The 104,003-nt window shown below is 44.2% G+C and overlaps 2 protein-coding genes and 1 long non-coding RNA gene across 13 annotated transcripts; 1 reads left to right on the top strand and 2 right to left on the bottom strand.

Annotated features, from left to right (window-relative positions):
* Window positions 1–15,537: 15,537 nt before the first annotated feature.
* On the bottom strand, window positions 15,538–23,889 carry LOC146205491 (uncharacterized). Its single transcript, XR_014704196.1, has 3 exons — window positions 23,732–23,889; window positions 22,883–22,990; window positions 15,538–15,747 (listed from the first exon to the last, which is right to left on the bottom strand). It is a non-coding gene; the product is annotated as an uncharacterized LOC146205491 (long non-coding RNA).
* A 12,903-nt stretch (window positions 23,890–36,792) lies between these two features.
* On the bottom strand, window positions 36,793–48,911 carry LOC146205492 (uncharacterized). 5 transcript variants are annotated; one of them, XR_014704197.1, is made up of 3 exons: window positions 48,752–48,911; window positions 47,824–47,992; window positions 36,793–37,265 (listed from the first exon to the last, which is right to left on the bottom strand). XR_014704197.1 is itself a non-coding variant. In XM_084590191.1 (3 exons), exons 1-3 carry the CDS (start codon window positions 48,900–48,902, stop codon window positions 37,140–37,142), a joined length of 426 nt encoding a protein of 141 aa, XP_084446317.1. In that variant the 5' UTR covers window positions 48,903–48,911; the 3' UTR covers window positions 36,793–37,139. The 5 variants fall into 5 exon arrangements, 4 of the variants coding, with proteins under 4 accessions (XP_084446317.1, XP_084446316.1, XP_084446319.1 ...); XM_084590191.1 differs by having other exon boundaries at window positions 47,824–47,972; XM_084590190.1 differs by lacking the exon at window positions 36,793–37,265 and adding an exon at window positions 37,380–41,042 and having other exon boundaries at window positions 47,824–47,972.
* A 2,509-nt stretch (window positions 48,912–51,420) lies between these two features.
* Window positions 51,421–100,032, top strand: LOC146205493 (constitutive coactivator of peroxisome proliferator-activated receptor gamma-like). 7 transcript variants are annotated; one of them, XM_084590198.1, is made up of 11 exons: window positions 51,573–51,639; window positions 51,779–51,840; window positions 52,234–52,462; window positions 63,733–63,959; window positions 70,306–70,551; window positions 70,639–70,933; window positions 73,171–73,489; window positions 77,076–77,245; window positions 87,368–87,630; window positions 89,011–89,220; window positions 99,880–100,032. In XM_084590198.1, the coding sequence occupies exons 4-11, from the start codon at window positions 63,741–63,743 to the stop codon at window positions 99,940–99,942; spliced, it is 1,785 nt and encodes a 594-aa protein (XP_084446324.1). In that variant the 5' UTR covers window positions 51,573–51,639; window positions 51,779–51,840; window positions 52,234–52,462; window positions 63,733–63,740; the 3' UTR covers window positions 99,943–100,032. The 7 variants fall into 7 exon arrangements, with proteins under 7 accessions (XP_084446322.1, XP_084446321.1, XP_084446324.1 ...); XM_084590199.1 differs by having other exon boundaries at window positions 77,079–77,245; XM_084590195.1 differs by lacking the exon at window positions 51,573–51,639 and adding an exon at window positions 51,423–51,569 and having other exon boundaries at window positions 70,306–70,933.
* Window positions 100,033–104,003: the final 3,971 nt, after the last annotated feature.

Here is a 104,003-nt window from a genome sequence, read left to right on the forward strand (position 1 = left end):
GGGACACAACACTTCACCACCCGCGCCATGAAAATTCACATTTCTGTCCCAAACAAACATAACTTTGCGTCCTAACCGCTTCTTAAACGATAAACTCATTATTGAAATGGTTGCCCCGGTATCCACTAAAGCCATTGTCGCCACACCATCCACAAGCACATAGACCGTGTTCTTTAACATAACAGATGGAGGAATTTCTTGAGGCAGCGCACAGTCTCCAGCGGCCTGACCTCCAGCGGCCGCGCTGACTAGTTTTCCGGCAACGGCGATGCCGACCGCCGTCGTGGTCGTGGTGACGGAAAGCGGCGCGCAGAAGAGGCAGGTGGTGGTGAGACACTTCGTTCGGAAGCAGGAGAGTGGTTGCGCGGTCCATTGGTCTGGGGATATTCATACGAAGATGGGGGCCATTGCCAATTAGAGTCGTAGAAACGGTTACGTGGCGGAGCATTTTGGACGGGCCGATCGTAACGGGTGAGTGGGCGGCTGCGGCAGTATCGAGCTATGTGCCCCTCAATGCCGCAGCGTCGGCACACGGGGGCTGTGCGACGAAAAACTTGTCCCATGGAGGGCTCCGAGGAGACAGGGTGCATTGGGTAGCGAAACTCATCTTCAGGTCTTCGGGTTGGACGCCGGAAATAGCGAGCAGGTGGTGGTTGAGGATGGTACTCATAGTGCTGATCATAGTGCGACAAGAAGTTAGTCAGGCGCGAGTCGTAGCGAGGCGGGTGACCAGGGCTGTCGAACCTTGGCGTCGGGCTGTTGGAGTAAACGTCCGCGTGTGCCGTATTGATAGAATTCACAGCGGGCATCAAAGGGAGCAAGGAGGTAGGCCCTTGAGAACCGACAACGTCAGTGGGCAAAGATGATGGAGACCGTACAGGGGGCTCAAACCGCTGCAGTTCCTCGCGAACTATTTGCCGGATCGTCGACGACAAGTCCATGAAGTTGTCTTCAATGCTCGCCACAGATGGAACGTTGGCGAGCCGCCCAAATTTTGGCGTTATGCGACGAGTCTTCAATGTCTCGAATGTGCGAACATGTCGAATTACATCACAGACGGCGTTCAGGTCACCTTTGGCAATTAGAAAATTATAAACATCATCTGCGATGCCCTTTAGAAGATGTCCTACTTTATCTTCCTCGGTCATATTAGCGCTTGCTGTTTTGCATAGTTTCAGGACCTCCTCTATGTAAGTTGTACACGTTTCTCCAGGTAGCTGAGCTCTGTGCGTAAGCGTGTGTTCAGCTCGTTTCCTTCGTGCAAGACAGTCGCCGAAGCACTGCCGCAATTCAGTAACGAAACGGTCCCAGGTGGTAAGAGAGTCTTCGTGGTTTTCGAACCAAACAAGAGCGGTATGGGTCAGGAAGAAAACCACGTTTGCGAGCTTAGCGGCGGCGTCCCATCGATTGTAGCGGCTCACCCGTTGGTAGTGGGTCAACCACTCGTCAACGTCCTCGCCTGCCGCTCCCGCGAAAGTCCGGGGCTCCCGATAGTGATGCGAACTGTTCGCTGCGCCCGCAGGCCGGTCTTCAGCCTGGATCACCGCGTCACCACGGGCTGCTTGCGGGTCATTGGCCGATTGCATGGCGCTGGTTTGCGGTTCGAGGCCCGCAAGGCGACGACTTCGGCGAGGCTCCAGTTGTGTCGGTTCTGTCTATAGCGCCAGGGATCGGTATCCCGCACCTCCACCACAATGTTACGCCCTTAGCGTCGCGACCGAGACGTCCTAGTCGGTTCAGTACGCTGGGTACACACGGCTAGCGGGGACGACACAAGTGCCACAAGACAAAGGTCGAACGGGCGCTCACACTACTTCTTCCTCTTCCTTCTTTCTTCCTCCGTGCTCTGTTTGAGAAGAAGTCCGTAACAATATAATATCTGGTTTAGCATCCCAAAATAATTACGGCTATGAGGAACACAATAGTTGAGGGGTCCGGTATAATTTCGACCACCTGGGGTTCTTTTACATGCACTGACACCGCACGATGCATGACGGCCTATTGTTTTGCCTCTATTGAAATGCCCCTGCTGTGCCTGGAATCAAATCTTCATCTATGGGTTCAGCAGCCAAGCATTCTAACTACTGAGCCAGCACAAGGGGGCCAAGTATCAAAATGCATGCCATTACATTTCCTTCTAGCCTGTGGTTTCCTTCACAGAACTAATGTATACAAGGAAAAGTAAATAACAAGAAAACACTAGTTTTATTGCACATTATATTCACATTTCAGCAAACATTCTCTAGGAAGAAATTTCTCGTAATGTTTACATGGAAACCATGAACATCTTACAAAAACAAAACAATGCACTTACTCCACTCCAATTATTAAAGGGCAAGGTTGCATCTATATGCTACTACACTGCACTTATCACAAAACCACAAGCCCCATCTGCTTTGGCCAATCACTTGATGAAACTAACGGAGACAGATGTCGCACACCACAGACTGGTCGTCTCGCTACATATCTCTGCATATGTTGCATTTCAATTTCATGCCATTCCACTTAGCTTCAACTGTTGGCAGCATTACTAGTCACCCATCTTTTCTGAAATTCCTTTTTACGCTGTTGCGATCAGCATCCTTGTTAACGATGGTCTCTGGCATTTTCGATGCTATCATTTTCACATCTTCCTCACCTGGAAGAACGAAGAAAATGACAAGCTTTGAGCAGACAAAAAATTAGGGAGACTACTATTCTCCACTTGTAAGGGTATGGTGCGCCAGTGTTAATGGCTCTTGTCTGCAGATCCCACTGTGGATTCCTGTTGATTTACATGCCCTTTTCTACAAACTTAATTACTAATCCCTTAATTAATTTTTATGTTATCTCAGATATAGTCATTAGCATACGGTCGTAGGCTGCCCTGTTATGTGATAGACAACCTGGCATAGACCTCTGTAAGCCTCACATTAACAAAACTGTGCAATCATGCCTCCATGGCCTAGGAGTAACCTCTTAATCGGAGCTGAAACGTCCCAGAACATATTTCAAATATAACTTTGTAAGCTTGACTTAACAGCTCCTGCCATGTCGTGTGGCCTCGTGACATTTGGCTAGTGGCACATTTGGCTTGTGCACAGGGTTCATCTGTTAAATACTGGTTAACATGCATGAAAAATACATTTTCACACAAACTAGTGGCAAATGGTCAAGTGGTGCACTGCAGATTCTGAAATGTATACCTATATGCATGCAAGGATTGCATCATCACATAACATGATCAAGAGTTCTGTCAGTACCTGTAGTTACATAGCATTTCAATGTCCATTAAAGGACCACCTCAGACAATGGTTGTTGTTACCACAAGACCTGTTCTAACAGTGTACTGACACCATTCCACCGAGCAATGGACATGTATATGCATACCCTAGATAGCTCATGATTGTGGATCTCATTTATTACTATGACTTCCAAGGAGTTCCTGTCGTCAGAAACCCTACACTTTATGAAATCGGGACAGCTGTCTTGAAAGGTGATGAAAAGAAACAAACCAGGTTACCTTGACACAGTGCTAAATTACAGAGGGTGAATATCAAGAAGCTTGTACAAAGAAAAGTGAGAGTGAAATGACAGGATTTTTGAAACATTGAAATAAACTACAAACTATACTTGTCAAACCTGTTATTGAGGAATGGAAATCATGCAGTAATCAAAAACACAACATGGAGGACACTTTAGGTCATTTTCACAAAACACATACCCACACCTCACACACAGATTCATACTTATGAAAGAGGACAAACCAATATGCAAGGAGTGTGGAGATGAACTGGCAATAAACCTTATCTTACACGTGCGCCAGAGTCGAGAAAATAAGAGGAAAACATTCTGTACAATTTTGCAACAGATCCCTTTCCATCCCAGCATGATCCTAGGAGAGACGTGCAAATTTCCTGCATTTTTGGTTTCTTAAATTGTTCCTAAACAAGCTACATCCTAAAGAACATTTTAGTAATCACACACAAAATAAATATATTAAACCTTATTCTTGGTGCATGGCAGCATTAGTCGCTTATGCACCATAAAAATCAACAATGTTATATGAGACAAGCTTTCGGTCTGGTGTGATCCTTATTCACGTGACAGCGCTGTCATGAGGGTCTATGTCCCAGCGATCGGAAAGTGACCTCTTCCAATAATTTTGAAAACTGAAGGCGGTTCTACAGATCTCTGAAGACTGGAGTGCTCAACTGTTTTATCAACGTCCGCCTGCTTTGACAGCCTGGAGTGAAACTGTTAAAGAGAATACATTTTTGAACATTTAACGCGTTTCTGAAGGCGTAGCTTTCAATTATGGGGCCCAAAAAAAGCAGCTGAATGTCAAACGCCGCCTAGGTAGGCTTTCTGGCAAGACAGCTGTGTAGCGTGGAAAATCGCTCCGCCGGTCCATCGCTGGCGCCGCTGACTTGAAAGGCGAACTGTTCAAATATAGCTACTGACCACACCTGAAACACTGAATTGTGCATGATCAAGGCACAATTTCTCTTAACACTGAGCACTGGTAGCTATCGATTTCGCGCCCAATATTGTGAAAATCTGTCCTCTCTTCGATCATTGATACATCCACGGTTGAACATTTATGCGCCTCGGGGTAGGCCAGCCGTGGGAACATGAATGCGTGGTTGCAGCAACGATCAACTTGCGTGGCACACCCTACAAAATTCCAGGAGTCAGCTTCTGCAACGAAATGTGCAGCGCACATTTTCTACCGCGTACCTAAGTCCGGCGACGCATGCATATCTCCCGCTCGTTTCCAAGATACGCGGCCATTCAGTCAGGTCTCGCTAACCTCGACCATGCGAGGGTTTAAACTACATGTACGCAAAATTCAACGACGAGAAAAAGATGCGGGCTAAGCACTTTAGTCTAGTCTTCCCATAAATACCAAAGAACATTGCTGTTCATAGGGAATTCGGATCATTCGCGCTTCCGGCTTTCCGGTTGTACACTCTTGTGGTGCGGTGCAGTAGGTCTTCGCCTCGACGAGTCGATGTGCAGCTCGACGCAGTAGCAGCGCAGACCTCTAGTAGATTCGGCATGTCTTCTGCCACGGCTCTGAGGTACAATTTAAACGAAGAATTTAGCTAGAAACATCATGTTTCCTCGGTCTGCATGTGAGGAACGAGCATAATGTCATTTAATTCACATACATACTTTGGACTGCCGAATGTTCTGTACGGCGGGGTGTGTGTGTTGTGCCGGCGCTAGATCTTCGGAGGTTGATGCAGGACCTAAGACAACGCAAATGCTAGGAATAGCTCGCTCGCATTACGGGCAGATCGAGGTGATATTTTAGTGCAAAGCGAAAGCTGCTCGTTAATGTGCGTATCTCGATGCCAGCTGGTGGAGCTGGTGCAGTACGTAGCATCGCCTGCAGCTATGTGCTTGACAGCGATGCTTGCCGTACACAATCCTGAGTGAAGACCGTGATCTATGTTAGAACGGATGTACTCTTTCGTAGCACCTCATCGAGAGTCGCGGCTAGCTGATATCATAGGGCCGGCGTTGCTGCGACCCGGTTGGAATAAGCTAGAAGCTTGGTGCAACCGGGTGAAAATAAGCAAATCGTTATTGCAACCCATGGATTGGCTTGGCTTTGTTTATTATTCTCGGATTGGGTTTTTTGCAGGAAAGCCCAAGGCAGATCACGTGTCGTGTGTTTGTAAACGACGTTTGGAATGTGTGGTCGTGTGAATCGCGATTTTTGCGCCGTGCACATTTCGTGCCTCAGTGCTCATCTTGCAGTTTCTTCATGGATTACGTTAGTAACGACAGAGGCGATAGACGCAGTAAAGGCTTCGTGCATCCACGGAAGTTGAAAGAGTGCTCCTACCTGCGGACCCCGTCGGTTTCTTCGTTCATTCTGCAACAAATCATATTTGCGTGGTGCTTCACAAACAGGGCGTCTTGGATTTATTTTTGAAGCATGAATGGTGCACAGTGTGGCATACTAGAAACCAAGAGCGTATGTAAAAGGCCTGTGTATGGGGATCGTGATTTGGTTTGTGCTGCCATGGAAGAAAAATATTCTCAACGTGTAGGTGGTCTTGGCTTTCGTTTTGAAGGTTGCGGTGTTTATGTAATCACCGTATGTGATCGCTTGGCTGATTCTGGAAGGGCTTTTATGTGCTCTTTGTTTTGCAATGCCGGGCACTCCAGATAAAACTGGTCTTTTCGAAGCTGCGAGCAGTTTTCCCTGAACTGCCTTAGCGAAAGGACACTTCTATTTCGCGTTATTCACGAGGTGTGCGCGTTCGCGTAGTGTGCAAGAGTGTGTGCAAAAAATATTTAGCATTCACCCGTTTCTACATTCCCTGAATCGCACAGAGACGGAGCCTAAGTGGTGCCTTTCGCCCTCAATATATCTCAATATTAACTTCGAAAAAAATATCCAGCAGGTTCGGAACTCGCTTTTCTTTTACCGCTTTTCCCAAGTTGCGTCGCCTGTCTGCACGCATTTTTCACGTTGCCCGCATTCTGCTGAAGCTGCCTGAATTGAACAAACCTCTATCCACTAGTTTGATCCAAGGCTTTCTGACCGACCGCGCCGCGGTTTGTTACTGCTAATACCCAGTCATCTTCAAAGTTTTCTTTCAGCTATGTGTTCCACAAAGCACTGTCCCTTACTCTTAACGATCTCCCTTCTGTAACTTCTACCATCCACATTTTAGTTGATGACTGTGTACTTCGCTGCTCTGTAACCAACTCGTCCGACGCTTCTGCCTTATAATCTAATTCGCATACAATAGTAATGTGCTGTGTGGCCTCCGTCCCTGAGAAGCTTTAGACTGTTGATTTCTTCTCACCACTGCCAAAACAACACATCCTACTTACAAAATTAACACTAGTACTACTTTTTCAAAGAATTCATTTAAGTACCTTGGTGTTCACCTCACTAATGGCTTAACATTGTCTTGCCTTGTAAGCCATGTAACTAATTACTCTAATAGAACTGTTGGATACCTCTATCGTAACCTACCCATGGCTGGCACCTTCTTGTGTAAAATTACTAGATTACAAAACCCTTGTGTGATCACAACTTTAATATACCAATCATATAGTTGATCCACACTACTGTAACTTTACTGAAACTTATGAGCCTGTTCAAAACCATGCCACCAGTTTCATTCCCTCGAATACTCCTTCAGCATCTCTGCCATGAAATCTGTTACAGTCTCTGTTCTCGTCACTGTACTTCATGCCCCTGCCTTTATCACAAGCTTTTCATACAAGACCTCATGGCAGTCGTCTCGGCTAACCTGTGTATAGAACACCTCGCACAGGTCATCATAAAAGTGGCGTTTCACCGCATGCCCGCACAACTACATTTCATGAGTCAATCTTCGCAAGCACTGTTCACAACTGGAATCATCCCTCATCAGTGATCCTGTAAGCTTCAATACTGCCATCGAAGAACCTGTTTAATCATAGCCATGTATACCACTAGCCTGTCGCCATTTATCACTGTGCACAAGCCCATTCCTTCTGTAAAGTCTCGCATTAGGACCTCTGAGGTATCAATAAACACATAAATAAAAGCATGGTTGATAAAGATTCCTTACAATATGGGATTTGTGATTATGTTCGGCAGGAATATATATATATGTAACCGGATCATGTTGAACGGTGCTAAGCTTGAGCTTGGCACAATTGTCTTTCCTGTGATATTGAACTTAGAAATTAGGATACTGAGTGATAAGACTGACATGGTGGCTTGCCTTTTGAACTTAGAATGAACTTAGAATTTGATTGCAGTATTCCTTTCTTTGCATTCATCCTAAATGCAGGGGTGGAAGTGCTGCTCCATTTGCTTCATTCTGCTCCAGCCTGCTTTCCCTGCTCCAAAATTGCTCCAACTCGACTGCATCAATGTTCTGACATTAAATTTAGTGGAGCACGGTTTTGCCGCACAGTGGGCCATTACTGGTATTGACAGCAAGAACCTCAATCCGAGACGATTAAGTTAGTAAGCGACTATGAGAAGCGCAGCTGGACAATGGTCTGTTACGAGTTCTGTATACAGGATATGTGGCTGGTGTAGTCAAAACGATGGCAGCACACCGGTAGCAGAGGTGTAATGCATCTCACCCGAGCCTAATACGTATAAAATTTTAATATACTAGAAAAGTATGCAGCATAATGTTTGCTTATAAGCAAATTTGAGGAATTCGTTACGGAAAATGTTCTGTGCACTTGATATAGCACCTACTCCCAGCCTTTTGAATCGCCTGTGGTGAGGGAAATGAGATCAGCGAGTGAAGCAGGTGCACCAAACTACTACGAGGTAGCGAAGCACTGGAAGTGGTAGGCGAATATGTTTACTTAGGACAGGTAGTAACCGCAGATCTAGATCATGAAAGGAAAATAACTAGAATAAGATTGGGATGGAGTGCATTTGGTAAGTATTCTCAGATTATGACTAGTATCTTACCGGTATTGCTCAAGAGGAAGGTATACAGCAGTTGCATCTTACACTTACTCACCTATGGAGCTGAAACGTGGAGGCTAACGAAAAGGGTTCTATTCAAGTTGAGGACAACGCAGATGACTATGGAATAAAAAATGGTAGGTGTAACGTTAAAAAATAGGAAGCACGTAGAGTGAGTTAGAGAAATAACTTGAGTTAATTACATTCTAGTGGAAATCAAGAAGATGAAATGGGCATGGGCAGGGCATGTAATGCGTAGAGAGGACAACCGATGTTCGCTTAGGGTAATAAACGATTCCAAGGGAAGCAAATCGTCGCAGGGGACAGCAGAAAGTTAGGTGAGCGGATGAGGTTAAAAAGTTTGCAGGAGTAAAGTGGATGCAGCTAGCACAGGTAGAGGAGTATGGGAGAGGCCTTCACCCTGCAGTTGGTATAGTTGGGCCGATGATGATGACTACGAGCCATTAGAAACTTGTCCAGCTGCAACGAACTACACGGTTTGTTTCTAGCGATTCTGCTGTGAATGCAAGCATGTGCTTCACCATCTAGCCTGTCATGCCTACGACAGACAAAAGCACACTTGGAACTCTTATGGAGGTGATGCCACTTAGGTGCCAGTCACTAAATGTGTTTTCAAAAGTGTTGGAAAGTCATACAGGGCCTATCGCCAGTGTGGTGAAACTAAGATAGCTCAAGCAATAATTTGAGCAGCCACAGAGGGCCATAAAGTAATGAATTTGCAGGGGAAAAAGGCTATACTTAAAGTGCCACCTATCTTCCCTGAAGGCGTTACTGGCCAGTACCCAGAAATTTATCGGCACAGGTGCAGGATCAAAAAGAATATGCACAAGATAGAAAGCAGAAATGTACTGTTCATTGATGTGAACTTCGAACTAGTGGCAATACTTGAGTGCATCAAAGTGGTGAAGTCCACCTTTGAATCTTACAAAACAGTATAAATCTCTTAGTTAAACGATCTTCAATTATGAAGTGTAGAAGGCAGCATTCCATTTGCTGCTATTTATATTTAACCCTTTGACTGGTTTTGCCGTACAAGTGCTGCGGCCGCGGCGTTTTTGCAGTACGGGTATTGCGCTAAACGCATAGCGTTTGAAATAGTTTGACACTGGAGGTGATTTTTTTTTTTTCGGAATATTCGACAGTCAAAGATCTAAGTGAGGAAGCTAGAATTCTATTATTAAAAGCGAGTCTAGAATCTTGCTCCAAGACATAATGTGATTGCTCCAAAACTCTCGCTTTATTGCTTCAAAGCTGCTCCGAAGTTACTTATTACTGCTCCCTGAGCTGCTCTAAAATGCTTGAGCCTGCTTCCACCTGTGTAAATATAATTACTTTCTTCCCCTGTACGGCGCTTCAACCAAGAAAAAACTCGGTTATAATTTCTTTCCCGTGTTTTTTTGTTTGTGTGACTAAACTATTTAAACTAATATTCTGCCTTGAGGTCTTAACCAACTTAATAATCTCAATAACCAACTTAATACTCAATGTGAAACTGTTAAAACGATAGAGAAGAAATCTTCCAATTAAATTACACCACCCCCTGGCTTTAAGCTCTGTAGAAGCCAGGGCATACAACCTGTGCACCTGCTGCAGTGCAAAGCAACGTTTCCATCGCAGATGTTTCTTTTTTGCAAGTTTTTCATAGGTATAATTGTGTTCTCAGAGCCGTTCATTGAGGTATTCACCCGTTTGTCCAATGTAATGTTTCCCACAGCTTAATGGGATCTCATACACCACACCTGTGCTGCAGGGTACAAATAAAGTCGGGTGTTTTATGCTACCTGCGCGTCGCTGCACACCACAAGTTTGAGTGATCCTACAAAGCTTCGATAACTTTTCCGAAGCTGTAAAAACTACTTCGATATTTACTTTTTTGCCTATTCGTTTCAAATCATGCGATATGCTGTGCAGATAGGGTATTGCAACCAGATTTTGTTGTTGTATTCTGTCCGCTGTGTTAGGCATAGCTTCCTTGCTGTTTGTTTTCATTTTTTTATAGGTTCCTTCAGCAACTGAGATGACACCACGTTCCGGATAGCCGGCTTCTTTCAACCTGTCAATTTAAAGAATGAAGCTGCTTTCCAGGCATTTTCGAGATTATCTCATTCTTCTTTTGACACCTCTTCCTTTCTTCTGTCACTAAATCTCATGTCAAACGTATAATGGGAATAAACTTTCTCACCATCCCGTCACATTTCATTTTCCGCACTTTTGTTTCCCGACCTGGTGGGCTTGGCTCTTGCATCAGCTGACGGACTGGTTGGCCTTGGTGACCCGTACTCAGGACATTCTCGGTGCCTATACTCCGTGTCATTAAAGTTTCTTCCTCCTTCTCCCAGTGCATTTCTTTCTTTACCGTTTCCACCTAAAGCATCTTGTCCCAACTATATCTCTCATTTGCATTAACCTAGAACACTGCTTTTCCTTTGCACCATTGCCATTCAGTCCCCCATTCATCTTGACTCTCCTCCTTTTAATTGGTGTACCTGGTTGGAGTCCTCCATGTCGAGATGGCCCTGGTTCTACAAGTTGCAAACCACTTTGGCACTCATTTTTGTAGCCAAATAAAGGTTATTACTACTACTTCTACTAGGTCTTGAAGTACAGTTTAAAGAGTTGAGGAAAGGTCTACAGGGACCAGCATAGCTGAGAGCGAAACTTAAAAAACACAATTAGACCTTAAACTTGGGTCGTTTTATTTTGCAGTTCATAACTTATATTTTGGATAGTTACAATGAAGCTCTGAATGGTCGCTTTTGATCGTGCTTCTATACCGGTAACATTTCTAACTGAAGGTATGAATGCATTCTAGAAAAGAAAGCAAAAGCCTTCAGGGCTAGGCTTTTTTTGTGCTTCTAAGTGTTGCAATTTTTTAGAAAAATTTTGGCATTGGCAGAACAGCCAAGTTGAGTATTAAATTTGGGTAAAGTGAATTCTGCTTTAACCATACACTCTAAAATTGCCCAGTACTCTTGCTGAATTTTGGGGGTGCTTTTGAAATCACTTGTTTTGACATTTCAAAAGCCTTTTTCTGTTTCTTCTTTGGCTGCATATACTGCAGCTAAGTCTCTTGATTTTAAGCGAGTATCTCAATTTTAAGGCACTTTTGATGACTCAGTACTCGCGCCTTTTCCTTTCTTAGAAATTTTTGCCTCAAATTCAAGTTAGTTTTTTATTTCATACAAAGAGGAAGCAGCCACAGTTAAGCAATTACTGTGTCTTGATGAGCTGGCCCATCAGGTGATGAGGAATGATTTGTATATACTGATTCACTAAATGAGAAGCATGGGCATGTTCAACTCAAATAAATTTAGCTACCTTTTCTTAATCTTCAAAAAGCATTTGATACAGTGACCCTTAAGATTTTAACTACCAAACTGGACTACTTAATTGTCTTCTGCTGTCCATTTATTGCTATTCTTATGAATTTTTGCATCAGATTAAACAACCAAATCAAACCTGGTGATAATGTATCAGTAAAGGGGGTTGTAAAGGGTGGGGTTTATTCCATCTCCCATACCTTTTTCCTTAATTTAATAACACAAGCCCCAAAATTTAAACTTCCACGAGTTTGTCCTTCTAGAATGAACAAAATATGTCACTAAGTGTTCTGACAATGCAGTTTCAGTGAATAAGACTCTGTTGGCACCATGCAGGGATTCATGCCGACGCCCATGTCAGTATCTATATCAGTGTAAACTTTCCTAAAACATAATTCTGTTGACGTATTTAGCGGAAGAAATTTTGATGCGCGGGCTAAATTGAAACCACTGTGATGATCGAGCGCGTACCTGGCCATAGCCTCCTCTATTTTTTCGAAAAAATAGAGGAGGCTATGACCTGGCTCTCTTATGAGCCCGCTTCATATATGCGGGTATATGTTGCTCTCGAAGCTTGCCGAAGCTTGTCCCTCCTGGGCGCTACGAAGGAGCAAGTGACAACTTCGGAGCAGTACGCTGCCATCTACGCTACCTGCTCGGGTAGTTTCGGCCGTACACAGGCGAAACCGAAACTATACAGCGGGTGAGCGCAAATCGCTATGCTAGTCATGCATGCTGATCTTTACGACTCAATACGCGCCACGCACCGCCGCGGGTGTCACTCCTTTCATAATATTCGGGAGCGCCCGGGAGGAATGGCTAGCGAAGCGATCGTACAACGTACACCCGTACATATATATGCCGCGCATACTAAATTATCCTCAACCGAGAGGTTTCGTTTTCTGTCATGCGCGGTCTAAATTCATGTGCTAAAAGCGGGGACGATAATGGTGTTTCCAAAAATTAAAAAACTGATATAGATATTATAATTGCGACCTCAGCAAACCTATAGCTGTTAGTAAATGAGGCGCTAGTGCGCATGACTGGTTAAAAAGTATTATTAGTTATATACCAGCGCCTGCTTAATTTATTGTTACCACGTGTAACCTATTGCCTGCTCCACACCACCGCAGAAATCTCACCGCATACACGGGCACAATTAAAAGCCTCCAGCCGAACCAACCCATGAAACTGCATGTTAATTCTGCAATGCCCGCAGTCCCGGCATAGTTTCTTTTTTTCACGACTCGCACCCGCAGCAGCGGAGGCTGCAACGAATTGCATGCCGCCCGTAAGCGTGTACGTGGCGTCGATCGGCATTGCAGTGCACCGTTGTGATCATTTAAGAGCCAACAGATCCCTAACGTCTTTGTTGGCCAGCGTGTATACACGAACTGTCTGGCGACTCGAGCAGGGTAAGCCATGCTAATTCGACCAGGAGAATTCGTGCCAGGAATTGCATGGTTGCGATTTTATAGGAGGTCGAGATTGAATTGCGATGACCCAGTGGAAGCTAGGTGGAACGGGACTGCATGGCCATGTCACAAAAACGTAGCAGCCGCGGGCAAAACCAAGCACCCAACAACGCAACAGTGTCTTCTGCAGTCTCCCCTCCCCCGTCGCAGTCGACAAGAAAGAAGTGAAAGCGATTAAGTTGATTTACGTTGCACTCTCTCCAGGCGTTTTAATTGAGCAGTAGCCCGTCCATGTTTAGTGTCAGTGCTGCGTTTTCATTTTTAGTATCAACCAAGCAGCTCGATTAGACCACTATTAATTGTGCTTGAGGGAGTATATATGACAAACACTAAGTGACGACTAGATATATCAAATTTTCTTTATTAAAAATAGTAGTTGGCAGGGCCCTTACTTGCAGATATACTTAAAGCCTGATAGCATCTGGTTTAAGCACCCTCCCATATATATTTCATAGAAATAAGGTTAAGCCTGGCTGAGTCCACTTAGAAAGGTACCCTCTCGCAAAACATGGCTTGCCAGTGCGAAAGCACGAAGGTGCTGTATAGAAACTAGCAGATGTCATCCTTGCATGATGGAAACTGGCAGCTTGAAATATGAAATCTATGTGTGCCAGGAGGAATTCTATGTAATATTAAGCATTGCAATACTTTGCTTGAAAGCATATGCTTTTTTTTTTTTTTTGCTCATTAGTTTCATTCACAGTGCACATGGGGTGTCCACTCGGAGACATTTACTCTATTTTCCTTTTCCAAGAGCTTGCTTCGTCCCTGACAGAGTACTGCCAAATTTTTCACTTTTTTAAGCTAAGAAAATTTCTCACTGCAAAATTGGAAAGTGTGCCAAGTAATTAAGTAAGGCAACAATGCTATGCTTCAGAATACTCAGGCTACTGGAGGCATTAAGCTGAAGGTTTCATCATTAAAATCTTGTCAAACATGAGGATAGTCCGAAACTGAATTGATAAACTACTGATGTTAATACTGCATTTATGGTTCCAAAAATGGCTGGGATCACACGTGTATGCTGACGGTACAGTGTAGCAACTTTTGCTGCTATACGTACCTTAATTACTATTTCTCAATTTTTTGGAACGCTGTCATCTTGACAATGCTATTTCTTTAACTGCCGATTTTACTTACAATTACTGTGCCTAAAGGTTAAAGGTGTGGGAAAGGTTATACCAGAAACTGAAATACACCTAAATTGAGCAAATGCAACAAATATTTCTGGAGTTCAGCAGCACCGTTTTTTAGGAAAACATGCCACAGCATTTACGACTCCTGTATCCTCATCCCTGTACATTTAGTTGGCTACTTGTTGATTCACCGATATTAGTTTGCGCTTTTATCACACACACCAATTTGAAAAATTAGTAATTACCACATTATGTAAATGAACCAACTCACACATCTGACTTGGGATTCTGAAAGGCAATGAGTTTTTCTCATGTCAAAGGAGCTGCTTTGGTAGGCAGCTGGACCATACCATGGTCCCCACATCACTCAGACCAATCCATCCGGTCATACTATCTGCCACTCATCCTTGTCGCTCAAATTGCCTTATTTGGTAAATATGGCCTTTTAATGCAGTCACATTAAATTAGGCGAGGGCTTCAACTATTCTTACATGCAAAGAATTACTGCACACGCTTTTTTTTATGCCCTTTTAGTATGCTGCCTCACCATCCCAGTAGCATAGAGGCACAGCAATAGCATATTGAGAGGGTATCCAAGGTTAGAATCTCATTGCTACAAGCATGTCACCTCGCTATTGAACACAATTCACTTTGAAGGGCCAAGATTTCAATATTTTAGTAAAGTGATTAGCACTGCCAAATGTTTGAGCATTACATGAGGTGACAGTATGGGTGTAAGTATCCCACAGACAAGGGCATTACAATTAAGAAAGTTGCTGCTTATCTGCAAAATACTGAATTAAAGCAATAACCAATCTTATGCAATTCAACAAACACCGCCCACTTTACCTTTTTATCATCAGTCCCTGTCTGCAGTTTGAAACATCTTCATTGGGCTTACCTCTAAAAATTGTCTACGAAACATCTGTGAACTTTTCTTAACTGGTTTTGCGGATTATTTCCAGTCTCAAAAGGAATAACAAATATATGTGGTTCTATGCCACATACAGTAAATACTTACCTTTCTAGGTAGGTTACAAAAGGGAAGTAATGCAGAAGGTAGGCAGTCTAAACATAAATGAGTGTGTCAACATGGTGTTTTGGCACTGGAGTGTTTATTACTCCAATCATGTGCGCTAATAATGAATGAAAAGGCACATAAGTAGGAATACTTTATTTTGACACAGAAGCTATGGCCAACGTGTGTGTGTTGCCATTACGCTCGTAAGTGAAGTGCAGACTTGTGAGTACACTGTTGAGCCAGTAGCACACGGAGCAGTCAACTTGGGCCAGGGAATGCCGTGCTTTGAAAGGTGGGCAGCTGTTGTGATCTCTCGGCTAGTATCAGTCACGTGCAGGATCGGCTGTCATGGGGAGAAAAAACAAAAGAATGCAAGCTCAGAACAATAACAAAACACCCAGAGAAACTCAGAGACGTACCAAATTTAAATAAAAAGATAACAGGACTGCAGACTATGCAGCAGCTCATATATTCTAATAGTGGATTTGCATATGGTCACTACACCCTCAAAAAGGAAAGAAGCACAAATTCTGAATTCATGACTTGTCAAAGGAACCAGACAAAAAGAAAAGTGTGCACCCTGTAGCATAGCTCAAGAATGAGAAAAGCCAAAACAGCGAAAAGGTTACCCTAAGTAAGGCCAGTACTAGTGCTCTCTGCATGCGTGTGACAATGTATCACTGCAGTGCACATGCACAGCAGAAATGGACACCATGGGTGGTATAGAACTGATATGAAGTTATCAACACTGGCCGCAGACACCAGAACAGACAGCTGATTGTGCTTTGGTATAACGCAAGCGTGCGGGCTTTGGTAGGTTGTGAAGCATATAAATAAACATTGAGACATCTTGAAAACCATGTGCGCACATTTTCATTTGCTGCTGAATCCAAGAAGTTTCGCTTGCACTGTTCATTAGACGACATGCGTTGCTCTCGGATTGTAGCGTTTGTTGACTACACAGCATGATTCCAGAATTGTGACTGACTCAGCTGTGAACATTTCATTTTTCTAAACGTGCGAAATCCTTCCTATGGGCTGTGAAAAAGAATGAGGAACTGTTACACCGAAATGTAGTTGCTCGCCCTCTGTAACGCACATGATGGCAGCCATAAGTCATTTTGTGCCAAACAGTAATTTCCATACAAGTAACAAAAAGTTATCAAACTATGTGACAGGACCATAGCTATTTACTTTGAGGGTGGCCACAGCAAACAGGCAACAACCACAAGATGGCCAAATCCCTCACCGAACTACAGCACCACAACAGTTGCTACAATGCTAGCATCATAAAACCTCTGGCTGTCTTTGATATATGGTCCTCATCACAAATACACCAGTTCATGTTGTTAAGGAGGCTGTCCATGAGCATCATACTTCTCAAAGCAGCTAAAAAATATTGCAAACAGAGACCAACACTTGACTTTAAGTGCAGTAGCAGCACTACTAACATTCAGTGTGTTAATGGAGTATAGACACCCTGAAACAGATAAGACAAAAATTCAATTATAAATTATTTAGCGGTTGAAGATAAAAACCAGGTGATGATCTGCACAGAGTTGTTTTGCATGTCGTTAACAAGCAGAATGCGACCAAAATTAGGTGCATATGCTCCTGTAAGATGAAGTGCTGCACTGGCCTAGCCCAAGCAGTGCGAGTACCTCCAGTCAAAACGCTTTCAAGTGCCATCATCCATGAGATGGTTGCTCAATAGCAAACGGAACTTTCATAATGCAGCGTTCCTTATCTTCGGCCAGCATTTTTCACTCTTCCCAATGGATGCAACCCTCCCCAAAACTCCAAATTAAAGACATCAATTCAGTCATGCAGAATTGTCAATAATGACCTGAACCACAAACCAAGAGGTGGAAGCAGGCTCGAGCACTTTGAAGCTATAAAACGGAAGTTTTGAAGCATTCAAATTGTTTTGGAGCACGTTCTAAAGTCAAATGATTTTATTAGCTGAATTTTTTATAACTGACGTACCAAAATAACCTATTTGATTCCTTTTTATTCAAAGATCAATGCATTGGTGAAAATACAAGACTAACAGCCAAAACATGTACAGATGTTTAAAATAACACAAATGATCTTAGCAACAATTTGGAACAAAATAGCAGAAAATGCAATGCTTGTTTCTATACTTGATGCCCGAACGATAAGTTTGACTAAAAACATGACTCTTTTAGCTTGAGAAATGTGGACTATACCACTATGATGTGCTCAAGCACCACTAGACTAGTTCGGAGTTCACATCAATAAGCAGCACATTTCCACTCCCTCTCTTGTGCATATAATTTTTTTCATCCCATGCCTGTTCTGATAAAATTTCCAAGGCACTGGTCAGTAATCCCTTCAGTAAGGATAGACTGCCCTCAAGGATAGCCCTTTCCTCCTTCAGATGCCATACTCCATGGCTTTCTGTCAGTGGCTTCTCATGTTTTCGCTTGAGTGGCACCGGAGCTTCCTTAATTTTAACATGTTAATGATAGGCCCCCCATGCCTGCCCAACACTTGACATTTCTAATGATTGACACCTTCATGGTGTCACACCCATAATACTGCCGCGAAACCTTCAAAACAGTATTTGTTGTATTTTTAACAGCCGCCGGCATACACGCTTATCACTCTGATTCTAGACCGCGTATCAGTTCCGTAATCTTTGTTTGTTAATGCTCGATGTCGCCAGTCACACCTTTATCAGTTTTGTTGTAGCGAAAGATGCACCGAGATCTGTCTCGAAGGTTCCGGCCGCTTCTGCTTAAGGGGGGACATGGCTCTTGAAATTATTTTCCAATTTTTGACCAAATTTGATAAAACCTAGCATTCTCATTCAGTTTCTTGTACTGATTTCAAACATGCAGCCATTTTTCCAACTGGCCAATTAGTTCAAGAAATAATGAAATTAATTATTCATAATTTGCAGAAACAATGAAAAAATAACAGCACTACAAAAAAATTCACATGGACACTTTGCTAGGTACTAGAAAGCGTAATGAATACAATGTTAGGAGCATTTGTTTTTTTAACAAATATTAGCGATGTTATAGCAGTTCAAAGTTTTCAATTTTGCTCTAAATCAGACAGGAAGGCACTCACATTTGGAGCAGTGAATTCTGAACTGCTATAACATCGCTAATATTTGTTATACAAAAGTGCGCGTAACATTGTATTCGTTATGCTTTCTAGTACCTAGCAAAGTGTTCATGTGAATTTTTTGTAGTGTGGTTATTTTTTCATTGTTCCCACAAATTATGAACAATTTCATTTTATCTTTTGAACTAATTGGCCAATTGGAAACATAATTATATATTTGAAATCAGTGCAAGAAACTATATCAGAATACCAGGTTTTATCAAATTTGTTGAAAAACGCAGGAAAAATAGCTTCAAGAGCCATGTCCCCTGTTAAGGATGGCGACAACGAGACGAGCGCGAGAGCTGCCGCTTTCAACTATTGTGACAAGAATTCCCCACCGGAAAGGAACGCGGGGTGTTTGGCCAGATGGCGACAGCAGCCCAAGTCGGGCCATCGGGAAACAAAAAAAGGTTCAAGTGAATCCTGGCGTCTTCCCGCCTGGGTCAGTACCCTCAAGCCGGCCACGCGGTCATCCCCTTAGTCTGGCCGACAGCGCGCAACGGCCCTTGCAATGCAGACGGTGTGGCCCAGATTAAAAGGTGCCGAGCTCCTCACTAGTAATCTACACTACGCTTTTCCAATTCGTCTTGCCGACGGCGCGCAGTGGCGCGTTCGACATGGTTCGACGCAGGAGTGCCCCCGACAATGGGACGCAGACAGACGCCGATCGACGCAGGTGTGTGCCAGACTGTGAGACGCCGGCAGTCAGTGAGCTCCTCGTGTGCTGCCCTTTACACTGTCACAGCGGCTTCCTCCTTCCCCACCAAGTCTAAACTTTCGAGGGGGCCTCGGGGGGGAAGTAATCGGACTTCTTGTGAGGAGGCTTTAATATTTAGACACCGCGTGCAGCAAGATATAACTGATTAAAATCTCGAGGAAACCCAAAGTAGCCAATTGGAGGCGTATGTAGTCTTCACGCCATGCCAAAACGGCCGTTCGTCAAGCGTACGTATCACTTCCGTCAAAGAAAGAGAAAGCCAATATTCTCGAATTAATGTATCTGTGAACTGGAGGCGACGGTGGTAGAAGAAAGACAAGAAGCTCAGGCAGCGTGTCCGCCCTGTGGTGTGCAAGAGGTGCTGTTATATCATAGCTATATTTATCGCACCGCCGCCAGGGCCGGCATGTGTTCTGGCTGCAATGCTCTTCGCTGATTCTGCATGTAGAAGGTCCCCCCCGCCTCCAATTTCCCCTTTCGAGAAAGATGGCGCCATTGCGGCAGCAAGACTGTATCTGTGGCTGAGGCGTCCCGAGTGTTGAACAGCAACCTTGGAAAAGGCCACATCTCATAAAGCGTTCAGACGTTGGCCCTTCCCAGTGGTTTGTATGAGGTTTCCAGTTCCTAGTCTCCAGTGGTATACAAAACTGATCATATGCGGAAGCACCTTATCGCAGACCAGACTGTCTGTGCTCGCTGATAGCTGAAACAGCCTCATCCAGCGCTACTCTAATTTATTAGGCGAACGCCACGCTGCACCACACTAGAGTAACCCGCACATGGCATTTTACGCTTTAAAACATGCAAGAGTGGTGTCTGACCGCTGCTCTTCAGTCACAGAGGGGAGTAATTTCATATATTCGTTTGAATCGTTCAATGTGGCCGGCGCATGTCTAATTGTGTACGACATTAATTGACTCATTTAAACATTGCTCATTCAAGATTTATCTTATTTCAACGTCAAGAAGATTTCTAAACTCTATCAAGCCTTTGCGGCTATTTCTGTTATGAGACGTTCCAATCAACAGCTCAAAATGAAAACCATACCTACGTTTGGTTTTGAATTTTCTCAAAAAAAAAAAAAAAACAAAAAAAAAGCACATGACATCAAAAAAACAAAAGAGCTATGCCTGGAGTAATGGTCCCAATGGTCCCAAACTGGCTCAAGGTATGAGGACGCCGTAGCACAGGCATTCGGATCACTTCGGCCACATGGGGTTCTTCAATGAAACTGTCATCTATAAGCATATGCCTGCCATGCTTTCAGCTCCGACCGAAATGCTGTCTCCCAATTAGGATCAGACTAGGGTATACCAGCTCAGTACTCGAGAGCTTTAATGACTAAGCCACCGCGGTGCCGTAATAAGTAAATAAATAAGCTATGAAGATTAAACCTTTTTCTCGGAGCGTACTATGGTTATTTCATCCGTTTCGCTGCTGCGATGCCACGGATGTGTATTTTACTCTGACAAAGTGACTATAAATCGGACATCGGCTCTCTGTGTACAAGCCCGAATCCGGATTGGGCCCGCACGTTTAAGCCCACCCCGGGTCCAGCAAATATGTTCATGAGTTGGCCCAGACGGCCCGTGGGCTGAGCTGCACCCGGCTTTTGGGCCGGCCCATGCCCACGCAGTGTCGTGTGAAGCACGTGCTACCTTCACCTGACACTTCTACACAAGGTTTGACGATCTTCTATTTTTTCAGTTCCTGGGGCTGCCTTTCAGTGGGTTGCTTTCTACTTTTCTAAGTCTGAAAGGTAGGCAAGGCCGGCAGGGAATATCGTGGGGACTGCTTCCTTTGCTAGCAACGCGCAACACTTTGCAGCTCATGCCCATTTAACTCTGTCATCTATGTTTTGGACACAAACCTGGGCTCCAAATGCCCCTCACAAACAGTGACTGTATAGATCGGTCCTATCTTGGTATGCCGGCCGCCATAGCTGAAGCTGTTCGACATCTTTTCGCACCGAAAAAAGCTGACATTTTTCATTGCAGAATACGCAGCCTGTATCGCAGTGGAGAACAATGCACCTTTTTCCACATTACATTACAACTTAGAATATACCATGATCGAAGAAAGGCGTGGAGCGGGGGCGTCAGCGAAAGTTGAGAACTGACTCATTCCTTGCGGCAACCAGCGAACCCGCGGCCACCAACAGTCAACGCAGTCTCTCTGAAGCCTACAGAAATCAGCGCATCGGTATCGCCACTTACTGTTCAGTGCGGAGCAGCCCGCTCACGCACTTCTATTCTAACACCATGATGCGGAGGTTGTGGGTCCGGGCCGACCAGTGGCATATGGTAGTTTTTTGCTTGACATTTACCTTAGACAAACTCATTATGAAATATCCATTGATAGCCACGCCATTATGGGCATCGGTCTCAAACTCATATTGCTACGTGGGCCGCATTGACAAAGCCTTTTCTCTCATGATCCAGGAGCCAGAAAATAACGAAACAATAGGAAACAAAGTACTATAAATAACGATAAAATGAACAAAAATAAGCAAAATTTCTTTTTTCCAGACCAAGCCCTTCGATTATTGCAAAAGAAAAGCAACGTGTGCTCCTTTCCGCTTGAATGCCGGACAAAAGCAGCTTCAGGATCGCTAGGAGAGAGGTACTGAAATGACATACCTGTTAATAAATACCACACTTATAATCCTCAGCAAGAAAAAAAAAGCACACTTGGAAATAAAAGAAAAGGCAGGATGTCCGGCTCCTTGCTTTTGAAGGCATAGTGATGTCAAATGAAAGTTCATGCAGATTAAGTGGTCAACGCCTTTTCAAAAATGAATGCGTACTAACTAGGTACTAAGTCTGAGCTTATTTTAGTTCGAAATTAGGGCTGGTGGTAATGCTTTCAAAACGTCGGCTGAAAATTGAGCTGGGCAGACTGCATCACGCAGCTCGCTGGCCGTGCTCCAAGACCCCTGGCATAAAAGGAACATCTCTGATGAGCGGAAAGAGACTGCCCAGCGCTGCTGCGCCAGAAGATGCAGGAGATGACAAAGCAAGTGAGTGCGAGGGTGTGCTCACAATTCTTGCTGGTACAGTGAGCCTCATTTGCTAGGCTGCTTTGATTAATGTGAAGCAACCCTGCCACAATCGGATGGTAGGCATATCGGTGCCCGGAGAAGCTGTCACTGTTTTTAGCTGCTCAACGGCCCTGATAGTAACCAAATAAATAAATAAATAAATAAAGTTCTTGCAGCAACTTTGTCACACGCACAAAAAAGCGACAACCAATCTGTGCAGGAATACCATTCGTTAAAGAAGGCAGCTTTGCTAGTTTCTCACAGCGAATCGAGAAGACAATATAGCGTGGTTTGATCTTCCATCTCGTGCAAACATTTGTTTGTTTTTGGAGCTAGTCTGGTTTTCTTAGTCTGAATCAACTGTTACATTGCACACTGTTTGCGATGCATTAATTGCAGCTGAGAAAGAAAGGCTGCGAACTACAAGCTGGACACCGCAGCTGCAGGGATGCTTGCTTGTTCGATTCATTCATGCACCCTATGCAAACTGGTGACCTGCGCCATGTTCCCCATGTAAAAGTTAAAACAAATGACCAGTCCCGGTGGCACAGCAATTGTTTTGAAATTAAGCACAAGGCTCACCTTGTGGCGTTGGAGCATAGGCTGCCTCCGCCTTTCATAGTCCCATTTGTTCAGCCTCAGCAACCAGCAAGCCCATGCTAGACTCCAAAACACATATCAGGAAGGTCCCTGCGTACCAAATATTAGACGTCAGCTTATAAGCGATGTTTACACACACAAAAGAAATTAAGACAAGTATGTACATGTTGATGCACTTTAAACACAAGGCGAAATTGCTTACCTCACCGTAATTAGAAAGTGGCCCTGCATACACTTGACAGTGCGCAGTCATAAAATGAGGTATGAAATCATTATTCTACCCCGCGTCATAGCAATGAGGGTCACACAAAGGGTCACGTCGCACAAATGGTTAGTACGTCGTGATGCACCGAAACAAAAGCTTCCCACACAGGCCTGTATGATCCTCGCCTTTCCTGCTTCTACGCGTTGTTTTGTCATGTCCTAGTATCTCCTTAGGTCCCTCCATCACCTCAAAGACGTTACAATCATTAACTATTCATCCAGACCGCTGAGGAAAGCTTACCCAAGTTTCCCGCCGTTTTCAGGCGCACGCAAGACTGGTAGTCAGGCGTGTTTTACATGACTGAGACTTTCGTGCGGTTGGCCTAATAAACGGTATTTAACCGTATGTTCCTTGGTGTCGAACTACGTTGAGCTTTCGATTGAAACTTTCTATAATACACCTTTGGGCCGTTCGGGCCCACTGCCGGCCAAGCAGGCTCAATGGTCGTCAACAGAACATTCGGGCGCAGGGAAGTTGAAAACTAAATGTAGAGTTCCAGACAGCGGGCAATGACTCAATACATGCATACTGAAATATCTAAAAAATAGAAAAGATTGCTCACGTACCGTACAACACGAGAGCGCACGGCTGGCACGGCGACGCAGCTCCCACGGCTCCGACGACCAGCCATTCTGCTACTAAAAACAACCACCTACCCACAAAACAATAGCCGGACGTGACGTTTTTCTTAAACCGGATAAGACGTCATGGGTTGCAGGAAGCATTTCGCTGCTGCAACCGGGTCGCAGCAGACGGCGCCATATCATAGAGGATAAGATTCATTCACGCGTAGCAAGCGGAATGTGGCCGCGTTCGACGTGCATATAGCCATGAGCCTGTATATAGACGTCCGCCGTATCTTTACGAGAATCGAATGGGTAGGTCGGACGTACCTTTAGACACTTCGTTTTCTATTACTAGATCACTTACCGGCTTGTAGCGGCGCACTGCAGGAGGGGAGCCAGGCGCTCCGGGGTGACCACGGATGGTTCAAGTGCATCGCTGCATGAAGAGAAACAGCAGGTTTCGGTTGACCAGGAACGCTGCAGCGAAGAGACGATCCCGGCTCCTTCTCTAGGCTCCAATCAGAAAGGCTCCGCAACTGTGCTGGTAGGCATCCACAGCTGAGCACAGCGTTGCGCAAGTTAGGAGCCGGATGAGATGATGTCGCGATGCCTGAGAACGGAGGACAGAATAGCATGACGTGGATCGCTGTCTAGCCACGTCTAGCGCAGAACGTATTCCAGAGTACGCGCATCGCGTGAAGCGCGAGAGTAAAACTGGCCACAGACCTATTCGTTGTTCTCTTCTTCCCGGTTAGTGATAGTGTGTCCAGAAGCTGACCCTGCGCTCGGTATGCACGTCAGTTTCATTCCTGGTGCTTTTTTTTTTTTTTTTAGAGCCTTTTGCTCATGGGCCGGAGAGCTACCGAGTGCAGAACTACAACTTTTGGCCAAAACTAATGCAAAGATAAGCGTTGTTCTACCGTAAATAATATCCTAAGATTGAATATTGTGACTATAAATTGCAAAAAGAGAGGGAAACAGCATGTCAGTGTGATATTTATCCAATATAAGCGAGGACTCTTTCTCCTATTGGCTTAGTTTTGAGCAGCACAAATACCAATATTTCGCACTGAATAGGCAAACTTTGAAACAGAAAAACGTTATAAAAATATTTATGGTTGTGCAATCACTTAAGGAAGTTTTTAGTGGCATTTCGGGAAACAAAAATCATTTATTGGCGACATCTGCTTTTGCGCCTTCGCTACTATGGCTTTCGCGGTCTATGTACGCACCTTCAGATGATGATGATGATGACGAAAAAGAAATATCGCAGTAACACCACTCTACGTACCCGAGAAAAACCGACTGTCCCGCAACAAGTAGCACACCGGCCCATGATTCTTAGCGCGCCCATAGTGGCTAGGGTGCCTCGATGTAGCGCGCCGCCGTACAGGGTGGAGACACCGCCTTCGACGGCGCCATGTTGGGGCAAGACCAGATACGGCGGGCTATGGAGCCGCGGCCCGATTTCTTATTCAGCACGCGCTTGCGCTAGCAGGCTCGGCTGTGTACCGTTTTTACACACATACTCGCAATCCTGCGCGCTTTTCTGCTCGAAAAAAAAAAAAATGTGAAAGCAACTACTGCTTGCTAGCATGCGTAGTTTAAGAGGAAATGATCAAATTGCAGATGGTAAGCATTTACTCTTTCGCCGTCTCGGATGATCAAATGCGGCTATTTTGACGACTGGCTGTTTTATAAAGCAATGCATTTTGCACTGCCAGACATGAATGAGTTTATGAGGTGCATAACATTCAGTTGCGTCTATTGCTATAGATCAACAACCATGTGTACGTTTCGGGGAGCCGTATATCGAAAATAATTTGTATCGCAATGGCCCATCGTAAACCGTAGAAAAAAGACGGCAAAAAAAAAAAAAAAAAAAAAACGATGCGTAAATCAACCTTTGACACGTGTCGCATGCTGATGCACAAGGCATTTTATTCCAAAACAATCCTCTTTAATAGTTTGAAGCTGATTTTGGATGCATGCCTAGGAGACAGCTTTTTAATAAAAGTTGGCGCCAGCTACAGTTTTGCTACCGTACCCATCATTCGATTTTTCTGGCTGACTTAGCCAACTGAAGTAAATGCTCAAGCGCATCGTTCCAAACCGCTCTAACAGTCTGTCCATAAGCTTGGGGTATTCCGCGTAATCAACCACTGGAATCGGAACGGCTTGTTCGATAAAGCATTATAGGATTTTACTCGACTCTTCAAATGGAAGATGTCGTTTTGTTCCGATAAATTTTTACACGCAATCAAACAATGTAGGGACAGCTGTTGACTTGAGGAGCCACCGTCCATACAGTGTGTTTGCCCTCGAACTGGCGCTGAAATGAGATAGGCGACGAAACAGTCATTTTGCGTATTTTTTAGTGTGCGCGCGCAAATGAATGAAATCATAAAAACATTATGGAAGCAATGTGATATTTACATGTACGATCGCAAAACTTTTCCATGGATGCCAAACAAGCGACAGCACTAATTCGGGTGTCAGGCGGTCAAATTTAGCTTGGGAAAACAGGGTGTGAACATCGCTTCGCGATGCGTAATTATTATACAGGGAAGGAAAAGCTGCATTCGGGATGAACTTTTGTACTGCGCAAGAACCTTGCTTCCTCACGACCGCTTTCACAAGATGATGATGCCGCTACACTTTCCAGCTCACGAGAACAGTTTCTTTGAGGCTTGTCGAGCTGCCAATCATATGCTTAAAACGAATTAACTTTCATGAGAACCCAACTTTTTATATTATTGCGAACATCAAAAGCCTCGCGTAAAACTGCTGCTGTGTATAATTAAAAAAGAACAGCTTCAGAGAACCTGTTATCTGTTTCGCGAAATGTTGTACTAGCGATACGCCCACTTGCCAAATTCCAGCGCGGCCAACTCACGGGGTGTTTTTTTTTTTTTTTTTTTTTGCGACCAAAATAATTGTTACAAACTGGGTTTCACTTCCTACTCTGTCGCGAGATGACACGTCATCCGTCGCTCTCCATTGTATTATTTCCCGAGAAGGACAGAGGGAATGTAATCTGTGTGAATCTGTAGCCTCGGCGGTTGCCACCAGCTTTCAAGATCGAGTGTAAAGGGGAGCGATCGAAAGGGCACAATGGTGCATTCCTTTGACAAATACCAGGCTCGACCTTCTCCACATGTTCTTGGTGCGGCTATGAACACAGAAAGGCAGATCCTCAACAACAGATATTATTGTGTGACACTACGCGAATGATACTAAAGCCGAGTGTCACTCACTGAAAGTTACATTAAATTTCCCCGAGTGACTACAACATAGCAGACGCAATTGTCCATATATTTAATTTTAAAGCCCTCACATACGCTGAAAATTCAAAATTGACACTTAAAAAACACAGTGCGCTACTGCCGATGCCAGGAAATGCGATGCTTCGGCCCGCTTCAACGTTGAAGAAGGCAGACCAAATGTTGCGCGCAATGCAAGATGGGGAAGCCAAAAACCGCACAAAGTTCGTGATTACAAGCAGATGGGTGAAGCGGCGTGAGATAATGTCATTCCAAACAGAAGTGCGTAACTGCGTTAGACGAGTACAAAAATATATTTTAAAACGCTTTCGTATAAACAGACACAGACCGCAAGAAAGACGACACGCGCACGTACATACTCAAGCGCTTGTGTGTGTTTGTCATCTTTCTAGTGGTCTGTGCCTGTGCTAGACCTTTTTACACGATTGAAATGCACCTATTCACTCAAAAAAAATTTATGAATGCATAAAAGAAGCACAGATATTGTGGCTTACTTCGCAGTCTTCACGCTCCATTTTCGCGTCCCATACATTTTTCAGTCTCTTATCCCATGGAGAACGAAAACATCTGGCTCCTTTTTTTTTTTCCTGAGCCAGCACAAAATGGAACACAACAGCCTGGCATGCTAATTTTCGCAACTGAACACAGTTCAATCACCCAGCACCCAGCGCAACCGCTTCGGACACTGTGCAGCAACGGCCCGAAGCGACTTGCCCCAAGATGGCGAGCGCGGCGATAGCGGCGGGGCGAGACTAAAACCCGCCATGAATAGGGTTTTTTCGGCTAAAACTTTGTCCCTAGATTTCCCCAAACGCATTGAACGCCATGTTTTTACAAAGTACCTAAATGCTGACTATTATGTGCCTAGTTGAGTCTGAATTTGTCCCCAGATTCGTGGCGGGCTGGCGGGCTTTTCGGCTCTTTCCTCGTTGTCGCCGACGGCGTCCAGAGCTTTTGGATTGACGAGCTCTGGACGACGCCGTCGTCGGCGCATTCGGGCAGTGTTTGTAAAGTCTCCCAGTTTATTGGCGTGGTTTTGCTGCAGCGAAGGTAGTGCAACGCACCCTTAACATTAAACCATTCAACAGCAAAAGTCGGACGTTCGATTCATGGGTACCGAGCAAATTTGCGATGTCTGCGTCAACGATCTGACATCGGCCGTCGCTTCTCACGTAAGCCATTGTCATTGCTGTTGTTTTTTGACATAGTGCGCTGAGTGCAGCGGTAGGTGGGTGTCGTGTCCATTTTTGTCCGCGAAATCAATGCGAGAGGTGTCATTCAGTAGTGAATTAAGGTAAACAGCAACCTGGTACTTAATTGTTTTTGAGCTTGCAGATATGACAGATCGAAATTAGCGTGCAATTTGTCAATTACTTATATCTCTGTGGCATGGATGCCACCTTCTAGCTTCGGAAAGCAATCTGAAGACGGTGCAAAACTCGTGTGTTTTATCAGAACATGTATCGATATATAAGCAGTATAGCAAAAATGACTTTGGAAGGAATGAAATTGTTTCCAACAAAGCTTTGCGCAAATACATTTTTTTTTTCTATCAGGAGCTTGCGACAGCGCAACACGACAACGTAGGCACTATACTGTGTCAGCTTGCTGCTTATCTGATTCTAATTTAAGATGATTAGCATTAGCAGCATTTGAATTGTTTTAGTGGTTATTTTATTACATATACAAAAGGAAAGAAAAGATGTTTGCCAGCCCCGGTATCTGATATCTGGAGCACCTGAACAAGGGCGGTGAAATTAAAGGGATAGCGAGGAAGGGGTAGATGAAATCAAAGAGGTGAACGATAGGGAGAAAGGACAGGGTAGGTAAAAATAAAAAATATATTGTATATAAAATATAAAAATATATCACAATATATATACACTATGACACAATATACAGTAGTTCGCTTGAGGCCCAGTGTAACGAATGCAGCGAGCTGCCAAAATGCGGCCAGGAAGGTAGCTTGCTTAACTTCCTTCAGGTCACTTGCAGCAGCCTTGTTACTGTATACGTGTTAGTAGACTATAAACTTGGGCTGATATCTCATATGCAATGCTGCTTGGTAGAGCACTCACTTCATTTCAGTGTTTACATGTGTCTATGCCGTTTTTTGTTTTTACTTTCAGCAGTCTTGGAGACGCAGCCGCTCGTTTATTTTGGACAACTTTTGCATCCTTGGCTCCCTACATGTACAGTACATGTACCAAGGTATATATATGTGCATTATATTCAGTATTTTCATTTTATTTTTCAGTGCATGAGTATCGTTTCTGCTATGGATAGCAATTTGTTAAGTGACTGAAAAACATTTATAGCAACAATTAAAACATATGAGTGTCAATCTGTGAGGCCACATTGTTGCCATTGTCGTTGGTATCGTCTGGACATGCCACACCCTATACCCAATGAATATAGTCATTCCACCAAACTGAAATTGAATCTGGGTTGCAATACACACTTATACGCTATAATACCCCAGCACTCAACCCAACACTATGTCTCGTAACTGCCACACTTGTTGGCTGCTTACTGCACCGAGCTACTCCAGCACTTACTGTTAGCATTACACACCCATATATTTTTATTTATTTATTTATTTATTTATTTCAAATACCCTAAGGGCCTTTGCGGGCATTACATAGGGGGGGATTCATCACATAAACACAAATAATTTACATTACAGGCAAAGAAAAAGCTGTAAGCAGAAATAGATGCACAAAAAACCATGAACAATTTATGCAGTGACATCTAGATGCTAGAATCTAAGAAAGAAGACATTTAGAATGGGAGCAGTTAGGGATAAGAGTAGATGGAGAATACCTCAGTAATCTGCGATTTGCTGATGACATTGCCTTGCTAAGTAACTCAGGGGATGAATTGCAAAGAATGATGACCTAGACAGAAAAAGTAAAAAAGTAGGCTTGAAAATCAATATGCAGAAGACTAAGGTAATGTTTAGTAGCCTAGGGAAGGAAAAACAGTTTACATTAGGTAGCGAAGCACTGGAAGTAGTAGGCGAATATATCTATCTAGGACAGGTAGTAACAGCAGATCCGGACCATGGAAGGGAAATAACAAGGAGAATAAGACTGGGATGGAGCACATTTGGCAAGTACTCCCAGATTATGACTAGCAGTTTATCGGTATCGCTCAAGAGGAAAGCATACAACAGTTGCATCTTACCTGTACTTACCTATGGGACTGAAACGTGGAAGCTAACAAAGAGGGTTCTACTAAAGTTGACAACGCAGAGGGCTATGGAAAGAAAAATGGTAGGGATAACGTTAAGAGATAGGAAGCGTGCAGAGTGGGTCAGAGAAATAACTCAAGTCACTGACATTCCAATGGAAATCAAGAAGAAGAAATGGTCATGGGCAGGACATGTAGCGCGAGGAAAGGATAAGTGATGGTCACTTAGGGCAACAAACTGGATTCCAAGGGGAGGAAAGCGTAGCAGGGGGCGGCAGAAAATTAGGTGGGTGGATGAGATTAAGAAGTTTACAGGGGTCAAGTGGATGCAGCTCGCACAGGACCTGGTTAATTGGAGGAATATGGGAGAGGTTTTCGCCCTACAGTGGGTATAGTCAGGCTGAGGATGATGATGACGATCTAGATGCTTAAATTAGCATTACCTCATGGTATAGACATCCGCTCACTTGTCCTTGTTGTCATCCATGGCTTGGGCTTACAACCTCCGACTGCTTACTCCTTCACACCCTCGTAGGATAGTCGTGCATGGCGTGTGAGTGCCGTAGATATAAACCAGTATCCTTCAATGCTCTAACCTCACCCAGTATTATTGAGCACTAGACTGGCTTCAGCATTTTGCGCTGCCCTAGCTTAAGCATCTGTTGCGAAATTAAATATTAGCAGCCACATTCTCCTGATGTTATTCTTGCTTTAAATGGACATCAGTATACAGAACAACAGAATGGTGATGGGAAATCGTATTTCCACAGATACAACACAAATGGAGTTTTAGGCCTCGGGAATGCTTTAGATAAATATTTAACTTGATCTCAAACAGTTCAGGCCTGCCATAGTCAAGCCCCCACTTTGCTAAAAAAAAAGAAAAGAAAACAAACAGCAACAGCACGCTAAAATGCAAATGCATATGGATACATTGACGTCATTTGAGAGGCTACACATTTCACATTCATGCGACGCAATCGTGCGCAGCCACTGTCACTTCCTTGATACTGTCCAGACCTGTACCTGCTCATTGTGCCTTACATTCCCTATTCCTGTGAACTGTTTCAAGGAGACCTTGTCAGCGGCTTGTGTTACCTTCCCACGCTTACAGCCACTTTTGCCCTTGCATGCAACATGCTTGATTCCATGATCTTGAAAAGGCTATAACAAGTTCCTGCATTCACATGGAAGCAAATTTGTAAATATGTTGTAAGGCACAATGCTTTGGTGTTATACTGCTACACTTGTCTGTTTATTTGTTTATCTGTTATGTCTGGGCAAGTTCTGTTATGTCTTTTTTTTTGTCCTACTGTTATATGTGCTTGGTTTTTCCATAACCACTTCTCTTGATGTCATACGACTCGAGATGCTTGGGGCATTAAACCCCATAAACCAGTTACCAACCAACCGTCTCTTGGCACTAGCCTGATTTCTATCATTCCACAGTTTTTCAGTGGCAAGAAAGCATGCTGTCATCAGTCTCTCCTTCCTCCATCCTTTTGATCGCTATGTGGTTATTTCTTTCCCTGTATCATATAAGGGGGACACTCTCCTATGTATAGATAAATCAGCAACCGTGCGGTACCCGCTTATTGCAACATTCTTAACAAAACATATTCACTGCAGCTTAAATGTGGTGCTGTCATTATATCATAAGCAGAACAGTCCTCTCGGCACCCCTGCTCCTGACCTGAAGCTCCGGATTCTACACGGCCTACCCCGACGTGAAGCAACTTTGCTGTGCTGCCTGTGGGTTGGTGTAGCATTCACAAATTCTCATTCGTTTGTGATAGATATGGCTAATAGCCCTGCATGTGCAACCTGTTGGTCTGACGAGACTATAGGCCATATTCTTTGAGAGTGGACCACATACAATGCGGAAAAACAGTTTCTCTGCCCTGCACTAGAGTGTCTATATGGACACCCGCTGACAGAAATCAAGATTATATGCCATTGGCTGCGGCGATCGTCTGCGGTAAAGACCTCCCAGGCACTGCTCTGCTTCATGAAAACCACGGGCCTGATCGGTAGACTGTGATTTTGCTGCGATGCGACGTGATATGGCTGTGATGTGACAGTACTGACTTCATATTTCTGTAACTTTCTTTTACACATCACTTTTATATCCACTTACCCCTTCCCCCAGTGCAGAGTAGCAAATCGGTTTCTTCTTCGGTTAACCTCCCTGCCTTTCCTCCTCTTTCAACACCCCTGCCTATAGTTACACTCAGAACTTGCCTGTGCAATGAACCTAAACCTGAAGTTGCAAACCAAGATGAGGTGAAAAGCAACATAAAGTACTGTAGTTCATGGTCAGGACTTTTATAGAGACTCCAATTATAGTTTGATTCAACGGCAAGTATCCGAAGGCTGTTTGCTATGCAGCACGCACGGTGTGGATGTTCTTGATTGCATACAGCTTCCAAATTTATTAAACTGTCACCACAGAGAAATGAAAGAATGCGTCATTCCAAGCATTTAGTCGAGTATCGAGCACACTGTGATATGTTCATGTTCTCCTTCTTTCCCCTGGCGGTCCGCGAATGGAATGGTTTAGCCGATGAAATGGTTAATTCCTCATCACTAGATGGGTTCAGTTCACGGCTGGCAATTGTTCCTTGAGTACCCTATATATGTGTAGCCTGACCTCTGTACAAATATAGTGAAACATGTGTCTTCAGTGTGATTGTATTGTACCATATCCTTCTTTTCCATTTCTTGTTCCACACTGCCATATAGAATTATATAAAAATTAGACAAGTGTGGATTGCCAGTATTCCTGTCATTTGCTGTTTCTATATTATGCCCCAAACCTGCAACAGCCTCCAAAAGGAGGCTAGCAGTATGTATGAAATAAAATAAACCAGTTTAGAAAGCTTGTGCCTTTCCTTGCTTTTTGGACGGAACACAAGTTCTCGGGCCATACAGGATCTGCAACTGCTATGGAGGGTCGCACAGACAAGCTAGGCGCTGCCCGATCAGTTCATGTTTCATTGTCAGTATATTTTATGTATATACTAAGGGATACCCCCCCCCCCCCCTTTTTTTTCTCTCTCACTGTGGCCAAGGCCAGACAGGAAAGGAAAGAGGACAGGCCATGGTACTCTTGCCTTGTGGAAGGCGAGGGGACGGGTGAAAGGGATAAATTGAAGAGAAAGTGTAAGGTCACTAGGGGTGAGTTGGCTCCTTTTCCAAGGCTAGGGAACATTGGCCTATCTTGCCTTTTCTGCCTAGCCTTGGCCACACTGCCATAAGTTGTCTCCGAGTGTAATTGAAATCGAAAATGACTATTAGTGGGATTTGTTTTTATGCTATGTAAGGCGTAAATTTTTTTTCGTAGCCAAACTGAATCTCCCTTTCATGCCTGGCGTCTGCCTATAAACTCGTCGAATTTGCGCCTAATTTAAGCGAAAAACGCCATCCTTCTGCGCAAATTAAAATTTCAAAATTCGCGGCCATTATCATCATTATCGTTTTTGTAGCGCCTCGCGCCATCTGTTGTGTATGTACACCAAAAAGAGAAAAAGACCAAAACATTCAAGATGGCTGCCTCCATGTTTTCGCTGAGACGCATAAGTGACCGTCTTTTTTGAAGATTTCTCGTCCTGAATGTTTACCCATAACAAAGTTTCACGGTCCTCGCTAATAAATAACACGTCCCGCATCCAAGGTGCTGCTTTTTCTTGCAGGTAAGGACATAAGACGTCAAAGGGCCGCCGCACGTCCTCGCGACGGCGCGATTGTTCCCGCTATACGAGATGTTGCGTTTTGTTGCGCCGGTTGTTTTGTGCTTTATGAAAGTTATATCTTTGTGCTTAGGTTCAGAAGTGTGCACCTAAGTGCCAAGGAATGGGTGACGCCGGGACTAAGGAGGTTGAATCAGGACAAAAAATGTAGGCTTTTCTCTGGCTGTCCAAACTCTATTCTGATCTGCTTACCGCTGTTTTTGCCCGAATTCCATCGCTTTTAATATAATTTATTAACCTTTTTTCCTCGCCCAGCACATTGATGAGCACTGCGGCTACGTAGGGCCCATCGCGCGGTATTAGAGGGAACTGCTCTTGATGGCATAGAATGCCACCACGGTAGGGAAGATTTCTCCTTTGGCTACTACTCTTGTCTGCACCCCTCGCTCTGTTGATGACATTCGAAACGGCACCGCATGTTCATTTACCTTATGGAATGAAAAACGCAAGCGGTTTAACTACTACCGAGGCACTTTTTTGTGCGACTTTTATGCTTCTGAGTGTTCTTTGCTAGAAGCTCTCCGGCACCGATGCTTGCTGCTTGTGCTAGTGGAACGGTAGTAGTAGTGGCGTTCACGGTTTACATTGCTTGAAAGCAGTTTGTCTAGTGAACACTTCGCAGACTTGCAGCTTGTGTCAGCAATACGGCTATTTAATGCAGCAAAATAGAAAAATATTAATGCCATTGTCATGAGGCGAGCCCAAGCTTTTAAGAATGGAATTATGTAGTGGTTGCATAGCATTTGACCAAACAGTCAGACAGATGACTCCACAGGCTGAGAATATTTAGTCAGCCATTTCCTTTCCTGTCCTGTGTACGTACCCTCTCTCTATTTTGTAATGTTGGTAATTTCCTACACCTAGAATAAAGCAGCTTGTGCTCTGCCCTGTGAACCATTTAACATCTATTCTAGACCTGCTCAGCACGAGTGCCAATGCTTTTTTGTGGATAGTGCACCAATCAGGCCAGTAGAATACTTTACTGCCAAATAGTGTCTTAAGCTTGAGCTTATTGAAGGCACTGTGCAGCTGAAGAAAGCCATTTAGCAATCGCCATTCCTTGGAACTTTCAGGCTCCAGGGTGTTTCCGAAATGCAAATTTATTGAAGAACCCTGGCTAGTTTTGTTCAAGCTTGGTTGCGGGCTAGAGTGCATCATTTTAAATGATGCACATTAGCCAGCTGGCAAACTTGCACTGCAATAATTTGCACAATGCTAACAAATTAGGAACAGCCCAACAGCTTGAGTAAGCTTGAAGCATGCAATAAAAATGGATTCCTCACAGTTAAGCAAGGTGCGAAACTTTTGATTATCGGTTTTCAGATGGGCATCTTATGCACAACAGCTGTACAGGAAACATGGATTTCATGTTTGGCGAAAGAAATTTTGGCTTTGTACACATCTTTGAATGAAGCTGAGCATTGGGCTTTTCAAAATGCATCATTTCATTTTTTGCATGTGCAGCTTTGTGGCCAAGCTTTACCTTAGCTTTGTCACTGCAGCCTCCTTGCACACAGCGTAGGTTGTGCACAAATGTTGCTTGTTTGCAAGGCAAAATCTTGCAGAAAATGTTTCTGCACCTGAACTTATGCCTACAGGTACACCAGCTGGGAAAACTTTTCATGCCATGGATCTGTTTTCAGCCATGTTCACTTGTACCCTGCTGCGGTGGCTCAGTGATAAGAGAGCTTGATTGCTGATCCCAAGGATACAGGTTTACTCTCAGCTGCGGCGGCAGCTGATGGAGGCGAAATGCAAGGCGGCTTTGTACTTTGCGATGTCAGTGCACATAAAAAACCCAGGTGGTCAGAATTTTCTAGAGCTGTCCACTACAGCATCCCTCATAGCCAATAGACATTAAACCCCATAAACCGAACAGAACACTTGTCAACTGTAAACTTCCATGAGGAGAAAACAATCTATGCAGCTCAAAAGCAGGCCCTGTGGCTGCAGACAGTTCACCAAAATGTACATGCGAAATTAATTGCAAAATAAAGTACAATCCCTTTGTGCACGTTACATAAGGCATTGCAATCCAAGGCAAGCACAGATGGTGGAGGTAGGTGCAGCGTATGTCTAGTTATCAACAGGCAGTATTTCTGTGCATATCAGCAAAGTATATGGGGTTTTATTTCCAGGCTGTAGGAGGGCCACAATTTTAGCCTCTTGGGAACCTTTATTGTGCACTACTAATACTGCTGCATATCATACGGCTGTTTTCGCATATTGCCTCTATTGAAGCAGCATCACTTTTCTATGTAAAAGTGAATATTCTAGTGTCTCATTGCAGGTCTGCAATAATCATTGTAAAAATGTTGAGAATCTTTCAGACGACTGTGTACAAACTTGACTAACTACACATAACTTTCCGCATCCACAAAACCATATGCTGGCTTAGTCCTTTATCTCAGAGCTTCATTTGTCATTGGCAATTGTGACAGTATTGCCAGTGACAAGTGGCACTTGTCCAACCTGCTCTTACATTGCTTGCACTGCCAATGAAAAAGGAATAGATCTGGTAAATACATTGATTGCATTTTCAACTCTACAGAGCCATAGTTATCCATGGAAAAAAAATGCACATTTCAGTCTAGCACATATTTTTGGCATGACAAAAGTCATTTTATGATAGTGCCACACACAAAGAGTGCCGGTGGCGGTGATGCCTAAAAAAAAAAAAAAAAAGAGCTCTTTCGTAAAGTAGTTCAGACAGCAGCTTCGCTGACAATCTAGAATTTGTACCTGACAGTTACTCTGACCCCGTTTGCGATGTGCGTACACTGGTAAAAACAAAACAAAGATGGCGAAGTGACAGCATGCTTTACTATGAAGGAAACTTTTTAGAATTAGAATGGTATGAAAAACATTACAACTAAACCTGGCGATGTTAGTATGTTTTTCGGGAGTTAATTTGGCAGTTACAGGGTTAACGTGCAGCTAACTCCATATAATTAGCATCAATTAAATGCTGTGTATCTTGGGGACCATCATTAACAATGTCATGCATGTGAGCCATCACATGCTTGAGTTCATTAAACATACAAAATATGTAGGCACCTTTTATTCAGACAGCACTTGTATACAAAATCAAAAGCACCATGGCAATGTCAGAAGCAGCTTAGGCATATAAGCACAGCCTATTTTGAACATGACGTGGAACAGGTTCCTTAGCCCTCATATTTTTCAGAGTCGGCTAACAAACAGATGTGCATTTGCAAAAACCTGCATGGTATGCAGATGAGCCATTCCTGCCACTAACAAAATGAGCCACTTCACAGATTTCCATATGGTCCTTCCAGGTTTTGAACTCTGCAAAAAGAAAGATTTTCCAAGTTGTCAAAAGTGAGTCTCAAAAAAAGACAGCTAGAAACAGAACTCTTGTAGACTGGAAAATACAAAATACCAAAAAAAAAAAAAGTACAGGTATTGCCAACACCAGCGGATTGCACAAGTAAACTGCGTATGTTGACATCAATTTTTGGAAGCAGATTTCAGAGGCTAGGCTACACTGCCATGCAGTCAGCCATAACTACTGCTGGATGAATGTCAACATATCCAAAATGAGCTAGATAACTTTTCCTTTGTTGTCCTTTGTGTGCCTTCATAGAGGCTCTGACTAGGCTCAAACATGGCAAATAGACTTGTCCTCCGCACTCATTGGTTCTTTACAAAGCCTGTCACTGGAAAGGCCTAAAGCTTTTCCTATTGGTTCATTGACTTGAACATCTTCGGTGTAACTCCGCCTGGTTGGGTACTTGAAACAAAAGTTTAAGAAACACCATCACCAACCAAATTTTTTATTAGAACCCGACATTTCGGGACCAACTTGGTCCCTTCCTCAGGGGCGACTGAAGTTTGAGGCCCGCAGTAGCAGGCACACGTGGCGAAGTCCAATTGTGTAGCAGAGCCAGGGTAGCGTCCCCGGATTCCTGTTCACTGCTGCAGCTGTCAGCCGGATGAACCGAAAAAAGACGTGACGTCTTTTGAAAGAATTGGTCTCCACATCAAGTATGTTCACCTCGTCAAAGGTGATTTTGTGGTCGGCACATTCGCAGTGCTCGGCGAGGGGGGTTGCTTTTCGAGTTCAATTGCCGAGCGTCATTTTTGTGCTGCAATATGCGCCGACAGATTTTTTGTTTCGCCGATATACGAGGCAGAGCACGAGATTTTATAAATAACGCCTGGTTATTTTTCTTTGGGAATACGGTCTTTTGGTAGCGGCAGAAAACGGCAGACTGTTGAGGTAGGTTTGTGCGACACACAGACGTGTTTCCGCAGGATGCGTGCAAGCGCATCACTGGTGCCCGCCACGTATGGGAGCACAATGCGAGGGCGCTTCGTCGTTTCCGTGCTGACCGACCCTCTTGTCCTGCTAGCTCGACGACGGGAAGCACATTGGAATAAAGGCGCGTGTATAGCCATTCTTCTTCAGATCGGCCAAGCATAGGCCGCTGCCTGCTACTGCGGGCCTCGAACTTTAGTCGCCCCTGAGGAAGGGACCGAGTTGGTCGCGAAATGTTGGGTTCTAATAAATAATTTGGTTGGTGATAGTGTTTCTTAAACTAGTGGTTCATCACACCGATTAACAAGCTACAAGAGCCTACATATGCTCTTTGCAACCTTGTGTTCTTATTCCATCATTTACTATCAGCCAAAAAGAACTCAGTACTCTGTTTGACAGCATTATCTGCACACTGGATTCACTTTTATTTCGTTGCAACAAGGTGCCAATCACGACAAAGGCACTGGTCATCGAACAACAGAATGCCCAGTGCTCAGTTTAAAGGCAGCAAGGAAACAGAGGTAAACCTGCCAAGTACAATGATCAAGAACAATGCAGAAGCAGTGTTGTGTTGTGGCAATTATTCGACGTAAATCTCTGTGCATCATCATTGTACAACAAAAAGAGTAAAAGCTGCGTCCAGGTAGCGTAAAGCGTGAAAAAAAAAAAAAAAAAGCTTTGCGGTATGACTTCCCTCTCAAAGAAGCAATGGCCCAATGCTCTACATTGAATAGAAAGGTAGGCAAAAATAAACATCAAGCAAAATATAAACAGTGTCTATCAGTTATAATAGGGCTATAGGCACACAACATACAATTTCTGGACATGTATCATCCCTGGGGTGCTGTCAGCAGCATTTGGGGACAATTCCATAGCCCATTTCATCTAGATGAGTGAACTTGATTTGCGGAAACAGCAGCATAAAATTTATGGTTTTCATTACATCCACGATGGTGATTCAGCATCCAAACCTAGAGTCGGTCTGCTGGCTTGTAATCTTCATTGTCATTGTAGGTTACGTTAGGCATTGGTGCCTTGCTGGCTTTTTATGCGCAGCTGGGCGAGTCGTCGGGCTACTTCTGCACGCTGAAGGTAGGCAGTGACACTGAGGCTGTCCTTTTCCGTTACATGTGGCATCAGCATGACATCGAGCGCTGTATTAAGGCGAAAGCCTTTAAAGGGAAACTGCACTGGTTGTAGATTTTGATGAGTTTCAAGGAATCAAATGATTACAGCTTCCAGGTTAAACATGCAAGATATCTTCGCGCTAGCGTTTCAAACAATGGCGCAAATAGCGATTTAAACCGCTTCAGCTATCGAGCTTCTCCTCACCACACAGCGACGTGTGGGGGGAACATAATGACATCATTGACGGCACCGGTATGTTTCCCGTGTAGAATGGCTTGGTTGAAAGAAGTAAAAACAAGGCTACCAAAATTGAAGGCCCAGAAACATTGTTTGATGGCATCAAAAAAAAGGACCGCATGATGTGGGCGAAGGTAACGAAAAGAAAAAAATATTACCGTCCTTGATGTCATCATCGAGCTTCTACGCAGTCCTTCAGTGCTGTGAGGAGAAGCTCGAATTGTAATCGTTGATTACTTCATCAGTTTTAAAAATAGCACACAAACACAAAGCATTACCGACAGCTTATGGAGAGTCAAATTCCTGAATGTCGCAGAATTCTCGAAAAGTGAGGCAGCTGCGCTTTAATGGCTCATACTGTCGGCGTTCGTTCGGTCACAATATAGCTTTCAATCAAATTACATCACCTGAAACCGAAACTAATGTCATCGGAAAAATAAAAATCCTGCATCCCTCGCATCGCCAGCCTAAGCTTTAACCAACTGCGCCACGCCCGGGATCGTGAACTGCACATAAATCTTGTCTACAGTGGTTTGGTTTGGTTTGCGGGATTTAACATCCCAAACCGACTCAGGCTATGATAGATGCCGTAGTGGAGGACTCCGGAAATTTTGACCACCTGGGGTTCTTTCGCATCGCACAGAACACAGGCGGCCTTGCTTTCGTCTCCATCGAAAAGCGGCCGCCGAAGCCCGGTTACGATCCCGCATTCTTGGGAACAGTAGTCGAGCGCCGTAACCACTGCCTTGTCTATCGTGAGGATGAGTTAAAACACACATCAAAATTCTCCTTGTCTGCATGATGCTGATGCGGCCACTCCCCTTTGTAGCGAGGGATCACAGAGTTCTTCATTAGGCCAATAAATAAAGGAGTAGAAAAAGAACAAAAACTATACCAACTGCTGTGCATTGGTCAAAAGTCCAGAAAAAAGAAATGAGGAAGGAAAAGAAGGTGGGAGTCCTTCAACAATCTTCTCGTTTACGCCACCAGTCAAGGCGGAGAGTTTTTTGTATTATGTGGTCTTTTGTCGGCTTCTCTCTCAACGACGCTGAGTGGATTCAAATCTGGACAACTAGGAGGCCACAAGTTGGGAGTGATGTGGTTATTGGAAGTTGTTGGCCAGCCACTCGTGGGTGACGCGGGCGGTGTGGGCGAGAGCCGAATGTTGCTGAAAGACACAAGGTTTTCCTTTCTTTCGAAACAGTATCGGTCCAGAGCTTCACAACGGTGGCAAGCACCTCTGCGTACTCGGCAGTATTAATGCGGAGTCCTTCTGCAAAACAGTGTGGCAGCATGACATCACCCTTGTTGCTGACGGCTGCTGACACCATCACACACAAATTTTGTGTGCAATGCTGTCGGCACCTCATTAGCGCTTCCGTAAAGCCATCTTTCATTATGGCAATTAGCTTTTTGGTCTTGATCGAAGTTCTTTTCATCTGAAAGAAAAAAAAAAAGAGCATTCCAGGCTCTTCAGCTTGCCTAGCAAGCGCTTGGACCAGAGCAGACAATTCTCCCGAGCTTTACCAGAAAAGAATTGCGCCCTCCTCATGACACAGAAATGGTACCGCACGTCCTCGTGCACAGCAAGCCTGACAGCTGACTCTGCGACATCGAGCTCCTTTGCAATGGCCCGCATTGACTTCTCTGGGTTGTCACTCACGATGACTTGCAGCCTCTGAAGAAAATCAGGTGTTCTGACGACGTCTGACCGCTGATTGTGTTTTTTCCTTTTCGCCACAGATGCCACGTCACCGTCACAGCACATCAGTTCTGTTCGCCCCTTGTTAACAAAAGACCTCGCTACATTCAGAAAGTTGGCAATTTCCAAGTCGCTATGGCGCGCGGCCAGTGCGACGAGGACTGCATGGCGTTTCATTTCCTGCGTCAACTTGTACGCTTCCATTATTCAACAAACTGCGCAGTATAAATGATAAGGGGTCAACCAACAAGAAGCCGCATGCCTAGATACATATGCTGAGCCTGCTGGTGTCTATGGCGATAAGGAGTAGTAACCTCAAATACCTCATGCACCAGTGAGCTACGAGACTGCTATAACTGTGCCTAGTGACGGGCAATCAAAGTAGCTTCAACATCCTCGAGCCTTCCCTCGTGAAGTAAGTGGTCAAATTCATCATTCGCAAAGAACACGCAGTGAGCAAAAAAAAAAAAAAAGAAATTACAGGCTCTCAATTTGTGTTTGAAGTTTTCAGGTGCAATCAAATCTATTCGCTACAACCCATCATGCTTCGAAAATCTTAATGAAAAGCATGGGTAAAAAATTGTTCAGAGTGCAATATGAAAGACCTGCAGTAGACCTGCAAGTAGTGCTAAAGGAACACTGAAAGAAAAAGTAGGCTTGCAGCGATGGTATACTGGCTCCTAATCACAAAAACACCACTTTCACTGAAAACAAAACTCTTATAAGGTAGAAAAAAGAGAACAGAAATGCAGGCATTGCAGAAATACAGAAATCGCAAATGCATGCACAATGACATGCAAGGGATCCCGGAGGCTGCCTAACATGTATTATGGTTGCATGTTTGAATTGTTAACTTTTGTTTCAAAAATGGCAAAAAGACAGGCTAAATATTGGAAGCCAAAAATAAATTTGCGCTTGGCAGTGCCACAGGCAGTCAGTTTCGTTTTGGTATGTTTCGGTTCTTTGAAGTCACAGCTATGCATTTGGCATCACCACATGGTTTCATTTTTGATATACATGCTTTGGTTTACAAGTGCGGAGCAGCAGAGTTTTCCTCTGATGAAGTTCATGCCTCAGTAAGAGCCCGAAGAGATGTGGACTGATGTTCGTGATATAATACAAGAAGTTGCTACTAAGGTAGTTCCAAAGCAAAAGAAATGCAAAAAAGCAAACTGGTTATCTGAAGAGGCTTTGCAAATAGCTGAGGAAAGGAGGATGGCAAAAGGTATGGGGGAAAGAGAAAGATACAAGGTTCTCAATGCGGATTTTCAGAAAATAGCAAGGAGAGATAAGAATGCCTTCCTGAACATACAGTGTCAAGCAGTTGAGGACAACAGCCAATTAAGAAACACAAGAGCTCTGTATAAGACAATCAAAGATATCAAAGGAAGCTTCTGTGCTAAGCTGGGCGTGATAAAGGACAAACGAGGCAAGGACCTCACTGAAGCCTCAGAGATAAAGAAGAGGTGGCAGGAATACACAGAAGAACTGTACAAGAAGGACCCGGATGTGCAATCCCAACATAGGACGGTTGTGATTACTGATCTCGAGCCGGGCATCCTGAAGAGTGAAGTTGAATGGGCCTTAGCCAGCCTTGCTAAGAACAAAGCAAGCGGAATTGATGGTATTCCAGCTGAGTTGCTTCAAAACCTCAACCACGACGCTGTTAACACACTGCATACATTATGTCAAAAGATTTGGACAACCCTGCAGTGGCCACAGGATTGGAGGAGGTCAGTTTACATCCCCATTCCAAAGAAAGGCAGTGCCAAAGATTGTTCCAACTACCGCACGATCGCGCTTATTTCGCATGCTAGCAAGGTGATGTTAAAAATCCTGCAAGGTAGGCTGCAGCAGTATGTGGATCGGGAGCTTCCGGACGTGCAAGCTGGGTTTCGCAAGGGCAGAGGAACTAGAGACCAAATTGCCAACCTTCGCTGGATCATGGAAAAAGCAAGAGAGTTCCAGAAACCCATTTACTTCTGCTTTATTGATTATGCGAAAGCGTTTGACTGCGTAGATCACAGCAGATTGTGGCAAGCTCTCCGAGAGATGGGAGTTCCAATTCACCTCATCTGTCTCCTCAGGAACCTGTATGAAGGGCAAGAGGCCACAGTCAGAACTGGGCATGGTCTTACTGATTGGTTTCCGATTGAGAAAGGGGTGAGGCAAGGCTGCATACTATCGCCCTGCCTATTTAACCTATATGCAGAGTGCATCATGAGGAAGGCCGGTCTGGACGAGTCTTCAGCTGGAGTGAAGATTGCTGGAAAACGTATCAACAACCTTAGATATGCGGATGATACCACTTTAATGGCAGAAAGTGAAGTGGAACTCAAGAGACTTCTGATGCGCGTACAAGAAGAGAGTGAGAAGTTTGGGCTTAAACTGAACATTAAAAAGACGAAGATCATGGCGTCTTGCCCTATCAAGTCCTGGAGCATCAATGGACAAGAAGTGGAAGCTGTGACAGATTTTCTGTTCTTGGGCGCCAAGATTACCTCGGAAGGAGACTGCAGCCATGAAATTAGGAGACGCCTGCTTCTGGGAAAGAGAGCAATGGTTAGCCTTGACCGCCTAGTAAAGAGCAGAGACATTAGTCTGCCAACCAAGATCCGTATAACCCGTGCTATGGTCTTTCCAGTTGTGATGTATGGATGCGAGAGTTGGACTGTGAAAAAGGCTGACCGCCGAAGAATTGACGCGTTTGAATTGTGGTGCTGGCGAAGACTCTTAAGAGTTCCTTGGACTGCCAGAAGATCAAATCAGTCGATATTGTCGACCATAAACCCTGACTGCTCATTGGAGGGTCAAATTCTAAAGTTAAAGCTCAGCTACTTTGGTCATCTGATGAGAAGAGAGGAGTCGCTGGAGAAAGATTTGATGTTGGGAAAGGTTGAGGGTCGCCGGAGAAGGGGTAGGCAGCGAACGCGATGGTTAGATGGCATTCTCGAGGCATTGCAGATGAAGCTATGTGATGTTAAGAAGATAGTGAGAGACCGGAAAGCGTGGCGTGACATGGTCCATAGGGTCACGAAGAGTCGGACACGACTGAACGCCTGAACTGAACTGAAGCGCTTCTCTATTGAAAAATCTCGTATGAAATGCACACAGGATTAAGTTATAACTTACTGGGCAGAATAAACCTCCACAGACCCGAGTGGAGCTGGGAAAGAAAAGAAAGGCTAGAAAAAGTAAGATTTAAAATGGTATGGATGCTTATAAAAAACACCTCGAAAGGGATTTAATCCTAAGTCCTTTGGAGCTTTAACTGAATGTCTTAGCCATTGCGCCACACGAACAGCTGAGACCTCTCGCATTACATTACTTATGTAGTGCACTTGCATTTTTTACATATTTTTCACTCACCCCTAAACAATTGCATCCCAAGTGTGCTGAATGCTTTTGCTGGCTGTTAATAGTGTCACCGATGTCTCATATCTATGATAAGCATAGGATTTTGCCAAAATATCTCTATTTCTCTATTGTCTGCTGTCCCAGCGTGCATGCACAGACCTTACTGGCACATCAGTTTGCCATCTGCAGGGCAGCGACGCTAGAGTACACCACATAAGGTGTAGACACCCAAGGAAGCATTGAACGAAAGGGAGCTCAGTTGGTTCATATTAAGAAATACAATAGTGAAGGAAACGAAATAAATTGAACAAAACAGGCTCTGTGTACCCCTTTTTTCTTTTAACTTTCTGCCACAATGCATTGTTCACCCCTTGCTGCTATTCAAAAAAGACCATCTGTAGCAGTCTTTACTCGTCACTCGTGATGGTAGCTCGGCAATGTCAGTGGCCGCATCCATAGCTTCGCTAGCTACAAACTTTGCCGCCACGTCAGCGCTCGTACATTCTATCCTGTTAGTCAAGTGACCTCAACTCTAAAAAGTACCGCATGCTCTGTGGGTGCCAAGGTCAAGATTCACTGCGAGAACTTTGCAGTCAAGCTCAGGATCTATGCCTGGTGCAAACAAATAGACGGCTTTGGCGAACTGTAGCTTTAATTTCAGCTGCTGCTAGATTGCACTGCTCGCTATGCATCAAGAATCACGGAGTCTATGTTTACACCATCGTTTGCGTCATTTTCGCAAGTCTAAATCCCTTGGAAGGAAAGCAGACCTCTTCAACTTCAAATCGAAATATCTCAGCAATAAATGTGTCTTGCTGCCGGACAAGCGACAAAAAAGTCACGAAACACTGCACTATTAGATTCTAGCAACAAAAAATATTGTGATGGGTCCCATACTGCAGAAAATCTGGCATCCATGAAAAATTAGGGCATGTATCTGGCAAGTGGCAGGAAGGTGACGCAGCACTGCAATGACTGTCCGTCAGGTTGCGTGACATCACAAGGCCACATGACATGACCAAGTCAGCAGGTGCTGCCACACAGGGTGCTTTTTATGGTATCAAGTTAAAAAGGAAAACAAAGAGAACATCGCTTGGAGCAATTACGCGCCACTATTTGTTTCTTGCAGGTGTATCCGTGACAAAGGTTTGTGCATGCAGGGCTACCTGGAATCACTTGAGGCAAATCCTTGAAGCCTTTGTTATGAAATATTAAAAATTGTAGAGGTTCAGCTCTCTTTGAACCAAGTCAAGAGCATTAGCCATCGGCCGGTGCCGCATTTGTAGCTGCCGCTTCAGTCTTGGCTTGATTCCGCATTTGGTAAGCTTCTTGGCAATAGGCTAGTCTGGCTTCTCGTTCGATGTCTTGGCAACCTGTCTGGCATGGTTGCAGCCTGTCTTTGGCACAAGTGGATTCCACTACACCACACTGCCTCCTTTTGTCATGCCGCCTGGTGAATTCGCCCAACACTATGCTCGCGGTCTCGACTGCACTTACCCAGAAATGTTTTAAAGCAACGAACAAAATATGGGTGCACAAAACACAGACAACAGAACATGTTGGTGCCGCTGCAAATGAATGAACGAAATAGCTATTAGAAATGACAGCAGTGCCTACTCTGCTGGCAGAAATCTTGAGCAAAAATTTCTCATCAATTGGCCCTAATTGGCTATACAAGGCCATGCGACATTTTCCCATGAAAATAGCAGTGACTAAAATTTTTCATACTTTCACAATCATCTTTTAGCAAATAATGACCTGCTTTTGTTTCGCACTACATGCGCCATAGTGTCAGCAAATAAATTGCAATGCTGTTTGTACAGCAAGCGACTGCAGGCAAGGGACACATCTGGGTGATATTTTTGAGGTAGTCGTGTAAGCCCAAGTTTCTAGGGCAAAAAAATTATGGCATGTAATTTCTCCCTAACAAAGATTACCAAAGTACTGCCTGCTGAGAACTTATTCTCGGCAAATAATTTCAACAGTGTATGGAGCAGAGCATGAATTCGGGCAGCCCGAAAACCTGGGCCGGGCTGGAAAATTGCCATTTTTATTGGTCTGGACCTGGCTCGGGCTTGACATACAGGCCTGGGCTTGCAGCTTGCAGTGGCGGAACCAGGCCAGGCTGGGTAAAGCTGTGTATGGCTTCTTTTGGAGATGGAATTCGAGCACTAAAATCATTCCAGTGGTTTATGAATGAACCACTACTAGTACATATGTTGACAGAGAATGAGAGAAAGCTCATTTGTAAACAGAGTTTAATCAGTGCCACTCGGTACTTTGTCCAAGTAATTTAGTACGAACATGCCGGGCTACATTCAATGACACAAGTGAAAAAAGTTAAAAAGGAAAGGCTCAAAACTCGATAGCGAACTGTACTACAATGGAGGTGTTATGAAGTGCTGTAACCTGTCATGCATGACACGGCCCGTTTGCATAAGCACGTGCCTACTGAAGTACTCAACGCCATCAGCTTAGGATTTCTCAGCAATCAGTGAGCAAGAGGGTAGCTTCTAACCTTTGTGTTACTGCTAACGGCTGGACATTTGAAGCCTAATAACAGCCCATGGACAAGGACCTTCAATTGACTGCTCGGCAGGCAGCCATCTGTTTATAAAAATTCTGACTGTCTGCTTTGCCCCCCCCCCCCCTCCAAAAAATGTCTCTACGCTACAATAAATGCTGTAGGATAAGAGCTTATTGCTTTAGGAATCTTTACATATCCAATAACATATACATGCACAATGAACAGACACTACCGCTTTTCGTCTCCACAGAGATGTGGCAATGTGGCTGTGATTTCTTCAATGATAATGTAAATTTTGGTTTTTTCTGCCCTAGCCCACTCATGTTCCTGGGGCAAAGTTGCCAGGGGCAGTCTTTTTGTAGGTGATTAAGCAAAGAACTTGCACCAAGAGCCAATTGCTTATAAGGGGTCATAGTTAAAATGCCCGTAATCCATACCTTTTAAATGTACATTGTGCTAGATAGCTTTACATAAAATGTCTTCTCAAAATATTCTTCACCGAGCCTTTGCTTCTGTAGGTGCTTTAACTGTGCCCTTCTCTACCAAGAATATTTTGCAAGGTTTGTCTCTCATCTTGATTTATTGTTATGTGCTAGTTAAGCAATACATTTTTAAGGCGTCTGCTCAGACTTACTTTGCAGGTTTGGCACGGGCCCTGTCGTGGAAGCGCAGGCCGGGTCCACGGCCATGTAATCATTGCCGATGGGCTTGGTACCATGGGCCCGGGATGGTCTTCAAACGTGGGCCAGGGAAGGGGCTGGAAAATCCAACCCGTGCAGGGCTCTAGTAAGGAGTGTAAGAAACTAAAGGTACATACAGGAAAGAAAAATCACACACACATAAGGGGAGTTCAGTAGCGAGTTCATTACTTCGAAGCACCGCTACGTGGTCTCCGTGCTACAATGGAGTTGTCTAAACGGTATTTACGTTATCATTTCTGTTGTCTCAACAGAGCTTATCCTTTTGTCGTACCCGACGCAAACTAGGTAAAATTTCATCAAGGGTACGCAGAATATCATCCATATAGCTGCCGCTTTTGGCTGTAAAAGGTTCAGTGCTAGTTTAGAGCTTTTGGTGCTCAATATGTATCACTAGTTTCAAGCTACAAGCAGATCAATTAAGGGGAAATGAGGGTGCTCGTAGTGATGCTCGAGCGACATCATAGGCAAGTACTTCACCCGGATGTGATCAAAACGAACAGCGTATGGAGAATCGGGGCCAAGAACGAAAAAAGCATAAAATGAGCTTCGTCGCCCTAAGCAGCTAATCACTGACGAGTGCCGCGAGTATCTGGTTGATAAAAGACAAAGCATCAAGCGCCAGTCAGCAGCATCATAAGACAGTGCAGTGCTCGCCTTCAACCGTGCTAAATTGGCGCGTGCTGTAAGTGCATACCTTGGCACAAATCCCTGCAGTATGTGACAAATAAGAACGGTAAGCGGACAGCATATAACCACGAACATTGCACGCAAAAGGGGCAGCTAAAATTTGAACATGGCGGCACCTTCATTGGCATGCTTTGTCCGCAACTAAACAAATCTTTTCACAGAACGGGCACTAACCTTTCTGTACCGAAGCCGCAGCAGATGTGCCAGGGTTGTTCACGGCGCGCACACCAGTCAGTTCGATCGCACCCGTCCGTGGAACAGGCACAGTCTCGTTTACTACAACAAAAGCCACGGCACCAAACCGCCGCCGCGGAACCGGCGGCATCCCCAAGCAGGGTGGGTGGCGGGCGATGAGCGGTAGCCCGTCGGCACGCCGTGCCCCCAACTAGGGACAATCCGACCTAGGGATTGCTAGGGATTCAGGGCGACTGTCCAGCAAAAATCCAGGCAACACTGGCATTATTCATGGCGAGTTTTAGCCGCTCCCATAGCGGCGGCGCGAGGCATGCCAAAGGGTGTCACCACCCTGTACGGCGGCGCTGGTATCGAGGCACCCTAATAGTGGCTGAAGGGCAGCGCCCTCAGCTTTCCCTCTAGTTAGTGTAAGGAACTCTATGGGAATGTGGCCGCGTTCGACGTGTATATAGCCATGAGCCTGTATATCGACGTCCGCCGTATCTTTACGAGAATCGAACAAGGTCTATGTGCATCATGAATCGAATGGATAGGTCGGACGTACCTTTAGACACTTCGATGACTTTAACCTCGCGTGCAGGTTCTGTGGCGAAACAGCCACGTATGATCACATACTATGTCAATGTAAAGAAGAACCTCCACCGGAAGATCTAGTACAAATTCCTTCTCTTGAGCTATGGGAGGCCGTTCTGGTCAGCTCGGACCCGGGCCACGGGCCCCCGGGCATTCAAGCAATTCAAGCCTTGGCCACCGAGTGGGCCACTAAGGTCGTCGCCAGCCATGGACTGGAGGCCATCTAGAGCGGACCGTCTGCATCTGCATTTTGACGAAATAAATGTTTTCCAATTCAAAAATTCTGTAGCAAACCGCGCATCCAGTTTCACTTTCTGACGCACATCATTGTCATCAACAAGGAAAAGTGGCCCAGCGGCCCAGCTATGGTGGCTAGAAGGGGGAGGTGACGCCAACGGCGGACGGAAGCCGCTCCTCCATTTCAAGCCGGGTGTAGGTGGCGCTGTTGGCCGTAGTGCGATGCATGGTACGCGCCGCTCGCCTTCAGCCACGGTACTTGAACATACGTATGCCCGCGGTGCGTGCAACGCGTCGGCCTTTCAGTGATATTGCAGGTAATGGTTTAGCTCATTAAACTCTAGTCGAACCTGATTACGGCTGACAGAATTCAATTTTAAGCCATGGTGGTGCAGTGGTTAGGGCGTTCGACTGTTGTGCCCAAGGATGAGAAATCGCATCCCGGCCGCGGCGACCGCTTTTCTCTGGAGGCGAAAAGCAAAGCGCTCGTGTGCTGTGCGATATTACAAGTTAAAGAACTCCAGGTGGTCGAAATTCCGGAATCCTCCACTACGGTGTCTCTCATAGCCCGAGTAATTTTGGCACATGAAACCCAACAAACAAAACAATTAAAATCGATCAGTTGGCACTCCGATACTTTTGGTGCGTAGAATACAATGGAAGGTCTTGAATGAGTCCCGTCGGATCGAGCTAGTGCATGTCGAAAGTAGAAGACAGACCAAGAGAATGAGTCTTCAAGGTATACTGCGCACAGACAAAACAAGGACGAGATAGGTAACAAGCGCAGGTGTTGCGCGCTTGTTGTGTACCTTTCTCCTCCTTGTTTTGTGTGCGCGCAGTATACCTTGAAGATGTCTGACCGACTCGCCCAACAACGCACTCTTTCAAGAGAATGAGGACGGAAGGATGTTTCGGCTCCGTGCGGTCGCATTTTTTTTCCACAACGTTGTTTGCCCCAGGGCATAAAATAATATGTAAGAAGAAAATTAAAAGGGGTAATAAATGAAAGAAAAAAGGTTGGCTGTTCTTTGGTCGATGTTTTCCACCTCCTTCAGTTTCAAGAATACGAAGCATCAGCATTACTCCTAAAAAATGTGATTTGGGATCCAAACAAGCAAAATTTTGCAAAGCACAGCAAAAATTTATTGCACATCGTAGTAAGCAATGTACTGCACATCATAACATTCAGGGTAATTCAAAATAACATACATTTACACATGCTTCTGTGTAATTAGAAAGAAAAACAAAACATTAAACATTGATTACCAACACTGCATCCATCGCTTGGCACTAAGAAATGGGGAGGCAAGGATATCACTTCCCGCTAAATAAAAAAAATATATATATTACATTCGACCTTGAATAAATATGCAACTTAGAGCACCCTCCTAAGTTTCCGCACTTTCATTCTTCCCTGCTTAGCGTTGCGCTTACAGTTCTAGGCCGTCATATATAGAAGTGCTGCCTGGTAAGAACATGAAATTTGATAATATTGCTTGGGAGGGACATACTGCGATTTTTTTTTTTTTTTTTTGCGCTGGAGTTCATCTGTTCGGCGAAGTTAGGCCCTCACATTAACATGTCAGCAGCACAACACATCTGGCCATAAACGAGAGATCACGCTGGCAGCCGCGAACAAACAGGAACGCTGCCGCACCGTCCATACACCGCGCGCGAACCTGCACACGCGCGCGATCGCGTGACTGCATCGCCAAGCTGACCGCAGCGCCACCGTGGCCTTCGCGGCAGCGCATGAACCAGAGGATCGCGCTTTCTCGGCGGATACGCCGGCGCTGGCGCCACCTCCCCCTTCTAGCCACCATAGCCCAGCCATCTGTACAATCAGCTAGCACGGTGTGTGGCCATGTTTGAAAGTGTCACGGATACCACGGGGGGTATGTGTGGCATGTTTGGTTTGGAAGTGTTCAAACTCGGAGTTCACGAAGTCAATGAAAAGGTGGCACGGCAGGTGTTCCTTCTGACGGTGGTCCGTATACTTCTCCTTTTGATTGTCTCTTTGGAATGTCCATTGGTGGAGTGGTAGCGCTTAGCCACAAGTAAACGAATAATTTTTCGTTTCCACTTACCGTAAATGCCGCATTGTTCTGTTTAGTTCTTATTTAATTTTGTGAACACCCGCGGTTCGTTTGACGCATATCTGAAGGGTGCAATTTTTCGTTTTCTTATGTGAAATAGGACTGACGATTCGGACATTCGGACCCTTGACCACTCGAGATGTGCGCTGTGGGTTTAAGCTGGTACGTATGAGGGGAATCTGAAAAGAAACGCTGTATGATAATTCAGGAGGCAGTGCAGGGTATGTTGCCCTAGAACTGAACAGAATTATAGAAGTAAATATGAATATAGGGATGATATATGTAGCATGCGGGGTTTTGGTTTGGTTTGTGGGTCTAACATCCCAAAGCGACTCAGGCTATGAAAGACGCCGTAGTGGAGGAGTCCGGAAATTTCGAACACCTGGGGTTAACGTGCTCTGACATCGCACAGCACACGGGCACCTAGCTATTCGCCTCCATAAACATATTCTGGTATCAAAGAAGAAAGAGTGAGCCTTCCAGTGGCATAGGGTTGAGGACGACCCAGGCGCGCACAGCACGCACTTCACTGACCGCAAATTTGTGCATTTACAGATTGCGGATTTTTCAAAAAAACAACGCCCCCTGGAACTGGCTCGAAGGCACGTGTCGACGTTGACGCCATCGGAAATGAAACACGGTGCTGTCATCCCTGGACCGGAACTTGGTGCAGCGACACAGCAAAGCACATAAAGTCGTCGCCAAAGGAGGGACAGCCACTACTGAGGACGACCCAGGCGCGCACAGCACGCACTTCACTGACCGCAAATTTGTGCATTTACAGGTGTGTTGTGTTTTTTTCTAAGTCTTGTATCTATCTGTTGTGTGCCTGGGTCATCCATCAGCAATGGGGGATGATGAATCGAATGCTACTGTGTCGTGGCAACTCAAAAAAGAGAAGCTGTTTGAGAAGTACCCTACCACTGTCAAGGAAATAGCAGCATTACTCATCAAGCTCAACATCAAGGCTGAAGCAATGGAGACAAACATAACAAGAGACTTAAGCAGTCTTACAGAATCTGTATCATTTATGAACGAAGGCTTTGAACAATTTAAGGTAGCTACCGCGAAACATGAAAAGGAAATAACTCTGCTTAAGGCCGACCAAGAGCTACTGAGGAGAGAAAATTTCTTTTTTCAGAAGGAGCTTACAAAAGCTAGAACTGAGCTGACGGAAATTCAGCAATACAGTCGAAGACAACATCTAGAACTAAAAGGTATACCGGAGTCTCCCGAAGAATGCCTGCACAGCATTGTTTCTACTCTCGGAGCTAAGGTTGGTGTCCCGATAACAAAAGACATCGACGTGGTTCATCGTGTACTGTTCAAACATAAGCCACACAATATCATTGTCAAATTCGCCTTGTGCAGCAAGCGTGATGAAGTACTAAATTGCACAAGAAAGAAGCGCCTAACTACTTCAGATGCAGGCTTGACCGGCACCACATCGGTGTTTGTGAATGAACACCTTTGTCCCAAGAATAAGCTGTTGCTTTCAAAGGCTATCACTGCAAAGAAAAAACACAACTGGAAGTATGCTTGGGTTTCTAGAGGTAAAATTCTGATGAGAAAGACAGATAGCTCAGAAATACATCACATAGTCGCGGCAGCCGACCTTGGCACGATAGATTAATCCTGGTAACCGACCTTGACAAGATAGCTTGAAGATTTTGAAATGCTTACGGCTGATCAAGTTGATAACTTCTGCGATTTGAACTGTACTCGCTCAGTACTGCATTGCAATATAAGGAGTATATCATAAAAATTTGATTTTCTTTGCACGTTTTTCAGTTCAGTTCAGTCGTTCAGTCGTGTCCGATTCTTCGTGACCTTATGGACCATTTCACGCCACGCTTTCCGGTCTCTCACTATCTTCCTAACATCACATAACTTCATCTGCAGTGCCTCGAGGATGCCATCTAACCATTGCGTTCGCTGCCTACCCCTTCTCCGGCGACCGTCAACCTTTCCCAACATCAAATCTTTCTCCAGCGACTCCTCCCTTCTCATCAGATGACCAAAGTAGCTGAGCTTTAACTTTAGAATTTGACCCTCCAATGAGCAGTCAGGGTTTATGGTTGACAATATCGACTGATATTGACGTTTTTAGCTGAACACAAAAATACATACGACGTAATTGCAGTCTGAGAAACTTGACTATTTCCAGATGAATGTCTCAATATACTGAATTATGTTTTTTTGTCACGCCCTCGTTGTGCCAAAAATAGGAGTGGTGGCGTCGGCCTCTATATTAAAAACTCTCGTTTTACAGAATGCCCTCATATTGTTAACGGAACAAACAGTGACACAGACAATATTTGTGGAAATTGACAGTGTAATGATCGGTGCGGTTTACCGAGCACCGCTCAAAAATCGTAACATATTCTTAAGTGACCTTGAAACTATATTCATTAACATAACTAAGGGCACAAAAAATGCTATAATTACTGGGGATAGGAACATTGATACACTGGGTGCAAATCATAGTGACTATTCTAACCTCCTCTCTTCATTTGGTTTCCATAATCATCACCAGGATGGAAGCTTGGGCGAGTTGGTGACGGTTTTCTTGCAACATAGCGCTAAACAGACAGGGACAAGTTAGCGCCCGTCCCGTGTGTTTCGCTGTGTCCCTGTCTGTTTAGCGCTATGTTGCAAGAAAATTCCATAATCATATCACATCCCCGACCCGCATTACGAGTAATACTTCAACATGTTTGGATCACATCCTGTGTAACTTTCAACCCACCCGTAGTCTCGCTGGAGTATTCAATACCGCGCTTACAGATCATCTACCTGTTGCACTGTTGTACTGCTTCAATCATCCATGCCGCCCCGAACCACCCATCAAATCATTTACCCGAATTGACCACGAAAAGTTTTCTCGGTTGATTTCAAGTGTTAGCTTTGACAATTTCGAACCTTTAAATGCTAACGAACTCTGCCAACACCTCATAGAACAAATAAATATGTTAATAAATGAATGCAAGGTAACTAAAAAAGCGAAATATCTCACGGTGCCAATTTGCCCTTTGATGACTTCTTCTGTGCTCGAAGTCATGAAGCAACGCGAACATTGGCATACGAAAATGAAACAGAACAGGGGCAACGAATATTACGCAGCTCAATATAGAACTCACGGGAATAAAGCCCTTGCATTGATGCATCGGCAAAAAAGGTGTTATTAGCACTCAAAAATTAATGCTAATGCTAGCAATACGAAGAGACTGTGGGAAATTTTAAATTCTATCATTCAGCCAGCAGGAGCGAAAAGGGTACTACTATCAAAAGCCTTGTCCCCAAGCGCAATTAACATGGCAGATGAATTCAACAGGCATTTTTTTTTTAGTCGATATTTATTGCCTTAGGGCATCAGTAGGTTATGAGATGAAGGATGAATAAATGATTAAATGAATGGAAAAAGGTTGGCTGATTTTATGAAGTCCAGGAGTGAGCGATGATGAGGTCCCTGCGTCCAAGTGACGTATGAGGCAGGATTGGTTGCTGAAAGGCCAGCCATGCTCAGGTGCCGGATTCGTGTTGGCTTGAGTGCTGGGCAGTCCCACAGCAAGTGGTGGATGTCGGCCTCGACATCTTCATTGTTACAGATCGGGCATCCTGAGCGAGGATATAAGTGTTGGAAGTATGACCACGTCCTAGTTATAGCTGGTGTAAGGGCGACACCGACCCGGATCCTCCTAAGCGCAGCCTCCTCTGCACGGGTGAGACCGCGGGGAAGGGATATCGCACACGGAGGGATAAGTGCACGTGTGCGGCGCCGGAGGTGCTCCTTTCTTGACAAAAGGAGGGTAGCGTCGTCGACTTCGAGAAGCCGTGGGATTGATGCGTCTTGGTTCACAAGGTGGGTTGCAAAATCAGCTTGACTTTGGGAAGGCAGCAGATCCTGTGGGACCCACTCAATGCGTATTGATTGTGGGATGCGCGCCGCAAGCTGGTGAATGTCCTGGCAAATTTTTGGGCAGCGGCTGACACGTTGGAGCAGACATACTGCTTGAAGTGCGTCAGTGCGGATGACAACGTGGGCTGTAGGGAGCATGGTTATAGAAGTCACGGAGCAGAGTGCCTCCTGAACTGCCACAAGCTCAGCGCAGAAAGATGTAAGTGGTTCCGAAAGCTGAAGCGTAGTTGTCTGATTCAGGCTAGGTCTCCGTGGACAGTAGATTGCCGTTTTGGCTTCACAGCCTTGCAGGCTTCCATCTACGTACACTACAATGGAATCTTGAGGCAGGTTAGTATCTTGCTCTTCAAATCTCTGGCGTAGCAACGATGCAGAGTTGGCAGACGTCGGTCTGCGGATGTCAGTTGGCTTGTTGTCTCCTAACTGTATAAATTTCCAGGGAGGGAGAACTGGCGCAGGTGGCTGAAGAATAATGTGTGACGTTGCATACGCCCTCAGTGCTTGCGTGGAATGTGACAAAGTGGCCTTGAGTCTGCGAGCATCACGGCGCTGCTGCACCAGTTCATCGATGGTGTTGAGCTGCGCATTCTCCTGTAACGCTACGACCGGTGTGATTCGTGGAAGGCACGTTATGGTCCTCATAGCTTCTCGATTTACGGCTTCAAAGCGATCCCATTGTGCCCTTGTAAGATGCTGGAACTGGGCCTGATAAACAATACGGGGCTGCAGAACCGCCCTCAGTAACTGGCGTGCAACAGACGAGCCAGCGCCACCCGTTTTAGGTGCAATTCTTCTTATTAAACTTATAGTTTGAAGTGCTTGCTTTTTTGCCTGAGAGAGCCAAGCAGTCGCTGATCCTGATTGGTGAATTGTTAAGCCCATAGCTCCATTTTTGCTCCATAGCTCGAAATGTGATCCCCCAAAGCACAAAGCCTGGAGCCTGCTCTTCTTCCTCCATGGCAGAAATCCAGCTTCAGATATCATGACATAACTTGTCATGAACTTATATCAGTTAGTAGCCAACTGGATACGGGAAAAGCGCACGGATTAGATGGAATTCCTGTGTCATTATTGAAAAACAATATCGAAATTCTAGCGCCTACTTTGGTTTCTTTATTTAACAAGTGTTTATGTTTTTATGGTGCCACATACCCGATTGCATTGAAGGTAGCAAAAGTCGTCCCAGTATACAAAAATGAAGATCCAGATAACCTGAGCAATTACAGACCAATTTCTGTCTTAAGCTGCATTAACACATTTTTCGAGAAGCTGCTTGCCAAGCGTATTAAGAACTTTTTGAAGAAATATGCCATTCTAAGCACTGATCAACAGGGATTTCAGGAGTCAAGATCTACTACTACTGCAATCTTGTCTTTATTCGAACTCGTTAATGATGTACTTAACAGCAACTTTATAGCAATAGGCATGTTCTTGGGCGTAAAAAAAGCTTTTGACACTGTGGACCGCGAAATTCGCTCCAAAAAACTTTTGAAAGACTTGGCTTTAGAGGCTTGGTGTTGCAGTTTTTGAGAAGTTATTTATGCAACCGTTCCCAAAGAGTCCAAATTGATGACAATGTCTCGAACGTGCTAACGGTGTCCATGGGCATTCCTCAAGGCTCGGTTCTGGGACCTATTTTTTTTTCCCCTTTATGTAAACGACCTTCCTTTATATGCACAAAACTCACATGTCATTATGTATGCGGACGACACGGCTATGGTAGTTAGTGCCAGATCGATAGAAGATGCAGCAGTCATGCTTAATAAGGAGCTTCAGTGCATTAAAACATGGTTCCAATCTAACCGTCTATCGCTAACACTGAAAAAACAAAAAAATTACTTTCAAATCACCGCATAAGGCCGCGTGCATATCACCCTGCGGCTTGCATATTGGAGAAGATGAGTTACAGCATGTTGACACAGTATCATACTTAGGAGTGATCATGGATAAAGATTTTAATTGGCATCATCACATTGATGCCCTGTGTAAAAAGTTGTCATATTCTTGCTATACATTAGCGAAAGCATCTAAATATTGTCAGACTAATACTCTAAAGCATTATATTTCAGTTTGTTTCAATCACAGCTTGCATACTGTATCGAGGCCTGGGGCCTTACATACCCATCTTATATTGATCCTCTGGTAAGGTTGCAAAAAAGGGCTCTTAGAATGATCAACTTCGTTGCACCTAGAACTCCATCGCGGCCTTTATTTAAGCAAAATAATATCATGCCACTAACTAACCTAAGAGACTATCGCTTAGCAATTTTCGTAAACCGTGTGGTTTGCAACCCTATCATCTTTCCTTTAGTTTCATTCAAGTCCCCTCCGTCTAGTTCTCGTTCAGCCTCACATGGAAAGTACTTACTTCCAACATCTAACAATTAATATGGCCATAGATGTCTCCATTTCTGTGGTGTTAAAATTTGGAATGCTATCCCATGCTCAGTCATATCCTCACCTAATACATTTAGAGCACTTAAAATTTTTTTCCTCTATACAGAAGTGTCTCAATAAAGTGGCTATTTGCAAACTCTACCTGTGGCCTAGTATTCTGAATATGAAGTCACCTTTTTTTTTTCTCGTTTCGTTATTTTTGTCATGTAATAGATTTTTAGTTTGTGTCATGTTGTTTTGTATTGTAGTTGTTTTATTTTGCACCAGTAAATATGTATTTTGTTTTCTTCCTGAGTCGTCAGTAGACATACTTGTATCCATTTTGGGATCCACGACTAGCCTCTGGCTAAGGATCCTTCAGTGTCTGATGTAATCCCTTGTCTACTTTGAAATAAAGGAAGAAAGAAAAAAGAAAGAAAGAATAGTGAAAGCAAAATTAGTACGTGGCGAGCAAGAGAAAACTAGAGTACTGGTTGCATAAATGCATGCAGAATGGATAGTTTACACCAAACGTTGCAGAAATTGAAGTAATGTAATAACATGAAAAATAGCCTTTAATGGAAAAGGGAATTAAGATAAACAGAACAGCGTTGAGAGTAAAAGAAGGATAGCAGATGTACAGAAGGTATAAACAGTTAACCATATTAATTTTCTATGCAGGGTGGCATTCACAACTGCCTTGATACAAATTTCAGGGGATACCGGTGATCTGATTGGTCACACTTATTCCAGAAACATGTAAATTAGCGAGAACAATACGACAAGAGCTAAAATAAAATAGCTATAAATGGTATCAATGGGATGGCAGAAGCCAGAAATATTATGGGAATGAATGAACTTTTTAGCTTTCATGCAAGGTTCGGGAGCAGTTGTAATCTGTTAGGCTAAAAAATTGAACCTCTAAATGCTGCAAAGTCACTATGATATCTATTTTCTAGCACATTTGGTAGCAAACTTCTTTGATTAGAAACAAACATAGGCACTAACTGCAAAGCAAGGGAAATATGTTTTTCATCATTTCTCTGCAACACTTTTGGGTAAAAAAAAAGAGTGTGATGGAAGCCTAAATGAAGTTCTCTCTCGTCGTAAAAAAAAAAAAAAAAAGAAGAAGATTTGGGAAGCCAAGAAGTGCACACTCATGACAACAGTTGTTTTACAGGGGCTTATGGCAAGACAGCATGTGATGTTAAGTGGCTATATGTGCCATTATTGTCAAATTCTTTTATTCTTACTTTATTTATAATATATTTTGTGGTTGTAACCATGCATATATGAGTATTGTAATTTCTTCCTGGGGCCGAACTGCACTACGGTCACATCATCAAACTGTAGCAAACCAATCATTCAGCTCCACAGCTGTATAACAGCTGGTCCGGAAGACATATTGACCAGTAGGAGTGGGGCTAAGTGATAAGTTTGTGACAGCTTTTTTGATGTAATTATTGCATAATTCGGACACTGGTGTGCTGTGGGCAGTGCCTGATCACTGTGATCAGGCACTGTGATAGCTAAAAAGAAAAACAAAGAAAAGGCTAATTTTGGGCTATGACAACAGCAGATGGGCTGGTAAACCAAAAAAGAAACTTGGATTGACTGAAACGTAGCATGCAACCTTCGAACACTATCTTCACACCACTGGGAGCCTGGCTAACCCAACAGCTCGACAAGCTGGAGGTAGGCTATGGAGCCTAGACGAAGAAGCACGCCCAGCAAGCAGCCGAGCAAAGCATTTTGGAAGCACAGACAAGGGCGCCGGACAGCTCTAAGGCTGAAAAACAAAAGAACTTGAGAAATCCCCAACGAGCGGTGTAAAATGCGGTTGCTCACGAGATTTCAATGTTCATAGCTCTCGCGTTTGGGAGATGGGATGGCAGAAAGTGCCAGCAATATCAGATGACTAGTTTGTTTTCTCGGGCAGTTGTGTCGGGCAGACTGAGAGCAAGAACATATGTGAAGATGCAGGTACCTTGAAGCCTGGTCAAGCTCTAGCGATGATGGTAGGACTACTGCACTTGCTTTCCTCTTGCCTGATATCTGCCCCACTCGTAACCACGTTGTGTGAGCTGTGGGAGAGGTGGTGATAGCCGCTACTGCTGCTGCTGCTGCTGCTGTTTCATATCAGCACCATCACAAAATGTTACTCTGCGTTTTTGTCTTTGAGTAATGAGGGTTTTCTGTAAACATTTCATGATGATTCACCTACATATATTCCTTATTTGGGTTTGCATTCTGCATTGCACTTTTGGGTCTTTATGCAGAACCTGCATATAACCAAAACCCAGATGTAGTTAAAAATTGCTGATGTTTCTCAGTTTTGTTATAACTAGGTTTTAGCACTACTGTGGTGGCACAGTGTTTTAGGGTGCTCGATTACCATGCCCCACAAACCTCGACTACCCCGCGCTTGACTACCCCACAAACCAAACCAAACCATAACCAGGTTTATCTATGTGTTCTTTCAATGTAATAATTTTGCGTTAGGACCAAAAATTGCTTTGAAAGCTGTTCTGTGTTCTTTATCCATTTGATTTGATTGCTTTTTCTAATATATATCAATGATTTGCCTAACTGCATCTCGTCCAGAAAAGAGTGCTTGCTGATGACTCTGTTATTTATCATAAAATTACTACTGAAACTGACCAACAAGCTTTGCAATCAGACCTAAACACGATTAATATGTGGTGTTCTTACTGGCAAGTGACCCTAAATCATACAAAAACTAAGTTTATGTCATATACGCGTTCCTCTTTCCGCATTCCAACCTCATACCTTATAGATAACAATATTGTCAAGCTTACTACCACATACAAATACCTAGGAGTAAATTTTCAAACGGATCTAACATGGCATCATCACATCAACGTTACTTTTACAACTGCTAATCGCTCACTTGGAATCATGAAACACAGACTAAGGCAAGCACCCTCACACTTAAAAAAACTCGCATACACCACCTTAATTAGACCTAAAATTGAATATGCATGTGCAATCTGGGACCTGAACCAGGTTTACATCATACATAACATTGAATCCCTGTAAAGCTGTTCACATAATTTTTTTGGACTATTCCCCGTACACCAGCGTTACATTTTTAAAAATCGTGCCAAATTAGATCCACTATCACTACGATGAAAACACGCTCGCCTAGCTCTGTCTTATAAGCTCTATCACCACTACGTTTTGCATGACTTCTTTCAGCCACCTGGCCTCATTTTCCCTCGCCATGATCATCCCTACAAAGTCAATCGCCCGTTGTGCCATTCATCGTTTTATGCACAATCATTTATACTAAAACCATAAGTGACTGGAATAACCTACCATCAGGTATTGCTACCCAGACAAAATTCACAAAATGCTGCATACTCACATCACAATGTGACCTCCCTGTACACTACTGTATTTTTTATAGAGTTAATAATCCTTCTTTTGTATTCCTTTGAATACCACTACCTTCTTTCAGATCTTTTGTATTCTTAATCTGTGCTGTAAATGGTTTGCATATTTATAAATAAATAAATAAATAAATAAATAAATAAATAAATAAATAAATAAATAAATAAATAAATAAATAAATAAATAAATAAATAAATAAATAAACGTGTAAGGCTCACCAATGGGTAAGGTTAAAAATGCCAAACATATTTTAAATACTTTTTTTACTCCAAAAAATGCAAGCCGGCGTGCAATGAGTTGAGTGGGGAGAGGAGGAGCATCAGTTTCGATCGACGACATGTTGAACCGTACAGGTGCACTTAAAATAAAACATTGTCAGAATATAGCAGCACATAAAACATATACATTTTAAAAGCACACAGATTACTAGAGACTAGGGATGCCTATGAGCAAAAGGTAAAAACATAATGAACGGTTAGTCTAAAAATCCTGTTAATAGCAGCATGCAAAAAAGGGGTTCATGGAAGCACCATTATGCATTTAAAAATTATGGAGAACAAGTAGCGCACATATGTACCACTGTCCTGAAATGAATGAACCCTTTCCAGTTATCTGTCGGGCATCGTTCGAGAATGGAAAAGTGTGTGTGGCACACCCTTTGCTATGACAGTCCCTATCTTCTCAAGGAGCTAGGGAGAATGCTGATTGGTGCTGTAGTCAGTGGGGAACCTGACCACAAAGGCTTGCAGGGCCTCTGAAACGGTACTTGCGGTAATATTCTAATGCAAGAAATGCATAGAGCTGGTTTTAGGAATAATTTTAAAAAGTGCTCCAGGTGGCCACTCGCAGCCAATCAGTGCGGCACTTCTTTGTGTGCTCCCTCCCCGATAACATCATTGGGGCTTGCTGGGTGCACCCACTGATTCGGTGCTCCCAAGTTGTGAGGAGGATGGGATGCGTTGGGACACCGGTACATTTTGCTTTCTTCATTTTTTCTTTTGCGCTGGCATGGTAACGAGTTGAGAGGGAGACGAGGAGCACCATTTTAGATCGCCGATATGTTTGCTGCTAACGAAGCTGGCTTAAAAATTTTCGCTTTGTGGAGAGGATTTATGGAATGCCTATTTTTCCTGTGTGTTGTTTAAGTTTTAGTAAATAGCTTATTATGGGCTCTTGGGCAATTTCGACATTTCTTCTGCCTCCTCATATCTTGATGAAAAATTCATGATGCGTTGTATGCAGTTTTCTGGTCCTTTGTGCCGAATTTCACAGGAAGGTGGCATTTCATTGCAGTGGAAATGAATTTCAAATTCCCATTTTATGGCCTCAATTGGGGGGTTTTCTATGGGCAGTGTGTGTGATTTCACCGGATGCTTGGCTGTCAGTACTGATAATGTGAATGCTTGGGCGAGTTGGTGTTCTATAGTTCTTGATACAGAGCAACGGATGCGACATTAGAAGAGGACACAAAACACACACCGGCGCTGACTTACAACTGACAGGTTGAGTGCAGAAGCCCACATTTTTCTAGGCAAGCTACACATCAACCAAAAGCAACAAGAGAATATATGAAAAAGAAAAAACACTCAAAGAAGCTTATCGTCGATAACGTTTCACCTGCTAGCAGAAAGAAACCCGATTTCTTTGTCGGATTAAAGAAGCGGTGGTGCGCTGACGTATGAGTCCTTGCTAGATATGATGTTAAAAGCCCCAATCACCTCTCTTATCAGCTCGTTTGTGATGACAGATGACTTCACATTCGAATTCCGGATGACAATGGGAAAATTTTCTGCAATGAGCCGCTAAGTGGCCTTTAACACCATTTCTTGCATCATTATGTTCACACAGCCAGTCATTTAGACACCTGCCTGTTTGCCCAATGTACATTTTGCTGCACTTGAAGGGAATGGTATAAAACAGTTTCTTATCATATGGAGCGAAACAGTTTCTATAATCCTTATTACAGATATCTATTGTTTCTTGTTGAGGGTTATTGCGATTGCAAATCGTGGATAGCTTCTCTGGAGCGGAAATGACTGCTTTCACTTCTGCGCAGCCCATGATCTTCTTGAGGTTATGTGAGCAAGTGTAGCAATATGGAATAACGGCAACTTTTTGTGTTTTTTTTCCTTTGAATAATTGTTTACTGCTTAGCCTCACCATTTTGACCGATGTTGATTTTTGTCTGTTTGTGAATTTTTATTTTTTTCGTTACTTTGTTAACCTATCTCACTGTTTTTCAAAGCTAGATTACATGGAAATCGGGAAATATTCAGGAAATCCTGCCCACACAGCATGCAGTTGAAATTGAGAAGATTCATAAGAAAGTCTTTTTAAATTTGCAGGTATAGAAATGGGCATCAGAGGCCTCCAGACATTTTTGGAGAAAAGTGTTCATGGTGGGTGCACCACTGTGGACATCATCGATGAAGCAAGAAAGCATCGCAGAATGTGTCCTGCAGGCACTAAACCAACTATTGTGGTTGATGGTTTGAGCCTGATAACGTGGATATACAAGCAGACTCGTAATTTTATATTCGGAGGCCCATGGAAGGAAATGGCAAGGGTTGTGGTAAGCTCCTTAACTGTGATATGAGCAACCTGAGTGCATGCTTCCTGCGTGGCTTTTACTGAATAGTATTGAGGGCTGACAAGTGTAGAATCAGTGTTCTCGGAAGCAAAGTTCTGAGAAGCAGTGTTTTTGAAGTGTAACAGGTTTCCTGCATTCATTTATTTACTTATGGGTGTGTGAGGAACGGTAATCAAGGTCCCATGGCCATTTTTTTTATCAATGAAATTTTTTATATGCAATTGTCTTCGTTTTGCAAGATATGCTGTAGTTTTCTCTGAAAAAAAAATTGTATATCACAAGAATTGGGAGACATTTTTTTTTGTTATTTCATAAAGTTGCAGGTTTGGAGCTCTGCTGCAAGCACGCTGAAATGTTTTCGCATATAAGTATTTGGTTACTAAATATATGCAACTTGTTCTCTTAGAAATGCCATAAGGAACGTCCTTTATGGCCACAGTTCAATTGCGAAGAAATTCCAAACTTTGCTGGAAGAGCTATGCACTTCAGACAAATAAACCTTCAGCTCTACCTCCCGGCGCATTGCACTGAAGTCTTGCCACTCAGTATTTTTTTTTTTATTTTACATGTCATGCTCTTCATTTGAGGCAAAATTTGTACCTCTAGATTAGCTAATCCTTTTCTGCACACAGCTTCAAAATCTGCCAAAATTCTAAAGCATGAAACGATTGACAACTTTGATTAAAAAAAATCTTCAAATTTTTGTAGAATCTCTCTCAACAATCTTCAGCGCTTCATAAATATAAACCACTAACAAAGTGTTTCATTATATTGTTTAAAATATATAAAGGTAAATATAAACCTGGACGTTTTTATTCTAGATTGTTTAAGGTTGCCTCTTAGAAGTAGAAACAGAACTGTTTTTTATTACTGACCCACGTTGGTACATTTTACATGGCACAGGCCATGCCTGCAATCTTTAAGCTGGTTTTGTCCTATGATATGAAATTTAATGCTCATAGTCTTCGCATACAAGTCTGATAATGTCACCTGAAATTAGGCTTTTGTGCAGGCAGACTGTTGTATTGCGGTGGTGCAGTGGTTAAGATGCCAGACTACTGTGGCAGAGTACTCGGGCTCGAACCCGATTGCAGGTGCCAGTGGCTGCATTTCGATGGAGGCGAAACGAAGAGGTGTCCGTGTGCTGTGCGATGTCAGTGCACGTTAAAGATCCCCAGGTGGTCAAAATTTAATTACTCTATAGTTCTCCACTACGATTTCTCTCTCCACTTTCACTCCCGCCTTCCTTTCTTCCTTTCCTTATGGTGTGGTTCAGGCGTCCACAGAAAAAAAATGTGACGATACTGTGCCTTTCCTTTCCTGTAATACAGTATGTTAAATCTCGTTACAAGAGACACTGTTACAAGAGACACTCGGTTATAAGAGACATTTGAAAATGGTTTGGTTGGTTTTCTTATGTCTGCCATGTTAACAACATTGCATAAAAGAGACATGGTTACAAGAGACACTTGGTTACTAAGGACAACTTTTTCAGGTCCCTGGAGTAAATTCTTCACTATTTAGAAGAGACACAACCCAGGTGTGCTTATGCAATGCATCTGGAACGTACCAACTCGTACATGATGCACTTCAGATTCCCTTAGCTAAATTATGTTTCACATCAGTGTCCTTTTTGTTGTGTATATCAGGAACTGAGGAGTGCTTTCCCATGATTGGAAAGTCAAAACGGCATCACATTACTTTTACCTACGAAGCAAATTAAAATGCATGAATGACATCCAGCATTTTTAATTCCTCACTGTTGAAATTTGATCACAAGATGAAAGCTTAGAATCCTGATGCCTTTCTCTTTGTGAATTATCTGAGGGTGACGAGCATGTTAGAGTGCCTCAAAGGTATCACAGCAGCAGGAAGGCTTGCAAAGTTAAGTGCTTTACCTCCAGAATTTGGGAAAGAATACACTTTGCACTCACAAAAATACATACTAGTATGAATATCTTCTTTAAACTTTCCTGAACAATTTACTGTTAATGCGTGTGAATGCATTTATATATGCTAATGTGCAGTGAACTGATCAACACAGTGCTTTTAGAATTTTTGGTTACAAGAGACCTTGCTTGCAAGAGACATGTTTTTCGGGTCCCTTGAATGTCTCTTGTAATGAGGTTTTACTGTATTTATAGTGCATACAGGCAAGCACAGGAAAGAATGAAGTTGACAGGACAGAGTGCAATCCCTTAATGAGCTGTTCTCATGACAGGAAAGAGCCATGCTTGGCAGTAGCTACGTGATGCCTGCTACAATCCTATATTTCACAGTGCCTTGCACGTTGCCGCTGCGCAGAGACTTCATCCTTTCTGCTCCCTTCTTTCAATAGCAAGCTACTTCTTTTCTGAACACCTGGAAGTTCTGTTTGAGGTAGGATCTTCGATCTAGTCGGCGCATACATAGGGGGAGCACAGATGCTCTTCGTTGTTATGTTTTGCAGTTGGTTTTTCGGTTTATATGGATGGATAGTAGGTGCGTTTTTTGTTGCCTTGCGTTTCTTTTTTTTTTTTTTTTTTTTTTTTTTCGGGTTAGAAACTTTTTTAATAAGAAAGCTTGACATTTTGGCTCGCACGTGCCGCTGCCATAGAGGTGTAAACCATCAAGAAATTTTGAAACCTCTTAAACATTATGTCTTTTATAAACCTTTTTTCATATATCTGAAATTTGGGAAATGATAATGCACAGTTACATTCAGTACATATATTTTGTTACCCAGGAACATGCATAGAAATATATTATTCTGCCAGAACTATCATGGTACAAAGCAGTTTGAGGAAATGATAGTGATATATTGCATATGCAGTATAGTTTATGAAAAGCATTGGATGAGTGTTTAGGTGAGGAAATGCTTTCTTGCACACTTTTCCCAACGTTGAGGTTCGAGAGCATTTCAACAAATTTGCACGCCCTCTCCTGCAAGCTCATTAAGGAGCTTGTATGCACATTACTGAACTGCGACCAGCTCCTTTCACATGACTACTAAGGGGGGCATACTTGGAGTAACCTGCTTGAGGTAGATATTGACAGATCGTTAGGAATACCTTGTCATTGTGCAGATGTCTCCAGATGCTTAGCAGACTACTAGTCAAGAGAATTTACAGTAAATTTCAGTGTGTAGTGAGGTGACACTGTGCTAAAAATTGGAACTTGGTGTTTTTTTTTTTTTTTAGAGGCAAAGAAACTTTTTCTTCCTATATTTTTCAAGTTTTTTTTTTTTTCACAAACTTGCATCTAACGTTCTACCAAAACAGCCTAAGTGTCAACAGTGTGTAGCTTGTGAAGCAAGAGATCTTTGTTATGTTTCCTTTGAAACTCCATGTTTATTTCTGAAAAAGCAGCATTGAGCCCTTTCATGGGCCTCCTTTCAAGGTGCATCTTGTGGACATCGCCCCTTGTATACCAAGATAACTTATGCAAGTGATGGGACTCTCGCTCACTTCAATAACAAATGTCGGATTCGTAAACTACAGTACATTGCATCTCAAGAAAAATGGTTGTTTACAGTTTCAGGGTATGGAACAATGCTTGCAATGGCTTTGGTTGCCTAGGGGAACACCAACACAGCACAACTTCCAAAAACCTGCATGCGAGGCCGCTAAGACTGCCAGCGGCTTTGCAGTGCAGTTGAAGGAAATGCTTAAGGATATCAGCATTCTGGAGCTCCTACAGAACAAGCTTGCACAGTTTTGCGAGAGAGAGGAGGAAGGGTGCGAAATGGCAAGGAAAATGCCTGCTGTCAAGAGTGTTCACATGTGGAAATGTGTTCAGTAAAAGTAAGGTGTTCAAATACAGACATCAACAGTCTGTTCCTTGATGATCACTGAAATGTAGTCTGGAGATGATGTCTTAATTTCCTCGTGGTGCAGCATTATCAATAAAATTCCTCTAAATTCCTCTTTCAGAACACAAAACAGTTTCTCTGTTTACAGGCACAGTCCCCTGTGGAATGACAGAACCTCGAGGTCCTAGAGTGAGCAAAAGTAAGAGATCTCCCCTTGGAGTTCCAAGCCACGCCGCACTGCATCTTGAGGTGGCACCCCGAGGAAGTGTGACGCAGTTTGAAACTTGAAGAGGCAGTTTCCTTCTTTTGCCTACCATAGTACATAAGTGCAAATTAAGAAAACTTTCAAAACATATTAATGCTAATTTTTGTAATAGTTAAAAAATGATATATATTGTTACCGGGAAACGCGGGACCAAAGTGTGCTCACTGACAAAGACGACGATCGAGGAACGCGGGCACGACGAAGCGTTGAAAAAGAGAACGACGCTGAGAGAGTAGATTCTGCACGGCTACCGAAGTCTTAGCATCGAGTTCAGCCCATTGCAGTGCCGTCACATTAAGTACATCCCCGTAACAATATGTTTAACAAATCGATTAAATACTAATGCACCTCCCCATGAAGAAGTTATGAGGAAAAAAAAAAGTTATATCGTCGTCGGCCTTTTCTGAAGAGATGACGTGAAGGTGCAAGTTTATTCCATTTTAAGCTTTTATGAACTCTGCCAACAAGCAAGGCTTAAAATAAAAAGCATTAAGAAGGCTTTGGATATTGCATGAGATAAAATGTAACCACATCCAGTTCAAAAACATATTGACTGGCTAGTTGGTTTTGCATACTGGAGATTGCAGGGCTGTAGTAACATGGATGAGACGAGAAGAACGCAAACACAAGCACTTATGTTTGCATTCTTGTCTCGTCCATGTTAGTACTGTGCTGCAATCTTCAGCATACATTCAATTTATACTAAATTAACTATCTGATGGTTTCTCCTTCCGAGAGGCAGCCTTAAGCAATTGCATCGAATAAAAATATGCTCATTATTGCATTTATTTTAGTAATCTTAGACAATATAATGCAACATTGTTTTAGGACCTTATATTTATGAATTACTAGAAATTGGTGAGGGAGCTCTTAATAAAAATTGAATATTATTTATTTAATTCAAATCAAAGTTGTTCATGGCTTGATGTTTTAAATTTTGGTGGATTTTGAATCGTAGAGAAAAACCTTCCTAATATAGAGCTACAAATTTTGCCTGAAAGGAAAATCGTGAACCGCAAAGTACAGAAAGACTGTGTGGCCAGACCTTAGTGCATCGTGCCAGAATGTAGGGCTGAAAATTGGCTTTTTTGCAGCGTGTAGCTCCTGGATTAAGGGTTGTGATTTTTTCTTTAAAAAGCTGCGGCAACAAAAAACTTTTTCTTTTATAGCATTTCTAAGAGAAAAATTGCATAAATTTAATGAGTAAATACTGATGTGCAACAAAATCTTAGTGTTCATGCAGCAGGGTTCAAAACTTGCAACTATACGAAATGTCGAAAAACGGTATTCTCTGCTGAAAATGACGCCATGGGTAGCGTAAGAGGGTTATCACGCAGCTCCCATCCCCCCCTTAAGACCACTTTTTTACGTAACACTCGCAGTACCATAGTATGTTCCACGTCAGCCGCCATGGGGGGTGTGAAGATAGTGAGCACCCTCAAGGATAGATTACACACAACATAAATACATAAGAAAGAAGATTGAGCAGCTGTCATTGTAGCTCAGTGGTTAGAATATCGGACGCGAAATTCGGAAGTTGTGGGTTTAGATCTCACTGGCGGCATGTGGTTGTTTTTTCTTCTACTTTGTAATGTATTATCTCCATACGCACATGGACATGTAGTAGCATCAAGTTATATTAATGATTAAATTCATCATTAGTAGAAACAGCTGAATAAGAAGATGGTGGTCATGGCTGAGCCCTTTGATAGTGCATATTATCATTAATGTAATTTGATATTTGTTCTGCTGCTATTCTTTTAATACTGTAACATTTATCGGAAGCAAAAACATAGAGATATTCATAAAACAATGAAAATACTAAGAGAAAAGACAAACGGGCATTATTGAGCTGTAGTTTAAAAACATAGGTATTAGTAGGCCACAAAAATTTGTGAAAAAAAAATAACAGTGAAGGTGTGTATCGGAAAGGATAAAAATGGTGATGTTCATGTTTAGTTTGTGCCATCATGAGTGTGTTTTGCTGGAAATCCAAGATTGATGGAGAAACTTGCTGATGTTACTGATGTTAATGTGCCCATCCGGGAATGCTGAAGCTAACTGGATTTATGCATTTTTGTTTAGACCTTTTCAGCGGTAATACCTGTGTATTAATTTGCTGTGTGTGCACGTGAATGTGCGCTTGCATGATAAGGTGTTTTACTTTATGTGTTGTTTAAAATGGTACATGACGGTAGAAAGTGTGGTTGCGACTATTAGATGACTGAAAGGCTGTCTCTCATTATGCTGTCTTCTTTTCTTTTAATTTTCAGAGGGATTTTACACAAGCGTTTCAAGAACAATCCATTGAGTTGGTTTTTTTTTTTGATGGTTATGTGTGTGACTCGAAAGTTGAGGAGTGGCGCATGCGACGCCAGAGACGTTTGGGTGACATTCAAGAAACATTTCAGAGATTGCGATCTGGAACATGGACAGGGAGTAATGCAAATGATTACAGCTGCCCCAATGGAACAGCATACACACTGTGGCTTGCTGTCAAGAGCCTAACGACATGCAAAGTATGCTGGCCAGTTAGTAGTTTGGGTTTGGGGTTTGGTTTGAGTGCCAATGAATGTTTACCAACAGTTACTTGTGCCCTGTTTCAGGTATTCTTTGCAATCGAAGAGTGTGACTTAGAGGCTGCCCGATATGCTGAGTGGCATCCAGAGTGTTTTGGTTTGCTTAGCCAAGACACAGATTTCGTGATTTTCAATATGAGAGTATTATACCTCTCTACTTTGAATTTGGACATATATAATCTTAGAACCCGGGCATATCATTCTACAGCCTTGGCATATCACCTGGGTCTGGATCCTGAACAGCTTGCTCTTTTTGCATGCCTTTCGGGCAATGATACTGTGAGAAGAGACCAGGATCTGTGCCACTTCCATGACTCGATTGGTATGTATTTCTATGCCCACATTTCATGACATTGTAGTCTTTTAGTGCACTTATTTTAAACGAAAAGATAGCAGTGTCTCGAGGAAAGACTCAATCAAGTAATAGTTTGTGCCTACCAATGCGTAGAATATATGTGAAATTAGGTATGCCAGGTGTTACATCTTAGTTTGTGAACTTCATATATGATCAAGCCACTTGCACCGTCAGTGACTGTGGGTTTGAAATAGGTACTTCCTTTGATGAAAAGTTCTTGGTTATGTTGCCTGCTGTGTCCAAGATGACGGATGCAAACTACTGAATGAGTTCTTACGTGTTTTTGGAAATGTCTGTAAACATTACCACCAGATTCTCCATGACATCAAATTATTAATCAGTGCTTAAAATTAATTAGAGGAATGCCATTGTAGTGTTCAGGCCTTTATTGTGACATGAGCTCCAAAACAGTATTTTCTGTTAGTTATCAGCAGGTATGAAAGTTTAACTACATACATATATTGCCTGTCATTTGAGGAGACTGAAGGCATGAAACAACCGTCCCAATGTATGCTTATTGGTGAGGGTATGCCATCACTGCAGATGATGTCTGTGAAGATAGATCTGCGTCATCAATGCAGATGATGTCATTCTTTCACTTGATTGATGTTGTGCAGCTGCGTTTTGCTTTTTTTCACAACATTTAGTTAAACGCAGCAATCAAGGGAGCTTAAATGTGGGAAATTGGCAAGTGGCAAGCGGCAAGCTGGACAAATAATTATGGAAATTTTTGGCTGGCCAGCCATTCTCAGTGTAGCAGGTAGCAGAGCTATGACCTCCTAAGGGCTACTTCTTGTTGTTCGAGGTTTTATTAGTGTTTATTTTCTTGATAATGTCCTTTGAATGGGCTGCGTGATGCTACCGTCATTCAGCACAGTCATTAGATGCATGTCATATGATGCAAACTATCTGCTTGTCCATAAGGACTCTGTTGGGGTTGATAGCCAAGGAAACAAATATAGTGTAGGTTTTCTTCTTTGTGCCAGATTGGAAGCAACCATATGAAAACTGGTGTTTTAGATCAGTCTCACATTGGTGCGGCCAGGAGTGAGCAGAGTCGGCTTGCAGGCTGATGTACAGCCTTTGTCAAATGTTTAGAGTCCAGGGGGTCTGCTTCTGAGCCGTGTAGTGGTGCTGATGTAGCATTAGGAGAGATCGTTCCAGTTGGAAAGGGTTAGACAAAAAAGTTCTTACCATCAACAGATTTGGAACATTGGAAATGCATTATAAGCCCATGCCCCCTTGCGCTCTACACTTTTGACTAAGACTGTACGTGTACATAAGGAGAGAGAGAGAGTATGTAAGCCATGCACAAGGAGAGCAGCGGTGTACTGGGATACAGCAGTGTTTATTTTCTTGGTAATGTCCCTTGAATAGGCTGCATGATGCTACTGGCATTCCTTACAGTCATTAGATGCATGTCACATGGCATAAATGGTCTGCTTGTCTATAGGGACTCCGTTGGGGTTGGTAGCCAAAGAGGTAGATATAGCGTAGCTTTTCATTTCTTTGTGCCAGACTGCAAGCAGTCATGTGTTATTAATTAATAATGATAATTATTACTATTAAAATAGTTGATGCCCTACTCACTTTGATGTAGCTTCTCTGTTTGTGTGCCTTCTATGTATTCCCCTGCAGAAGCACTGCATGGTAATGCAGTGCTTCTGAAGCTAGTCAAAAACAAATGTTTTCAGTACTTTGTGCATTTTTGCCCAGGGCTGATTTCCATGACATGTCCAGTAAAACCTTGTTATAGGCAACATAAAAAATCTTGATATAGTTCAAATAGCCAAAATTCGTAATATGAGATTTGATCAAAACAGGCATACATGAGGACTGCGGTTTAGCCAGTGAAGGGTGTGCCAACTCCGTGTTAGTTATATTGAGGTTGTACTGTTAACTTTTGTAGTTTCTATGAAGTGAGTTTAAACATAATAAGTGAATGGGTTTCATTTTAGGCCAAACATTTATTGGACCAACGGAACAAATAGCCAGTAGCACTGAAAAGTAAAGACAGAAGGCTGACCTAGCAACTGAAGGGTCACTGCGGAGTGACAAGTATGCATAGAATATTCGGAAAAGTTATGAATTATGCAAAACATTAGACATGCCAACAAGCATGGCGATGTGGCGTATAGTTTTTACTTGGGCTAACATAATTGCAAAGTGTGAAGTAAGAAGGAAGTGCTTTTGTTGTTTTTTAGGTTTTCCGGGATACCAGCGTGTCGTGTTTCCTCGGCTATTTCAAAAAATAGCCAGCGTTATTCGACAGTTTGGTTGGGGCCCTGTTCCCGACCTTTCTGTATCAAGATACACACAGGTCAGCTTGGACCTCTTGCTGAGAGGCGTACGAGGCTACAGTCTTATGATAGAAGGCTGCTGTTTGGAGCTCCCATCTGGTATTGACCGTGTCAGCTGGCATTTGGCTTTTCGTTCATACCGGGAAGCCACTATTTTTCCTGCTCTCCTTCAAATATTACATTCAAAGGAATTATACCTCGGCGAGACGATGGAGGACGCAGTGTAAGTATCTTAGTGCGGCACAGTGGGGCGAGCACGCTTTAGTCAATGAACGTGATGACAATGAGAAATAGAGGCAAAAGCAGTTGCAGGCCTGTGCATTGAGCCACGTGAAGGTGCCCACAGAAGTTTTTGGAGTACAGCAGCCACAAAATGCCTTAATGTTTGGCTGTCTGAGTGTGCAACCACATACTGGAGAGTGAGATCTTCCAGTTTTTGGTTGCACTTTGAGGCAATGAGACACTTCTTTGGCCACTTACACAGGTGTTAAGGAATGACCCAGAAACTTGTGATCTTGAACAATGTACAGCGTTGGCTGGCTGTGCAAGTTGAAACTTAATGACTTGCTTTTATTTACCTTGTAAATGTACCTGACATAGCAGTTCAAGGCCGGCATATGCAGCGTAAACTTTATCACTGGTGAAACTGCATTAGTTGAAAGTGCCTTATTACATAGTGGACATAAAAAATTTCGTGTGAAATTTAATATTTCACCATCTGGGGTGTACATCCATTCAAGGTGTATTCCAATATAAATGGGCTTGGTATTACATCATGAATTTTTTTTTTTTCAACAAAATTTTAGTGCATCACTTTAATTTTGCAATAAATGGCTTTGGTTTACTGTAGCAATTACATGTCACAAGTGATGGAGAGCAGCAATTTGCAGATTTTGTTGGTTTCACAACCTTCTGAGTAAAAAATTTACAAACATGAAGCCATTATAAGGCGAGTGTTAGCATTTTTATAATGGTCAACATTGGCAAGAACATATTTGGGACATGCCCTGTAGATAACTGCACTTCATGTTGCACTTAGCCTGCAGCATGGCTAAAGAGGAAGATGACCTTGATAAAATATGTGGGCATGTGTGAAAGCGCCCATGGAAGTTTGCAGCTATTACTTGCCTTACATGGGTCTTGTTCCCAGGAGGCTGCACATAAGTGCAATGTATTAAAAGCGTCTTTGGCACATGCCCGAAAGACAGCTACACTCTGTATGCCTGTATGTGTTGGCTCCATCTATGCCAAAAGTGCCTGACTGCCTTGACATAGCAAGTATCTTCAGCCATGGAAATTTACAAGTATTGTAGTTTGCAAAGCCTATGATGTGTTTCATGCTTTGTAGGCAACAGCATGCGAGCTGCTTAAGTAATGCACTCTCAATAGCACACTTCACCATGTAGCTCTCCTACTTCTTGAGGTCCAAAAAAGGTTTTGGTTGAAGGCATGGAGCAGTATAAAATGACATGCTAGGCACTGCACATTGCCACTGCAGATACTACTTGTTTTGTCAAGGCAATAAGGCCTTCGTGTGATTTCAAGAGTATTGCATGCTGTGTGTGAGATGGAGTATGGCATTTACTGATTATATCTTGTCTTTTGTGATCCACAACGCTTTCCTTTTCTGATGACTGGAGCTCAGTATTTTCTCATGTGTTGCTAAATGAAGAAAGAAAATAGTCAAAACCTTTTCACAAATTAGGATACCTAAATTGGACAGAGTTTAGTGCTTGCAATCTTGAAAAGACACTGAGGTGGATTCCACATAAGGATGTATGTTGCTGCATAAGCTGTATAAGGCACTATTGACTATTCAATAGTGCTGCAGGGCTGTGGCGTGTCTGTAAGCTGAGAATTAATGAAAACTTCAGCTGATGCAATTGGCACATGGGGAGACTATGCGCTGAATAAAATTCATAATATGTTTTGGTGCTCTTTGGCCAAAAAGGTGCCCTTGCACCGTAAAGGCCCATCATCACCACCATCAGTCATAGTTTATGTTAGTTTTGTCTAATGGCCCATGCTGGTAGGTAAACCATCTCCATTTCAAGCTAAATACAACTTTGTCACAGCTAATGGCATATAGCATCGGCAAAGCCTTTTACGATAATGTAAGGGATGGCTAAATTTTTAAAGTATTGCTAGAAGTTTTTCACTCTTTTTGTATAGAACTTTAGTTTATGGGCCTTGCTCTTTTTTTTTAGAATTTGGGCAGTAAAGATTGGGTGATATTTTTTGAGCTCGAACTCTGGTACAAATTGGGCTGTTGAGCAAAAAGTTTTATAATTTTTTTGAGGTTTTTTTTTCATTAGAAGTTTCTTTATAAGTCCTTTTGCTACAAGGAAATATTTTAATATAAGCACTCTTTTTGTCTGAGACATAAAATGGCTTATTGTTTGCAGATTATTTCAGCAGCAACATTGAATAGCAGCTTCATAAAACCAGGTTTTTCTTGTTTATTGTAATTACCTCATTGCATACTTTACCAATCTCCTATACTGTACTTCTACATCTATGCAAGACCTGTTTGCCTTGTAGACTGTGCAGGATGTTGAAGCAGGATGTTACTGCTTGATAAAAGGTACCAATACGAAATCTGGTCGGTAGGTGTGCTGGGCCTCTCGCTTCCAAAACGTACCATTATCCTCAAATTAACCCATGTTGTGAATGCAAGTTTCGAAATAAGTCTTAAGATCACCAATTCAGCAAAAGCACTTCTCCGGAATAAGAGCATATCTCGTAATTTTCATACGGCGTCTTCAGCTTTGTCCAATGGAAAGCCTACATTCTCCTGAAGGTGCATTTTAAGGTAGGAATTTGATTTAATCTTTTTGTTTAAAAGGCAATGTTTGGATAAAACCTGGTTTCATCCAGGAACCAAGGGCCCTACCATTACGGCCTAGTAATGCAGATTGTTTCAGGGAAGACATTAATTTTAACAGATAGTGGGTTCAAGGCGAAAAACAATATTTGCAGGAACAATCTCTCTGCCATGACAGGCGCAGTGTGCTTCAAAACTCCTCTAATCATCCAGATAATTAACTAAACCTCACTAATTAACTTTTTCATTACCACACCTGGGTGGTTAGCCCTAGTGTGGAGTTGGAATCTGCCGACAAGCTGATGCCAAATCAGTTTTTGAAATGAAGAAATGCAATGCTTTTTCTTTACGAAACCAAAACAGAGCATGGCATGGCACGATAGCGTTAATGGCTCCCATCTATGGCTCGCTCCCCTTTGCGGATCCTCGGTCGCTTAAGTGTAGTTTGTTGCTCACTTGAAAACTAATCTCTTAATTTATGCCTCTGTTATTTCACGCATGCTCTCTAGCTTACCATCTAGCAGCCATCTTTTTCTGAAGGCTGTCTTGTGTTGTTTGGTCAGGCTGCACCACGTGCATATTTTCTAGAGGAGATTATGGGGAGGTGTAAGCGCACTCTGCCTGGTGAGGAGGTGGAGAAGTGCTCGAGTGCCAGCAGTAGGCCTGCCTGAACAGTGTGTAGCCAACCCAGTGGACAGCCCTTGTGCTTGTTACATGGCTCCTCTGAGAGCACGTTCATTGTGCAGGCATTATGCTTGTCAGTTTTGCAACTGCTTGGCTTTCTAGCTGACGATGCAGTTAAACCGGTTCCTTTGTGTGCCAAGCCTGTTGCATGTGAAACGTTTGAAAGAGGGTGCTTATTAATTTTTATTGGTGCATGATCTGGTGTGATTGATGAAAAATATGAATTGTTAGCTTTGTACTTGGAGGCGATAAGGCGTGTATTTTTGGAACTAGCCTACTTATGCCTTTTTTACTGTTTCAGAAGTCCAAGCGTACCGCCAGCATATGCATGTTTTCGGCCGGTGAGAAGCAGGATGTATTGGGTGCTCTTTGGCGGCAGTGAGAATGAAGTTGTCACAGAGCACATTGCGTACCCCGGAAGTGATGAAATTCGAGATGAGGATGTTGTGTCTACATCAATTCTTTTCAATGGTGAGACTGGTGGTTGTGTGCTCACTCGATAGAGTAAAAGTGAGCCGGGAAACTAATTTCTCGTTAGGTGATGGATGTTTACATGTTAGAGTGCCACTGTAGGCTTTAAGTGAGCCTGGAAACTAATTTTGTCATTAGGTGATGGATGTTTACATGTTAGAGTGCCACTGTAGGCTTTAAGGCATACAGTGGCACTCTGACATTAGTGAACAGCTTCACATTAATTTTGATATCCTGGCGATAATACACCAGATGTCATAGCCACTGAACCAGCATGGCAAGTACCTCTGCTACTAGGTGTGAGTAACATACAAGTGTAATGAATTAGCAGGCACCTTGGGCTAAACAAAGATCATTCCTGCTATACTGCATGTAACCTCCATATAATTAGTGGTGGGAATGCTGTGCCAATTGGACTGACATGCACCGTTGCATTAAACCTGCTGCATGCTGCTACAAATTGGTTCTTTCCTTTCTTACTGAAATTTCTCCAGTGCTGTGTGAAAATGGTATTCCAGCAACGTATCGAGTTGCAGTGAGAGTCGGGTGGCGGAGGCTACATTGTACACAGGCATGACTGCTTTATTGTCTTGATGAGTGGGCTAACTGACAGAATCTATATATATATATTGTCACGACTGAAGTCAGAGGGAGCCGTGAAGGTACGTGTAGCCGAGGACCCAAGAATAAGGTCGGCTTGTAGTTCCGAACACAGAGTCCAGCACCAGCGCGCCGCTCGTGCCAACCACCGCTTCGTCGTCGTCGGCACCAAACACTGCTGTCGCGCGGCGCTAGGCACGTGGCATTATTCCCCCCCGTGAAAGAAAACATCGTCCCGATGACAAGGTGAGAGGAGAAAAAAAAATTAGGCGTGAGGTGAACTGTACAATAACGCAAGGTTTCACTTGCAGGGAACGCTCAGTCACGCGAAAAGTACGGCTTTAAGCGCACCACATGCACAATTTCAGGCCGCTGGCATCGAACACTGACGGTCACAGTTCCATCCGGAATGACTTCGTAATTAACGTTGTTTAAGCGGCGCAGGACTTTATAGGGTCCGAAATAGCGGTGGAGTAGTTTCTCGCTCAAGCCTTTGTGGCGCACGGGGGTCCACACCCACACTTGGTCCCCTGGTTCGTAGTGGGCCTCCTTGTGCCGAAGGTTATAGTGTCGAGCGTCGGTGGCATGCTGCTCCTTGATGTGCAAGCGGGCCAGCTGACGGGCTTGCTCGGCCTGTTCTGCGAAATGGGCGGCGTCGGGTTCGACTGCTTCTTCCCCGCTCGGGAGCATCGCGTCCAACATCATGTGGGCCTCTCTGCCATATACGAGACGGAACGGCGTAAACTTCGTGGTTTCCTGCGGCGCCGTATTGTAGACGAAGGTGACATACGGCAGGATCTCGTCCCACATTTTATGCTCAACGTCGATGTACATTGAGATCATGTCCGCCAAAGTTTTGTTTAGTTGTTCCGTTAATCCATTTGTCTGAGGGTGATGCGCTATTGTTGTGCGATGCTCGGTATGGCTGAGAGTTAAGGTGTCCCGCAGTAGCCGAGCTGTAAACGCCTTTCCTCAGTCAGTAATGATGGTCGACGGTGCACCGTGTCTGAGCACAATGTCGTTCATAAAGAATCGAGCAACTTCGCCGTCAGTACCTTGGGCAAGGGCCTTCGTTTCAGCGTAGCGTGTGAAGTAGTCTGTGGCGACTACGATCCACTTGTGTCCGTTCGAGGATAAAGGAAATGGGCCTAAAAGGTCCATGCCCACTTGCTCGAAGGGTGTGAGGGGTGGTTCAATAGATTGTAACATACCGGATGGCTTGAGCGTGGGTTTTTTTCGCTGCTGGTATTGTCGACAAGTCTGTACATAACGTCTAACGCTCGGAGAAAGATGTGGCCAGTAGTAGTTCTGCCGGACTCGGTTTAGGGTGCGTGTAAAGCCAAGATGCCCTGAAGTTGGTTCGTCGTGGCAGGCCAGGAGGATTTCGTGCCTTAGATCAGCCGGTATGACTAGCAGGTATGTTTTCGCACTTGACGTAGAATTCTTTTTATAAAGCACCCCATTGCGGAGGCAATACGACGACAACCCCCCAGCAAGGTACCGGGGTATTGTAGGATGCCCACCTTCAAGATGGTCAATAATCAGTCGCAGCTCACCGTTGGCACGCTGTTTGGAGGCGAGATCGGACGTAGTGACTGCTCCGAGGAAGCTATCGTCGTCGGTGGCATCTGACGAAGGAGGACCGACGGGCGCGCGGGACAGGCTATCAGCATTGGTGAGCTTCCGGCCAGACTTATAAATAACATCGAAATCGAACTCCTGTAGGCGCAATGTACAACGTGCTAAGCGGCCACAAGGATGCTTTAAGTTTTTCAGCCAACACAACGAGTGATGGTCAGTGATGACGCGAAACGGTCGGCCATAAAGGTACGGGCGGAACTTGGCAGCGGCCCATACTACCGCCAAACATTCTTTTTCAGTGGTGGAATAGTTACACTCAGCACGGGAAAGTGCACGGCTGGCGTAGGCCATTACTTTCTCGACCCCGTCTTGGTGCTGAACTAGAACGGCACCAAGGCCGACGTTGCTCGCATCCGTGTGTAATTCTGTGTCGGCATCATCGTCGAAATGTGCCAGGATCGGGGGTGACTGGAGCCGGCGTCGTAACTCATCAAAAGCCATCTGCTATTGGCGCCCCAGGAAAATGATGCGTCATCTCGAGTCAGAGGGCTGGCCATCTGTGCAAAGTTTTTGATAAAGCGACGATAATAGGAGCACAGCCCCAAAAACCGTCGGACTACTTTTTTGTGGGCGGGGACGGGAAAGGCAGCAACGGCAGCAAGTTTCTCAGGGTCAGCTCGGATGCCATCAGCACTCACGATGTGCCCAAGAAACTTCAATTTGGTGAACCCGAAGTGGCACTTTTGAGGCTTGAGAGAAAGGTTGGCAGACTGGACAGCTTCGAGAACAGTTCTCAGGTGGCGCAGGTGTTCCGTGAACGTCAGTGAAGAAATTATCACGTCGTCGAGATAAACAAGGCATGTTTGCCACTTAAGACCTGTGAGCACAGTGTCCATCATCCGCTGGAAGGTGGCAGGAGCACAGCAGAGCCCGAATGGGAGGACGCGGAATTCATAGAGCTCATCTGGTGTTACGAAGGCAGTTTTTTCACGGTCCCTCTCATCAACTTCATTTTGCCAATAACCACTCCTGAGGTCAATGGAGGAGAAGTACTTGGCTCGGCGAAGTCGGTCGAGAGAGTCATCAATCCGTGGCAGCGGATAGACGTCCTTCTTTGTCATACTGTTACGTTTCCGATAGTCAACGCAGAAACGAAGTGTTCCGTCTTTCTTTTTAACGAGGACTACAGGCGACGACCATGGGTTGCTTGAAGGTTGAATGACACCATCGGCGAGCATCTCCTTGACTTGCTGTTGGATAGCGTCTCTCTCCCGAGGAGACACACGATAGGGCTGCTGATGGATGGGTCGAGTGCCTTCATTTGGATAATCCGGTGTTTAATGACCGACGTTTGCTGCACTTTAGATGAAGACATGAAGCACACACGAAACTCCAGCAATAGATCTTGGAGTTGCCTCTTATCAACGAAGGAAAGGCTAGAATTGATGTCGACAGCGTGTACGGCATCATCCGGTTCAGTGCTAGGCGTAGCTTCCTCTGAAGCAAAACATTCGGTGACTTCGTGCAGATGGTCGACTTAAGCAATGACAGTGCCACGGAACAGATGTCGATGTTCATTGGAGAAATTGGTGACTAATACCTCAGTCTCTCTTCCATGAAGGAAACAAAGACCTCTTGCCACAGAAACTCCCAAGGCGAGTGAAAGGGAGACATTAGGCTCAACAACCCGGAGGCCGTGATGTGGCTCGTCACAAGTAACTCTGGCGAGGATGCTGGCGCGTGGTGGCACTGTGAGGCTATCATCGGCGACTCGCAGCGTGGAGTGTGACCCGCGGTACTCATGCTTTTCAGTGGCCAGTTTGGCGGAAAACGTCACCAAGCGGTTCGGTAAATCTATAGTGGCACCGTGCTCACGAAGGAAGTCGATGCCAAGAATAACATCACGAGAGCATTCGCGTAGAACAAGAAAAGTCGCAACAAATGTGCAGCCTCGCACCGTAACCCGGGCTGTACACATACCCAGTGGTGCAACCACATGTCCGCCTGCCGTACGTATGTCTGGTCCGTTCCATGGCGTCATCACCTTTTTCAGTGTCCTTGTAAGCCGCCCGCTAAGGATAGAATAATCGGCTCCCGTATCAACTAAAGCGCTGACCTCCTTCGTGTCGATGATAATAGGGATGTCTAGGGAGACCCGGCCGAGACCAGAGCCTGTCGACGTCGGTTCGGAGTGAAGTGAGCGGTGTGGGGGCAGAAGCTGGACGGCGGTTGAGTGGTCGGCGTCGGGACAATTCAATGTCGACGGCAGGTCGGAGTGAAGCAAGCGGTGCGGCAACGGAAGCTGGGCGGTAGTTGTGTGGTCTGCGTCGGGGCGATTTAAGCGACACGGCGGTGATAACTGGTCGGCGATGCGGACGACGTCGGGGCGATCTGGTCTGTGCGGCGAAAACTGGACAGGAATTCGGCGTTCGACGTCGGGGCGAATCGAGTGGTGCGGCGGTGGAAGCTTTACGGCGAATCGGTGCGCGGCGGCCTCGCCCCCAAAGGTCGCCGGAGCTAGTTTTCCCGATGAGGGCTCGAGGAACCATGGCGTCCAGCGGTATACCGTGGCCCAGAGGGCGAAGAGCGACGAGGCGAAGGCGAGTGCGACTTGCGACGAGGAGAATGTGGCAGACCTGCGGGTGACGTACGCTGGCGGGTGACGTACTCGGCGATGTCCTGAGACCTCTGACCAGGCCGTGGACGAGGGCTATCGGGGGAAAATCCTCTAAGGCCCATCTGACGATAAGGGCACTGCCGGTAGAGGTGACCTGCCTCGCCACAGTGGTAGCAGAGAGGGCGGTTATCTGGAGCGCGCCAGAGATAAGTCTTCCGGGGCGCCTGGTGCCAATCTGCCCAAAGGGGCAGCGGTGCCGCAGCGTGCACAGCGACCTGAGGTTGCGTGTAAGGCGAAGGGGTAGGTAGCAGGGCTGGGCGGCGTGTGACATCAGCATAAGTCATCCGCTGGGTGGGGCCCGGTGGTGGTGATGGAACGACTGTACTTGTCGGTGGCATGAGTGCATTCTGTACCTCCTCACGGATGATGCTGGCCAGGGAAGCTGCGCCAGGAGTAAATGATCCATGAAGTTGCTAGAGCTCCTCGCGAACCACGGTGCGAATGAGGTCGCGAAGGGAGCTCATATCTGCCCCGGGATTGTAGTCGGTTCGGTCAGACGGCGGTAGTGTGGGGATGGAATTCAGCGGCCGACCGTACTGGCTGCATCGCTGCTGTAGCAGTTCCTCCATGGTCACAGCTTCAGCCAGAAACGCGCGACGGTGGTAGGCGGGTTCCGCACGAGGCCGGAAAAAAGCTGTTCTTTGACGCCAAGCATCAGGTGCCGCACCTTCTTCTCCTCACTCATGGACGGGTTGGCGCGATGGCAAAGGCGCATGACGTCTTCAACGTACATTGCGACCCCCTCGTTCTGACGCTGAACTCGAGAGGTCAGGGCACGCTCGGCATTCTCTCGGCGGTCACTGTTGGCGTACGTACCGAGGAGCTGACTTCGGAAGGCCGGCCACGTAGAGAATGTGGCCTCGCGGTTCTCGAACCATGTCCGAGCAGCGTCTTCAAGGCTGAAGTAGACGTTCCGCATTTTCGCAGCGTCATCCCAGCCGTTAAACGTCGCGACCCTTTCATAGTGAGCTAGCCAGTCCTCGGCGTCTTCAAACTGCTCACCGTGAAATGGTTTAGGGGTACGTGAGGTCTGAAGGATGAGACAGGACGAAGGGGTGGAAGGGACAGTCATGGTACGGGCGGGCGGTGTCGTTGCCACAGCCAGAGTCTCTTCGTCAAGAGGGAAGGCCTCAGGGGACAAGCCTCGGAGCCGTCGGCTGGTACGATGAACAGGAGTGGTCTCGAGAGGCGGCCGCGTAGGGTCGTCCGCAGGAGAAGGGATCATCGATGGCACCTCCACCAGTGTCACGACTGAAGTCAGAGGGAGCCGTGAAGGTACACGTAGCCGAGGACCCGAGAATAAGGTCGGCGGAATAAGAGTCACAGAGTCCAGCACCAGCGCGCCGCTCGTGCCAACCACCGCTTCGTCGTCGTCGGCACCAAACACGGCTGTCGCGCGGCGCTAGGCACATGGCTATATATATTTATATAAAGCTTTGAAGATCCCAAAATATAATTCTTACTGCAGTCCTGTGTTCTAGATTTATTGGGCTTTACGTTGCACCATCATAACCTTCCATGGCTAGGTTTCATATTGCTCGAGTTCGAGGACCTCACATGGGCTCAGGCTTCCAGTTTTTTTATACAGTACACTTTCCATTGTAGAATGTTGGTTGAATTGAATGGGACTTTTAAATTGAGCTGCTGCTGACGATGGAGTGGCATTCTGTGTATGGAGTGACCACAGTTTACATGCGTGATCTCGGGCATGTGTTGTGAAAGGGCGTAGTCTGCCATGCGAGCTTGAAATATAGTTGCATTGTGAAGAACTTTGTCACAAATCCAAACCAGTGAAGCGTGGAGGATGCGCACTGCAACACTGAGACCGTGCTTGAGTGGAGGGAAATGGCAGTACTCCTTGAGGCGAGGATCACACATGGGCAACAAAGCTTTGTCAAGAGACGTGCAGCAGTGAATAGCAGTGTTGGATTGCCAGAAATTATCTGTGCTATGCCATGAAATAGTGATGGCAAGGTCGTATTCCTGCTGTTGCATAATTTCAATGAAGCAAAACGCCTGCGCTCATTAGGAACCATCACTGTGGCCAGTGGCCTATTTACTCTTTGCGCCTTTCTGTAACAGAGTTCCTTCAATCAGAGCACATTTGAGGATGCCAGTATAGCAGCATGGAAAATCATTACCATGCGACAATTTTTAAATCTTGCGGGTTTTATTTTAAGCTTTAAAACAAAATGATGCTTAAGTAACATTAAAAAAAAAAAAAAAGCTGAAATGGCATTTCTCAATGTGCTGTGCAAATTTTGCGTGGAACATTTTGTGCTAAAGTTCAATATAGAAATTTCAGTTAATTTATCATTGTTAATTGATGAATAGGGGCACCAAAAATGCCTCTAGGTTATGCTTCTTATCCGCAGCTGTTGTATAGTTTATTTATTATTTACAAATATACTCCTATCCCATGAAATTGGTGCATTGCATGAGCTTTGGAATTTTGCAGTTTTTGTTTTCTTAGTAAGGCAAATATGTGCTGACATTACAATGCGAGAGTCATTATTCAGTGCAATAATAATGGGAAGATGAGGTTTCTTACTTGGCTTGACTATTGTAGGTCTTAAAACATGGATTGAGCCTTAACAGTATGGCTCTTCTCGAGGCAAACTGCAAAGAAGCATTGTGAAAGTTTCCGCACCAAGACAATTTTTTTAAACTCTTTGAAGAAAGGAAAAATGCATCATTGAAATAACTTAATTTGTGCACAGAGGAAAGCATCATGGCTTGGGTACTGATTCTGAGGTAGACTAATTTTTGGCCAGACTCTAACCAAGCTGAGTGGGAAACCTCATCCTTCCAGCATTCCAGTGGTGGGTGAAGTGATGAGAAACTCGCTTAGATGATGGCACCCAACTTTCCGGCTTTAGTCAAATAAAACTGAGAATGCAGTGGTGGAAGCCCCTCACAGGAGGCGTCATTGGCATCGGCTGGTCCTCATGATGTCGTAGTTAATCCCCTAGCATAAAATTTGATGATGAATGGCCAGTGCATTTGTGAAATGGGATAGCGCCCGTGAGAGCTGGCGGTGGAGAGTGGACCGTTTTGATCACACAGGCTCCTGAGAAAAGGCACAGTGTGCAACAGCATGCTATGTTTGATGCTCAGCAGGTAGCAGGTGCAGGGATATCAAGTCCGCACTGAAGCCGCACGGCTCTCTCTGGAGCTATTTTTGCTTGCGGTACAATTCCTGGGATAGTTAAAATATTTGGGGTGTTTGATTTGATTACCAGCTCTTTTGCGTCTTTCTGCAGTAGCAACGAAAGCTTGGAAGAAGGCACACAGTGTTTGTATTGGTTATTTAATACTGGTTAAATGTTTGTTGCATGCTCGCAGCTGGAAAGTGCCCAGATGAGAACTTTGAAGGCATGATCCTCAACAAATTATAGTGTGCGTTAGTTCCTTCTTTCTGTAGGGAAATAAAAGTTGCTGCCGAGAAGCACAATTTAATTTTATTCTAGGAACTCATCCATGAATTGCATCACATGTGAGTTCGATTATTTTTTGGATGATTTTGGATTTAGATGCAGAGGAAAGAAGTATACATGTGAATGGCAGCTTATGCTTTCAGTTAAGGACTTCTTAAAAACACCATTTTTTACACCATGTGCTTATTAATGCATGACTGAGCTTTTTCTTAAATCCTCATTGATCTTTAATATATCTTATCAGCTTTTCCTGTTGCATCCTAATCATGGTATGAACAAAACATAATCAGTACATTTTGAGCCAGGCGTATGTATTACAGTAATCATCACGGTATGAAAGAGCACTGAACAAGGGTAGAGGGGCGAAGCCTCAGTTCGCAGGTCAAGCCAACGTTTCGACAAGTGGATTTGTCTTCGTCTGATCATTACTGGCAGGGGTTTAAATACACTTTTGCATCTGAAGAAGAAAAGCTAGGGAGGGTTTGTGAGAAGAAAGTAAGTCAAGGAGTGGTGTAGGGGAGGGGTGGGTGAGGAGAAAGTAGGTCAAGGAGTAAATTAAAAAAAAAAAAAAAATGTTTCTTCAGCATGTACTTCTCAGCCTGGAACCAGTGATCCTGTGGCCTGAAAAAGAAATAAAAGCAGCAGCACCAGGAAAAACTACAATGCAGTGTAGATGATTAGTCTGCACCTAAATAAAGCATGTTCTGTGCAGACACACCTTTCTTGAAAAGATACAGGCATTCCAAAGGGTACTGATAAGGAATATATCTGCAGGGGAACAATTCTCAGAAGCTTTTCACAAAGGGGGGATAAGGACAAAGACACAGAATAATAACAGGACAGTGAACCACACCTGCCACGCCAAAAAAAGAACAAAACAAATTTCATGGGACAACTAAAGTAGGAAATGATAAGGAAATGTGTTTGGAGGAAAATGTGCAGATGTTCCTCCAAACATGTTTCCTTCTTATCACTTTCTACTTTAATTGTCCCTTTAACTTTTTTTTTTGTTTTGTTTTCTTTGTACCTCGTAGTGGTTTTCAGTCTGGGACTGCCACCATGTTTCAACCTGGCGAGGCACAGAACAGCAATGGTGTGAAGGGTTTGTAGCCAAAGTGTTCGAGGCTTTGAAAGCACCCCAGAGGCAGCTGTATGGATGATCGTAGCCTTGCAAGTAAAGATCCTGCATAATTTTGACTGTCATGGAGGTGGTGAAAACGGCAACAGCATCATTATAATATACCATTTTTCATGTAACATGGATTCAGTGTGGAGATGCCGCCCTAGCTAATTCAAGGCCTTTCACTGTGCAGTGAAGCCAACTTTAAGTAGTGCTCGTTTTTTTGCTGCCTAGGGAAGGGGCGCTAACACTTCGGAAAAGGTCTTCTCGTTTCATTATTGAGATTCATGTGGGTTGCTGTTCCTTCAGTGATGAAACTTCTCTAATCCTACATTCTGTTTCTTTTTTTTTTTTTTATAGTTTTGTAATATTGTCTCGCTATAGGTGCAACAAGGGTAGGAACAAGGCCCAGATGAAGACTCCTCCTTGTTGAAATGTTGGCTCGGCTTGCGAACTGAAGCTCCCCCTCAGCCCTTGCTCAGTTCTTTTTCATATGGGTGCAGCTGACACACAATGGACTCAATTTTCAATGCATATTGCAGACATGCACAACAGCATGCTGAAAGGTCCTTTATATGTATTGACAACTTTGGATTTCTCTAGCCATGTTTCAAGTTGTAATTGTGCCGCAGTCTGGAACACACTGCACATTGTGTTCTGCTGTCATAGTGGGTGATTAATGTTGGCCATTGCTGTTTCTGTGCCAGGTCAACTTCCGCCACTGTACCAGCTGTGGTCGCAAGAGCCAGGAGTTGCAAATGTGCGGTGGCAACTTTTTTGTGGATGTCTCGGTGTGCAGCGTTGCCGTGATGAACTCATGTCGCTGGATGCAGCAAGTGTAGTTCTGGCCTCTACGGTCAATGTGATGTTCATGGCAGGAGTCCTGGAGGAAAGTGAGATTTTAGCATTAATTTTACAACATGTACTTCCTGACGAAGACAAGCATCAACTGATGTCTCGACAAATCGCGGTGAGTTTTTCACATATGAAAAACTACTGCAGTTAAGGGCTTCCCAGTTCATCCGGGAGACCAGTGTAAAGAATGATGAGATCAAGCTCTTTGGCTTATGCTTGGACCTATGCGTAGACATATAAACCAGGAGCAACAGAATCTCCACTTTTGAAATGGGGCGACCATTGGCGAAACGAGAAACATTTGAGAGAATTATAAGCTGAGATGTGCTATTTTTGAGGAAGTGCTTTTTGGGGGGTTGCATTAAAAAAAAAAATGCTAAGAGAGGAAAAGTTTCAGCCTAGTGCGCTGCAACCAATTTCAGTGTAAGCATCTAGGGGTGTGCGAATAGTATTTTTTCTAAATCAAAGACGAATAGTGTAGCTTTGCTACCGAATCGTATATGACTCAAGCAGTGATAGCTCCAAATCGAATACAATATTCGCTACTTTTACGAATATTTGTACGAAGTGAGCCATGGTCCAAAACACTAAGCACCAACGGCATGGCGGCGGTATGAATAACTTGTAGAGTTAAAGCTATAGCTGTTAAAAGATGCTACACTGACTTCCACTGAGGGCCTGCAGTGCAAATTCAGTATGTTAACACTATAAGCACTAAGTTATTATCCATGTAGGAAAATTACATTTTTCCATAAAGAAAGCAAATAAACTAGAACTTCACCTCGGTACATGATACGGGCGACAGCTGTTTGATCCATGCCTTCCGAGATCAGATCAAGTTAGGGCTTGCTGAACTTGCCTTAACCCTGCTGTGCTGTCCATAGAAGTCATGTATGAGCACTGTGAATGCTGCCGCACAAATTGACCATGTAGCAGCATTGAACCTGTCATCACAAGCATATACATATATACCAATTGCTGCAGGATAATTCGCAGCATCAGTTTGGGCTGTTTTTTTTCGAACAGATGAAGAAAAATACTACAGTAGGCACTATTCGAACTTGGCAATTATTTGAAAAGTGTTCGAGAAGCTCCAAACGTATTTGATCCGGTATGAATAATTTTCAATATGTACAAGTATCGATTCGTTCGAGTAATCAAATGCGAGGATGTGCGATTCTCTATGCGGAATTTTCTAATATTTGCACACTCCTATAAGCTTTCTTGTTTGAATGCAGTTTGTAATAAGACAGCTCTTTTGTGTCGGTGTGATGGAAGTGTGACAGTTTTGAAAGATTTCTTTATCATAATTGCATGCTTTTCTGATCAGAATTTGTGAACGTATCACATATATATCTTTTCCGCATGATAAATAGGCACATGCACAGCCATCTATTGACTTCACAACTTGGAGAGCAAATATTGCTTTGTCACTTGTAAATCGCCAAGTTTTTTTTGGGCCTCAAGGGATTCTTGTTTGTTTGTTTCAATCCAGGACCACGAGATTGATCCTCGTCTAGTCAGCATCGCCACATGCTTTATGCTAGGACTACAGACAGTTACTATGGTCCTGAGTGCTTGTGGAGGGCCATTCTATTTACAAGATGTGTCTCCGTGGGTGGTATTCAACGGAAAGCTTTTTCATGTGCTTGGCCAGGAGCTTGCCCACGAGCGGTCGGCGATATTAACAACTGCGGAGAGAAATGCAAGTACTCAATGTCTTTTAACTCAAAGCTTTAAAGGCCCCTTTCTGTAAAAACTCCAGCATTGGCATTGTTGGCGTGAGCAAAATGTCACAAGCATGCTGGCAGGTGGTTGTTGGTAGGTGACTTAGCCAGACACTAATTGGAGGGTGGGTTGTATGACATCACAGGACCACATGACATGGTCAAATTGGTAGAAGGGCAGGAGTTGGCAGTTGATGGAAATTAAATTTTGGACACTTGGATCCACATTCAGACGCGCCGCCCCTAGGCCACGCAGGCATGTTCGTACGGTTCGGTTAAAGGGGGCTTTATATCTGTTATAAGGTGATGCAAATAACGCGGTAGCTTGCAATTGTATGCTAATGTGAGATAATAGAGGTAATAATAATGAGATTAATGGATTAAGCAAGTACCAAAGTCCATGTTCTATGCGAATGGGGATCTGGGTTCATATTCAGAGTTTGCTTTGTTATCAAAAGTGTCACCATCTCCCTGACCTCGAGTCATCAGACTGGTGGAAATGCCAGAACGGGAAGTGGTAGACATCCGGTTCCGGCATTTTCACCAGTCGGATTACTCGAGGTCAGGGAAATAGCTACACTTTCGATAACGGCACAAACTTGGAATACGGACCCTGCGAGGGAAGCTGCAGACAAGAGCCAATGACGCTGTCACGTTAAAGGCAAATCTTAAGTGTCCCCCCCCCTTTTTTTTTTTTAATTCAGCTTATGCACCTAAAAACAGCGCTTCTTTTGCACATGCCTGTAAGATCTTGTGACATGCTATGTTCACTACTGGGTGGCATCTGCTGCATGCATATTTTGCCATGCTCGCTTTGCTGCAAGCCTCTCACTTATCTCCTTGATACTTACCGATGTCGTGGTTCATGAAGAACTTGTCGTGATACGTCATGTATCTCGAGCAGTCGGTATGGAAGAGAAAGTAAAAGAAGAGATGGAAGAGAGTTGAACAATGCAGTTCCGTGCTTGTGTTAAACCCACCCGCCCAGCTGACCTAATAATCCCCTTTGGAGTCCTTTGCAATAATCTCTCTGAAATTCTATTCAAGAGATATTTGCACTCACCTGGCACACTTACACACCTTCATGCAAGCTCATTATTTTGGAGGTGCTCCTGCATATAAGAGTAGCCATTTTTTTTTGCCTCTGTCTTAAAAAGAGAACCTGCTGTAATCATTCTATATACATGGAAAAGGGGGGGGGGGCATTGAACAGTGTTTGTCAAGAACCTCACAAAGTAGCGCTGCTAGAAACATGAACCAGTGTAAATTAAAGCTCATAGAAAATCTATTTCTTGCAGCAGAAATTGAGAAAGCACCACGTCCAATTTTTTGCACCAAAACAAACTTAGAAATACCTATAAAGAATTTGAGTTATCAGTTATCTTGTCTGAGTTTTCGTATGATATTCAAGAGATGTTCATTGTTTGAAAAGGAATACACTAGCAGTTCAGCAAATTCTCTCTCTGCAGCCAAATTATGCGAAGTGTCCGAGAGAGAGGATATGATAGTGACATGGCACTAAGCATTAAAGATATACTGCACTATAGTCTGTACCAAGCTGATGCTAGCCAGGCCTGCTGCATCGAAGGGGAGGGTTAAGGATAAAAAGGGGTTCAAATGGCAACGGGGTTCGGTTAGTCGGGACATGCAAGGCAGGGATGAATGCGCTAAAAGAAAAAAATGGGCAGGTTGTTGAGGAATATGCTGCAAAGAATGCGTAGCTGGGTGGTGGAGAGGGATTTTTCAGGGGCAGGGAGAGGATACATAAAGATTCTGTAGTGTTGTCACAGTGAAGATTTATTTGGTGCTTGTAAAGGATTGTGGTGTCCCGTGCGGGTGCTTCAAATTGTACTTTACTTTAGAGGAAGTGTTTATCCTTAAAGGTTAATGTGCCTTTCTTGAATGATATTCCTTCTTTACTGTACAATTTTCAAAAGTGCATGCTTGAAGGTAACACATCAAATTTGATGTCAAGAATGTAAGCACAGGTGTGAAGGCCACTTTTAGGCCTTCCTTGAAATGAGACACAGTTAGGTCATTAGTGCTGACTACAGTAGAATCTCGGTGATACCAAATTCAAAGGGAGACGAAAATTTTCGTATCACCCGAAATTTCGTATCACCAAAAAACGAGCAAAATCCATTTTCAAGCCTTCCAACAGGTACGAAATATTTATTTTCGTTGAAAGAAATCGCGTATATCCTTCTGCACCTTCTTTTCCGCGAGATCTGATAACAGAGTTTTGAAAACTGAAAAATTGGGCCGCTGTCTTCACAGACTCGGAGGTCACGGCGCGCTGCAGAACATCGATGGCGTGCATCATTTCTGCTGCCGTCGGCGGTGGGTCATCAACGCTTTGGTGATCGTCATCTTCGTCACTGCATGGAATGTCAGGCTGTGATGACGCTTCCTCCGCAATATCTTCAACCGTGCGGAGACCACAGGTGGCGAGGTCGTCGTCCGCGGTGACGAAAACGTCGACGCAACAGTCGAAGTCAAGTTGATTCCAGACATCGATGGGAATCGGGTCTGGCACTTGCGAGGCAGTAGCCACAGCGGAATTGAAAACCCCACACTTCGCGAAACAATTGGCGATGGTCGTAGGAACGACGCGATCCCAGGCAATTGCAAGAAAAGGCACGGCGTCCAGAAGAGTGATCTGGAGATTCGCGTCCTTCCTTTCAATCTTCGCGAGGAGGCGGCGCACCAACAAAGCTTTGAAATGGTGCTTAACATTCCTTATAATCCCAGCATCCAGTGGTTGCAAATGACTTGTTGCGTTCGGGGGCAGGAACACCACCTTAACACTTTGTAGTGTCATTTGTTTTGGATGGGCGGTGCACTGGTCCAGCAGCAAAACTATTTTTCTGTTGTGGCAAGACATCTTGCGGTCGAGGTACGTGACGAATTCCATAAACAAAGATGTCATCCATGCTTTTTTGTTCGCCTTGTAGACGCAGGGCAATCGACCGGCTGCCTTAAAGCATCGGGGCTTTTGATATTTGCCAATGACTGTCAGTGGCATCTTTTCCGATCCGTCGGCGTTGCAACAAAACAAAACTGTGATCCGCTGTTTGCTCTTTTGTCCGCCCCGGCAGGCATCGCCTTTAGACTGTCAGTGGCATCTTTTCCGATCCGTCGGCGTTGCAACAAAACAAAACTGTGATCCGCTGTTTGCTCTTTTGTCCGCCCCGGCAGGCATCGCCTTTAAAGGCCCACTGCCCACCCTCCGGTCGAAAATAATTTCTTCCCCAGTGACTGTGAGACTTCGTCCCTTGAACCCAAGGCCGCGAAATGTTTTTGAAAAGAGTAACTATACTCCGTTTCATACATCAAGTGCAACACTGCCAATGCTACAGCTCTTGTTTGCGCTCTCCGCATCCGCGATGAAAAGTAGTGCCTATTCTTGACGAGAGCAAATAATAGTTATTTTGTCTGCAAGCTTAATACGTCTTACATTTGCCATCAACTTCATAAAGAGCACCTTATTTAAAGAGAAAAGATCGGATTCGGTGAGTTTGTATGTTTTTATGTCGTTTGCGTTCGTGTCGCGTTTTCGCTGCCCCGCAACCTTGGCAGCTGTGCCACTAGATGGCGCTGGCTGTGCCCTCTGCGCTGCGCATATCTTTTTGAGAAAATGGTTCTTCGGTGCGCATTTTTTTTTGTAAGATCCGCACTGCGAAGATGTCTAAGCACGTGAAGCAAGTTATTGTAAACTTGTATGCTCGGAATACAGTCCGCTTCCGCAAGAACCACTCTACCACAAAACGAGCGTGTAGTGATACGCCTCCATTTTTTTTCTTGCGGACTACTTGCGTAGCTTTCGCTGTGTTGCACATGATGTATGAAACGGAGTATAATAACGCAGTTACAGCCACCGCAATCACCCGATTCTATCATGCCTCTCTCCTTCTGTTCCCTCGCAAAGGTTTTTCACTCTCCTGCCCGAAGTCGTCTAGCCTCCGCAATACAAATTCCCCTTCCTCCTCCGCGTTTGGCGGGAGGTGGGGCGTGGCTCTCCGCGAGCGCGGAAAAAAAAAAAAAAAAAACGGTCGAGGGAGCGCGCGCCGCTGGATTCAGTCTGGCCGTGGCGAGGGAAAAGCGCGCTGCGAGCGGTAGACACCCATCCTTCTCCCGTCAGTCAGCGAGACGGACCAATGGACATCGTTCGCGGTACGTACGTCATTGCTGTGGCCCGTTGGGCCAGCGCAGGAAACGGGGAAGCTGGCTTCCCAAAGGAGAGCATGAGAGAGCTTTGAATTGTATTTTCGATGCTTCAGACTATCTCCGGTACCTGATCGAAACACTGGGCTCCTTTGCTTAAAAGGGCCTTCCCTGGACAGTGGCCCTTTAAAGCTTAAACTTTTTTTTGGACTGGAGATTGTAAAACAGCCCTGCTTCATCTACATTAAAAACATCACGTGCCTCATATCCCGCTATGTAAGACGGCAGTGTGGTTGTCATCCAGTCTTCCACGGCGACTTTTTTCCTTCGCCACAAACGGTCTTGTAGGAAAGATTATGACGCACCTTGAACCGGTGAATCCATCCACCGGAGGCCTGAAAGTCATCAATTCCAAGTAGCCCTGTATACATGGACTCGACAGAGTCGGGTCGAGTAAGCCTGTCGAGTAAAAAACCAGTTGTCGGGTTCTTGTATACCTAGTCGGGTCAAGTAAAATAGCCGCGGAGCGGGTCGCGTTAACTCGCTTGCAGGAGGTAGGTTAACTCGCTTGCAGGGGGTAGGTTAACTCGCTTGACCCGCTTGTCTAAAAGCATGTACACGTGTTATGGCGAACTCTGGGATTAAAAAGCAACCGGAGCGGTGAGGAGCGTCAGCGAAGTTGAATGCTTTTTAGCCCCCATCAACGATAAAAAAAGAATAATCGAAGCTCTCAATAGTAAAAGGCAACGGAATCAAATACGAGCAAGAAACTTGCACAATAACTACAAATCTCAACGCTACGCGCCGCTGCGATACTTACTCGCTAGAAAGCGAGTTCGTGTAGACACCGATGGGTCGAGTAATGGTGACCTCACTTACTCCCACCTTATTTAAAATTTCCAATTTGTCTTTAAAGGTCAGCGCCTTTCTCTTGTGACATTGCAGTATGATGTATCTTTTCGCGTTGCCGAGATGATCACAAACGACGCGCTATCAACACGTTGCCAGCCTCAACAAACGAGAAAACGAAGCAACATATTGCTATAGTGCCTAGAATATATAGGCACCGTGCAGGAGTAACTCGCGGTGCGACGCGCGCGCCCCTCGCGGCGAGAAGAACAGTTTGGTAGGGAGACGTGCGCCCGGCCGTGCAGCGGAGACGCGGCCGATCTGCTGTGCGTGGGGCACATTCGCCGTTCGTTCTTTCGATTCGCGGCATTCTATGGTTACAAATGAATTGCTAGGTTGCAGTCCTTGCATTGCTGCTGTTGCAGACATTTTCACTGGCCTGATAAAATATTTTTTGCATCACCGAATAAGCTTTACGAAGCGAAGCGACGCGAAGTGCGAATCGCTGCCTTCCAACGAGCAGTGAGCTGGCAATCATGCCCTGGTATTGCCGCGTCCAGATTTACCGCGAAGCATTTTATTGAAAGAGGACACAGTATACCTTCACCTGCATTAGCATCCTTTCTCAACCTGCAAAAAAAAAATATATATATTTAAAGAAATTGGGCAACACGCATCAGCGCTACTGGGACCGCCGTGCGCGCCCAGTGGGCCGCGCTCGTGAATGCAGTTGTTCATTGCATAATTTTTATGTATGCTGTCCTGTGGTCTATATTTCCCTGTCTACGATAGCTTGCATAAGCACCAGTACAATGCAGAGAGTAATCAACAGGAATGGAGCGTTTTAATGGCGCATTTACTATGTCTTGCGCATTAGTTTCGCGAATTTACCTTGCCAACTTTTTTTTTGCTTGCTTGCTTGCTTTCATTATTTTTTTCCTCCCTCTCAGCTCGTTCCTTTTTTTTTCTTTTCCTTCGCTGTCCGCTTCGTCCTCCTCTGTTGATGTGATTCAGGAGATGTCATTCCATATGCTTTATTCATTTAGTTGTGTTAATGACATTTCGATGTCTACTGAGCTGTTGAACCTCGAATGATAAGCTGTTTCTCATGCGATACTGCTCAATCGAGACTGTAGTAGTAAATAAGTAAAAAAAAAAAAAAAAAAAGAATGTTATTTATTTATTTATTTTTTTAATTTTTTTTTTTTACTTATTTGTGGACGCTCTGAACAGATCTGGCATTCATTACATGCCATCCTGCTCCAAACAAGTTGTCGAGCGGCTGACTGCCACCTGTTACTTTCCCCTGTCAAAACTTAATTTTGTGGCAGAGGACTTGAAAGTACCGTTAACGAGGCATTAAGGATCGTTAAAAAAACAAACGAAAGAAAACTAGCATTCAAGTCGGGATGAGGAAGGACGTTCTTTCTACGAAAAAGAAAATTAAGATGCATGCTACAGTTCTGACATGTGACAAAGAGGAAGGCATGCATGTGTATTGGAAACTGTAGAGCGTTTGTGCAGTGCTGTAAGGGAGTTTTCATTCTCATAGCTGTGTCGCTGTATCAGCGACCGCGTGCTATCTGCCATCCTTTCCTTTATCGTCGAGAAAAGTGGCAACCGCCTCACCAGAAAACAGCTAAAGCTCTTCAAAATCCGTCTGCGTAATATAAGTGCCTGCGGCATTTTCAGGCCCCCGTAATCGCGTTAGTTTTCAGGCTTGTCGCTTTTTATTTTTTAGGCTTTTTTCTCTTCTCCGACTACAGCTTCACCATACTCGTTCCGTCCTTCTCGGCCGCTCGATTCCCCGCAGCTTTTTTTTTTTTTTTTTTTTTCTCTCACCCACCCCCGCTTGGGGCATTTGAGCTGGCCTTTGTGAAGCTGTACCACACTTGGGAGGAGGGGTGTTCGCCACAAATGTTTTTTGTATTTTTCTACATTTTTACTGCGTTTTTTTACGCCCCCCACCCTCCTACCCCCTTCGTTCTTTGCTCGGCCTTTTCCAACTGCGCGCGCTCCTCCTGTCGTCTTCCATTTAGTGTGTTTCTAGCCTAGAAATAAACGCCCAACGGGCGGCCAGGGCTTGTCTTGTGTTGTGTGGCTCTCGCATTGTTTGTGCTTCGCTACGTCGCTCGAGCTGGCTGATACTGCTACCATTTCGCTGCGCAGGCCGCCTTTTTCAAGCGCGCGCCCTGCCCAGGCGGCCGCGTGTCTCCCTATCAAACTGTTCCGGCGCTCACTCGTGGCGCTGCCTGTTCGCCGCGAGTGCTGCTCCCTGGGTTTCTGCACGGTGCCTATAGGCACTATAGTTATCTATAGTATTGCCGCTGCAGCCAACGTTTTTAGATTAGGTCAGTTGGGAAAGAGCGCGCCCGCGCCATGTAGACGGAGCGGGCCCCTCGCGTATCCCGCGCAGCAGCAGCGCTGCTGTGGCGTTAGGATTAAGGCTCGCCTTGGTTAGGATTGCCCCTTCTGATGTCGTCTGCTATGTCTCCGTGTTGAACGGCGGAAGCAAGAAGCTTGCGCATCAACGTTAAGGCCTTGAAGCAGCTGGGGCAGCTGGCTAAATGTTATTTACGCACAGAAATTAATTTCGTGATAGTACACGGGAAAAACAATGCCTAAACTAGGCAACGGCCGACTTAAACAAGCTTGAACCGACTGTGGTGGTGGTAGCGGCTGCACCGTGCAGATGCTTTCCACGCTCCCCTCCAGCACGGCCCTCCTAACACAAACCTTGTTAGTGATGACTTTGCATTGTGGCATCTGGTAGGACACGTCCCTACATCAGTAGAGTATATTCCGATAAGCGGCTGTGTTTTTCAACAAAACTGGCCCGCGGTTCCAACAAACTCAAATTCAGCGCATGCGTTTATTTACAAAGCCGACTACGACGTAAAAAGGTATCGTTAATCGCCTTTCACGGTTGCGGCTACCCATTTTATGCTATATGGCGCTGCGGTGATATGAATTAGGTCAGTAAACTTGTCTCACTGCTGGGATGTTTACAACTTTACACCGTATTTACTCTACAGATGCCTCACGTGCGCCGACCTCTTGGCTTTTTGAGTTATTCTGAGCAGCTTGGAAAAAGGCTTCTAATTGTAGAAAAGGAATGACTCGCGGTTAAGTGAAATACAAAGCACGGCTCAATACATAACAATCATAACGTATCTTTATTTACGTGCATGTATGTCCAGTGGATGTATTTATTTGTCCAAAAGGCCAGTCTACATCAACTTCACTTTCTTTCTCACGGAAGCAATTGTGCCAAAAGCAGTCAGCTGTTTGCAAGCATCCTTTGCTGCAAAGTGCATTCGCAGGACTACATAGTATTGCAGAAGGTCTGCAGTCAGAGTGTCCCTGTGAGTGCAGCACCCAACACCTAGCACACCATAGCCTTTCAGTGAATCTAGAATATCCCAGAAAGTGTCCACACAGAGGCTGTTTTCTTGCAGTAATGTCGATATCTTGTTTTCAACACTTCTAAACATGTTGAACAGCTCCCATGAAGGATATTTAAGGCATCCTACCTTGGACTCTCTTTCAAGAGTTAGAAAAGCTTCTGGGCATGCCGTCTGCCACGGGGTAACGTCTGCCTACCTCCTTCATTCCTTTTCCTTGTTAGCATTTTGAATTGTTTGGATTTTGAATATATATATATATATAGTTATTATTGGGTTTTAGCATATTGACACAATTATCTAAATTTGTGCATCGCATTTCTTTCAACTTAGATTTTGGTGATCAAATTGGTGGTATATTTATTGACTTCTCTAAGGCTTCTGACACAGTGATTCATTAGAAACTCGATTCACGAACGTTGTATTAAAAATTCATCTTTGGCGAACTGGACATCTCTCTTTCTTTCTCTATACAATTATGGTGAAATCCAGTGTCTTCCCAGTCTCTTCTTGTGTGCCACAAGGACCTGCCTTAGAACATTAACAATTCTTATACTTTATATGAACGACCTGCCGAATAACGTCACATCTGAAATCCGCATGCATGCAGATGACTGTGTTGTGCATGCAGTATCTCATCCATTCCTCTGAGGATCATTGTGATCTTAAATAATCAGCTGCTACATTTTCGTAATGATGCAAAAATTGGCAAATGCCTATCGATTTTTTTAAATCTTTAACCGCGGCATTCTCTGACAGGTCCTCGCCCTCCGTTTTTGCCTATCCAACGCATATTTATTGAAAAGGTTTTTGAATATAAGTGTTTTGATATTATTCTCACTTCCTTACTTATCTTGGTCAAGACCTATTGATTTAATTTGCGGTAATTAAGCCCTTAATAAATTTGGATATTTAAGACTTAATTTAGCTCCAGCTTTATGTGAGTCAAGTTATTGATGCATACAAATCGGTAATCCTTCCCATGATTGCATTTTATGAAATCCTCAGGCACTAACACGTTATCTCCCAGATCGTGTCGCAGTCTTGTAAAGCAACACATAAAGACGCAATCACAAGCACCTCAGGAGAGTGCACCATCGATCGACGACAAAACACACAGCAAACGAAGCAATGAACACGTGCGCCGCGACAGCGGTGACAGCGGCGATGGCCTCCCACTCAATCTCAACGCGACGGTTGCGCCACCCCTCGGATAGGATACGAGTTAGGGCCGCCTCTGGCGGGGTGTTTTCCAACTGACCCTAATCTAAAAACGTTGGCTGCAGCGGAGACTCCGGAAAGCGGAAGAGCGTGGCCTGCGGGGCGGCGGAGAAATGTGGAGAGGGCCGCTAGGCCGTGCGCACAACACCAATAGCAGAAAGCAACAACGAGATAAAAAAAAAATTAAAAAAAGGGGGGGGGGGAGAGAAAGAAATAGAATGGGAGGGGGGGGGGGGCGGGGAGGGGGCAAGATATCGCCGCCTTCCTTCGCCAACTTCGCTGCTGCCGCGGGTTGCCAAGCCGTTTTTTTCCCGCTGTATTTTTTTTTCTTCTTTCGCGCGCGTGTGTGTGATCCGTGCTATCAGTGCTGCGCACGCTTTTCTCGCTGTGCGTGTGTGCGTGGGCCTCGACCGGTCGTGATACCGAAGTTCGTATCACCCGTAGCGAAAAGAAAAAGTGTTCGGAACATCCGATTTTTTGCCCACTGAACGCAATGCAATTCGGCCGGGGAATTTTATGAATTCGTATCACACCGAATTTCGTATCAGCCGAGTTCGTATCACCGAGATTCTACTGTAGTTAAAATAACCTCAATAGGGTACCGCTTGTTATAGGATGTGTTCGTTGTAGTGATCACAAGGTTTGTTGGATTCTTCAGGTGTCCAGAATGGCTTTTGGTTTGGTTTAGTTTATAAGGTTTAACGTCCCAAGCCAGCTAAGGCTATGAGAGACTGCATAGTGGAGGGCTCCGGAAATTTCGACCATCTAGTGTTTGTTAATGTGCACTCACATCGCACAGCACGTGGGTGCCTTGCTTTTTAGCCTCCATCAAAAAGCAGCTGCCGCGGTCGGGATCGAATCCCGACCGCGGCAGCTTAAAGTTTGCAGGGTTCTTGCTTTTGTAACTAGCTGACTAATTTATTGGCAGGTGTTCTGTTTATTAACCTTATGTGGCATTTCTGTTTACCATTTCCACATGTGTGTTATCTCTTACTGCAGCCTCTGGTTGATGAACATCGCCGCAAATTGTGGAGAATCATCACGGCCAAGAACTTGGCATAAGTTACAACCGACAATTGCAAGAAGTACAATGTTGTTTTGTCACTCATCTCTTTACAAATGTTTTATAATGTGTTCAATAAACTTGTTTTGAGCTTTTTATTCAATCGTATGTGCATGGGGTGTGCTACTGTGACTACAAATTTACATAGTGTGGCTTGTGTGTGTCAGTTGGTCGAATATTTACGGGAATCTCCCTAAATATTGCCAGTTGAATTGCCATATTTTTACAGGTAGCTCTAATATAGTTAGCTAAAAGTGCAATTATTGACCTGCATCTGTTGGTTAAAGGGCCCGGGAAAAGCTATTTGCGAAAACTACAAAACGCATGCGAGTGACAGGCATCCCATCAATCGTCACCACAACGCAAACATTTTTAAGTTGCCTTTATTAGCACAGAGGATATGGGCGATCGAAAATGATGCTCTTCCTCTCCTCCCAGCTCGGCTCATGCCAGCGCACAAGAAAAAAAAGGAGGTAAGCAAGCCGTGACAGCACCTCATTGTACCCCGTCCCACGCGCGTAACTTGAGAGCGTCCAATAAGTGTGCACGCCCAGAAAGCCCATGCGATATTGCTCGCAGGAATGTGTTGCCCCAGTTGGCCGCGAGCGGTGGCCAGGATCACTTTTTTAAAATTTGTAAATTATGCGCTTCATGCAAAGCTTTCAAAATATTCATAAGGACTACCTCTACGGATTTGTTCCATTAGAATATTACCGCAAGTAGTATTTCAGGGGCCCTTTAACCCTTACATCCTCATACTGCACTTGGTCCTGCTATTAGTACCGACGTAGTTGTAGACAAAATTAAAAAAACAAACTGCTTCCGCTGCATACTCTGAAAAAATTATGACACTTAGCGACTAAAGTAGTCGCCTGAGAAGTCTCGTCTTGTCTAGCGTTCCTGCCATCTGCAATCCACACTGAACGCGCGCCAAGGAACGCCACGCGACATGAGCGATGGCATACCATCCAAACGCACACTTGTCGGAGAAAGTGTGACAGATACTACGCCTTTCCTCCAGCAGTCTCATCTTGTCTAGCGTTCCTGCCATCTGCAGTCCCACTTTTGAACGCGCACCAAGAAACGCCGCACAAAAGCGGAACACACTTTGTCCATGACAGTATGAGCCATTAAAGGTTTTTTCCTTAAAATAGCAGTTCTGGTATTAGGTACACATGCTTTGTTGCAGCTCGCTTTGGGACGTTAAACCACACAAACCAACCATGTTTTGATGCAGTAAAGCTGGCTCAGCATTGAAGAAAACTGCCTAGTATAACTTTGTGGTCTGAGGGTTGTGTCACAGTTAGGTATGGCTTGCAAAAAACAAACTGCCTTATTTAATTATAGTAGTGTTCCATTTTCCTCACATTGTTAATCTAGTTTCATTCCACAATACTTGCATTACAAGCATTTCAGTGGCATTAACAATGCAGTAATTATCTCAAGGTTGCTAAATGGAAAATGCTAGATGCTAGCCACACAGTATGCTGTGCTTGCAATAGCTTGTATCTATTACTGTAATTTATCTTTGTCAATTCCCCTTCTAGCATTCAGAAGCATCTGACACCTGGCATATGTACCGTGTGTAGTCCATGAGTTGTGCATCATTCCGTTTCACCTGTAACCGCTATCACACTCCAGCAACTTACCTGGACGGCAAAACTTTTGAGCAAGGCGGACCTCGTGTAAGCAGCTGCTTGTCGAAACAAAAATTGTGTGTACTAGTTCATAGCGAACATCTTTAAACGACAAGGACAACAAATGGAGAATAGGATTATCATAGCCACAAGTAACATATACAGTTACACTGCCTTCAGTATTAGGTGTTAATTTATCAAGGATCAGTGCCAACCAGCTCAACTGCCATTTTAACTGGAATGCATGCCACATTCTAGAGGGCCCCATTGTTTAAGGGTAAAACTAGAAACTCCTTCTTTCTTTTATTCAAGACATCTCATTGCAGAAATGCCTTGGGGGACACGACAAAAGGCAGAATCGTGCCTGACGAGGCTGCGCCCCTCTTGGCTGCAGCGCACATACAACACGTTGTACACAGTAAATTAATACACATTTAAAGTATTTCGCTCTGGTTTCATCAGAAGATTAAGGCATTACAAGCTCGTACAGTTTCCTTAAACAGCAGGTTGTTGACAAAGTTATATATTTTAAAGCAAGTCAAAAGACTGCAGGTCAGGAGCAAGACAGGAACAAAAGAAAATCAGCCCATCGCAGCCTTCAGGCCATGTTTAAGAAAAAGTCCCGTAGCATGCATCATAGTCGCAGCATCGAAGCAGCTGAAGCCAGTTTTTGAAATAATTCAGGGTATTCATTTAGAAAATCTGGCATTAAAAAACTTTTTAATCGCCTTATGTCGTACGGGAACGCGGCTTTCATATTAAACTTTGTCGTAGGTAATATGGACCAGTCTTTGCAGAATATTTTGTGTTAAATGTGTCGTTTGTTTGGTACTGTCGCGATATTTTGAGGGGTAGTTCATATTTTTACAGATACTTGATGGGGCAATACTTTATTTCTTTTAAAGTGAGGCATAGTATCTTCTGATAGCTCTAAATTACAGATTGCTCACACCGCTCGCTTCTTCAAAGAAAAAAGAGATTCTAAGTTAGTTTTGGTTGTCGTGTACCATACTAAAAACTAACAAAAACTTGAATGTATGAGAGCATAGCAACATCAAATGGGACATATCTTTTATTTAAAATTCCAAGAGCACACCCGATGCAACTTCAGAGTGCGTCAACGTGAGACGTCCATGAAAAGTTTTCATTGAATACCACCTCCAAAAATTTACTGCTACTACCACCCCTATCTCCAAGTATACTGGGCTATGCTGGGCCCAATTTCGGAAAAGTCCCCTGGCTATCAACTTCCGCACTTGCTGATCCAGAAAGGTTTCAGTAAAGATTAGATCAGACGGACCTGTATGACCCTTGACAACTTGATGCCATTTAGAATGACTGCATCGAGTGCTACTTGTACTAGCAATTGTAATTGACAGTCCGGTGCTGCTGGCTATTATACAAATAGGAGCTACAATGTGGGGAAACATTTTTTTGAGATAAAATTCTGCAAAGGCTGCACAGATAAAACACGAATGCAAAAATGGTTGGAATGCAGGTGGCAAAACGTACAAGGGGTGTTAGTTATCCAACTGTGATGCTACTTAGTGTTGCACTGTTGGATGCACATTTCACAGTTCCTCTAGGCAGTTGTACTTCATCTATAGGATGCACGCAGGGGGATGACCAAACGATGGAGAAAGCACAAATATAACAGGAAACTCAAAAAGAGAATTGCACAAATCAATAAAGAAATCAGCGAATATGCCCTTAAACTTACGCGCAATAATTGGAACCAGATCTGCGAAAGTTTAAATGGAAATCTTAGCAGTGTGAAAACATGGGCACTGCTAAGACACCTTATTGACCCAAAAAAGAGAGAACACAGCAAGACGCTACAAAGGATTACGCACCAGTTCCGAGGAACAGATGAGCAAGTCATCGACCACCTTTGGTCAAGATACGTGGGAAAAACACACCCATACCACCATGCCCGATACAATACACGGGAGAGGACAACCAGAAGCTAGACGCCCAAATAACACGAGGTACATGTTGCGGCCAGATCATTTGTCAAGAATACAGCCCCAGGCAAAGATCAGATTACCAACGCGATAATTAGAAACCTAAATGACAAGCAAATCAAGATACTAATGGATTTTATCAACAAACACTGGGACCAAGGTACAGTTCCTGAGGAATGGAGACACGCGGAGATCATAATGATCCTCAAACCAAGCAAACCACCTAACCTGGATAATCTCTGAACCATTTCGCTGACCTCTTGCGTGGGGAAGCTTTACGAAAACGTTTTTAAGACAAGACTGAGTAACTATTTGGAAGACAACAACCTGTTTCCGGACACGATGTTCGGCTTCAGCCCCAGGCTTTCTACACAGGACGTCCTACTGCAGCTAAAAGAGACTGTCATAAACAGAATAACGGCAAGAAATGAGACCATCATACTGGCCATAGATTTGAAG

Source organism: Amblyomma maculatum, chromosome 1 (assembly GCF_055883805.1).
Source record: "Amblyomma maculatum isolate TAMU_Amacu chromosome 1, ASM5588380v1, whole genome shotgun sequence".
In the NCBI taxonomy this organism is placed as follows: Eukaryota; Metazoa; Arthropoda; class Arachnida; order Ixodida; family Ixodidae; genus Amblyomma; species Amblyomma maculatum.

Coding starts and splice junctions, on each gene's coding strand:
- LOC146205492 (XM_084590190.1), bottom strand. CDS start 48,902: ATGCCGCCGGTTCCGCGGCGGCGGTTTGGTGCCGTGGCTTTTGTTGTA. Junction 47,973..48,751: donor TGCGGCTTCGGTACAGAAAG/GTTAGTGCCCGT, acceptor ACTCCTTACTAG/AGCCCTGCACGGGTTGGATT. Junction 41,043..47,823: donor GCCCGTGCCAAACCTGCAAA/GTAAGTCTGAGC, acceptor TTTTTCTTTCAG/ATGAAAAGAACTTCGATCAA.
- LOC146205493 (XM_084590196.1), top strand. CDS start 63,741: ATGGGCATCAGAGGCCTCCAGACATTTTTGGAGAAAAGTGTTCATGGT. Junction 70,934..73,170: donor CCACTTCCATGACTCGATTG/GTATGTATTTCT, acceptor GTTGTTTTTTAG/GTTTTCCGGGATACCAGCGT. Junction 77,246..87,367: donor TACATCAATTCTTTTCAATG/GTGAGACTGGTG, acceptor TTTCTGTGCCAG/GTCAACTTCCGCCACTGTAC.